Source organism: Hippocampus zosterae, chromosome 15 (assembly GCF_025434085.1).
Source record: "Hippocampus zosterae strain Florida chromosome 15, ASM2543408v3, whole genome shotgun sequence".
Classification (NCBI taxonomy): Eukaryota; Metazoa; Chordata; class Actinopteri; order Syngnathiformes; family Syngnathidae; genus Hippocampus; species Hippocampus zosterae.
Window position 1 is genome coordinate 9,641,624 of NC_067465.1, and position 129,877 is coordinate 9,771,500.

A 129,877-nucleotide genomic window follows, 5' to 3' on the forward strand; every position below is an offset into this window, starting at 1 on the left:
CACCAGGCCGCGCAACTGTACTTCCCAAAAGTAAAACCATCCATCCGTCCATCCGTTCATCAATTCATGGAATCCTTTCAGGTTTCGTAAATTACCGTGGAACTAAATTTAGCTTCTGTGGTCCAGACACGAAATGTTCCGCCAAAGATTCCTAAAGTCAAGTCAGATTGGGCTAATATGAGGGAAAAGTGGTTAGGATTGCACTACTGTCCGTGTTTAATGTTATGCGTGTTCATTGTTTTGGATCCAATTTCATTCAATGTTTAGTTTGTATGCAAATGATTGGTGTCAACGTTCTGTTGGGTGGTAACGTAATTTAGACTGAGAGAGCTCCTATTTGGATCACCATTTGTTAGCTATCTTGTTTGTTACTACTTTGGACAAGCAATGCGTGAAACAAAAATGACATAAAAAAATCCCACAAACATCCAACCAACGCATCGACTATTTCTGCAAACGGTTGCCCCTGAATCTCAACTTCAAGGAGACGGACAGAAATTCGTGAACGCAGAACGCGGGCAGGATTTCTGTAATCCAACGTTCAAATGATCTTAGTCGCAATTGGAAAATAAAGTTAACTCACAGTAAGTGGATTTCATTATTCTGGAGGCTTTTGGACTCGAGTCATCACAAAGCAACCCGGAGTGAAGTGACATTCTTTTGTTGTCTGGCATCTTCTCAAGTCCTTCGGTCATGTCGTAGATCTGTTGGCAGAAACACAAACTTGAGTCGGCTTTGTGGGTGTAGTGTTTTAGCAGGTGTCCATGCCATCGAATAAATAAGTTACCGTGATGACAAAGACAGTTTTTCAGGGATACAAAGCAGCTGCGGAGGACTCTCGAGGAGTTCTGACAAGTCACTTGGGGGACAAATTGCGAGGCCGTAAAAGTCTTTGAATGCGGACAGTTTTATTGTCGGCCTCGACATTGTCGCTGGACTTCTCATGGAACTTAAAAAAAAAAATCATCAGCCGCAAATGCTCCAACTCACCCAGACTCATGGGGACTACTTTGTCAAAGATACCAAAGGGATTCAACAAGAGAAAACATGACACGGCATGGTGAACGTACAACGAGTTCAAAAGTCTGCTTTTGCGTTTGACCTCTTCATCTCGACCTGGAAAGCAATTTAGAAGGTACGACCTGACCAAGACACATTTGATGTCAGATACCAAAATACTAACGGTTCTTGCTCGCAAATAATAAACTAACAATTCTTGGACTCAACTTGAGCTACCTGTGAGACTTCATTCAAAATAAGACCAACATGTTCTGGATGATGTGATCGAACTGGAAAATGTATGTGAAATTTATCTTCAGCTACATGAGACATTTTTATATCAGAGTAATAATACGAATTTCTATTGTGGGATGGATCGACAATTCTTGGAAATCAGGGGAAAGTTTGAGAACTGTCGAGGAAAGATCAGGATATTAAATTTCAGCTGTTGCATGTCAGATAGCATTCAAAACGGGTATGATTCTTGCTTTTGGCATTCAAACTCAGTCAAGTTGTTGTTGTGAACAATCATTCCAGACAATTTGAAGCTCTATGTTTTGACACTTAAAGTCAAAAAGGATATATTTTTTTTCTCGAGTCCCGTGTTTCTTTTTCCAAAGTCACTTTGTCTTATTCAAACATTCCTAAAGCTCAGCAGGATCAGGCACACAAACGTCACACATGTGTGTCATCATCTTTGCCACCTCTGCTACATCGTGTGATCTTGGAGACGTCGGGTACCGCTCCAGCCCCCCCACCTCCCCTTGTGCGTTGCGACTTTTGCTTCCACCTGTTCGCCCACTCGCCGTCCTCTTGTTCCCTCAGCGCACGCCTTCGCTGTCTCACATTTATTCTCATTAGCAGTGTGACTGGCAGGTGTCTACTTTTCAACTCGACTTCATGTGAATGATGTGGAATGTTGCTCTTTAGTGTTACACAGCCACTGCAACAGTGATATGCCTGCGTGGGGGAAAAGCCACGGTAGGATAAGAAAAGAACATAAATCCAAAACGTCTTTGAGAGATGGGGAACAGTGACCCAGTGGTTAGCACATCGACCTCACAGTGGAGAGGTGCTGGGTTCAAGTCCAGCCTCCCTGTGTGGAGTTTGGATGTTCTCCCCGGGCCTGCGTGGGTTTTCTCCGGGTACTCTGGTTTCCTCCCACATTCCCAAAACATGCACGGCATTGGCTGGCAACCGGTTCAGGGTGCCCCCCACCTACTGCCCGAAGAGGGTTGGGATAGGCTCCAGCACGCCCCGTGACCCTTGTGAGGATAAGCGGATCGGAAAATGAATGAATGAATGAATGGGGAACAGCCCCCAACTGGTCACCAGCTAATCGCAGGGCGCAAAAGACAAAGTCACACTCAATTTAGCGTATTTAAAGAACATTTTTGGAATGGGAGAGTAAACTGGAGTACCCACGAAAACTCACGCGGCACGGAGGAGAACATGCAAACTCCACTCAGGAAGTCTAGAAGCCTGGATTTGAACTTGTGACCTCTGCGTCATGCTCTCATTCAACTTCAGTAATTTTAATTTTTTTCAGGATTTGTGACTGCCGACGATTGTTGACTTGTTGACTCTTTTGACATTGTTCAGTGTATGATTTATCCCCTAGAATTGTCTTTTCACTATTTCTGGGATCCAGATCATTCTCAACTGCTCAACTAGACTATTATTTAATGCACACGTAGCAATTACAACTCTGGAGACTATTGAAATTGATCGGTCACGTCATTTAACACCATCCCCTTGCAAAGAAGGATCGGCATTTTTCTCATATGATCTCGTGGAGCGTCGTAACATTGTGTAAAATTGTACAAAAATAACGTTCGGATGCTGCTTTTGCTTGGTTGGTGAACTCGTCTGGAACGGGCGAGTGTGTCTGCGTGTGGGAGGAGGAGGCCGCGGGGGGGTTTGCAAGCCAACACAAGCACAGTCGCTCTCCTACGGGGGCGTCCTCTCTAAGTGGACCATTGCTGAGACTCAAAAGTGCACTTTAGCCCCACTCATGGCACACTAAGCATCAGCCAAGACAAACCCTCCAACTCCAACTCATCCACACGTGTGCACGTACGCCTCGGTAAGCATGCACGCACACACGCACAAACACACAAACACACACCCTCATGTAGATATCCACACATGTACACTAACATACCCTACACATATGCGCAGGCACGCAGGCACGCACACGCGCGCACACACGGATGAATTTGTACTTGTGAGGTTGCCATATTGTGCACTGGTCCGACAGATGGTGCAGCATATGGGCGGGTTCATGCCATGACTCACTAAATCCACATTTCATTTGTGCAAAGGCTTTTATTGAGACCTTTTCAAATATCCTCATGACTCAATTTACAGTACAAGCCACAGCGCACCTAAACACACACAGCGTTGGTGTCGTTTGTAATCACTGAAGGAAGTGTTGAGCATGTGGCGGCATTATCGCATGCTCAGTTAGTCAACAGTGAGCTTGTTTACAAGGAAACACAGAAAAATTTTCTTCTACATGACCCGCTATGAATTTTTCTTCACTTTTCACTTCCTGTAGAATTTCCAATGATTTTTGTGCAACTCTACAATAGATTATTATTATCGCTTTGTCCACATATTGTTCATATTTCACTTGCTGTTGTTGACTCAATATACGTTCTGTCCAACTCAATATTTCACCTCTGGATGCAGCAAAATGTTTATCCAAGTCTAATTTTCTTCGCTTCTTTGTGATATGCAACTCAAATTTTCCTGAAGGTGTCCCCAAACTTTTGTCCAACTTTCACATCCTCCAACAGCATCATTAGCAGGCATCGAAGTACAGGTGCAAACTTTGTAAACTCTGAGAAATGTTTACGTTTGAAGAAGATGGGAGCACATGATCATGTCAGCTGTCAATCACTGACACAAACAAATGTGCGTGAGCCGCCCCACGCTGGCTGTGGGCTGCACCCTGCGGAGTGCACGTGTGTGCGTGACTGACGGCTGTCACATTTTAGCTGACACTCAAAAGTGACATTTCCTTTTTTTTGTGCCACCGATGAAAATCAGGATGAACTCACTTTCTTGCAAGGGTCCAAATATTCATCCACATTTTCTTTACTTTCATCAGGTGATTTTTTTTTGGTCTACTTAACTTTTGTGAATAATTTTCCAGATTTTCTTTTTTCTTCATCAGTTAGTCACATGCCTTTGAGACTTTTTTGGGAGGGTTTCGTTCATGGGAATGAATGCTCACATTGCAGGCAGGCAGGCGGGCGGGCGGTTGGGGGTGCGGGCCCCCTAGGTCACCCGGTGAACTGAACAGGAAATAGGCAATCCGCTCGCCGCCATTATCCCGCTGGCCTCCATTACAAAATTGTTCGTCATCTTGTTTGGACCGGCCTAAGTAATATGATACAAACAAGTAAGCTGAGGCAGCGGGGCTCACAATCACAGCAGTGTGGTTCACATGGCGACGAGGAAGGAGACGCGGACGACTACAGTGTTGGAACACCTACAGGAAATTGAAGCTCCAAACGTTAGCGTAATCCATACAACACAGATGTGAAATAGAAACAGTCCAAAGATAATTCGCAGTGATAAAATAATTGAAGCGAAAACAAAATGCAGCCCACTGGTGTTATCAACAGCTTAATTGTATCTTTTCTTCCAAAACGACCATTTGAGGCATTTTTAGTTGCGCTTTGGATTCACAATAGGATATGCGGGGTTCCCAATGCATTTGCACGCATGCAATTGAAAGCAGCAAAACACTGAGCTCTGTGGGTGCATCTGTCAATACGGATTTAGCGGGGATGTCATTATTTTGAATTATCTAGAAAGTCTAAATTAAACAAGTTGTTAACGGGAATGTGTGTGTGTGGTATGAGAGCCAGGAAACAATCAACACAATTTAATAATCACCTCGGCCTGTTTAGACGCGCAAAGGGAGGCCTCGCTGGCCTGTTTGTTTTCTTTGTATCGTCTTGCGTTTTCTTTCCCGTTTCATGGCCAAGTGGACCTCCATGACTGCTCGTCACCGCCACAGACACATTCACAGAAAAAGAAAACACCCTTCGCCCTGTCCGCCTCCCTTGTGGTCCTCAAGCCCGGACACCAATTTTGAGATTCTTTCGAAGGTCATGTTGCTCTCATACATAAGAATCCGCCATGGCGACAGACAGAAACATACACACATGCGCGCACGCAGTGTGTATTATAACGTCTCCAGAAACATTTATTTGTCCAACAAAGTGTTTAGCTTTGCGGAATATCCTGTAACTTCATCTTGACTTCCTGTCACGGCCATTTTATTAGGTACACGTTTGAATTAGATCCGATACAAATTGGACGAAAATGAGGACCAAACTCCATAATTTCTTCAGAAACTCACTTTGTGTAAATGTTTCCAATCATTTGTCTCCATTTTCTTCATCATTTGACTTTGTGTAGATGTCCCGAAAGGTTTTAAGTTGACTTCCTACAGGTGCCCAAATTTTTGTTTTCATTTAGAATTTGAACTCCGGCAGGTGTTCATGCACGTGTCCCAATTCTTTGGATATACTGTCACTGTCCCAATACTTTTGTCCACCGCTTCTTCACTCTTTAACTTCCTGCAGGTGTCCTGATACTTTTGTCCGAATGCCACATTTTCTTTCCTTTTCTCTTCCAGAAGGTCTCCCAATACTTTTGGATTAGATTTTCATTGATTATTACTGGGTAGCGAGCCCATTAGGTTCATCAATGCTTACATTTTTTTTTTTTTTATAAAAGTCAGGAAATTTTGTGTCAGAGGAAGAGTAAAATGGTGAATTGATGGGAAAGTTGGAATTGTGGTGACCGCATGAGCACTGATTTTTTTTTTATGTCACGCCGATGGCACTCATGAAGATGGATTGCTTGTTTGAAACAAATAACTTCCTCCGACGTCATTCAACTGCCAAAAAAAGTCTCTAAGTAATCAACCCCCACGGCCAAAAAAAGAAAAAAAGAAACTGTGCCAGTTCAGCAATCCAGTTCGCAACTTTTCCCCCCTCTTGTATTTTTTTTTTATGCGGCGACAGGCAATTTCCTGTGCGTCCCAGCTGATGAGGTTTGGGAGCACCCAGGGTCCGGTAATTTAATCCTGTAGCTCTTATTAAAAGCGCAGCTGTCAGTGTGCGAGCATGAATTCTTGCGCTGTGGTGCAATCTTGCCGCATGTGCCAGCCAGAGTAAGCGGCCGCTTCCTGTCCCTGTTTTTACCATGTCCCTCTGCACATTTTTAGTCAAAAATGACCAACGGGCATACCTCTTTGAAGCTGCATTTCCAAACACCTCGTTATTAATCTTTGTGGCAGGTGAAATGGCATTAAAACAGGCCAAAATCCAGATGTGAGGGCGGGAGGGAGGGGGGGGGGGGAAATTCAGCAAATAGTTTCTTCAGGTTCTACAGAAAAAAATGGATGATATTTGGAATTTATTGTATTGCGAAAAAGATCTTAACAAGAAGAATGACGGATGCATGCACCCAAAGCATTGCAACAAGAAAAGCTACAATGTAAAATAAGCTACTTTACCCGCTTCTTTATATATATATATATATATGTGTGTGTGTGAAAAAAGGTGAAAATGTCACATCCCGTTTATTCCAAAATGATAATCGGTATTATCATGATGGAGTGAATCATTGGGGCTTAGTTGTGAGTCACGTATGCCCCCCTCCCCCAACCCCAAAAAAAAACAACAACAACAACAAATGGTTGAGAGTGGCAGTAAAAGAGGCCAAAAACAAAATGTTTCGGAGTTCCAGCAAATTCTTGGTTAGGTTCTACAGAAAATAACGCAGTAACAGAGCTGTTTCTTTTGGGTTTTTTCCCTTTCTCTCGATAAAGAATCGAAAAACAGAACAGGCAAGCGAAGAAATGATTTCTTCAAATCAATTGATTCTCAAAAACAGGCGCTTTTGGATACCCATTTGTACAATATTTGAAAGTCTGTTTTAGGCACAAGTGATGACAAACCAACTAGTTGAATGGACAAACAAACAAATGAGCAGCAGATTCTTTTCACCCCTCACCTAACAGAAACCACTTGATTGACCCCAAAACGCCTCTGCAATCTTTTATTTATTAATTTTTTTGGTCGGTGGAAATCAATTCTCTCCAAACAGCGGCCTTTGGGAAGAGCTCCAACACGAGAATATCTGGAGGTTCCCCGACCCGCTGGAGTGAGGAAGGAAACCCCCCGGGAAACACAAGCGCCTTGCATCTCGGGGGCGGGGGGGGGGGGGGGGGGCAAATAAATGATCAGCGTGCGGGACTTCCACATTCCACGACGTGCTGAAAAGCGCCTTCATGATTGTTGCTTGCAATGTGGGAGCCATTGATAGCGGACCGGATTAATCATGATTACTGGAGGTCAACGTGTCCTTCGGGATGGTTGGTGATGCCCCCCCCACCCCACCCCGACTCATCAATTACCGTCCATCAGTCAGCTCTCACCAAGACTTCCTGCTCAGCTCCTGCTGCGACCACTCCAGATGTTTGTCCCATTACATTATTCCGTTATTTACTTGAACTTGTTCTGGTTTTGTCTCCGGAAGCCTGATGGCGGTCTATGTGTTTTCCATGCCGTCTCCTGTAATATTTCTTCTCGCTTGCCTCAACGCAACAGTTTACATCAACCACATCAACGTCACATACAATGCAGCTGACTATTAGGACTGCTTTTTGTTCACACCTTTTTGTTCTTTATATATTCTCTGTTAGCGACCAAATCGGTTTTCGACCAAAGATTTCGAGTTTTTTATGCCTCGGATGATGAATGAATTTCGGTTCTCGAACAAACTGAGCACACTTGACTCCTCTCGCCTTCCTTACCCGAGGAAGTGACGCTTCCTCGTGTAGCTTTTTCTTTATAGAGCGTGGTTTCGGTTTTCGAACAAATCGGTTTTCGAACAGCCTTCTGGAACGGATTATGGTCGAAAACCGAGGTATGACTGTACTTATTTCTTCTGTACTGCTTATATAGATGTTTTATTGACAAATGTATACGTTTTGGTTCTTAGAATTCATATACAGTACCTCTGCTTATGAAATTAATTCATTCTGGAAGAAATGTCTTCACTCGACAATTTTGTAAGTGGAGACGCTTTTTCCATGTAAATTCCCTAATTCGTTCCAAGCCCCCCCAAAATTCTGACAAAAATGTTTCCTAAAGCATAAAAATGCATCAAAATATGTCACTAATTAATACATGTTAATATTAGATTATTGCACAATAAAAGAGAGTTGTGCATGATCTAAAAAAAAACAAAGAATAAAGAATAAAAATGATGGTCATTTAACTTTTAACTGTGTCCTCGTTATTTTTCCTCAGAAGTGGTTTTTGCCTGGCATTTTGTAAAGAACTGATCCAAGGACATTTGCTTTTGTCTGCTTTTGACAATCCTTTGAAAATGTCCAAGGCAAACATCAGCATAGTAAGCAATCGCCGAACTGGGTGATTCACATTTACGTAAAACTATCGAAACGCCTCATGGCCCGAGGGGCAAAAGACGAGGACACTTCATAGACGCACATCTATTCATTACACACGTAGACTCATACGGTGGGAGTCCCTCTTAGCCAATGGATGCCAGGATGATGCTCGGTAACAGCCAATGGCAGAGCAGATATAAGTATGTTGAGTTCAGGAAACTCGGAGCTGTGAGGAGCAGCCCATACTGTATTTTTACCTTTTTGTATTTTGAAATTTATTTTATAACAAGAGGCAATATTTTCCTGTTGAGACATTTTTTTAACTTGATAATTCCGTAATGAGATACGTTCATAAGTAGAGGTAACATTGTAATGCTGCTGACTAGTCTTTACTCAGTGATTATTCACGGGAGCAGCCAAAAAACGGCAGTCTGCGACGTTCTATGGGAGTGTGGAAAAAGAAACAAATCTACCCGGGTGGATCACTGCCACACGGATATTACCCTTCGTATCACCATCACGCAGTTAGAAGTCAGCGACTGTGCCTGTGTGAGGTCCAGCAGGACGGTTACAGTATCCGTTCATACGTCCAGACCACCACGTGGAGCAGAAGCCGCAGGACGGACAATCAAAGTGAAATGGGACACCTAAAAAAGATCAACTTTCGGTTTGCTCAACAATAAGAACTGCAAGTTAACCCTGAAATTGCCCTTCACACCCCAAATGCAAACTCCTACTTGAAACACTCTCCTTGGTTTAAAACCCAAAATTTAATACACAAATTTTTGAAACTCTCACTCAGGCTTAAAAACTTGCCTACATACTGTAATTGAAATCCTGACCTGGTTTGTAAACAAGCCATCATTTGGAACACGTCACAGGTTTTAAAAGCTTAATTTCAAACTCTAGCCAAGACTCCAAACCCAAATATGAAATTAAACTAGGGTCCAACCGAAATGGGTTTCTGAGACCAAAAATAAAAATAAAATAAAGTCATGGGACCTTTTTCATGGGAAAGTGAAACAATTCCACTAGCACTAATGGACGAGCTTGCTCATTTGCATATCACACACATTAAAACACATCCTGGCCATTTTCGGATGCTCCTGGAGGTCGTCCCAAGGTTGAGAAGAAGCAGAAAACTCAACATTTCACCTCCTTCTTTTCCTTCCCGGTCAATGTCTGAGAGCCTCCGTCGGTACATGTGGAACTACTAAACACTTCATGTGCAAATCGCAATAAATTTCCTCTGCGCGCATTCCAAATAAACAGACTGGCTTTCTTCGCTCTGCATTCTGATGCTTTGTCAGCATGCGTCTCCGCGGGGTGGGGGGTGTCGCTATGGTCTTTTACACCAAAACCACAACAGGTTCTCTATTATGGGGCGCAAATGAATCGGGCACTATGATGGCGCTACGGAATGAATGGAGCTTTGATTGCTTTAAGTGAATACGTGAGGTCCCTCCCGTCCGTCGGCATTGGAGCGCCACCAAGAATGAAGTTATGGCCCAGCCGCGTGAGAATGACAAGTATGTGCGAGTAATAAATCACTGAAAGCAGCGCTGGCCTCGCCGGCAACAGCTTCCAGCCATAACAATTGACCCCTAAGTCCTAAGGCCTCCTTACAAATTGTTTAAGCAAATCTCTTCCGGGTTAAGCCATCAATCAAAAAACATGTTTGTGTTTGATTCATTGAGAATGGGTGTCAAAATCACACATGGACGCCAATTGACCGCCTAAAAAAAATAAAAATAAGAAAAACATTTTTTGAAGGGGGCAAAACTGCTGTTCAATTTCAGGCATGGGTCCTGGAGACTTTTTTTTGTGGGTCCTGTAAGGATAAGAAATGTTGATGTTCACCTGATTTAATGTTGATTTGTTGATGATTATATTTATGATTTAAACCAACAAACAAAATGGCAGACTCCCTGTTCAATTTGAACATATCAGTTTGCTCAATTTCAGGTCGATCTGTGAAACGGGTGTTGGGGGATAATGTTTTTTTTTTTAACTTTCTGATAATCCCGGGCTTCGTTGTAAACGTTTCATTTTGGACATGGGGCTTGGAAACGTTTTCAAATGTCCTGTTATGATACAAATGGCCATCCAATTCCATGTCGAGTGGTGAAACTGGCGTTCGGGGTCATGATCCACTTTGTTCAGTTAAACTAGATAGTCAGCTAAGTATCCATTTAATAATATGATAAGATTTTAATTTTTTACTTCAACTGTCCTAATTATTTTGTGTCTATCTTACCAATAAAAGACAATTTGACGTGTACGTTTATAAATTTTTCAGTGGAACGATTCGAGGCACGTCATCTTTTAATTCTTTTAAAACACATTTTCTGATTCAAATTGGCTTTGTTTTTGTGACAAGCCTACTAATTAAGTTAACCAAAACGATATGATGATGACGATGATGATGGTTTGCTGTGCGATTATGTGCGATGACATTTTTAGCCTCTAGTTGAAAACACGAGACGAGGAAAGACGTGTGGTCTGTGAAGTGAGGTGGTGCGGGGCCGCCTAATGGAAGCCAGACAAAACATTTCCTACGGATGATTGAGCGTGTTAGCAAAAGCGCGTCTAAGTGGACCTCGGGAAGCCAGACTGCACCAGGACGTGCTTGAGACGCAGCGGAAAAGGAAAAACAAGTGCAGTGTAAAGTCCTGAAAAGCATCCGCTGAGAACAATACGCGCTGGCCAATTCATTAGGCACAGCAGGAAAAGATCTTTGTTTGTCAACCTCAGATCGCCGTTTCATTAATCCTCACATAATTGGGTGGACACGCCAGTCGTAAAATGAGGATCCACGCCCCAAAACTGAACATGTCAGCCATTTTGGTTTGATAGGCCAGTTTGGGGTGAATGGTGTATGCTGAATGTTTGCAAAAAAAGTAGCCTCGTACATCTGTTTCATTGATGAACATGAAACAGGAAGCTAGCAAAAAATGTCAACGCCCGATGCCAGGAACTGAGCAGGAAGTTGGGCCACCTTGGTCTGAAGCAGTCATTTTGGGGTGACTTTACAGACATCTAAAGTTAGGAAAATTAGCCCGACCCCCGACCACTGTTTTATTGATCAACATGAAATCAATCGGTTGTACTTGCCATTCAGAAAAGAATGTATGAAAAAGTCTCGAGGATCCATTCCCAAAACTGAAATGGAAGTTGTCCAAATGTAAGAAGCCATTTTTTTGGTGCCCTGACATCACTTTCATTAATACAGACCGTTGCAATCAGAACAGGACACATGACAACGTCTCAAGGACCCGTGGCAGGAATTGAACAGGAAGTCTGAAATTTTGGTTTTAAGCAGCCATTTCACGCTCAGTCGTGCCTCCCTGGAAAGTTAGAATGAAAGAAAAATAATTTTTCCAGATGAAGATAAAATTGGGTGGACGTCCACCACAACTCAAGCCATTTTAAAGTCACGAGGGCCCATTGAGGAAATTGGAAAGGAAGTCAACCATTTTGATTGGAAGCAGCCATTTTGCACTTTGCACCGTGGAAAGTTTGAAAATATGAGGCTGTGAAGACACCCAAGTCCAAATGTCCATCTCTGTCTATCGGAGGCAAACAGGATTGTCATTCGGAATGTTTTCCCAGCTGCCGATTCTCCTTTTTAATAACTTCGGATGAACGTGCTTAATTAAGTGTCTTGAAACAGCTGAGGCCACCCGGTCGGCGGAGTTTCGCTGTCATTTGCCGCGGTGGGATGAAGTCGTGAATAAATAAAGTTGGGGCGCCTACTGTAATCTGGTGCTGGCAGAAGAGAGGACGAGTTGAAAGGTTAAGTGGACAAGGCAGCAGGTGGCGCTCATGCAGCCATTTTGCCAGAAACTGCACCTGTTCTCAAGCATTTCACAAAACCCACGCTGCCTTCAAACCGCTTTTTCAAACCATTAAACCTGCCTTGGAACAATCAGCCTTGTCAAAAACCTTAACTCAGACCGGAAACCACAATTTGAAACCCTAATGATGGTTTGAAAACCTTATTTGAAGCCACAACCCTTCCATGAAACCCAAACTCACACTTATTAGAAACCTTAATGCTGCTTCGAACTCCATATTTGAAATCTTATCATTGTCTCGTAACCCTAATTTGAAGTCCTGAACCAGGGGTGTCAAACTCATTTTAGTCGCGGGTCAATTTGGGGTTACGTCTTCCCTCGGAGAGCCAATTATGACAGTGAAACCACAAAATTATCACGTGTACACAACAAATGAATAGATTACTAGCTTTGACATCTGTCAAGTCAATTATTGTTCAAGTGAGTGTAAACAGGGTAACAAAATTATTGCAAAATCTCAAGGTTATTTAGTACATGACAATTTAACATTTCGGTACAGATTTTTAGCAAGTTGACACACATAATTTGTTGTCGCAGGCCACATAAAAAGACCTTGCGGGCCTTATCTGGCCCCTGGCGGGCCTTGAATTTGACCCCTGAATCCTAAACCAAGTTTGCAAACCCTAATTTGAACAGAAAAATCATTTTTTTTAACCTATCGCAGACCTAAATCCCTCTTTTTTTTTTTACAACAACAATTTGAAACCACAACTTTGGCTTCAAACCTTAATTGCCAACCATACGCCTAGTTTAAAATCTTGGATAGAAAGCTGAACCTTGCCTTCAAACAATTTTCAACCATAAAGTTTATTTGAAACCCAAAAATGGCTCAATAATTCAAAACCCTAAACCTGATTTAAAACCCCAACCCAAGATTTGAAATCCCAAATTGAAACCAAACTTGGTCTGAAACTGTAATGTCAGCCCCAAACCTGAAATCTTAAATTAAAACCCAAACCTTTGTTCAAACCCTAAATGGCATAACCAAAATTGAAATCCTAACATTACCTTAAGACCCTAATTTGAAACTTAACCATGGCTTGACACCTTAACTTGACAGGTAAATATTGTACTGGAGCTTCTAACCCTCTGTTTAGAACCCTAATTTGTAATTCAAAGCCTAATTTGAAACCCTACCTCAGGCAACACTGTCAAGGTGTTCACCCACAAGCATGTGCTGCAAATTTCACTGTGTGTTTTCCGTTTTCGTCTTGCATACGCGTTTGGGCGCCTGGCGAGCGCCTAAGAAGGCATTTGGCGCAGCGTTTACCGGCAGCCTGCGGTCACCGCTGGAGTGTTCCCAGGTGTCTCTGCAGCGAACGCCGTCTGTTTTCTTTGGCCTCACTCGCTCCGGGACCTGACCCGAACACGACATAGGATGCTGTGAAATATTTACACACTGCAGGCCATTAGTGCTGATGTGTTTTTTTTTCCTTTTTTTGCTGTTGTGTGTGTTAAGCAGAGCTGTTTTTTCCCACAGCTTGTTTTTCTGGTGAGCGCTCGCCACATTGACGACGCAACTTTCGCACGTCCGTTCCAAACATTTACGTGCTCGGGAAGCAGGCGGGCTGACGCGTGGTTGAAACGTTAGTCAGATTTTGGCTCAAAACCGTACTTCAAAATCTTAATTTAAAATCCCTACCGTTGTTAACAAACTGTGAACCAAAACCCTACCTTTGCATTAAAGCCCCAATTGGAATGCCTAACCTTTGCTTTCAAACCTTCATCAGTGTTTCAAACCGTAATTGAAGCATGCATGCCCAGAAACCCTCATTTGAAACCCTAACTTTCATTCCGAACCCTAGCTTTACAACCCTAAGCATGGCTGAAATCCCAACCAACTTGAAGCCCTAATTTCAAACACTAACCATTCCCAGAAATCATATTTTAAAATATTTACTCATGCTTTTAAGCCTGACTTGAAAATCCAACCTTGGCTTTAAACCCTAACCCTGGTTTGACACCCTAACTTAGAACCCTTCCTTCGCTTTAAAACCTAATATGAAACCTGACCTGACTCTTGAAACCCTAACTAACAGGAACCCCTACTTTGAAAGCATAAATCTGGCTTGAAACCCCATCTTTAGCCTAAAACCCCAACTTGAAACGCTAATTCTGGCTTGAAGCAATAACCTGGTTTTGAAATTCTAATTTGAAGCCCTAAATTCAATTTCAAACATTTAGCTAACCAGCACGGAATACTAAAAGCGTTATGGAGGTGTTCAAGTTGTTACTACTACTTCTGCTGTACGACACGGTGTGCACAGATCTTAACACATACAGTCGAGTTACTGCAGTGTACACAACATGTCACGTCTGACGATTTGACAACTCGTCCTGCCTGCTGTGTTCTCACTGGCCTCCTAAAAGATGTTGTAGGTCAAGCCAAGACGCTGCGCAAAAACAACGCCGGCGTCAGTCAGGTGGGGCGTCCCGCGACCGGGGGAGACCCATGCATTTCCATTCGTGCGCGGCGGCAAAAGATTGGCATCTCCCACTCCGCACCGGATGCTTTGGATTCCTAACGTCTTCTCTGGCAGAAACGCCGACGAGATGTTTTTTTTAAGATGCGGCCACAGAGTTGACATGGGGTAACAAATGAAATTGTTGCAGCAATGTTGATAAAACATGCGTAGTAAATATTAATCGGTGGCGGTCATGTGGATAACTTGGACATGTGGGTAAGCAAACAGAGCGCTCCTTCTCTTGAATAATATGAGTGTACGGCCCCATGTTAGCAAGACAAAACGTAACTAGGGGTGTCAACAAAATTGGTTTACAGGAATTTTAAAGTATTTTCTTACATTTACGAAAGACAATTATGTATTCATTTGTATGGTTGTCTCTTCTTATATGATGATTTCATTTGTTTGGATTTGTTTTCACGACGATTGGAACATTAAGCAGAAAAACTTTGCGAGACAATCACAGGAATGTGAATGTTTTACTCTCTTATTTTGCCACTTTACACAGTCTGCCTTGGAATTGTTTCAATCTTGTCCAACAAAACAACACCACACGATTCATATAACTGCATGGGGTTCAATTCTTAATGTAAATATCTATAGTGTTACTAATAACCCAAGTTCGAGCAAGAAGTTTCGGGTATGGCCTAAATTGAATTGAATCGATTTTGGAAATCGGAGTACCCAGCCCAACTAACGTAGAGGCCACAAAGTATTACTTTGCACGTACGTTCAACCTATTATCTTGCCACAGTTTATTGTCTTCTATTCCATGTGTACAAGTAGGTGTCTGTTGTTTTAAGATCAATCGTGGAGAAATGTTCCTCTCTCTGTTCGTCAGATTCTTGAAGCAGATGGCAAGTGGTGCGCATTTAAAAAAAAAAAGTGGCCTGAAACCGTATCCGGGGGGGCACCTGCGCCTCGGCCGCTGAAAGCCAATACACGGGCCTCAAATGGAAGCAGGAAACCGGAGCAGCGAGAAAGAGTGCGATTACTCTGGGACAAACTCTGGGGATCAACGTTGCTTCTCTTTTGCGGCGGGCATGAATGAATCCTTTGTGGGCTTTGCTGGAAACTCTGCACGGACACAAAAGTGGAGGAAATGTTCTTAAATGCTTCACTCTGGTAGTCGCCGACTTCTTGTGTCAAGCACCTTTCACGGCGAACACGACAGATCAGGAAGGCGGGTGATGTTGCTACGGAAACAGCACACTTCTTAGACTATTTTGTCAGTGAAGGGGCCGCATTCTGCTCATTTCTTCCCACAAGAAATTGTGATAACATCAATCTATTATTAGAAAATATTCTACCATGTAAGGTTAAAAACAAGTTGAGCATTGTTAACACTGAGATGTTGCGTTTGTCTATTATGTGTCTTAATGTTGTTTGAGGACCGTTAAGGCAGCCAACCAGTTGAGCCTGAATTCATTGATTTCAAAACTTGACATCACCCCTGTTAAAGAAGTGGAAACAACATAACATAACCTGGTTGACATGAATGCTTCAAGACAATTTCCTTCAAGAAATAGCAACGGCAAAACATAACCTTGCTGTTGTAGGTTTCGACAGCAACCCATTGAGGCAACCAACTGGCTCAGGCCTAAATTCTCTGAGTTGATACAACATAACTTTAACACAAAAGTTAAGACAATTCGACTTTGGCAGTAGCCCGTTTAGGCAGGTTCAACAAACTGAACATTATTAGCGTTGTCGCGTTATTATGGTGCGCCGCGGGTCAAACGCTAGGTTAGCTAAAGCTAACAGAGGAGCAGCTGCTCATAGAACAAACCATGGAGTTAATGGCTTTGTCCTCTTACACACTGAAACTCTTCAGGCTTTGTGTCATAAAATCATTCATGAGCCACACAAGAGCCGGAGTACGGCACGTCCATTATGCAGACCCCTCCAGTACACCCCGTTCCCCCTTTCTGCATTTATTCAGCCCGAGACCCTCCAGTGAAGAGAAGCTTTTTCCTCGCTACAGTCCCACATGCATCATTGTGTGTCGGATTAGCCTCCACGCCGCTGCACCCCCCATCCACTCCGCCATTGGAAGCTAACCAATTAGCATCAATTGGCCATATTCTCTGGGGTGATTAGCATACACGCAGCACTCTCGGGGGGCTTTGACACTTATTGAAGCCGTCCGGAGTGCGAAAAGGGCTTGCACTGCTTTTGTGGCCTGGCTGAGCCCGAGCGATAATGAGCAGCGCTAATGAGCTGGCTAAAGACGAACGGCTGTGTGACACTGACCTGCGCCGAGAAAGCTGATTTGCAATGAACAAAAAATTAATAAAATATAAAATATGATTACCGTCAAGAAAGTCAACACACCTTCAATTTTTGACTGAAATTGTGAAATGGCTAATTGAACATTCAAAGACTTCAACAATCTATTAGAAGCCATTCACTTGACATTTGTCTCTGCTAGCCAAGTCCAAAAATTTCTTGACCATAATATTTGTAACACACTCCCAGTAATCTAAACACGGCATTCGGATGAATACCGCATTTGTGAAATATGAATTAAGCAGAAAAAAATCCATCATGCGGCAGCCATTTTGCGTTGTACTGCCACTTGGAAACTGGATGAGATCACAATTAACAGTTAATAGACGAATTTGAGTTTTGTTTTATTCATTTTTATTTACTTAATTTTGAATAACACTTTATTTCGGGGCCACTGCGCTCCTAGTTTAAAAACAGTTAGTCTGGAGAACTGTTTACTATTGTTTAGTCAAAATGAAATTGAACTGAAATGACTGATTGTCGTGTAATTGACCAACTTTGATTGTAATTGGAAAGTTTGCGACCATTAAAAAAAAAAAAAGGATTAATTGGAGTTTAAATTTGTTCAGGCATTGGAGTGATAATTTGCATATTTCTTTCTTGCCTGGAAATAAATCTGTCGCCACAGATCACCCTCACTTAAGTGCTGCAGGCGTTTAGTGTGAAATCCACCCGCAACACAGAATTAGCGGCTAATTAAAGAACAATACGACTTCCGGATAATGCGCAATGTGTCAGTAACATGCCGGCGGTCTCAACAAGGAGCCCCTTAGCTGGTTTTAGCCACTCTGCGCCGGGTTGATAATATGGATGCGGTTGGCCTCTGGCACGCGAGCGGCAGAGTAATGAATCCTGGGAGGATAGCGAGCGTGGACGCCTTCCAGCGTTGGTTCATTAGCCGCTGCGCAGCCCAAACATCTGTCGCTGGAATGGCTGGCAACGCCGGCACGGGCTAATTAGCTAGCCATGCGCAACAGGTTTTGCACGCCGGAAGATAAACAGAATGGCAGCATAGCCAAAAGGCGTGCAAACACACACTCGAGGTGTCACGTACAGACTATACACACATACACACACTTGAGATGATTTCTTTAAACTATTCCTGTGCACTGAACATCTGCTGGGCTGCAGTAGAAACCTTCACGGGGGGGGGGGGGGGGGGGGTATGGAAAAAAATAATAATGAGAGTTATTTTGATTGAGATTGTAATCATGGTTGTTAAAATGATTATTTATTGATTTTTAAAAATCTGTATTAATTGAATGACTAAAATTCAACTACTGTACTCTTAACTGTCATCATCGCCTCATGCCCATACATTACAGCACGTTGAACACTTTATTTTTCAACATCCAATTGGTTTTGTCAAGTACAAAGTGGCCTTTTAAATTTCATGTGAAATTCAAACCTTTTGCATTTTCATCATTTTCATTCTTAAGCATTACCCATATCTCTTTGTCATATTTATGTTCACAATTCTTGGGATTTATTGGTCCAACCTGGGATGTGGGATTCATGTTTCATGCCATGTCATCTGGATATGTATATTAGTATAATAAAAAAATAAAAAAGGCAGCACCGAACAACCCCCCGAGGGAGCGAGCTTGCGTTTGTTCTAATGTAATGTCTTGTTTTACCGAAATGATCAATGTGGTCAATGATTAGCACAAATTATGACAATACAATTAATCAGCCATTTCGGTTTGGAAAAAAAAAACATTTCTAAAGGCAGACAGCCTGGTTACCAGGCTGACCCCCCTTCCACAGTCCTGAAAGCCCCTCAAATACTCCGGAAACTTCTTGGCCCCAAGTAAACAAACGTTGGAATGATGGCAGATGCTTATCGACACACGCACAATGGCAGTGGCCCAATGTAAACAAACCTTTAAAAAAAAAAAAGACGATGAGGACAAGTCAACGCACGTCTCAACGTCTTCCTCCTGATCAGTACTAAAGACAAATCAACTCTTCCTGAAGCGGAGACCAATCAGTGACTTGGGGGAGGGTTGCCCACGAGCAAGACAGCATTAAAATGGGACATAGACACTCACATATGAAAAAAAGTGAATTTTTAAACAGTTTGAAAACAAATACTCGTTAATCTACAACGATAGCTCCATGAGTCAAAATACAATTGAATATTTGTGGAGATTATGTATAAATAAGGCAGTGTTGGCTTCATTTGCAGTCATCTAAGGCTCCAACTAGACAACAATATTATGCAATATTTAATACTTGACAAAAGCAATTCGCTGGGCTTACATCAGCAGTGCCTTCCAAAGGTCGTAGAGCCATGACAAATGCAATAAATAAAAGCATGAGCTATCAAATTGACGGGCTCTCGGTAATTAAAAGAGTAATGACTGGTAACTGTTAATATTGTTTAATAGCGTAAAATTGGACTATGAAAATGAAATATATCTGAAATGAGGAAAAATCCAGCGGACGGGAGCATCGTCCATCGATATGCGCAGAGTAAGAACACATCAAAGTTTGAAAACCTGGTCGTTCTTGTGTTTTTAGTGATGCATAATAGTAACAGAAAGCACAGGGACAGACCAAAAGTAGTGATTTTTGAAAAAAAAATGTAGTGGACCATATTCGGACAAAACAGGTTTAATTGTTTGCCTGTCACGATACATCGCTGGCATAATTTTCGAAACAATTCCGTGATGCCACTTAAAACTTAACTTTTTCACAAACCAAAAGGCGAAGAACATCCTTAAACTTCACCATAAAATATTCGGACATCCCCGACCGAGGGCCAAGAGTTTGTTGCTTCACGCTTGCGATCGTGAATAACGAAACGCTTCCACCTCTCCTCTTGCCTCCGTCCAGGAGTTTAGTCTGCACCTCCTTTCCAGCGCCAGGCCGGGCAGACACCCAGATCCCGCTGATTAAGTGGGATACAGGAAGCCAGCATGTAAACAGCTGGGAGAAGACAAGCTGGTTGGCAGACTGCTTCGCTCGCTCCCGACTGACTGACTGCTTTTATGGCCCATTGAAACCATCCTGTCCCTGCACTTGAAAGTCAGAAAAAAAAACAAGGAGAAGCTGATCTTTGTCTTTTCAACGTTGGAAATTCCACCAGTCAGGAGGGGAATGAATGCATCCCACCAAGCTATCCAGACAGTCTCATTTTATTTAAGTGTGAGGGAGCCGGAGGGCGACTTGCTTCCGGAAGCAATTGGAGGCCACACACATGCACACACAGAAGTAGAACTGTGCAAGAAAAAGAAAACCCCACATCTTCACACATACAGGAAATACTAAACCGCAAGTGCCTACACGGCAGCCGATATAAATTTAACCGCACAGCCATTGACCACAAATAGCCGGACATGCAAACATTCAGCTAATGAAGACAAGTTAACAAATCAAATATTTGCTTCCCGGGCTTTAACCGCAAGCACGACTGGGGACGCTAATGCCCGAAACCATTTGGGGATGGACAATGAGGGTTTTAATTTCCAGCATAAATTATCCCACGATGAAAAGTCAAAGCCAACGACTGGAAATCACGAAATATTAGAATTGACCACTCACACTGGATGCTTGGTTTGGTGCTGCTCAAACGAATCACAACAACCTGATGATGTTTTTGCCATCAGTGGCCTCCGAATGCTAATGCTTTGTTTATCAAGCACGTTTTTCAGTGGAAGAGGCTCTCGGTGGGTAGCTTGTCTGTGATATTCAAGTTTGAAACCCGCTGCAATGGCTAACTGATCCCCATAGACGGTGGCGTTGCATTGCAAGATAAAAGTCAGGGGGTTGTCACATGTCCATTATCAGGGAGACTAATGGTGACATGTTGGAAGTCGGGCGAGTTTATTTATTCAGTCATTCATTCATTTATTTTCCGATCTGCTTTAGCCTCGCAGGGGCGGTGCTGGAGCCAATCCCAGCTGTCTTCGGGCAGTAGGCGGGGGACACCCTGAATCGGTTGCCAGCCAATCGCAGGGCACACAGAGAGGAACATGCTAATGCTAAACAATGCTAAATTGCAAAGCGTAGTGTTTTAATTCTCAACCATCGTCATCTTTGTAAACATGAGATCTGCTGTAGTTGTGACACCAGAGCCAGAATGATAAATATTGTCATCATTTACTCTCTAAACGCAAACACACCTGTGATCGACAAATTCACGGCACAGCAGCCTGTCTTGGCATCGATGGAGCACTCGACTTGGTAGTAAACACCGTAGAATCGCTCGCTTCTTTAGTTCCTGGTTACGCAGCAGCGAGCTCCGTCTACAGTAAACTATTTACTCGTTACCTCTTGTTGAGGTTTTTCCCACCAAGTGTATCCATGTAGGGTACTTGAAGTATTTGTTTGTTTATTTTGTCAAAACATATTGCTTTGTTGTGCTTCACAACCTGATAGTTGGCAGCATCACCGACCAAGTGCCCCGTTTCTCTGGACATACACTTTTAATCCATTTCTAGTCTGATCTCACTGGCCTGGAGACGACTTGGCACGGTGTTGACGACTTGAGTCATTGGCAGTTGCAGATACCTCTCAATGACGCTTCCTAAACACTAGCCGGGTCACTAGAAGGTCGCAGTAAATTAAAAAATGTTGACTTTTTTTTCCGGAGACCTTTGAGAGACTTTTCTTTGGCTCCGGCAAGTCTGGGACACATGCAAATTATCACCATCGAGAGCCCTTATCGAGCCAATTTTTATATATTTCTCTCCTCCCACACAGTTAATTCAAACGATCAGGATCATTATCAGGTTTCTGCAAAGCTCGCTGATAAGCTGATCATTTTGAATTAGCTATGTTGGACGAGGGTAACATTTAAAATAGGCTAGAGGACCGGACTTAGGCAGCCCTGATTTAAATAAGAAGGAACTTTTTTTGAGTGCAAATTTACGCTCGAGTAAAAAAAAAAAAAAAAAATCCTCATGCTTGACGTCAATTCCGCTGCACGCCAAATCAGTCAGAGCAACCAATGAGTACCAAAGTGTCAGCGTACTGGACTCGAATGGTGCACTATGCACAAAATGTGACCCACCCATGTCGTCTTGTATTCATGCATCCTATATGACTGCAAGTTAGGGCTGGCTGATTCATTGCAATTGATTAGGGAGTCTTTTTGGTATCACAAGAAGGAAATCCTATCAAATTAGTCGTGTGTGTCAGGTCATCAGGTCTTGGCAACATATGAGCTGATGTTACCGGGCAGGAAAGACGGACCCCCGCCCCCCACCTCCCCGACACATACACACACACACGGCCCCCTTATACCGCTTGCCATCCCCCTCTTCCTCGCGGTGAAAGCATCTCTTGAGCAGGCGGCAGCTGTTCGCATTTCCTGCGTATTGGGTGTCGAACGGGCGGATGGGGCTACTTCGCCAAGCTTCCCGCTCTTTTGCCGGGTGCTAATATGGGGAAATGAGAGAAATGCGGGGACACACGTACACACGCACATACACAAACTTAATTACACATGCTCTCACGTGCACACGCACATTCGGTCATACAGGGATGTATGCCACATACACTGACACAAACACACGCGCACAGAAACAGGCACTCACACATATATACACACACACGTGCGCTCGCATGCTGACGCAGGGCATAAGCACAATTGTGAAGCAGCTGCTGTCGTTGCTCAAGTGATGCGTAGCTCACGTTTTTTTTTCTTTTCTTGCACCTCTGTGTTACTGTTCACGCGTGGGCTTGCGCGCGACTTGCATAGGTCAGCTATATGTAGTGATTTGATTGGTGGTGAATGCGTGCGTGACTGACAAAACGGTGAGAGTCAGCTGCGGCCATATTGGATTATAGATTATATTTCAGCACGTTAAAAGTGCCAGCGACACCACCACCACCACCCGCACACCCCCGAGTCTACTTTATCACAGTAGTTAACAACGCCAACTTTGGATAAGAATATCATCCGGCCGTACCATCGTCGAATCAACATGGCTTGGCTGAGGGTCTGGTGAGACCATGTTTTTGTGTTGCGTTTAAGAAGCAAATGCTATTGTTTTTAGCGTGACAGGCCTTACAATAGCAAAGGCCGATTGATGTCTAAATAATAAGTTTCAGAACTACAATAGGAAATGTCATGTGTGACACTGACTCCCCGTGGCTCCAGTTGAGTGTCAGTTTTCCCCCCATGATTTTGCCATTCACTTCATGAACTCACAATCACGACACACACATACATGTACATACTCTGTTCAAATTTAACTTGCCTAAACTCGCCTGATGGCCCAGTGGTTAGCACGTCGACCTCACAGTACAGAGGTACCGGGTTAAATTCCAGCTCCGGCCTCCCTGTGTGGAGTTTGCATTTTCTCCCTGGGCCTGCGTGGGTTTTCTCCGGGTATTCCATTTTCCTCCCACATTCCAAAAACATGCATGGCAGGCTGATTGAACACTACACATTGTCCCTAGGTGTGAGTGTGAGCGTGGATGGTTGTTTGTCTCTGTGTGCCCTGCGATTGGCTGGCAACCAGTTCAGGGTGTCCCCCGCCTACTGCCCGAAGACAGCTAGGATAGGCTCCAGCATCCCCCGCGACCCTTGTGAGGATAAGCGGATCGGAAAATGAATGAATGACTGAATAAATAAAAACTCGCCCGACTTCCAACATGTCATCATTAGTCTCCCTGTTAATGGACATGTGACAACCCCCTGACTTTTATCTTGCAATGCAACGCCACCGTCTATGGGGATCAGTTAGCCATTGCAGCGGGTTTCAAACTTGAATATCACAGACAAGCTACCCACCGAGAGCCTCTTCCACTGAAAAACGTGCTTGATGAACATAAACCTCGTTTGCAGATGAATTGAAACATCCACTACTGCGAATGTGTTAATGTAAATGTGTTGGGCTATTTGAACTTGTTGGGGAAAAGGGAAAATACTGAAAAATGTGGGAAGTAGGGGAATGTCAACAATATGGTGAATTGAATCGGTTGAGAAGTGAAGAAGTTCAGGATATGATTATTAACCAGCGTAGGCGTCCCTTGGACTTCCTGAGGATTAAGTCTGGCATTCACACGCTGGCGGAGAATGACTCATGACATCCTCTTCAGGAGACTGATGTTCCTCCACCGCACCTTCTTGTCCTTGCAATTCATCAATCGGGTATCTAAACACATAGCGAGCGAGCTTCCTCCTTGTTGGTCAGAGGGATATAAACCAGGCGGGTGGTTTATCTGAGGTGTCCCCTGCCATCACAACAACTTGTTTGCTATCGCTGACAAGCACACCACGTTTGCACAGGCCGCCGACACTTTCCTTTGGAACAAACATGCTAACTCTTTCTGATCAAATATGCCCTGAAATGAGGCATATTAGGAAAAAAAATGGACGTCTTCAATGACTGGGATACAGTAGTCTCTCATTTGTCATGGGGGTTACTTTCCAAAACATCCCCTGCGATATACAAAACAAATCTACAAGGTAAACAACATATACAGTACATTTTTCAATATTTACGCATATTTTAAAGTTTCATGCATAATAGAAATCCAAAATGTGCTGGTTTGGTGCAGATATTAGTTCTGTCCACGCGGCCATCCTCATTTCAACACTGTCGTATCAATGCCTTTGAATGCGTGTGCCTTCAAAACATGGGGCCTGGCCTGGTGAGTGACGGTGGCGTCAGCGAATAAGAGTGTAGAGTTATCTAACGGATATCTCCCCGATAAAACGTTGGCAACAAAGCACTACATGAAGCTCCTCAACTCACTTAACGTATTCCCTTGATACCAGAATACCACAAGATGGCAGCTAAGCACTACATGAGGCTCCTCTATTACCTTTTTCACTTTCATACATCTGTTGAACCCATTTTCCTCTTGCCAAGATTAGTCGACTCATCATGACGACAAACAAAAGCATCGACAATTAATTTAAATCGTCAACGAGTCTGTATTATTTTTGTTATGTTTGTCTTCTGAAAACGACCTCTGTGGTTCCCGCCGCTCTGTCTGCATTTTCAATGCAATAAAAATATTGCCAGAAACATGGACTACATCTGTAGTTAAACAGATGAAAATTATTAATACCCGTCATCGGAATGTGGCTAATTTATTCTTGTTTTCTAAAAAAGGAAGAAAAAAAAGTTGATATGATCCAATTAGTCGACTAATTGCGATTACCGTTGGTGATTAGTCGACGAGCAAAATAATCGTTTGTGGCAGCCCGAGTTTCTACGCTGGTATCCCAACACTAAATCCTGTTTTCTCTACACACCTTCCACCCTTTTTAAAGTGTTTTGGCAAATAACACAGGATGAATCCTCCCACCACCAAAAGTCTGGAACTAGGTGAATTCACTCACCAATGTCATAATGCGGAGGTTAACCATATTTGTGTTTGTGTCATTATGCCTGGTAACAGTCTGATCCTGGAACTCATTATTTCTATTTCTGTGACTTTACAAGGGAAATTGTACCCAAACCCAAACAAATCGGAGGTTAATTCAACTTGAAACTAGTCACCGACTTTAAAATGTTTGCGTTTGTCCCTCTCAGCCTGGACAGATCCATATTTTAGATCCTTGTGAATTCAACGTAATGTTGGGTCTAAAGGCCAAAAAGTCTTTCATAATGTCATAAGTGCAGCTTTTCAACGCCCCGCTGACATTTACACAAGCCTAGCGTGTCCCAAGGCCCTTTGGCATAGCGACAGCGGCGGCCGGGCTATATAATAACTAGCTGGAGTTTTTTGGGCCGGGCCGGTCCAGTCCTGCGGTTGGCGTGGCCCCCCGAGCGGGCTGCCAGCTGCCCTCTGGCCGTTCTGACAGGATGCCAAACGGGAACCCTGCTCCACGCAAAAGGAGCGTGACGCGCGGGGCCATGTTTCTCCGCGGTGGCGGGAGGGACCAGATGAGCTGTCATGAGCGACTCACGTCTGGATCGTCGTCAGGTTTTATTTGCACTGTTCAAGGAGCTCGCCAAAAGTGTCAGCGGCAAATTTGTTTAAAAATAAATGCGGTGAACTTCTGAGACCTTAAACACTGGCTGTCAGGACATGTTTGCCGTTTTGCTTTCAACAGCACATACATCCAGGAGATGTCACTGACTTTTGAAAAAACTGACAGCTAAATTTTTATGTTTTCAACCAGATTATAACGTCCATCCATATTTGGACAAGGGAGCAATTTCATGTACCGTATTTTCACGAGCATAAGACGCACATAAAAGTCTTAAATTTTCTCCAAAATGGACAGGGCGTCTAATAATGCGAGTCGCCTTGTGTATGCGCCAAGTTCCAAAATCTGCGAATGCTATTTTGTGACTTCGATGAGGGGTTCGCTTGACTGACTGATGTTGTGCCGACAACATTGCTTGTATAGAGCAAAGGCAGACCTAACGGAGGACAGGATGCGCATGTTAAAGTGGGAAGGGTGGGCGTGAAAGAGGACGCTGAAGGCATGACCCCAGTTGGTGTAAATAGTCCCGGTACGTGCATTGTGCAAAGCAACATCCCGAGAAATGGGAAGATTAACTAATCCATGGTGCTTGGTGCTTTTGTTTTATAAAACGGCACCATCTGTACATCCGGGCAAGGACAACTTTAGCGCAGCAACATCATTCCAAGGAAAAGGTGGCCATCTTCCGCTGCGTTACATTGTACAAAGACACTTTCTTTGAGATTGTAATCCTATATTCTGTCGCTCTGCTTGGCTTCCATTACCGATTGAACAGTTCAGTTGTATTTAACTTAACTACACTCAATGTGTGTTGTTCTTTTTTAAGATGTAAAACCTTGCCACTATATTTTCTGGCGGCATTTTAATGTTTGTACTTTCGAGATGCGTGCATGGATAGATGGAACGTGGCACTAGGATTTCCTCAAGGGCATATAACCATATTTTGTTAATTAAAAGCACATTTTCAAAGTTGTTTTAAGCAGTATCCCAATGAGCTCATTATAACAACCTTTGAGCAAAAACCAACCAGAGGGAGGAAGCACGATTGACCGGAATGACGCTGCCCTCCAACGTGTCCGAAAAAAACGAAGACCGGAACTTTTGTTCCTGCCCAAAATTGTTCATTTTGAAACCGTTCCACAACATTATGCCCCAATTAATGTTGCCAAATTTACATACAACAACAGGGTAGACATTTTTAAAGCATTGTCAATTACCTGAAAATTTGTCTTGTCGTCATTCAGTTTCGGCCGACGTCGGCGTTCATCAAATTTGGTCCAATTAGTCCCGAAATGGCCGCTCGACGTTGTATTGATGCAAAGTGAGTTGCCTCCAGAAAAGCCCGTTGGCTCGGCGAGCAGTTGGCGAGCTTGAAAGTCCACAATTATCGCTGGGCTCGACGACGCTGATTGCTGACTTTCTCAACTGGCTGCGAGATAGTTAGCCGGGCAGGCTTCGCTCAGTTCGAAATATTATATCGTAAGTCGAGTCTTTTTTCACTTTACGATGCACATTTTAATGTCTGACTTGGAATTTGTTGCCTAGGGAAACACATTGACCGGTTGCATCGAACAGGGGGTGCGACTTGTTTCATTCCGAACATGACATGAAATGACTTCTGACTTCAATAAAGGCGCTTCCGGGACGAATGAGGAGAACTTGTCAACCTCACCAAATGCTATCTTCAAAATAATAATAATAACAAATCTGAACCCTGCATTCACCACCATCATGACAAACATTAAAATACAAAGTTGTAGTCGTTTCTGTGTTCATGAACATATTATTGAAACTCACTGCAACACTGCACAGTTTGAACAAATATACTGCACCTAAATATAGGAAATTATACCAAAAAAATTAATATAACTAAACTGTGCTTTAACAGTGATATATTTTTTGCCCTATGCATAGCACTAGTGAGTTGGTGTACCACTAGTGGTACCAGTCCTAAAATTTGGGCTATATTTTACATTAAATTACTTTGAAGAGACTAATATTCTTTTTTGTCTTGTCAACAATGAATTTTTGAATGTAATGATTCTTTTCTTTTGGCAGCATGGTAGAAGAGTGACGAGAATGTCTGCATCACAGTTTTGAGTTTCCGTGTTCTGGTATGGGGTCCAGCCTCCCTGCGTGGCCTTCGCATGATCTCCGGGGCTTCTGCAGGTACTCTGAGTTTTTTTCTCTCGTATTCCAAAGACACATGTTAACCCCTTTTAAAGAATCAGAATTGTACATAGGCGTGAGTGTGAATAGTGGTTTTCTGTATGTGGTCTGATTATTGGCTGGTGACCAGGCCAACGTGTACCACATCTCTTGGCCAAAGTCAGCTGGGACTCCCGCAACCTAAAGCGGTATTTAAAAAAAACAAAAAAAAGTGGATTGCTGTAAGTCATTTTTGAAAATGTGTTCATTTTTTTGAGCTAGCCATATTTCATCTGTCCATTGTGCCATTTTGGTTTCCCCGGAGCAATGACAGAATAAACCACACATGGTGTAAATCGTCACCCTTTGAAAGCGATTTAGCGCACTGCTGGTCCAAACCTGCCCGGCCCTTTGATGGACAGGGTGTCAGCTTTAATTGCAGGCTAAAGGGAGCACAACATGCTGCCAAAGTGCAAAAAGGGATCATGGATGATTTGAGAACAAGGTCATTAACAACAGTTGACCTGTTGTTACCTGAGCAGGAGCTGCCATGATGCTGGGACAGGTGTCATTTTAATTTCTGCACCTGTTGACTCCAGACACTCCTCCTCTCACACCCGCCCGTCAAACTGGTGTGTTGCTTTTTTCATGCTGCTATTTTCATCTGAAATCAAATATGATGGTCCCAATGAGATATATAAAAACAGTTTCAGTCCTTCTATGACATGATTGTTGCGTAGGGTACTGATGCTTCGCACTGATTGCTTTTGTTGCTTTTTGGAGCGTGCCTTCATAACTTGATAATAGAGAGACGCCACACAAGACAGCCATGAATCCTCGGTGGAAGTACAGCACTCCTTTATGACAAGTAAAACGAGAATAAAAGAAAACAAAATAAGTGGTTCCGAGAATGGATCGATGGAGGGTCTTCTGCCCGTAGTGTAGTCAAGTGGCGCCCTCTAGGGGAAATATCAACTTTAAAAAATCCACTTACTCGAGTCATCCTTTCTGTATTTGCTGTTTTAATACAATACAAAGTTATTTGTCTTCATACCATTTTTTTCTGAGCTGCAAATGATTTAAGTCATTTCATTTCATTTGGATGAGGATAATTGATATGAGACGAAGGCGTAGCTCTTGTATATTCCCGTTTATTGCCCCGTGGTCAACCAAGCTAATCCTCGTCCTTCATGCTGGCCCGCCCCGTCCTCGCCAAACGTAAACAAAGTGCTGTTGGGATCCATTTAGTACGGAACGGAAACAAAATGAGTCTTCAATAACATTTCTCCGAAGGCCACGTGTTCTAATTTAAAGCCCTCAATCATCTCTCCAGTCGCGGCTCGCAACGGCGACCACATCAAATGATGGACACTGGAAGGCACTTCTTGTCCCCGATAGTTAGTTGAGTCAATAACACCCAGAGTGGAACAAGATGTGCTCGCGGTCCGGCAAAATTGCAGAAATGTACGACATTTCCTTACGGCTGGCACAAGATGGAAGCCGACAGCCAATTAGAGGACTCGACTGTGAACTTAATTTATCTTTATAGTTGGAGCGTGGGTTTCATTCTGCTTCAAAACAAAAACGGACACTTTATTTCAAGTGCGTGACCCCAAAGTTTTGTGTGCCGCAAGTACAAAGACAAAAGGATTTGAACTGTTATGCTAAGTGAAAACATTGTGAGGACGTGGACAAAAGTGTTCGGACACCAACACGAAGTGACATTGTTGAGTCTGGAAAGAACTACTAGTACCAAATGAAATGTGAAATGGTTATGGGGACAAAAAGTACTGGGGAACACATAGGAACTAGAAAATGAAGATATCTCAAAATTTGGGGTAAGGTATTGAGAGTATTGTGGAGACTACAGAAAATGGCGAGTTTAGACCAAAGCATCGGGACACCTGCAGGAAGTAAGAAGTGGAGAAAATGTAGTCAAAAGTACTGTGACACTAACAGGAAGTGAAAACGTGGGGTTTGGTCCAAAATTATCAGGGGCTAAGAGAAAATAAAAAGTGCAGATGTGGAGTTTCAACAAATGTATTGGGACGACAATTTGAAAGAAAAGTGAAAAAACGTGGAGTTTCGACAAAAGTTTGGGGGACACTTATAGAAAGTAACAAGTGAAAAAAATACAGATTGTAAAAAAAAAATACTATCAGGGCACCTAAAGGAAGTGAAAATGTGGAGTTTTGGACCAATAAATAGTATACTAATATGAATCATAATTGTATAATAAATAAAGTAAAATTAGTTAAATACTTGGATCATGTTGACTAAAACCCTCAGAAAATGTTCATGAATTGTCAGAAAATGACATTGGATGCACGGACCGCACTTGGATTCAGCTGTAGGGGGAGCCACAACCTAACTAATCGACACATCTTTTGAGGTCAACGAGTGTGAGACGCCAAATGTACTTAAATCTAAAAATTGCAGCCATGCAACAACGATTTTACACAGAATAACAAAAATAGCGCATTGTTGCCCTCCCGCACCCATTCGCTGCTCTTGCATTCGATGCAATTTTCTATATTTATGGGATTACATTAATTCTGTTCACAGTAATGATACAATGGTGATTATTTGTCAATGGTTTTGCCACAGTAGTACCAATTACTTGCATTATTTGCATCAAATAACGTGGGGAAAATGGAAAGATGAAACTGGTAGCAGCGTTGTTGTCTGAGGCACAAGAAGCAGCTAATTAACACAAACAGGCGACACAGTCTGTTCAAGCAGAGTTATGCAATGCTACATGGAAAAAAAGTGGTTAACAACCGATAGTAGCAATTTTAGGAGAATTGACTCATAAAATCACAAGGCCAGAGTGTATCACTGAATTTTCTATAGAGGCTATTAACAGCACAACGCAAGTTGTAAAGTCCCCATCTCTGATGACTGGTACTCGTAAGAGGGAGCACATAACTCAGACTCTGGCATCCCGATACATTTTAGAACTCTTTTTAAGATCCTATTACATGTATTTGTTTGCAAATCATTAAATGGCCTTGCCTTACCTCTCTGAAGTCATCCGCCCTACACACCTGCCCAGCACCTCAGGTCTGTGGACCAGACATTATTAGAAGTACCAAGAACTACGCGGAAGCTCAGAAGGGATCGAGCCTTTTCCGTTGCTGGTCCCTCTCTTTGGAATAACCTACCACTGAACATTCAGCAAGCCCTCTCGCTGTCCATTTTTGTAACTCGTCTCAAAACTAATTTGTATTCTATAGCATTTGACACGGCATGACTCAGACTTGATCTTAGTCTTACTGTTTGGTGCTTTGTACTGTCTTTGTTATTAATTTGTTGTTTAATTGCTGTTTATGTGATATTTGCTCCATGTACAGTACTTTGTATACAGGGATGGTTGTTTTAAAGTGCTCGATAAAATTGAGTTGAGAGTTGAGAGAAAGCATTTTCTTCCATGAGTTTCCTTTTAAAAACCCAACTCTCTTCTGAATTTTGTTATTCTCAAAAAATTACTTTTTCTTGTAAGATTTTTCTAAGATTGAGCTACATTCTTGTAAGATTTGTTTCTTCCTTGTAAAAAAAACCTGAACAAAATGGAAATGAAGCATCCATTAAAAATATATATATATATTTAAGAATGTAGGGCCAGCGGTGAACGCATCGACCTCACAGTGTAGAGGTTGTGGGTTTGATCCCGGTTCCGGCCTTCTTGTGTGGAGTTTCTCCCCGGGCCCATGTGGGTTTTCTCCGGGTACTCCAGTTTCCTCCCACATTCCAAAAACCTGCATGGGAGGCTTATTGAACACTCTAAATTGTCCCTAGGTGTGAGTGTGAGCGCGGATGGTTGTTGGTCTCGGTGTGCCCTGTGATTGGCTGGCAACCGGTTCAGGGTGTCCCTCGCCTACTGCCCGAAGACAGCTAGGATGGGCTCCAGAAACCCCCTTGACCCTTGTGAGGATAAAGCGGATCGGAATATGGATGGATGGATTTTAAGAATGCGACCTATTTGTCTCAATATCAGTTGAGTTCCTTCTCATAAGATTTTCCTTCAAAAAGGAATCTCTCAAAAATACAAGTTTATTCTTGTAAGATTACAAATTTGTCCTGGCAGCATTTGTGAACTTTATTTAAAACTGAGAGTTGAGGGGGGAAAAAAAGGAACACAGCTGGTGGTTCCCGTAATGAAGCTTCCTCCCGCTTCCTCCCGCTTCCTCCTGCTCCAATATAATTTTATTAGCCATTGTGGTAATTGAGCCGGTCTGTTAGGTGTTACGTGTTAATGTGTCTCAATTACAGACTTGACTCTCGGGGTCTCGTCGGTACAGTAAAAGTGGGAAGATGGGGAGGCGGCGGACGCACGCATGACGGGAAAACAGTCAGGAATTTATTCCACTCATTAAAGCAAATGAGATTTTACTTTTTCGTACTTTGGAAGGTTTGTACGCGTGTGCAGTCCTGAATAGCTGGAGGATGATTAAAGGCTTTATTTTACTGGATTCAGTGATTCAATCTTGAGTTGTTGTTGTTGTTTAATAAATGGACTGTAGAGTAATCTGGCCACATCAAAAGGATGACTAGATTTTAGTCGCAATGTAAAAAAAATTGTCTTTTTACAGAATATGCATATTTCTTGAAAAATGCAGTAGTATAATTTTGAGAATACATTTTAATGTTCAGTTAAAAAAAAATATAAAATAAAGTAGTGTCTCTATTCTATCTTTGTTTTTGTATGTCTTATTTTTACTCCATGTACAGCACTGAACAGCAGTGATTTTTTTTTCAATTAAGTTGCGTATGTAATTGAGGAAAATAAGACATAAAAATGTCATTGAATAAAGATCAGGTTTTTTTTCATCGATCCACTGATTCTCCATCTCAGTTGAAAATTTCCCAAGTTGTCACGTAGCGAATCTTCACGTGTCACTTTTGTACATATTTTAACTTGAACGACTTGGGGGGGCGTGGAGCTTCATGTACTTCCCCCCACCAACCAGAATCGCCCTTTTCACGTTTAAGATTGTACATGTTAGCAAACCGGTGGCTATTTGGAGGAAGGTGGAACCCGGCGAACTTCAAAATACGACCTATACATTGTTGAAATGTTCACCTTAGGCTTCTGGTCACACTTTTACATACCGCCTACCTTGCAGCTCACTCAAATTTCTCAACATAACCCCTGGTTAAGTTCGAAACACCATCCCTCGTCTACAAACCTAAATCTGACCCGTGCTCAAACCACCAACTAATAATAACACAGGCCTGAAAGCCTGACCCTGGCATAAAACCCAACTTTGATGCGCCAACTCTTACCAGTACATGGTAACACAGTACAGTATATATACTAACCCTCTCTTGAAACCCAATTGTTTTGAAACACTATTTCTATCTTCAAACTCTTAGCTCAGTCTTCGAAAGCCTCAGCCTGGCTTGAAACCCTAACCCACTGTGATTCTCTACACACCTCAACATGACTCCACTGTCTCCCGATCGGATTGGCTCTTGCCTTCTCGGATCAATTCTACTAATTCTGCTCATCAGCATTAATCACCAGCCACCATAAAGTCGGAAAAAACGCACCACAGGTTTAAAAATACCGCAATGATCTCTCCCTTGCGTCCCCAGGGGCAGTCAGGAAATTAACTGCTGTGATTAAAATAGAACATGAGGTATAATGCTGCAACATCGTCATCATCAGGAATTCTTCAAGGAAGAGGAAGAAGAGCGAGTTGGGTTCTTCCTCGTCCATGTGATGGAAAGATCGCATGACGTTGGTGGATCTTTTTCACACGTAAATCAAACGGGCACACGTCTAAAGTTTGATGACAGGCTTTTAAAAAGACAGTTAAAAAAAAAGAGAGAGAGAGAGAGAGAGAGACATAAAACAACGTGAGGCTAATGGAGCTGACGGGACAAAGCGGAACCATAACAATAAAAACATGAACATTTCTACAAACGAGGCGTGTAAAAAGCGGCATGAAGTGAATTCTTCACTTTGTTTTACGGCCTCACTAAAGACTTTTTAATGCTCAGATCAGTCGCATAGCGAAAAGTGCGAGGGGCCAGCACGCGGGAAATGTCACATTTGAGGTTAGGTTCCTTAACGGCCACTGTACCTTCTATTGTGGTTTCTATGATGTATTATGTTGAAAACCTTTGAAAATCTCCAAGACGCTGAACCCAAAATTGAAAAATGTGCCTAGGTCGGCATTGTCGATGAGAAACTGTTCTCGTTTGCTTACTTACCTGGTTAAACAAAGGAAATAGTTAATTGAGGGAAACACTACAGGACATTTAAAAGCAATCATGCACTTGTTGGGGGGTGACAATGTAATTTCAGACTGACCTTAAAGGCGACATCTGACTCGCTAAATGGATAGGTCAACATATAGTGTAATTCAGCTTCCAAGGGTGTAATCATCAAATCAATACGCCGTGAACCTCATGTTACCGCACTGGGAAAAAAAATCGCCAGAAAGAGGAATAAAATTGTATGCAGTGATTTATTCCCCGAAACATTGTTAAAGGGAGGTTCAGCAGACTGGCTCATCTCCTTGATTGTCTCTTTCGAGCGCAACGCCCTGACACAGGTTCCTCTGTTGTTGATCGTTCTTGTGGGAAATGTGTTTCGACTGAATTTCAGTCCTTCACATTTCACACTAAATCATTTCAAGAGGGGGGAAAGTCAAACCGTGATTCCGGATTGTCTGACTACAGATAATTTGAACTTCAAACCTCGAAGGGGACATATTCAACAGGCATTTAGCATTCATAATTTCCATCCGTTTTTCTAGCAGAGCCGGGAAGAAAATGAGGCACCCGACAGTGACAAGTTGAATTCTGATTTCAAAATGGGAATGAAAAATTGGCTGACAGGTAAATCATAAATATACTGGAGTCCACTGTAAATCGATAAATAAATGGTTTCTTTTTTTAGCCATCAAAGGTTCATTCTCAGTCTTGTTTATGTTGTTTCATAGTTCGAAGTGTCACAGAACTACAAATAACATTTGTGTCAAAGGTCACCTGCAATGTCTGAATGTGCATGAAAACAACATCTGACTCAATAAATGAAAAGACAGACAAGACAGATACTGTCGATATAATTGTGGGAACAATCACTTCATTGTTTTGACTGGAAAAGTGTGATTTCATAATATCCCCCGAAGGCAACATCTGATTTAGATGAACGAGGGAGGGTTGAGTTTTGGGAATTGCTCAATGCACACTAATTCTAAAGATGTCAGCAGACCAGCTAATCACACCATCATTTGGCTTGAGAGGAAAGCTGTGGCTTCAGACTCTCCCCGAAGGCAACACCTGCATGAAATTGCTTCGCTGCCGCGCGGCGCGCTTCTTTCCCTTTCCTCGAGGGTTCGCAAGACTCGAGTCATCTCAGCCGCACGTGATCTTTTCATTCACCGCAATGTTGACCATCGCCATGCCGACGCGTACTTTGTGAGTCACGCCATTCCTTCCCAATCCGGCGTGGCGAGGATCCAAGTCAGCCGCCTCGTGAGTCATTCTAGGGGTGTGTTGGACCTCCTCCGGGGCCTCACCCAAACCAAACCAAACAAAAAAGCTAATTTGGTTGTTGAAACTCTTGCCCATGTCAGTTACGTGACATCATCGGCAATCTAATAAATGGCTCGAAACCCTAACAATGCTCTGTACGTCACAATTTGAAACACAAGCCTTTGTTTTGACTGCAAACCGGTGTGGAAACACTACTTTGAAATCCCAGTCCTTTTTTCAAACGCTAACCCCAAATTAAAACACATGACCCTTATTTAACACCCTAACGCAGGAGTACCGTATTTTCACGACTATTCGACGCATCGTACTAATGGCCGCAGTCTCATTAATGCGTGACATTTCTGTATTTTACACATACACAGGACGCATCGTACGAATAGCCGCAGTTTTACAGTGGTAAAACATACGCCAGCTTAAACATACGGCATGCATGCGCGCACTCTAACACGTTAGCTTGAAGCATACGGTAGCATGCCAAGACATACAGATAAGATAAAAACACGTTTTTAAAAAGGCAACGAAAGCAGAACTGAGTTTGGGTGTATTTTATTTAGCCATCGTACAATGTTCTCACGTTTTTCGATCAATCATCACCCAGAAATCCATCAAAGTCCTCATCCTCTGTATCAGAAGCAGAGGACTGCACATCCCAGTTGTCATTGAATGCATCACATGCTAGTGTGAGTTGCTACGCATTGCCGAGCGGAAAGAAGGAGTAGCAACAGCAAAGTCAAAATTTCTCTCGTGTGAAGCTTTCCCACATTTGAAAGTAAAGAACAGAGCGAAACATGGTGGCAGCGCGTGTGTGTGTCGAAAGAATTGAACAATTGTGCAAGTACCGTAATCCATCAAAAACGCCGCGTTCCCTCTCGTTGTTGCGTATTGTGGCGTAACTCGCCCAGGGCTGCCTCTCTCTCTTTGTAAAGTTGTGTTTGCCATCGATCATTGTTCCCATGCTGTTCGCAACTTTACTTTGAACGCCCGGTTGATGCCAATGTCCAGCGGTTGGAGTTCTTTAGTCAAGCCTCCGGGAATAACGGCAAGCTCAGAGTTCATTTGCTTGACTTGATTTTTCACCGCTGCTGTGAGATGGTCACGCATGCCAAAAGCATAACCGGTGGCTTTAAGTTTTAACTGAGCTTCGTAGGCATGTCTCTTTGTCGAATTTATTTTCAGGGGTTCTTAGAAACCAAAACCGGAGTTGTTTTGCAACAATGCACATTGCCACACGCTATACAAGTGTTGGTACTGGCTTGAGGCGTCCACGTACACGCCCACCCTTCACCATTGGCGGACTAGCTTGTCTGTCCTCTCTCTCCCTCTCTCTCTCTCCCTCTCCATATATGTATATATACACGCCCACCCTTCCCTGATTGGCCGACTTCTTTCACAGTCACTTCCGCCTTTTCTCTATATAAACGGCGTGTCGGCTGTCAGTCAGATTTTGGAACTCAGCGCATATAAAGGACGCTCCGCACCATAAGGCGTCCTGTCCATTTTGGAGAAAATTTAAGACTTTTAATGGCGCCTTATAGTCGTGAAAATACGGTAAAACCTTATTTTTAAACCTCATTTGAAACGCTTGCTGCTGTTTCAAACCTAAACCAATCTTAACACCTACAGTACTTTGTTTTGAAACCCTACTTTGAAACCAAAAGACTGGCGCGAAATCCCAATTTCAAACAACACAGCCTGTCTTGAAGCCCAAGCTTTAACCCTAGGTTGAAAACATTGCCCTTGCTTGAAACACTTAATTGCTAACCCTAATTTGAGTCCCTAATCCTTGTTTAAAACCCTGGTCCTGTTTTATAACCTTTGACCTTGCTCAAAACCATAACACAAACTTTAAACCCGACTTTTGAACTCCAGTGTCAGACTTGAAAGACTATTTTGAAACATGGACCCATTTTGAAATCCCAATTCTCGCTTGAAACTCTTCTTTGAAACCTCAGTTGGAGACCACTGGCCTTGTCCATACCCTAACCCAAGTTTAAAACCAATTTGAAATCATGGCACCCATACTGAAAACCTGACTTTGTAACCTAACCTCTCTGCTCCTTTGAATTTAATGGACTCTTTTCCAAGTACTGTAATTTATCTTTCTTCCTTTTTTCTTGCACAAGACACGCCTTTCAATTTTTTTTTGCTTTGGCTTTCATGTCATCAGCAAACATTTGTGGAAAAAGACAGAAGAACACGTCCACTTTCACTTCTTCTTCTTCACATGGTCTCATTTCAGTGTAAAAATGCAAACATTCATCATAAATATCTTTCCTTCCTCACAACACAATTATAAGATGCATGATAGCTGACGCACGCGTGGACCCACAGATGGACATTAGCATAGATAATGCTTCATTATGCTAATTCCTTTGCAATCATTTTAGCCCACTGACAACATGCTACCGGCTAATGAATATTTATAGGCGGGGCGGTGTTCATGGTCGTTATTTTGCCATCCTACTTGACCACTCAAAAGCCTTCCATGTGTACGCATGTCGTAAAACCACATACGGACGAATCTTTCCAATATACTCACGGATCTGTTCTTTATCCTCTGCGAAAAATGCCTCGTATTATTGAAGTTTGGTTGCAACCATCAACTTGTTACACGATCAAATCTAATTCTGTGTGTCTAGTATACTGCCCCATGGTGGCCAAGGTGTGCTAATTGTTCTGACTATGTTTTTATAAAATACAACATTGGAGATATTCATTCATCTTATTAAAAAAAAAGGTTGTCATTTTTAAAAAACAGATTAAGAGTGTTTTCATTCATTTCAATGGGGAAAGACGATTTCAGCTAGACGTATTTTGAGTGACGGCGTGCTAACTCTGATGTCAAGGCACCACCATGTTGATTTCTCTCCTTTTGGCCTTTTTGTCTGCATGAACACATTTTCAAGGCAATTGACACTTTATCGATTGACACTTAATTGGAAGTGCGTGCTGCTCGAATGCTCCATCAGGCTTTGAATTAAAGAGCCGACGCTATCAGGTGCTATCGACCACAAACTACAGTCCCATTCCCTTTGACTTCATTTAGTCCGTCTTGCTGGAATGTTTTCTCTCTCTCTCTCTCTCTCTCTCTCTCTCTCTCTCTCTCTCTCGCGCACACATAGATTACGTCGCGGCTGCTCTTTTATATTGCAAAGTACGGGGTTAAGTTTCACGCGTGTCAGTAATGCACTGAAGTGGAGACGAGGAGCCTGATGGCTAACGCGATTACTTGAATGCCTCTCTACGAGGTGGCAAACCAGATTAAAATTTGCCCTTTTACATAGCGGGCCAACCAGCGTGCCATGTAATCCATCTTGATCTCATTAGGAGGGCACGGCTCGTGTGTGTTTGTGTGTGTGTGTGTGTGTGTGTTTTACCCCCTTTTGACTAAAACGTTTCTTAAGATGCCGCCGCAGGAATGCAGAGAAGCTGTTTTGGTTGCCGACGCATCCCATTTTTCTGCTGACTCAATGTTTGGGGGCTGATGTTGGTCACTTTTTTTTAATTACTTTCCACATTTAGGAGGGAAATATAAAAACAAAAGTGAGGGTCTTTTGCCACTGGCATTCCATTTGTTTCCCCCACAATGAAAACATGTAATTAACATAGTTATAGGTGCAATCATGGAATTTATTGATGCATCATTTTGTGAATGCTGAAGAGACACAAATATGATTCTAGTCATTCCAACATGAAAATCTTCAGCTCCTTCGGGAATCAGGGAACCTTTTTTTCCTCCCCATATCTCAAAATTCACACTTTTTCCACATGTTTTTCTTTGTGAAAAGAAGTCACATTGAAACGAAAGGACATATTTTATATCTTTAACATAGTTCTCACCTCTTTAAACTTCTAAATGGTGAGTTAATTCGTGACATGTTGCAGAGTATTTTCCCCATTCCCCACATTCTCTCATTTTTCTACATTCCACATTTTCCACGTCAAATTTATCAAATTATTGGAGACAATTTCCTCCAAACAGAATCAAACCAATCCAACTCCAATATGGTGACCTTATTTATGATTCTGACCTTCTTGATAAGCCCACGTTTTCCAAGATTAAATTCTGCAAATAAGATAAGATAAGATAAGATAAGATAAGATATCCCTTTATTTGTCCCGCAATGGGGAAATTAGTCAGAATACATAGAATTATTTCATATACATTTCATATATACATATAATTATTTCTGAGATGATTCATACCATTCCAACTTCAAAATGTTCAGCTCATTCAGAACATTCTGAGAAGTAATGTTCATGTTCCACGCCCCATTAGCCCACCACAAAATTCCACATTTTACATCCTAAAATTCCCAAATTGAAAGTCATTTAAAAACAGTATTTGCCTCGTTTATTTACTCACTCATTCATAACTGGTACATTTTCCCAGTAAAATTCCCAACCGAAGACACATTTTCACATTTACCTCACCAGTTCTCAGGCTATTATGTTGCTATATGTTAGCATACCTACCGTTCAGTCTTTTTTCCCCATTGGACATAAATATATGAAAACACCTCAAATTCTTAACCATCACACTGATTTGAGCAATTCTCACATTTGCTCCATGTTTAACATGCCTTGAGAGAAATCTTGTTGTGGATTGACGCGACATAAAGAGAGTTGAATTGGATTGAATTTAACCTTTTTAGCAAGCGCCGCGGTGCGTTCAAAGGCATTAAGTTGATGTCATAGACACGTGAGGAAAGATCAAGTTTCACTTCAGCGTGAGGAGTTGCAACATCTGCTCTGCTTGCGTAACAATCAGCAGCCTGGCTGTATTTGGCACGCTAGGTGGCGGCGTCTCATAGTCCTTTGAGGTGTGTGTGTGTGTGTGGGGGGGGGGGGTTGAGATCCACTTTTAGTTTTTGCATGAAACCTGAGCACAACGAGCTGTGATTCATGTCAGCTTCAGTTCTTATTCCGGGATTCAGCATCACAACTCCCCAACTCCCATTCCTCCTGAAAAAATGATGCCCCCCCCCCGTCCCCATTGGCCGAAATCCAGCAGCCCTGCCGAGGCTGAAGCGTCATAACGGAGATTCCAGGACATGCTCGGTCGCCGGCGTAAAACCACAAAGACCTTGTGAAAAATACACGTCGGAAAGAGGGGTGTTTATGAGCGCTCAGGCTTTTGGGCTCCCAGCGTTTACGTTCATCAAATACTACACTACTTTAGTACAAGTAATTGAAATAGAAATGGTCCATTCCTGGAGTTGGGGGTTAGTGTGCATACCTGTCAACTCATACGGTTTAGCCATAGTTCATACGGATATTGTGGTGAATTTTACGTTTATGGCCGTATCGCACAAATCATACGGATTCTGAAAATGTCCTTTTTTTTCCCCCTAACAGGTAGTTTCATTTGCTTTTGCCCAGAATGGTGATGGTCTACTCGAATGCTTTCATTTCTGGTAACCTTCCTGTAAATCACGTGGTTCCTAGTTGAAAACAGCAGAGTATTCATTGCATTACATTAACCAGACATTGTATTATGGAGATCTACAATAAATATCATTGAAAATTTCGCGGGTTTTTTTCTGCCATTATTTTGACATATAAAATGCTTTGGTATGTTATAAGGATTTCTTGCTCTTTATAAGGATTTTTTTGGTAGTTTATACAGGTTAGCGCTCCGAAAGGTTGACAGGTATGAGTGTGGGTCATGAAGAAAACACAGCACAAAAGTATTGGGACAACTGCAGGAAGAGGAAAGGGAAGTAATGTGGTCTCCTACAACGAAAGATGTGGAGTTTGGCCATCACCCCTAAAAGCCGTAAATAAACGAGGAATTTGGACACAATTTCAGGGGGACAGAAAATGTGGATTTAAAAAAAAAACAATGAGAAGATTAAGAATGAAAATTGGTGCTTATATAAAAAAATTTGAACACCCCCCAAAAATGGAAAAAGTGGGAGGGGAGGGTGTGTAAAAGGAAAAAGAGAAGTGAATGTGGACAAAAGTAGATAGATATTTGAAAACCTCCAGAAAGGGAAAATGTTTATGAATTAGGACAACTTCAAGAACATAAAAAGTGAAGGAAATATACATTTTCAGAAAGCTACAGTGAAAAAAATGTCTTGGGTAACAAGGTGGTGAGTGAAATGTGGACAAACTGAATAAAGTATGGAGTTTGGACAAATGTTTTGCTACACCTACAGGAAATGAAAAATTTAACATAAATATTGGGACACCTCTAAACAATGACAATGCGGAGAAAATTATTGGGACACCTTCAGGAAGTGAATAAATGAAAAAAAAAAGAATTTTGGACAAAAGGTGTTCGGACAGCGATAGGAAGTGAAAAGAATATTCCATTAGTTGTCCAAAAGTTGTATAAAAAAAAGCCTTCACTCTGTGACTCTGAAGCACTTTTGAAGTTTTGCCACAGTTTCTAGGTCAAATTCCAAATCATCAAAAGGTTTCTCTTGAGTTCACTTATCATAAAACTCCTGTCAGTTGTATTCATGTTGAAAAAGAGAACATTGCTTTCAGTGCACATTTTATACAATATGCAAACCGTTTTGCGGTCTCCTTGGCAACAGCGTCACCTTGGTATTTCTACTCAGTCGTCGTCTCTATTCACCCCACCACTATTCAAACAAAAGTCAAGCGTGGATATCGTCTCACTGCAAGCTTCTCATTCTTCTGCCATCAAATAGCTCACATGATGGCTGGTGTGATATGTTTTTGATGTTTTAAAGGACAAGAATTGAGCTCGTCTGTGGGAGGCGAAGGAGCTTGCCATGCATGTTTCTGGAATGTGGGAGTAACCCGGAGTACCCGGAGAAAACCCACGCGGGCACGGGGAGAACATGAAAACTCCACACAGGAAGGCCGGTGCCTGGTTCGAACCCACGACCTCTGCACTGTGAGGTCAACGATCAAACCACTTGCCCACCGGGCCATAAAGTGGACCCTTGATCCAAAAATAATATTGTACTTTATAAAAAAACAGAGTACCTGTAATTAGATTTTTTGTTGTTGCATCGCATAAACTTAATGCCACTTATTCTGCTGTGGCCACCTTGGCCACATGGAGACAGTCTTACAAGCAGATAGGCTCTTCGTTGTGGCATTAGGAGTTACACTTGAGCAGCCAGTCTTATCCAATTGAGGTGTGACCTACGCAGAACTCTCTCGGCTCATCAGTGCAGCACTAATATTAGTGATTCCATGCAGAGGATGTTGGATACATGAATGTGAGGACTGTTATCTTGTCAGTGTACATGTCGTTGCGCAACTGGTTTTCAACCCGTTCCTTAAAGGGTTAAAGCGCCACAACATAAATGGTCATGATTGTTAGCATTCACCCTTTCAGAGACAGCGGTTACTGCAGTGGACAGCTTATCCTGTTATCAGGTTGGTTTCTTTTTCCCACTAGTATTTGGTATAATGTTGTCAAACAAACACCATTACATATTAGATTTGCCAATTTTCTGGAAACTTCTCACATCGTACGCCCTTGTGCGGCACTAAATAATAAATAAATAAATGTGAGTGCGAATGGTTGTTCGTTTCTGTGTGCCCTGCGATTGGCTGGCAACCGATTCAGGGTGTCCCCCGCCTACTGCCCGAAGACAGCTGGGATAGGCTCCAGCAACCCCCGCGACCCTAGTGAGGATCAAGCGGCTCGGAAGATGAATGAATGAATGAATGAATAAAAACAATAAAGTAGGACCACTTTCCCACACTCTCCGGGTTCAAATCCAAAGCAGGAATGCGGACGCAGTTCCTTGGGAGCAAAATAAAGAGGCAGCAAACTAGCGACAGAAGCAATCAGAACTGCTAATGATCCTCCAGGGATTGGAGCCACTCGCTGAAAAATGTTGCGTGCATGCTCAGATTCTGAATATAGTCGACAATCAATGCAATCGGTACAGGCGGCGAGTGAATACGCGTTTGTGGGCCTGTAAACATAATCTAAGGACGGTGCCAGCAAAGCACACTGAACAGATGTAAAATTGGAAACCATGCATGTAGAAACAGCGCTAAAGCGCCACTATTGTCTATGACATTTCCATTTTCTTTCTTTATTTTTTTTTTTTCATGACTCTGCAGGAAACTTGGAGCGGGTCCGTCTGCTATTTTGGGTAAAAACACAAAAGGCTCCCATCTAAAATGTCACAGTGACGTACTGAAGATAAAACGCTCCAATTACAAAAGGCTGTGAGTTATTAGGAGTTATTAAAAATGAAACGGGTGTCCTAAAATAAATCACCCTGCTGACATCCTGCTTCATCGATTAGCCCCAATATTGGATGGATATCGTAACAGGACACACACGAAAAAGTCTTAAAGATCCATGTTCGAGATGCGTCCATGCGTTTTGCTTGGAGGCAACCAACCAAAAATCCAGACCGCGACACCAGCGTCATCAATCAACATGAAATTACATGGACATCTGTATCATAACGGCAAAATCTCAAGGGCTCTTGAACAGAAAGCGGCCATTTTGTTTTGAAGCAGTGTTTTGGAGTGTGTAAAATAAGTTACATGAATAAATAGCCCCCAGCACCAGTTTCATTGTTCGACACAAAATTGGGCACACACACACACACACACACACACACACACACACACACACACACACAAAGAAAAACTTTCCAACAGAAGTTCTCCATTTCAATTTGAAGCAGCCATTTCGTAGCCAGTCACATCCCCAGTAAATTCAGCATATATTGTCTGCCAACACCGGTATCGGCAATCAACATGAAAGTGGGTGGACACGTCTATCGTAGGGCGGCTTCGTGGGCCAGTGGTTAGCGCGGCGACCTCACAGTGCAGAGTTACCGGGTTCGATCCTGTGTGGAGTTTCCATGTTCTCCCCTTGCCTGTGTGGGTTTTCTCCGGGTACTCTGGTTTCCTCCCATTTTCCAAAACCATGCACCGAAGGATAATGGCATACTCGAAATTGTCCCTAGGTGTGAGGGTGAGCGCAGATGGTTGTTCATCTATGTGTCTGCTGCGATTGGCTGGCAACCGGTTCAGGGTGTCCCCCGCCTACTGCCCGAAGACAGCTGCGATAGGCTCCAGCACCCCCCGCGACCCTTGTGAGGATGAAGCGGGTCAGAAAATAGATGGATGGAAGAATGGATGTCTATCTTAATAGGACCCAACAAAATCTAAGAGATCCATTTGCTGAAATTCAACAGGAAGTTGCAGATTTTGGTTTGAATGACCATTTCCTACATTATCCCGGGAAACTGAAACCTGTGTTTGCAGATCAATACAATCTTGGGGAGATATGTTTGTAATAATGATGCACAATAATGTCTGAAGGACTCATGAGTGAAATTGAACTGGAAATGTGGCCATTTTGGTTCAAAGCAGCCATGATGTAGTCACTACTCGGGATTGAATCAATCGGAAACAGGTAGCTTGGTTCAGATGGTGATCTCTGGTGATCAGTCGGAGGATTCGATTGTAGTTTCGAATTTGAGCTTTAATTCAAATGTGTATTCTTAATTCTATGGCGTATAAAAAAAATCATGACACTGCAGGGAAACTCAGAGCACATCTGTCTTCTATTTTGGGTCGAAACACAAAAGTCTCTCTTCTAAAATGTCACAGCGACTCGCTGAAGATAAAACACTCTTGTTGCGAAGCCTGTGAGTTATTACGAGTCATTAAGAATCAAATTGGGTCCTTCGTGGAGGACGGTGTCTTGTCAAAAATACCACGAACGGCCACGTTAATAGGCACAGCACGCAAGCGTGCGGTCAGAACTCAACTTTTGCACTCAGAATTCTTTGACTTGGCGGGGTGCTAAAAACATTCCTCCAGATTCTGGTCTGTGGAGGCCATTAAAACTTTTCGTTTCCACCAGACAGTTGGGGGAGGGGAGGATGGGGGGGAGTTCCAAATGGCACATTTGCATCATGGCAGCTTAAAGATGAATTAAAAAAAAAAAGATTCAGCAGAACAGGAGGATTTGGCTAGTTTCAGAGCGCTGAATCCAAAAAAGACATTTAAACCTGCAGTGTATATCTAGAAATAAGGTTGCAAGAGTAAGGTTTCACAAAAGGCTTAGTATTTCAAATTTGAACGGAAAGTTTAAACGTTTTTGAAAGTTTAGATCAGTAAAAAGTGCAGCTACGAAGCTCTCGGTCACGACCCCTGCACCAGTTTGACCAATCAATGTGAAATTGGATGGGCATGTCTGTCATAACAGGACGCATGGAAAAGTCTCAAGGTCTCATGCTTGAAATCGAACAGGGAGTTCGCCATTTTATTTTGAAGCAGATATTTCAGACGGAATTCTTGAGCTCCGACCGCATCGTCGCTTGCAACTGGAGTTTTCATACTCCAACTTTGCTCACAGTAAACACAAGCTCGGTTTTCGAGCTCGTTTGTTATCGCGGCCGAAACAACTTTGTTTTATCCCATTTTTGTTTGAAGAAAACTCTTCCCGATCGAAGCCGTAAACGAGACAAAGGGCGTTCCGAGTCCCATAGTGAACTACTTGAGAAGGGCGACGGGTTCGCCTTATTAGCTGCCTGGCTCTGCGGACAAAAGGGCGGAGGATAAAAGGGAGGAGGATAATGAAAAGATCTTTGTATGGGAGGAGATCCTGATCTAATCACGCAGGAAATGAGGCTGCCTCGTTTGGACTCATTTACACATCTGCTTAAATGGCGCTCAGCCATCGATTGGCCAGCGAGGAGATGAATCATTTGTTTGCGCCTCAGACCGACTCTTTGCTTCGTTTCTGAGCTCGACGAATGTTGAGACACGGAGAGGGATTTTTCACGCTGGAAACAGGCCAGAAAACTCACAAGTAGTTTTATTGCCGCTCGCTTGATATTGCCGAAAGACCTTGTGGGAAATGGAATCTTTTGTGCTGAGGTGGTTTGAATTTGACGAGAGGTTGGATTTACACTTCCAAACCTTGGCTAGGGTTTTAAACTCGGGTTGGAGTTTCAAATTAAAAATTCAAGGTGCGATTAGGGTTGTTTGACGAAGGTTTGGCTTTCAAATTCGCTTGGAATTATTCAACTACGTAGATAAGATAAAAAAATAAGGTCCCTGCCAGTAGGGGCGAGTCCTCACCAAGGTTTTTACAGTTAACGAAAACTAACGGCATCTAACTAACATCTAAAATCAAAATATTTTTGTTTACAAAATAATAAAACACCAAAAAATGATTTTAATACATTGACTATAATTACAGACAAAATGTCCTTTGTTTTTACCTTTGTGAATTTTTAATATCTTTATCATTAAAATGTATCATTATTATTATTATTATTGGATGCGGCAAATACTCCACGTACATTATAAAAACCTGAAACTAATAATAAGAGGAATAAAAACAATACTAACGTGACGCATTTTCAACCAAATCAAAACGAACAAACGCACTCCAAAATCTAATTTAACCCAACTGAATTTAAAAAAATACCAACATCAATAAAACATCCCAAAATATTCCAACCCATGTCCTCGCAAATTGCGCTCCCAGCTTGGATTTAAATCATGTTTTGTATGCAAACTCATTGACATTTTCAACCATCTGCTTTAACTAGAGATGATCTCCCCCCACCCCATACCCCACCCCTCTTGCTGCCGAGAAAACATTTTAGCATAAAAAATTCTGTTTGCGCTTGAGTCGCAACAGGAAGAAAAGAAAAGTGTTCTTTGACATACTTATGAATTTAGATGAAAATAACCAAAAACTAATTTGCGTCTGGGAGCTTTGAAAACACATTTTGCGTTACTCATTGTTGTCATCCCCCCACCGCCCCCCTTTTCGATATTCTATGAAAGCAAACTTGTATGAGTCACAGCGACAATCTGTTGACCGTGATGGACATGTCAATGCGTGGAGAGACGGACGCAAGGACTTGTGGACTTGCTCCGATTTAAGGGACTTGCTGCGTTTTTCAGGGTTTTACTTGGCTCGCTATGAGCGTGAAGCGGAGGGTGAGGAAGACGCAGGAGGTGACTTGACGGGAATAAAATGAGATAACAAAAGCGTGCGGGGGTGGTGGAAGGACGGATGACAAGTAGGGGCAGGGGGGAGTGCGCACGGGGTGGGGACGGCGGGAGTTGTGTGAACATTGCAGTCAAGGAAAGTAAAACGGAGGCGGGAAGATGACAGCGGGAAGAGGAGATGCTGCTACGGTACGGGAGATGTCAGGAAATGAGAGAAGCAGAAATGGAAAGAGTGTGGAAAAGATTCTCCGGCTGCTCCAGTGCCGACGACAACGAGGAGGATGGATCCAATTTGTCGTCAACTTGCTGCTTGGACTTGAGTAGAACGGCATTCGTCAGTCGCTCAAAAGTTTTAGCCGTGTTTCAATTTTTTTTCTTTCTTTAGTTTCATATTCGGATCTTAGCCCAGGATTTGAGGTTCAATTAGATTCAAAGTAGGGTTTGAAGAGGTGGCTCAGGTTTCAAAGAAAGGTTTCAAGACTTGGTTGAACTTGAAAGTGGAATTTCAAATTAGGGTTTCAAACACGAGTCAGTGGTTCAAATTAGGTTTCAAAGGAGGGTTTCAAATCAGACTTCAGGTTTTAAATCGGGATTTCAAGCAAGGGTTTGAGTTGGAAATTAGTGTTTCAATCCAGAGTTAAGGATTCAAATTATGTTTCTAAATCGGGTTTTAAGTCTGGCTTTGTGTTCCAAATTTAGGTTTAACCCTGGATAACCCACGGGGTCAAATTTGGCCCCTTATAAATTCTACTACTCAAATGCTGCCCTTAAATCCCAAAGGATCATATTTGGCCCTAATCCTAAAGTAGGATTAAAGCATTGAATATTTGAAAAAAAAAGTGAACATATAGCAAGCATTCATTTAATGTATAATGCATCATTTTCCAAAGAAGAAAAAGGTTCTTGGGTTCTCCAGGGTTAACTCCAAGGTTCCGGTTTCAAGTCTGGCTTTGTCTTTCAAATGTAAGCGTGGCTTCCGTTTCTAAATAAGGTTTTCAAATCCGGGTTTGGGTTTCATATCTAGGTCTCAAGTGAGAGGTAGGGTTTTAAAATGGGGTATCAAGCTAGCGTTAGCGGTTCAACTTTGGTTTCAAGTGTGGCTTCGGGTTTCAAAATCTGGTTTCAAGCCAGGGTTTGAGGTTTCAAAGTCAGGTCAAGTATTAGGGCTCCCAATTAGATTATAAAGCTTCATCCTCCGACTGTAAAGTCAGTCGCTGCGAATAGTGATCGACGCAACAAATGTGTACAGGGAAGCCGTGAACACAACAAAACAAATGCGAAGGAGTCCCCGACTCGGCCTGCGTCTGTTTTCCTTATCCAGGCGAGTGTTTGACGGGGCTGCCTGTTGCAAACGCATCTCATCAGGCGCGGCCCGAGCACGCAACAGGAAGCAGCTGTTGTGCTGAGTTGGCGTAGCCGCAGCAGCGGCGGGCCGGGCGCTTACATAACAGCACGGGGGCGGGATTGGAGGGTGAGGGGGGAGTTGGGGAGACAAGTCGCTCCAGATGTAGCGCAGCTGCCGCCTCCGTCACCCCCTGACCTGCTTTTTCTTTTTCTCGTATTGTTATTTATTTATTTTTTGTCTCCTTGTCGACATCATGACAGCAACAGAGGCGCATGGCGAAAAGGGTCCACAGTTTTGCCGGTAAAAATAACCAACGGCCGGGTGGGAGCGGAGATGAAATAAACATGGCCAAGATGTTTGTTTTCAGGGGGGGGCGGGGGGGCAATGGAAATGTAGTTAGTGAGTGTGACTCGCAGTCGAAAAGTTCCAAGTTGGAAGCTTGTTTTTTTGGGGGGTTTTTTTCTTTTTTGCTGACTCACTCGTTATTACTCGAGTCACATATTGGCCATAAATAGTCAAATATGATGTGAGTATAAGATGATTTAAAAAAAAATGCATCATTACCTCACATTTAAAAAACTAAACAAATATAAACTAAAAAGTTACAATTCCGATTGATATTGCCCATTTGTTCATTAACATGTGAACTAAAGTGAAAATAGGGATTAACAATCCACACACTTGGGAGCCAAGAGTCAGGTTCAAGTTAAGTTTTATAATGAGGGTTTTAATGTCAGGTTTTAAAAGAGGGTTTCAAACCAGAGTTCCGGTTTCAAGGCAAGTATTAGGAGGCTGAATTCTGTTTGAAAATAAGTCTTCAGACGTCAAAATGGGGTTTCGAGAAAAAAAGTCACGATAGGATTTGGGCTATTTACAGTATGTATCCAAAATATTCTTAGCATTGGCTCTATACTGACTCCACACAAACACACATGCACACACACGTGCACACACTCACTTACGTATGCAAGCAGATGAGTGAGAGCCAGCTGTGTGTTTCGGTGCCGCGGTTCTTCCTTTTTTCTTTCTCGTGTTTATGCACGTCTTTGTTTAAATATTAACCTGCGCACGTAAAATAAATCTTTAACATCATGAAAAATTTACAGTTTGTGCAAACGAGATTAAAAGATGCCCCCGGGGGAGGATTGTTTTTTTTCTCTCTCTCTCTCTCTCTCTCTCTCTCTCTCTCTCTCTCTCTCTCTCTCTCTCTCTCTCTCTCTCTCTCTCTCTCTCTCTCTCTCTATGTCTCTTTCTCTCGCTCGCTCTAAAGAATCTCTGAACAAAAGAAACAGAAAGAAGAAGCGAAGGAAAACTTTCAAGGGCACAAGTCAACGTTACACACACACACACAAACATGAGGAATGTGAACAAGGGTGTATCTCTCCCAGATTTTCAATGTGAAAACTTGATTTTTTAATTTGTTTTTTGGGATTTTTTTTTTTTGGAGGGCGGGGGGGGGGGGGTATTTTATTGTTTAGCCACCACGCTGGACAGTTTGCGTTGAAAAAGTGAAAGAAGAAAAACGGAACAGTTGCCATTCGAACTTCCTAAATTATAATGCGTGTTGTAGAGGAATCCTGGCTTTTTTTTCTTCATCTTAGTTTTTTTTCAGTGAGAAGGTCAAGGGGCTGGAAAGCAGGTTCCCAATGACAGGCCGCGGTGCGTCATGGCGACCCAAAATACCTCTGAAGCGCGGTGCATTGCATTTAGTGCTGACAGTACACATGCTGTCATGAAATGTCTTCACAGTACACCATAATTTCACGTCATACAAATATAAAACATGACGTTTCTGGAAATGGCTAGTTTTCGAATGCGTTATTCCCAACATTGCTAGCAAAACGCAAATAGGCTAAATAAAAGTTGTTTTGGCCACGGAACCAACGTGAGTGAAGCGATCTGATGGCAGCGTAACTCTCGGTGAATCAATCACCAGTTTGACATGCCGCAATAAGATTGAAATATCAAAATGTGGCTTGATTTCAAAAGTGTTGTGTTTCATTTGTTTTGCTAGCTACTTACCTGCACTTTAGCCGCCGTCTGTTCCCTCTGTTTCAAGATTTTGACATTGGTGGTGCTATTAAGAGTTCAATTAAGTCAGGGAAGTCCTCGCTGAAGGCCCCGACACGAAAAAAAAAAAAAAATCACGGCTCACCGCTGAATGTGCGACACATATTGGATGACTCTTGGCACGTTTGATACATTAACCACCAGGCAGTGACAGCTGCTTTTGACACTGCCAGCCATAAAGGTGTGTTGAAACTGTCAAACAGGATTATTAGTGGGTAGAAGAGTTTCTTTGCCGGTAATATGCTGTCAGAGAGCCCATAAAGAGCGCCCAAGTGGATGTCAGAGAAATCTGACTGCCGCTTGACCCCGGGCAGCCACAGGCAGGGACCTCAAATCCCGTTTGCTGAGCTCACAAGTGAAGAAAGTAAACAGATGTCTTGATTGAAAGCGTGTGCCTTTAAAAGGACATTTGTCCTCTTCCTGATTGGATCAAGCCGGCGTGTGCTTCTTGTCAAACGTCCTGACATTGTCTGTTTACTCCTCGCTGAACCCTCAGGGCTCCTTTTTTTTTTTTGGGCAAATGTCACAAACGGACGCAATCGAATGCAGCGTGCCAATCATCAAGAGACAATCAGTCCTTTTCTCCCAAAAAGTCCATCATTCTAAAAACAGTTGGGTTATTTCATTAACTCAATTTTTGGATTGTGTGTGTTGGGTCAAAATTTGAGATCATTTCTGATGCAAGTAACCAAATTCTTGGTTGAAATTAAACTTTTATTGTGTTACATGCTGGGAATGTTTTTGTTGGGTCAAAAATCAACCAATCAAATCTGACTGACGGCCATGACAGCTATCCAGTTCCTGTTCACATGTCTACATGGTCAGCACTTTGGACATTTGGATGTTTTCTGAAAATTTGATTGTTTGGCAATACTTAGCAATGCTTTAGTATTTAAATGGCAGCCAATTTTAATTCTACGGATTCATATAAACCTGATCAACAAATACATACTTAGTTATTGCATCTTAATGGTCATATGAGAGGATGCAATTCATCCAAAATAATGTTGAATCGGATTAATCAGTCGACAGCGCCATAATCAAGGTCAAGGTCATGTTTATTGTCAAATGTGCTTTAAGTATGACATGCAGCATAGATGAAATTTCTTCCTCTCAATCCTCCTCAGTGCAAACATTCAAACGTGGTGTATTAAACACATAGCTAAGGCAACATAGCAGCTAATGTAATGTCATGTAAACAGTATAGACAATATAAACAATCTTCAGTCTTGAGTCTTGTCATGCTAACTTCCATCCATCCATCCATTTTCCAATCCGCTTTATCCTCACAAGGGCCGCGGGGGTTGCTGGAGCCCATCCCAGCCGTCTTCGGGAAGTAGGCAAGGGACACCCTGAACCGGTTGCCAGCCAATCGCAGGCCACACAGAGACGAACAACCATTCGCGCTCACACTCACACTTAGGGACAATTTGGAGTGTTCAATCAGAAATTGATTGCAAGCCATGCATTTTTTTTGCAATGTGGGAGGAAACCGGAATACCGGGAGAAAACCCACGCAAGCCCTGGGGAAACATGCAAACTCCACACAGGGAGGACGGAGCTGGAATTGAACCCGGTACCTCTGCACTTGTTCACTGGGCTGCCTCATGCTAACTTCAAGTTTTTAATCTTCTTCTCTTGCTAATGTTGAATTCAAACTTTGCTGCTGATTGAAACAATGTCGCGTGACGTGATGAATTTTCTGAGGCAAATCGTTGCTCAAACTCCCAAATTGTTAATCTTACTTGCCATCCGAAGTTGGAGGTGGCAGCAGAGTCACAACTTCTCAACGTCGTCTCCTCTTTGTGGCCTCTCAAGCAATGACGCATGTTTCAAGTCTCTTGAATGCTCGCCCTTTTTGGGTAAACGAAGACAACGATCCTCCGGGGTGCGATGGCGGCGACGATGCATCACGGCGTGGTCGTTAATGAACACATTTCGGAGTTTAATTGGCAGATTAGCCCGCAGGCTGAGGTGCATTCACGCTGAGTTAATACAAAAGTTCCTCGTCCTGCCCTGATGATGGCGGGGCGTGCCGAGGGGGCCTTGATGTGTGGGGACGGAAACTTCACGGGAATGTTTGATGGCAGGCAAACTTTGTCAATTAGGACGTAAACTCATTCCGAGTTGATCTGATAAAAAAAAAAAAAGTAAGCATCTCTGTGAACTTTTGACGCCGCTCCTCTCGAGTAAAATCAATATCAACAGAATAAAAAATTGTTGATTTGTGGTTTTTGTAGATATAGAACTAAGAAACATTTTGTGAGTGACACTTTACAACATAGCTCCAGTTGGCTTTTTTACATGGCATTTTCCATTCATTCCATCAACTGCGTCATTCTATTTTTTTAAATTGATATATTTATGTTTCACACTTTCTACCACTTACTACCACCCAAACCGTTATTAGTGCAAATCGAGTTGGATGCGGCTCTTATCCAGATTGCACATCTCATCAAAAAGAGTCCGCGGGTTTGAGTTTTGTCACTCGATCTGGCAGCACGTTTAAAAATCTCATCTAGCCCTCAACGTTCTCCTCGGCGCTCATGACACAACTTTGTGACTTAAAAAAAATATAAAAATCTATTTCAGCTTTCAAAGCGACAGCTTCCCAAGCGCCGCATTTCATCCTGCAAAGAAAGCCTCCCAAGGTGGATGGAAAATGAAAAATTAAATCGGCGGGGACAGTGCGTGCGTGTGCGCGCGTGTGTGTCGGGAGGCAGCGGGCCGTGCGACATCCTCCCGACGGCTCGCTCTGGCTGCTCGTGACGAGAGCAGAATGTGAAAAGGAGAAGCCACTTTGGCGGGCATTATTGTGCGCACAAAGAGAAATGTGCCGCCACTGCCGCTGCTGTTGTTTTGGGAACAAAAGTCACATCGCCAATGAGATGAATGCAAATCAAATGCGCTCACTTTTTGTTTTTGCTGCTTTTATTAAAAAGCAACTTTGCTTTGTGGCGGCCGTGATTGGGATTCGCACAGCGAGACGTTTTGCTTTGTCGTCATTAATGTTTATTTCACTTGAGATGCAACAGACGTGGGTGATGTTTAGTTGTTGCTTCTTTTAAGGGCAATAAACTGCCTTTGTCATACACTAAAACTTTTAAAATTTTGCAGTCTTTGAGTCCCCCCGCTCCCACCCCCAAATAGCTTCTAGAGCACAGGTGTCAAACTCAAGGCCCGGGGGCCAGATCTGTCCCACCACATCAGTTTATGTGGACCTACCCGAAAGAAAATAATGTGTGTCAACTTCCATGATCCTTGCTAAAAAAAATGTACCGAAATATCAAATTGTCATGTGTCATAAATGATATTGAGATTTCACAATAATTTTGTTACCCTTACACGTAATATTACAATAATGAAATTAAACATCATCACGGGCCTCCGAGGCAAGACGCAACTCTAAAGTAGCCCGCAACAAAAATGAGTTTGACACCCCTATTCTTTCAACGGCAAGAATGGGTTTTCACCAAAAAAAACATGAAATTCTTTCCGATTTTGAAAATTCAGCACCCCAAGCTGGTCAGCAAGATGAAATTTATGACTAGACTCCCAGCAAGTTACCACAGTCGCATAGTCTGTCATTTTTGGTTTGAAGCAGCCATTTTAGGCGCACTTTGGGTCATGGAAACTACTGTCTTGTAATAATTTTGAAAATTCAATCCTCCAAGCAAATTTGAACAACCAACATAAAATTTGGTAGCCATATCTATCATGAGTAGAGCCACAATGAAAAGGAACTACTAAAAACCTTCAAAAAGGGACAATGTAAAAGAGGCAGGAAGTCTACCATTTTGGTTGAAATCTGATATTTTTGGTGGTCATTTTGTCCACATTCAGGTTTCCATCGAAAAACAAATTGTCCTTAGGATTCTGTCCGGTTGCAAACAGATGTGAGATGCTTCATTGCGAAGAATTTGACTTCTTGTCATTTTATGTGGTTGCAGTAGAGCAGAGAAGCATATAAAATGTGGAATAACTCCGGTCATGCATTTTTGGAACATTCAGGCAGGTCTTTCTTTCAGAAGACCCACAAAAAAAATCTATGCCCCGAAAAGACACACAAAACACACCCTTTTGTTTCCAAGATGCCGTTTTAGTAGGGTCATTCTGCACATTTCAAAGGCAAGCTTGCCCTTTTGTGTTTTTGCGACCAAATTTGAGCCAATATACTAAACAGATGGAGGATACTAATTTGCAAAGCATCTGAGTTTTTGTTTTTGCGTGTTGGCGGAGCATATCATCAAAATTTAATGACTTGTCGTAAAACACAAAGCTGTAGCAATAACTTTAGAAATTCAGCCCCGAAGCCAGTGTCACGTAGAAACATGAAATTGGTATGAATGTCTTTCACAAGTAGACCCACAAAAAAAAAAAAAAAATAACAAGGAGCCGTGATGTAAAGCGCAGGAATTCTGCCATTTTAGTGTGGAGCCATTATTGTAGGGATACTTTGTGCATTTCCACGTGTGTGTGTGTACTGTATACTTGTGTGTGCGTGTGTGTCTGTGTAAAAATAACAAAGAGGGTGTGAGTGCATAGTTTTTGAAGTGACACGTATGTACAAGAATGCGTGTGTTGACATGAACAGACCAGCATGTGTCTGTTTGCTTATGATTGTATATGTAGTAGACGGTAAGCACACATGTTACCTGAGACATAAATATGATTTTAAAATAATCCACAAACATAAAGTGAAAAGTACAAAATAATCCACAAAATTAAGTTATAAAAAAAAGTCCACATCACGTACGGTAACGTGATATACGTTCAGCACTTTATGCCATTGCTCCTGTTGTCAGTTGTTTGTTCTAGTCACCAGCTTGCACAATACAAATAAACAGAATGACTTGATGTAATCCGAATAGTAAAAAAAAAAAAGTCCATGTCATGTTCTGTCACGTGTCATTCATATGTGATGTAATTCATAAAACATTTCCTCTCGCTAATTGGTCATGCGTCACGTATGTTTAATGTCATTAATGTGATCACTTTTCTCACCTTACCAATCAACTGTGCACACAAGAAATTAGCAATCTGACTAGAAATCATCCACAAAGTTAAAAAAAAAAAATCAGCGCTCCCTCTCATTCATGACCACATTGCACATCAGAAATAAACTGAAGGACCCAAAATAATCTATGCACACACACACACACACACACACACACACACAATCCTCTAATCTCTTTCGTTGCACTTCATTCGACACTTATTGTGTTGATAGTCACCGAGCTGTGTAATTAGACAGGCGTAAATGACAGGTGTGGTGCACAAATGTCAGCAGTGCGCATGTGAAACAAGCACGTGTGTGTGTGTGTGCGTGCGCGCGTGCGCGCGTGTTACATGGCAGCTAATCCTGCATGTGTTGTATTAATTATGCATCTTTCATGGTGTTTTTATGTGTGTGAGAGAGTAGTGTGTGTGTGTGTGTGTATATGTGTGTGTGTGTTTATGTATAGTATATTATTTATGACCCTTTTGTTGTATTTATGTATGTGTGTGTGTGCATGTGTGTGTGTTAGTGATTGCAAATCTGAGCATGTTAATGCAAGTATTGTGTTATTAATTCATTCATTCATTCATTCATTCATCTTCCGAGCCGCTTGATCCTCACTAGGGTCGCGGGGGGTGCTGGAGCCTATCCCAGCTGTCTTCAGGCAGTAGGCGGGGGACACCCTGAATCAGTTGCCAGCCAATCGCAGGGCACACAGAAACGAACAACCTTTCGCACTCACACTCACACCTAGGGACAATTTAGAGTGTTCAATCAGCCTGCCACGCATGTTTTTGGAATGTGGGAGGAAACCGGAGCACCCGGAGAAAACCCACGCAGGCCCGGGGAGAACATGCAAACTCCACACAGGGAGGCCGGAGCTGGAATCGAACCCGGTACCTCTGCACTGTGAAGCCGACGTGCTAACCACTGGACTACCGGGCCGCCGTGTTATTAATTATGAACCTTTATCGTGTGTCTGTTTGTGCGCACAGTCGTGTGTATTTGCACAAGGCATCTTGATATTGGCCCAGCTTCCATATGCTGAACATACCTGAATTATTAATTGTACACGTTTACACACATCCTTGCATGTCGTCATACACGGACGGGTGTGTGCGTGTTTTGCATGCATGCAATTACAAATATTTGCACACTAATCTTACACTTCCTTCGTTACACCTTTTGCAGTTTGCAGTGCAGAATTGAGTAACTTCATGCGCTGTCTCCAAATTCCCGTACCCAGATGCGCGCGTGTGTGTGTGCATGTGTGTGTGTGTGTGTGTGTGTTTCTGTGTGTCTGTGTGTCTGTGTGTCTGTGTGTCTGTGTGTGTTTGCAGCGTGACTCAATGCTGCCTTTGTTCTTCAGTCAAAAAACACACACACACTTACCTGAAGTAGCACTTACATATACACTCACGCACGCACCACCGATGTTCGGACTTGTCATGCAATCCAAGATTGCGACAGCGCTGCCAAGCGTGCGCCAAAACCCGTGTGGATGTGCTCGCACACAATGACAGTCATTGTTTGTTGATGTGAATTTGAAGTGTGTCTGTGGACGATATATTCCCGCATGCAGTCCATGAATTTATTATAAGATCAAAAGGCATATCATTACAAAAATAAGTATATACAGGTATCTATATGTTGGCGAGAACAAAAAGGTCTATGTGTTTTGAGAGTTTTGTTTTTGGAGGAAAACGTGTCTTTTCTGGAGGGGGGGCGGTGAATCTATGATTCTATTCATAATTATGAAAATATTTTCTATTTTTGAGATTCAATTTGCTTTAAAAAGACTTGCTGACCTTGTCAGACTTTTACGATAACATTTCAACAATATCTTGGATTTTTTTTCTACTGACAAAATATTTTGTTTATCTCAAGAATCTTTTTTTTTCCTTTTGGATTCCTGTTCTCAGGTTAGGTATAGTTTTCTTTAAACTCATTTGCTGCTGTGACCATTTATTTTTGTCAACGTAAATGTAACAATTGACTGCCACCGACGAATAGTTTCGTCAAGTGTATTTTCCAAAGGGTAGCCACGGAAAAGGGTCTTGGCCAGCTTGCGTGTGAATTTCAAGCCTCTACATACGTATAATGTCAACCTAGTGCCAGCAGATGCCACTATTGTATCACTTTGGATTTAATATCAGCACTGATTTTGAGTAGAAGATTAAAATTAGCTTGTCAAACTCAGGTTGGCATGTCGATTGTGAGCGAGCGAAATACAAACAAGTTAGGTTGTACAACTGACACTCCAGTTTATATACATAAATGTATAAAAAGTGTAGCAGTGGGCAGTAGAAGTTGTGTATCGCCGTGGTGAGAAATGATAATGCAGTTCATGGAGTGAATGGCGAACGCATGGAAAAAAGCTTCAGATGTTCAACTTGAACAGAGTTGAACAAGATTAATATGGTGGCGTCTACATAAATGTTTTAAAAATGTTTTACTTTGGCTAAAAACAAAAAATAAACGCATTTTGATTTTTTTTTCTCTAAAAACGTCATTAAGAATAGGCGTTCTTGTTGTTGCTACTCTATCCTGGCTGACGAGCAGCATAAATTCTAGAAACGGCAAAAGCTCAAAGTTTCTGGCTGTCTGAGCGTGGGCTAAGTGGTTAAACGTTCATCTCGGTGACATCTAAATGGAGCCCATCACATCCCTCAAGCTTTTACTGATGGCCGCTTCCTCCATTAATTCCCAATCAATAATGCAAAAAAAAAAAAAAAAGTCCATCGGCGTTGTTTACTAATGCTGCCTGAGAGCTAATGAGTCATGCTAATTGCTCCGTCATCGCCAACGCCGCCCTCCCGAGACACAAATGGACATCTTCTTTTGTTTTTCGACATATTTCACTTTTAGCGTAGCATCTTGAGTTTCGCAAAATCCTTTGGCCTTGGCAATGAAATAAGGCTCAAATAAAAAATTATTTGTTGAGAATCTTTTGTCCTCTGCTGACTTGGACCTTTTCAGTCATATAGTTGTCAAAATCACAGCATAGCAACTTTAAACAGTTTTTCAGTATTTGAGTTTTCCAGATTAAAAAAATGTTTTTTGGGTTTTGTTTTATTTTTTACACAAGCGCACACACACACACACACACACACACACACACACACACACACACACACACACACACACACACACACACACAGCATTGATTTGTAAGGCCCCGTGAAGGTAACTTGAGTAGGGTGCTTGCTCTGAAATGATCAACCAAAAATGTACAACTTACTGTATATGTGATTTGAATTTGGCTTTGAAAAGTGTACAAATTATTTTTGACTTCTTCAGTGAGCAGCGTTTTAAAGTTACGAGATACATAAATGTCTCTCGAAGCACCAGTGACACTGCTGCCACAGAAAAGCAATATATAAAAGGTTTATACTTGCCTTTAGATGCCATATTATGGTAAAGCACAATTTTTCTTCAGATAAAACTCCTCAACTCACTTCAACTTAGTTGTCAAGATGCCACAAAAGCACTTTTTTGTCTACATCAAACTACTCAACTCACACCAACATAGTTCCCTGCCACTAAGATGCTGCAAGATGGTATCAAAGCACTTTTTCCCGACGAAAGTCCACAACTCACTTTATTTGGGGTAAGGTTTATTTCTTTCTTGAAAAAAAAATCCAGAGTCTAAAATATACATTTACCACATTGGCTTTCATTGTCAGCAGTCTTAGGTGGTGTGGTCCTCAAAATCAATAGTGATCTTGCCCTTCAACCGACTACTCATGTCTGTAAATTTGCAGCGGAGGAATGTGCCAGGCACACAGCAACTCGTTTTGGAGATTACGTCCTGCAGCTAAATCAGCTCATTTAGCCTAATATGCCATAATAGGCCCTAATATGGTTGAATATGCGGTAATATGCTATACGCTACGCCACATTATGTTTATGGGGGCAATAATGTAAGGCGAGCTAGTGCGTGAGAAATGAGCTGAGAGACGTTAGCCGCCGCCGCTATCAAAGTGCGCTAATGGCTCCATACATTCACTCCCACCTTCTCCACGCGTCCTCGTCCAATAGGATCTTCTAACAACAGCGCGCCGATCCAGATATCGACGTCGCCGTCAGGCACACATTTCGTCTTCATGGATTTTGTTATCAGCGTGGCGCTCCGCAGCTGAGGCCCCGTATCGAACGGCGTTCCGACTGCGCGCTAGCTGAGAGCGCTCGCGTTGCTCTCCTGCAAGCGAGGACGTGGTCGAGGCGTTGGGGGAACATAGTTGCCATGTGTTGACGCTTGTCATTGTCTTCATTAGCGCTCAAAGATCCAATCTGGTGCAACGACGTGGAAGCATGAAGGGGCGGAGATGGATTGCAAGTACTAAGGGCAAGACGATATCCACTCCCCCCCCCACACCCCCCCGTCCCCAAATTATCACCATCCCACCCCCAAATGTATTATTAATCAAATGTATTATTAATCACTTCCACTTGTCTCGTGTAAATCCTTTTACCCAACTCCAAGCATTTCAAGGTGGGATGCATTCCTCCAAAACGACCTTAAACCCCACCAAACCAGACATGTCAAACTCATTCCTCTTTCGGGGGATGCATTCACCCCAGTTAAATTTCAAGTGGGCCTGACCAGTACCGTATTAGAGTATATGGCCCACCTTCAACGAATGGCTTATTTTAAAACTTTTTTCATATATAGGGCGCACCGCATTATAAGGCGCATAGAATAGAAGCTACAATCGTGGCTGTGGTTGCGTTATGCATCCCCTAGATGGATTCAAGTGGCAGGTCGACCTTTACATGCCTGTCAGTGCGCCCTCCAGTGGACAAAATTAACAAGAAAATCTTCTTTTTTTTTTTTAATTTATGTTCTCTAAGTTTGACACTTTGCCAATTTTTTTGCCACAGACTGAATTGGATCCAGGACGGCCCGGTGGGCCAGTGGTTAGAGTGTCGTCCTCACAGTGCAGAAATACCAGGTTAAATTTCAGCTGTGGCCTCCCTGTGTGGAGTTTGCATGTTCTCCCCGTGCCTGTGTGGGGTTTCTCCGGGTACTCCGTTTTCCTCCCACATTCCCAAAACATGCATGGCAGGCTGATTGAACACTGAAAATTGTCCCTTGGTGTGAGTGTGAGCGTGGATAGCTGTTCGTTTCTGTGTGGCCTGCGATTGGCTGGCAACCAGTTCACGGTGTACCCCGCCTACTGCCTGAAGACGGCTGGGATAGGGTCCAGAACCCCCCGCGACCCTTGTGAGGGTAAGCGGATTGGAAAATGGATGGATGGATGGATGAATTGGATCCCATGCTGGGCTGGTTCTGGCCTGAGGGGTCCTATGTTTAACAACATAACCGGAACCCCGAGCTAGCCTGGTTTTAGATGTTTCCCACCTCCTACACACCTGATTCAAGTGATCAGTTCATTAGCAAGCTGCACAGCCTGATAAAGATCCTGATCATTAGAATCAGGTGTGTTAGTTATGTTGCCGTGAGGCAAACAAAAAGGCCAGGACCCAGGAAGCCGAGATGGGTGCCAAAAATAACACAAATATTTTGTCTAAAGTAGCAACAAAAAAATAAAAACCCGTCTTCGGGGAAATACTACAACAAAGATAAGCTTGAGCACTGGGCGATTCTTGAGGCTAGACCACGTGGCAGGAGGAAAAGGCAGCAATGTGGCGAGACACAACGTGAACGTCAAAGGATCTGCCGGCGGAGAAGATGGCTGAATAGGCTGCCATCTACTCAAGCTGATGTGGATCAGGTGAAGGGGTGAGTCTGCGCCCATTAGTTCGGCCCCGCTTCCTGCCGAGAGTGAAGGAGGAAGAGGAGGAGCAGGTGTAGACAGAGCAAATAAATAAATAAATAAACGAGCAATTTCAGTTAACCGTTGGGAAACAAGCTGCAGTTTTTTGATTGGCAACGGTGAACGGGAAATCTCATCCATATTAAAGGTCCTGTTAGAGTGGAGAGCCCCGCTGCTGAATGTCCCGGGGCATGCGGGTCATCCTGTTAATAAATGGCAAAGTAGCTCATAAGCATTTAGCGCACACGTCAGCGAGAACATTTCAGCTCCACTTACAGCCAAACGTTGGATTGGGGGCAACGTAAACATCGTTTGTTTCCCGTCTGTGGCATTAGTCGAAAAAGGCCGAACAAGCGGACACGTCATTAGGTCCACCATCCAAAGCCGCTCTGCCTTTGCTGCCATTATAACGCTCACTTTATGTGTTGATCACTAAAACGTGACTCACCATCAAGACCCCCTTAATAATTGGTGCCTTAATTGAGATCTGGAATTGGTGAGGTTCATGAGAATGCATTTTAGTTCATCAAATTACCTTTGAGGTTGAGTACATTAAAAGCAAGTTCATAAAGATTTAACAGATGTACTTTTATTTTTGGGGTTGATATATTCCAATCTAAATTTGCACAATAATGCACAATTTGCAAAATAATGCACAGAAACAATATGATTTTTTTTGTTGATTTCTTTTCATGATTGGTTGAGTAGAAAGTAAATTTAAAAAATACATTTAACGATTTGAGTTATCGCAATACTTCATTAGTTCATTCATTAGTTTTATTTTAAAGGATACAATATTTAAAAAATCTAAATGAATTATTGTATTAGTTATATTAGCTATTTTACATGAATGTAAATGTTGATTGTTTACAATCAAACTGACAAAAATACCAACACACATAAATAAAATAAAAAAACATTGACTTGTCTATTCATTTTAATTTGCCATTTATTCAATTACCTCATTAAATAATTAGTTAATATATTTTTTGTAAATACAAGTAAACTGACCACAATTATTTTACATGTCAAGTTTGGTCTATTTTGAAATTCAAACATGGTCGTTGAATAGAAAAGTTTGACCAGCCTTCATTTCAATTCCAATTATTCGGAAAAGGAAATATGATCCTGCAAACGTGTATAAGTGCCTTGTTCACAATGTTTTCTGCTTTTCAGCCATCTTTGTTCTCACTGGAGTCATCTTGGCTTCATTGAAGACAAATTAGATGGAATGCAAAGCCCGGCGTGGTTGGTCGGGTCACCGTTGAAATTAGTGTTATTGCTTCAGTGCGTCCAGGTTGCCTCAGCCGATGGACAAAAAACAAGTTGCGGAAATGTGTCGGAACATTTGCATTTATTTCACGAAACACGCACGCGCTTGTGTGGTCGCGTGTCACGCCTGACACGAAGTTGGCGACGCGTGCAGATGAAGACAAGAAAAGGCGTCATCCCGTAGAGGACGACGCCATCATTTCTGACATTTGCCGCAGTTTTATCTGGTGAGCTTTGATCTTTTGTCATTTGCGTGAAATGGCGCCGCCGTAAATTAGGACGTCTCCTGCCAAGGTGGCCGCGGCATCTCATTAGGAGATTTAAAATTGACTTTTTTTTTTTTTTTTAGGTGACCTTTTAATCGGAGAGCTTAATTTTGGAGCAAAATGCTTTGTTGGCTGAACAAGAAGTTAAATTGTGTGAGACAGTTTGTGGAACGTAAAGGCCCAAATAGATATTGTCAGTTCAGAAGTTGATGGGTTAGAAATTGCCTATCTCATCATGGTGCTCCGCCCCCCCACCCCCCCAAATTGTTTATTTTTCATGTAATGTTGTGAGATGAGTTTGAAAGTATACCAAAGCGTTTTGGCATCGTACTGCTGAGGAGTTTAGTATTCATCACCTGTTTTTTTTTTAACCCCCTTCATGCACCCTGTAACGGTTACATTGTAACCTGATAACAAGATCAAATCAGAAATGGATATTTTCTATGAAAAACAAAATGTAATTTTTCATTTTAAGGCCTTGGCGTGAAACCCCAAATGCCGATCTCGCTCCCTGTGTTGACTGTAAATGTATTTTCTGTTTACGTTGCAGGTGAGCATCTTGCGTGACAATTTTAGCGGCGAAGACGCTAAATTGCAAAAAAAAAGCTCGTTAAAGCCAGATAGGGCAGCCGAGAGACAGCCAGCGGGAAATGACGGTATGGAAAGGTGTGTGGGGGGGGGGAAAGCTAATTAAATCAGCGTCGGGGGTCGTGGTGAGCCGTAAAGATTAGCATTATGGCCTCCATTACCCCGGCTGATTGTTTATGGGTGCGGGGGAGGGAAGGGGGGGGGGGGGGGGAATGCCACCAAATTGCTTCGTCGTGCCCGTTTTGCCAACCTCGGACACTTTTTCGCCGTCGTAAAGTGGAAGCGCAGGAGGTGACTAAATGCCTCCCCTCTGTTATATGATGATTTTGGCCTTGAAAAACGTATAGACGCTGTCATTACGGCTGCAACGACACGCTGACTTTTCACGACTAAAAACTTCAACGGCAACTTCGAGGGCGTTTAACTCCCTTGGGGAAAGAAAAAAAAATGTTGGTTAATCAGATGGGACATTTGAAGATGCTGACACTCGGGGGCAGACGACGGGGATGGACACTTTGGGAAAAAAAGGCATATTTCCTGTATTAAAAATGCAAGTTTAGCATCAAAGGTGACTTGATGACGATCACTGGAGCCAAAATGTTGAGGATTCAAGCAAAGATGGCCGCCCAACGTCCGTCTGCCCGCGTGCGGTGACCTCCTGTGTCTTGTCTTTATATTGAACATAAGTAACATTGTTTGTCATAATATCCAGTTAATAACCTTTACAATAAGACGGCATCCGTGCGGAATACAAGCAAGTGTTTTTAATAAGAACGGCGCATTGTCTTCGATTACTTAATCCTGCACGGCTGGCCTTCCGCTGTTTGTCCAGCCAGGCTGGGAAAGGGTTGCCTTGGCGACGTGGGGCACACACACACACACACACACACACACACACACATGTATGCATGCATGCACACAAACCCCAACAGGTGGGCGGGGCTTGGAACCATCGGCCGAAACGTGCCGCGTCCGCTTTGTAAATATGCGCTAATGAGCTAGCCGCTAATTGCGCTATGTGACGCGACCTCGTTAAGCCCAAGACCACCTTGACCCCCTTGCCCCCCACCATCGCCATGACGACCACCATTCCCGTGTTGCTCTGGCGTCGGCGTTTGATGGCGCAGATATTTTCTGGACACAATTATTAATGAGGCCTAATGATGACGAAAGAAATTCTATATTTGACTTTAATTTCATGTAAGTTTGGCAAAGCTGTCATGTTGTACACGCATCGACTTTCAATATTTGCCTCAAGCTCGGAATGGATCTGTGTGTGTATGTGCGCGTGTTGTGGCTGTAGTCGAGCTTGCTGTCAATGAGTGGACAATCTCGCGACGTGCATATGAAACATTGTGGCTTGATAAATGACAACAGTGTGCCATGACTGAGAAGTAAAAAAAAAATGAATGAAAAATAATAAGAAACGCACAGGCAGCTGGCGGAAGATTGATGACGACATAATGAATCAAAGATGTTTCACAAACTCTGCCATGTTCTCACTTTAATGAAATCGTCTTGGATGTAAATGAGCAGCGAATGTCTTTATTTCATTGTCTGCGATTTATTTATTTATTTTAAAATGCCTCTTACAATGGACGTAGGGGGCGCTGTGACGCACTACATGATAGGCGATCCCCCCCCCCCCCCTCCCCCCAGTCATGTCGAAATAGGAGCTGCTTTTTTCAAATGCCAAACCTTTTTTAATCTCGAGTCTTCAGGTCAAATCTTGTAAATTCGTGCGCGTGAAATACGACCCGTGCTGGCTTGGCTTTTCATTGTGTTGATGATGAGGTGCACTCTGACTTTGATTACTTTTGTCTGGCAGGCTGTTCTCGTCATGTTTTAGCCCCAAAGTTTATCTATCTTCTTTGCATTTCATCTGGTTGTTTTTTTTTCACACTTTTCATTTGTTTGCTGTCAATGATGTCGTTGGGTCATCGCTCTCCTCACTGTAATTGTGTCTGTGTGTGTGTGTGTGTGTGTGTGTGTGTGTGTTTGCGTGCACACGTCTCCACAGTTGACACAGTAAAGGGGTCCGCTGGAAGGGACTCAGGAGGGTGCGCTCATCCGGGACTGGGTGGGGTGTGGGTCAGGAGTTGTTTGGGTGTGTGAGAGTGGAGTGGGGGGAACATTTTTCCAACATCTGCAAGCAGGCCCACTCCCACATTCAGGAGATTCCTGGAAGAGTGTCAGGCCAGGCGTGTGTGTGAGAGGATGGGTGTGACTGCATGTGTGTGTGTGTGTGTGTGTGAGAAAAGTGATGCAGTGGGTGTAGGAAATGAGATCCCCTCTGGTGGTGTCGAGGGGTGAAGTAGTGGAGGAGATGTAGTGTTGGGGGTTGATGTAAGTCATATTGGGATGGATTTCATTTCGCTCCCCTTATGAGTCGGAGAGTAGCTGTAGTGCCGGGTCAGCGGAGAGGAGACGATGACGGCGAGCAAATGTACGTCCGAAGGCCCGGCTGACAGGAACGTGTCGGGCGGCCTTCCTCCCGGTCGGGCCGTGCGTGATGACGCCTCCCAACGGATCGCACGACGGCGTTGACGCATTATTATTGTCACCCGTCATCCTCATTCACACGCAAGCACAGAAAAAAAAATCCATCCTGTCCTCCAAATGTTTTTTCGTGCACGACACCGCCGATTACAATACCGATCGTCCGTGAGTGAGTGAGGTCAGCCGGGACGGACACCCATCACATTGATGAGCTCATATTTGTCAATTTTCGGGCTGCTCACAAACAATTATTTTAATAATTGATTAATCTGTCCATAATGCCAATATATGAATTGATGATTGAGTTCATGTTTGCAATTGAGTTCTTTTAAAGACTTCAGTTTGTTTCTTTGAAAGATTTCAGTTTGTTTGAAGGAAATGAGAAGATTCCCTGTTGAGAAATTCCCGAAATTCATAAGAACATGTCATAGAAGAAAGTCATAAAGAACATGAAGGATTAGACGCCTTTGCAGAGACTTTGCAACTGATTGATTTTAGTGAGCGGCAAACAAAGGCATTGATCGACAGATGCCGATCACGTGTTTTTCCACGATAGTGCCGATGATGATCAAACAAAAGGCGACCTTCTCCAAATAAACCATCAACTCATTTGCGAGCCAAATTCAGCTAAGCGCACCCCCGTCACGGCCGCCCTCATTCAAAGCGCGCAAGATTGAGAGGGGGAAGGCGGGGTCCGCTCCGGTCCTACCCCCACTCCGCGCCCTTTGACCTCCCGCCTTAAACATCTGGACCCGCTCTGCCTCACGCAGAGGCGGATAACTCATGAGCATCATCGGCTCAAAGGAGGGCTCGCTGCCTGAAACGCAACGTTGTAAGGCGGATGTCAAAATCTTGCTGAACAAAATACTGAAATGAATAAATATGTGCATCTCCCCAAACAATTCGCTGTCAACTTGATGGACGTGCCCTTTAACTCAATAAGAGGAAGCAGAGCAACAAAAGGACTGCTTGATCATCTGAAAATGGAACTGAATGGTGAGGAAATGCTAACTTCCTTAGCACTAGCTTCTCTCATCTTGCCTAGACTTAATCGCAGCTCATTTGTCACGAGCATATCAGCGTTAGTGCTAGTATGGGATGCCGTTTGAGATCATCTTTGTGTGATGCCCTTTAGGACCCCGAGGCCACTGAGACCCATCACGGACGTCTGATGAGCTCTCTGGCCAACTGAGTGCCGAGTCGTTAGCGTGCGCTAAGATTGCTCGTTTGTTGCGCCATAAAAGTGTCGCCGGTGTACTAAAAGCAGATCGATGGCCAATATCGCACACTGACGGAAATGAGCATGATTGCTTAAGTCTTCGAAACATACTTTGTAGTGAGAACTAAATCAAGAAACCCATATTTCAAAGACGGGTTACGGTTCACGGTAGGGTTTGAAAGTAAGGTTATAAATGGTAAATGGGCTGTCGCTTACATAACACTTTTCTACCTCTGGTACTCAAAGCGCTTTTTCTCACTTACCTCCTGATGGTGCTGCATCAGGCGCAATGGAGGCTTCAGTACCTTGCTCAAGGACACTTCAACTTTTGCAATGGCTGGGGATCGAACCCCCAACTTGTGGGTTGGGAGACAACCTCTGCCATGGAGCCATGACCCCAATTTTAAGACAGTTTATTGATCAAGAGTGAGGTCTCAAGATAGGTTAGAAGGTCAAAGTAGGGTTTTAACCCTTTCATGCACTAATAATGACAACATGATCGGCTGTCCGCTGTGGTGACCGCTGTCCCTGAAAGCATTAAAACAGGTAAGGGGTTCAGAATGTGATTTTAAGACAGTTTAGAGGTTCAAAGTAAGGTTTAAAGACGGGGTTAGTGATTCAGAATCAGGTTTCAAGACAACATCAGGGTTTCAAACAAGGGCTAGTGTTGGAAGCAAGGATTAGGGAATCAAAGTTGGGTTTCTAGACACACTTGTGGTTTTTCAAGGCTCAAGACAGTGTCAGTATTAAAGTTGGGTTTCAAGGTTTAGGTTGTCAAAGTGACGTTAGAAGCCCGGGTTCGTCATTCACAATAGGGTTTCAAGACAAGGTCAGGGTTTCAAATGAGTATTAAGGTTTCAAGACTGCATTACACATTCAAAGAAGAGTTTCAAAACAGGGCAATGGTTTAAATTAAGGATGAGGAGTTGAAGAAGGTTGGCGCCATATGCTTTTGATCCACAAACAACACATGCTTTTCATTGGGGGCACGCTGGAGACGCCCGCCCACCTGCCATGAGAAAACATGAAACTCCCAAATATGAAGACGGCACCGTCCTTCAAACAAAAATGAGCGTTCTAATTACACCGCGGTGAGGGATTAAAATCCAGGTTTTGCAGTCGATGTTGAGTTTCAAGGGAGGGTGAGGTTTCCAGACTACCGGTAGGTTAGGCCTTCATGGTTAGGGTTAAGGTCAAAGGTTGATATTTAGGTTTCGAACTAGGATTTTAAGGTTTCAAGAGAGGATTAAGTTTCAAAGTAGGGTTTCAATGGTGGATTATAGTTTGCAGGGAGATGATTTCTAATGAATTAGAGCTTCAAAGTGTTTCACGACACAAGGGTTGAAGTAAGACAAAGAAAGGTAGGGTTTGAAAGTGTGGTTTTTAATTTCGAGCCAAAGGTAAGATTTGACCGACAGATTTGAGGTTTCTAAATAAGGTTAGAAGAGGGGGTTCGTGTTCAAGGTTTGCCTTTCAAACTATAATCTGGCTTTCAAGGCAAATTTTCATTTTATCACGAGTGTTTTCAAGACCAAGGTTTGTCTTCAGATTGTCCAATTGTCTTAACACTTTGGGCAAACGTTCTCCTCATGTATCCCCGTTAGGGCTGCAATGACTCCACTCCAACATATAGGTCACATATACATGTTATGATTCATATTTATACACACACACACTACACACACTTACTGTATATATGTGTACAGTGGGGACGTATGGACAAGACCCCAGGGTGAAATGTCCAACTGGGGATCTCATTCTCATGTGATGCCCCGTTTACCGGAGGGCTTCTCACCAGCACTCAACCAGTAAACTGGCACTTGTCCAGCCAACGGCCCTCATTTGCATAACCACATTTCCAACACTGTTCATGCAAACAAACATAGGTTGCATACAATCATCACAGTCTTCTGCACTGACGTATATTCGCATTACAACACAAGTTATAATGAATACTTGCTTCCTTTGGAAAGTCAGGAAGGGGGAGGGCGCGGGAGAGGGGGGTTTGGTTTTTCGATGAAAATAGGGCGCACAAGAAAGTTTCATGAACTCATGTCCAGAATTGAACAGGAACTCTCCCGTTTTGCTCTCAGGAAGCAATTTGGGGGGTGAATTCCACAAATTTAGAGCTTGCACTGTTTTCACCAATCATGAAATCGGAGGACTTGACTATCATGACAGGACGCACAAAAAAAGTCCCAAGAAGCTATGACCAGAATTGAACAGGAACTCGCCCGTTTTGCTTGGAAGCTTGAATCGCAAAGGTCAAAAGTTAAACAAAAAAATTAGGCCCGGACACCAGTTTCATTGATGGACAAGAAATTGGGTTAACATAGCCTTCAAAATAGGATGCATGAAAAAGTCCCAAGGTCCTTTTAAGTAGCCATTTTGCTCTCAGTCCCATCCTCTAAAAAGTTACCAAAAAATGTTTGAAAAAATCAGCCTACAGCATCAGCTTCATTTCTTGAGCACGTCAGTCAAACACATGAATATGTCTCAAGGACATATGCCTGGATATGAACAAGAAGTTTTGGTTTGAAGCAACCAAATAACGGTAGCTTTACTTGAGAAGATAAGAAAACCTTTATTTGTCTCACAATGGAGAAACTCCCAATTTACAGCAGCAAAATTATGAAAGGGAGAAAGTAGAAGACAGCAAGTAACAATCATACCCAAAATAACACTGGATAGCATTTTCTGTGAAGCAATGTGATAAATCATGCAACGCTGTTAGCCGGGCTAACAGGTAATAAATGCTAGCATGCGTTGTTATGTATGTTATGCTGTTTTCCAGTGATTGAAGACGTTGTCGTGACGATCGACAAAGCGTAAGGCCATCATTGCAATTAGTGTGCCGCTTTTCGGCAGTGCAGCGACGAGACAAACGACAACCACAGAAGAAGAAAATCCATGCGGTCATTAAGCCAGTGGGTGGGAGATTGGGTTGTGGGGGTGGGGGTGGGGGTGGACCGAGGGATTGGACCAGACGGCGTGGTCATTTGTCCATATGTAGATGCCGTACATTGACAAAAGTCAACGTTCGGGTTGTTTAAAATGCGATCAAAGCAAATGCTTTTCCGACTGAAGTTTGTAAGTACATTTTCAGGTTGATAAGGAAAAATGTAATTTGATGACGTATTTAATTGCAATTGCATCTTATGCCAAACAGACATTTTCATAAAATTCCATTTTCCTCACATTATTTTATTATTTCCTTCATTGAAATTGCCAGTTTTTGTCTTCAACTTATGAGAAGTTGTGGATTCAGTGGCATTTTGTGGTATGTGTGACATGTGGGGCCGCATGCGACCACCACTGACATGAGACTGAATGAGCGTACCTAATGAAGTGTCCATTGACCATATTTTAGGCGTTTTTTTTTTTTTTTTCTAAAAGACGTTTACAGCGTGGGTCGAAATGAAAGGCGAGCTGGCTAAGCTATGTTGTGCCCTCAGAGGTGATGGCACAACGTATATTCCACTCCCCGTACGAGTCCCCAAACGTGTTTGCGCGAAAGTGGGCGCCAGTGAGCAAACGGCTCCGACGCCGCCTCATATATTACATACATAAAAAGTCATTAGCCTCAGCGGAAATCGATAGCCGACGCGGCGGAGATGAAGAGACCCCCGTGCACTTTTCTGGGTCAGCTTACAAAAGGAGCGCCGGCCGCAAATGATATCTTTTTTTTTTTTTCTCGCAGCGAACGGTCGACAGCAAGGCCGGCGGGTCGATGGCCCACCGTGTTTAAAGCTGAGCTATGGCCTTGCTTGCAATGTTTCGCTCGGCTTTGATGTCTGCGCCGTTGATTGAAGACGACCGCCACGCCCCCCAGTGCCATTGTGGGGGGAGGGGAGCAATTTTATGTGCAAATATAACAAAAGGAAAGGTTTTTTCGTGCACGACACTGACGATTACAATACCGATCGTCCGTGAGTGAGAAAAGGTTCAATTTCATTGAAAAAAAATCCGGGAAAAAAATGAAAATACACTAAAAATAGATGAAAATAACAAATAGTGTGAGAAAATATTCACATATCACAGAAGACTAAAAGAACATTTTCTGGGGTTTTTTGGGGGGCGAGGGGGAATTGACAAAAGTTTTTTTTCTTTTTTTTGTTTTTAAGGAAAAATAGCTCAGGATACTCTGAAAAGGGAAATTGCAATTTACTTTTTTTTTTAACAAAACAAGTTAAATCATCAATATTGTGAGATACAATGGAATCTTATGGAAAATCGAATTTATTTTTTTAATCATTAGAAATAAATCCCTTTTTAAGGAAAAAACTCATAATATCCAGAAGACGAAAGCATTTTTAAACGGAAAATATTTAATCTGAAATAAAGACAAAAAAATAAGAAGAGAAAAAAGTTGTTTTAGGAAATTGCAGTCTAATTTCATGGGAAAAAAAGTCAAAACATGAAAAAGTAATAAGAATGACTAAAATTTTGAGTGAACATCTTCATGTAAAAGACAAAATTGCAATTTTATGACAAATATTAACTCGTGAGGAAAAAAAGATTTTTTTTCTGTAAAGATAATTTATAATATTCTGAAAGGGGGGGGGAAATGCCATTTTACAAGGAAAAATAATTCCTAATGGGAATTATATTCAATTTGATGGAAATGATTTGGTTCGATCGTACCTAATGAGGTGTCCAATAAGTGGATTTTTTATTTTTATTTTTCTCTCAATCATATTCTCCTTGAAACATGCGTTGCGGCCTGGTCTGAAATGAAGGTGGGGCTGGGTAATGAGAATGGATGTGGCTGCCCAGGCCAGCGTTTCCATGGCGCCACAGCCGCCGCCACTACCGCCGCAGTGTTTTGCGCTGTTTGTGGAGCTTACCGACAAGATTGTGTTGCCGTTTGTCTTTGCTAGCCATCTGGACACAAGCAAGTACTCGGGTCCTCATCGGGATATGACTGGGCCTCCTTCCCCAAGGAAATCTGCCCGTTAAGCCCAGCGCAAATAATTGCTTACGTTTGTACTCCGGCATATTGTTGAGGATTCTATTTTTACGGCCTGTGCATGCGGTGAAATTGCTTTGCCGGATGGTTTTAGTGATTTGGTTTTCTCGGAAACAAGGTTGGCAAAATTGGTTCAGTAGCAGTTCCTACATTTGGAAAATTCAGCCCCTGAAGCCTTTTTATTGTGAAATTTGGCCATAAAGTCTTTAATGGATTGAACCCAGCCCCCTACCCGCACAGTCACATTATGCCATTAAATCCAATTGACAATATTTATAAAAATAACAAAATCTGACCCTGAAGCCAGTTTGTCTATCATGGTTAGACCCACAAATAAGTCTCTGAAAGTCATAATCCAAAAGACACAAGAAGTTTGCTATTTGGGTCCGATGCAGTTGACACTTAATGGATGAAATAGCCGGTTTGGGGATGTTTCAGGAGAAAATAAATTGAGGCACACACACACACATACACACACACACACAAGGGCGGACAAGCCTGTGGCTGGTGCATGAGCTGACAGTAGAGGCCACATATCCGGCCAGATTCCCGACACAATGCCACCATTGCTGTGGTGAAGTCATTCAGAAGAGGCACGGGGTGGGGGTGGGGGGGGGGCTGGTCGTGGGGCAACATGTAGAACCCCAACACCATGCGCTCAGCATCACACAGTTCCTGCTGAGTATGTAGAAAGCATCCAATCGGGATGGCGCGCGGCGGCTAACAGGAAGTGAGGCCCACTAGAGGTCTATGGGAATTTTGGATGCCTATGGGGCCTCTAGGATGATGTCATCAAGAAAGCCAGATTGATAAAAATGTCAGCCGGAAGAACTCAATTACTTGTTTCCAGCTTGAGGAACTTTTCGAGACCCCAAAATTGAGTTTTGGAGCCCTTCGTCGGGGCCAAAATAAGAGCGTGTGATTTTTGAGGGGTTCCGATGACAAATTTCATTCCACACTACGGCCATCTATTCCACGTTGCATCGCTTGATATATTTTACATCTTCACATTACAATTGTCTATAACAGACTTTTCCCCACATCACATTTTTTATTCCACATTGCATGTATAATTCCAAATTACATCATTTTGTCCATACGACATTGTTTGTTCCGTTTTCTGCCCTCGATTCCACATTACATCCTTTATTCCGCATTCTTCATTACATCATGTTGTCCATGTAACATTGTATATTCCAACTTACATCATCTATTCCACATTCCATCTTTGATTTGCCAATTCATCATTTTCTATACAGTCATTTTGTTTCAGATTACATTTACACAACCTCCAATAATTCATCAGATATGTTATATTGATTTCCTAGTCCAACTTGAATTTCACATTGCAACCTTATTCCATATTCCAACCTTTGAAAATGCTTTGCTTTATTCCATGAGAGGTGGCGGTTTGCTGAAAATGTTTCTATCGTTCCGAATTGCGCAACCAGGAGCGACTTTAGAGCTACACACACACACACACACACACACACTACAAAGCCCCCATTTAGCCATCTTGTGTCTCAAACACACTCACACACGCACACAACAACAATGTATGTGTGTACGTGCGTGTCATGCAGTTGAGAGGCGGCATTCTTGCGAGACGACACAGCAAGGCTTCTTGTGAGAGGTTCAGGGTGCAGGCCCCCTTTCCTCCTCCTGACTTTCCTCACACCATCGCTGACCACAAGCCCCGCTCCCAACCCCCCACCACCCCTAAAAGCCCAAAACGGGATACAACAGCGACACATCACTGGATAGAAGAAGCAAAATGAAAAGTTCTTTATGCAACACATCCAGTGCAGTGTGTCCGCTGAGGAAGCACACAAGGCACAGAGTCAAGCCAAGACCCGACAGATGCCTTTCAAGCACTCAGGTCCAAAATTTGTTGAGACAGCACAGCTTTTATGCTATCATTTGAGCTTTTTTTCTAAATGGAACATTGTGTCCTTTATTCCATCTTAAAACCTTTTGTATTTTCTCGTCTTCTATATGTTGCAAAAATGTTTTGATTTTTCTTCCACATTGGATCATTTTGTCCATTTGATATGCTTTATTATTCTATTTTACAACATTTTATACACTGCACATTACTTGCGTTTCTTCCACATCACATCCTATCATGTACTACGCATTGCATCCTTTATTCCACATTACATCTTCTAATCCACATCTCATTCTTTGGGGTATTGTGCACTGCATCTTTTATCCCTTTTAACATTTTTTATTCCACATTACATCCTTTATTCCTAATACAGCCTTAACTCCACATCACATCCTTTTATATTTTCTATATTGCACCCTTTATTCCACATTACATACCTTTATTCCACATCTCATCCTTTAGGTACCAGGCATTGCATCCTTCATCCCACTTTACTTTTTTTATTCCACATTACATCCTTTATTCCCAATACAGACATCATTCCACATCACATACTTTTATATGCTATACTCTGTGTTTATTACTCCACATCACTTCCTTTCATCTTTTACCTCACATTACATCCTCGATTTCACATCTCATCCTTTGGGGCACTGTGCATTGTATCTTTTATCCCGCTTTACATTCTTTATCCCACATTACATCCTTTATTCCCAATACAGCCTTTACTCCACAACCTTTTATATTTTCTATATTGCACACTTTATTCCAGATTACAGCCTCTATTCCACATCTCATCCTTTGGGTACTCGGCATTGCATCCTTTATCCTACTTTACTTTCTTTATTCCACATTGCATCCTTTATTCCATATCACATCGTTTCGGGTGCTGTGCATTGCATTTTTATTTCACATTGAGTGTCTCTTTGCATATGACACATCAGTACATCATTCTTTTCTCCATGTTGCTTTGTCAACATGTGCACATTTCGTCCTTTATTTCACATTTTTGTCTCATGCCTCATGTAGCACGTCGCCCTGTGCACCCTGTGAGACAAGCCAGGAGTTTCTTGGTGGTGCTGAATGAAAGCATTCTTGACTTTATGTTGGATGACTTGATGGGACAAAAAGAAATAAAGAAAGAGCTTCAGACCCCCTCCCCCAATCCCAAAATCTGAAGAACCCCCCCCCCCCCCCCCATCCTCCCTCTGGCTCTGTTGTGAGCTCCGACAATCAGAACATTGACAAAGCGGAGACATTTCTTTCCACTAAGAGCCAAAACATTCCACTCCCTGCCCTCATCTTTTACTTTTTACACTCTGGTGTGGGACATTTAATAGAGGCAGTGAGAGAACATAACACCGGATAAAAGTAGTGACATTTGCGGCCATAAAAGCTCACTTTGTGCGCTCGTGTACCGTTGAATGGGACGCCTGTGGAAAGTCACAAGATTGTGCTTGGAAAGCCCGCAGCTGACCACACACAAAAGATTCATTTTCGAATCAATGTATTTAAAATTTTTTTAACAAGGGAACTCAGGAGCAGCACAATGTCGACTGAATATGAAGGCAAAAAGCTGTTTCTGATTATTTTTCATTATAATTATCATTGCTGCTTATTTTTATGAATTACAGTGCTACCTCTACTAATGAAATGAATTGGTTCTGGAAGAAATTTCTTGACTGGAACTTAATGTAAGTAGAGACGTGTTTTCCATGTAAATGCCCTAATCCGTTCCAAACTCCCCTCCATCCCAAAAAAATTCAGACATAAATGTTTTCTAAAGCATAAAAATGTGTCAAAATATATAACAAAGACATGTTACAATTAGATTATTGCACAATAAATGAGAGTTGTGCAGAATGTAAAAAAACAAAGAAGAGAGTAAAGAATAAAAATAATGATCATTTAACTTAACTGTGTCCTGTTTTTTTTTTTGCCCTCTGTAGTTCATGTTCTCTCAGAAGTGGTTTTTGCCCGCTGTTTTGTCAAGAACTGATCCAAGGACGTTTGCTTTGTTCGGCTTTTAACAATTATTCGAAACTGTCCAAGGCAAACATCTGCATAGTGAGTGATTGCCGGACTGTTGAACACTTTTTCTAGGTGAATGACATTTACGTTAAACCAGTGGTCACCAACATGGTGCCCGTGGGCACCAGGTAGCCCGTGAAGACCACTTGAGTAGCCCGCCAGTGCCTGGACATTGTGATTTGCTAGTAGAAATTATGATTTAAAAATGCAAACATTGGCAGTACTGTGAGACATTTCGAAACACGATCAAAGTCTGACAATTTAAATCATCAAGTATTAAAAATAACACATCCTCATATTATTGAAGGTATTTTGGACAAATATGTTATTTCAGACGTGTATCAATTTGGTAGCCCTTCACACAATCGGTACACATGAAGTTGCTCTCACCCTCAAAAATGTTGGTGACACCTGCGTTAAACTATCGGAATGTCACTTCGCCCAAGGGTCGAATGACGAGGACGGTGCATCGACACATATCAATCTATCTACACGCATTGACCCGGACATTAGTGCCCCCTCTTAGCCAATGGAATGCCAGGAAGAGGCTAGGTAATAGCCAATAGTAGAGCAGCTACGAGTATGTTGCGTTCAGGAAACTTGGAATTACAAGTAGCAGCCCATACTGCATCTTTACCTTTCGGATCTTATAATTAATTTCTTTCAGTAATTTTTTTTCGCAACAAGAGGCAATCTTTTCCTGTTAAAATTTCATATGAAGAGACGTTCGTAAGTAGAGGTACCACGGTACAATATTAGAGCGCATCTTTCAATTGCATCACTGAATATATTTTTCAATCGCATCCGATTGTCCACCAGCCATCTTATACACCACATCCGATCTTTTTCCGCAACCTTCCTTTACACCACACTTGACATCCTTGATGCCACATTGCATCCTTTCGCCCGTTTCTAACCGTATGACCCCAAATCTTTGTCTCCATTCCACTTTTTCCATCCATGTCTTTTATTCACGATTGATTGTTGCTTTGCTTCCACATTGCTAACGCACTACCACGGCGAGTGCGTTGCGTTTTCGCAGCGGCCGATAATGTATTGACGGCCGGATGTTGTTCCAGTGAGCGCGATAGCACCGGTGTGGCTCCCCGCTGCAGTTTGGCAGAGCCCCTTAGCCGCCACTTTGTCGTTTTCGCTCCCGTCTGGCCCAGAGTGGATTTAGAGTGTGACATCATCCCCCCCTGCCTCAGCGTGTTAAAATATGTTTTTTTTTTTTCTTTTTAATGGAGCTGCGTGTGTGTAAATTGTGCCGGCCACTCCATGACATCATGCTGGACGAGTTAATCATATCAAAATTTCATAGGATGAGTCACTTAAGTACAGGATTCCTACTCGGATTCCAAAAATGACTGCCTGGGTGACGTTGCGCTGGCATTACAAACAATACCCAATATGACTGGAAAATTCCCACATATGATTATATGGTCATGTAGAAAATATAATTTCGATAGTCTTTTTTTTGTTGCTGTTGTTTTGAGAAAAATATGTAAGGCTTCACTTTTGTATTTTTATGATGCATTGTCCAAGTTTGTATGCTGGACATTTGAACATATTATATACTTTATTCCACATTGAATTCTTTGGTTGATCCTTTTTGTACTTTTGCATTTACATCATTATTACAGATAATTACAGTTTTTATTCCACCTTATGGTTTGGCTCCACAGCCCATATTTCTGCTTGCATTGCACCCTTTTGTCGTTTAGTTCAACCTTTTGCATCCCTTATTCCACTTGCATAATTTTGACTAGTTGAATGTGACACTTGACTCCACATTTTGTCCATTCACACCCTTTATTCCACTTAATTGCTTTATTCCAATTCATTTAATCCACATTACACAATTATATATACTGTAATATTGTCACATTACATCTTTTATTCACTATTTTTTACCTCATTTCACATTTGTCAATTTTCCATCCTTATTCCACTTTACCTCTTTCATTCCACTTTACATCATCGTGTATGATTGTGTAATATTACGGCTTTAATTCTGCGTTTGATACCTTAATCCATATTTGGACTATTTTACATTCTCTATTTCGCTTTACTTCTTTTATTCCACTTTATATCACTTGACGTTTTTTTTTTTGGCTCAAATTACAGTTTTTGTCTACCTCTATTTGTTAATGACCCATTTATGTGTTCTTATATATTTTAATCCACGTTACATCCTTTAATCCACTTTATATTATTTGACTACAACCTGGAAAATCACCGCTTGCCCCCGCGAACAGCAGCATCCCTGCTAGCTCTAGCTAATGACTGCTAACCAATTAGCTCCAGTGAGACACCTCTTTTCAAGTTGTATTATTGAAATATTCTCTCTCCATGTTCAAGCGTAGTAAGATAAAAGTGGATTTTTTTTTTTCTTTGCACGAGATGTAGCGCCGCTTTCAGAGGGACCGTTGGTCTCCAAACATATTAGTTTATGCGAGCGCCCGGAGACCAATTGGGCCTTTAATTGGAAAGTGGACTTATTGCGGCGCATTACATCATATAACGGGGCCAAGGTTATATTGCTCAAGTGTGCAAACATAATTGCGCCGGGCTGCCGTCTATACGTATGCTGCGTTTAGGTGTAAAGAAGATGTACGTTGTTCATTTCCAGTGCAGCGGATTTTACAGGGCTCCGCTGCGTGATTCGAGCCTTTCAAGTAAAATACTTACTTAGCTCATCGTCAGCCTTTTACGGAGACTCTTGAATGTTTTCCTCGGAGAACAACAACTGATTCGACATTTTAGCTTTAATCCAAAATTATGTGCTCAATTTTGGCTAATTATATGGATCGGTATTGTATTGCTTACGATCGCGGTCACATACTGTATTGATATTGTCACCGTGACAACATCCAAATAAAAGTGCGTACTTTGGGGTAATACTAGAAATGCTGTATGTATTTTTTTTATTTCACCACCCTAAAAATATTCATTTTAAAATCAACACAATAAGTATTACTGTCTTGACACTTTTGGCTTGTTCTGTATGAGGGTCGGGTTCCAAATACCTCAATATCTTGATGAAACAGAGATGTTTTGCAATGAAAACAAGATTTTGTAATCTTGTTTTCATTGTCAAAGCGTCACTATATTGTAACGTATGTTACGTCTTGATTACCGAACCTTAGTTGTTGTCGTAGTAGCTGCGGTCAAACCACAGTGTTATGCTGTTCCAGTTCTGAATTCCCATGTTAAAGGGTTACAAAATATCCACTCTGAAAGGTCACATCTTTTTCGAGCGCAATTAAAAAAGTTTTTTTTTTTTTTAAAGCATGGATTATGAAATCACAAGTCAACACGGAGCACTATTTTGTGTTGTATACCAACGCTTAACTTTTTTGTGAAGGTATTGATGAGTGTAAATTCAAAATATTACTTATTGCGCCCAATGTCAATATACATATATTGATATTGATTATAATATCAATATATACACACACACTGGCAACTTATCACTCTATTGAATGACAATTGCCCAAAACCAATATATCGAATATCCTGGAATGGTTGTATTGTGACATAATTTAGTTGCCACTCAATTCCAGCACATTCGTTAACAATAAAAGCTAAGTTGCATTTTCTGAGTTTCCGTTTGTGACGTGACCCAAAATATAGGTCCTTTTTTTTCATTTCCAGATTGAGATTTACCACATGGTAATAATCAGAACTGAAACAACCCACTTGGGATATCCTTAGGCCTTCATTCCCAAGGTTCCCTTTGCTGTTAAATTTCACCAAAGTCACGCAGGGACATCGCCGTGTTACTGGAAACAATAGCAGCGTGACATCAGCATTTCCTGCTACACTAAAGTGTGAGTAGTGGCACTCGATAGGTGGGTGGGAGGAGAGGGGGATGGGAAAAGAGACGAAGCCAGCTGAGAGCCTTTCCTGGATGCAGGATGACAGATACGCCGGATGACTCAGCGATGCCCGGCTTTCAACAACGTGAGCGCCGAGATGTTTTGACCTGCCGCTCCGTCAAACGTAATCGCAAGTAACGACATTAATGACTAAATACTGCACTTTAACATTGAGACAGTCAGTGAGGACGGGCGGGCACGACATTTACGGGAACGTTTCATCCTCACACGTCATTATCACCACAACATTGGCTTGATTTTTTTTTTTTTTTTTTATGTACAGCTAGCGAGCTAGCCAGGTATTTATCTAGATTTGCCCTGATTGGAATGGCTGTGTTTCCTGTTATCTGTACTATAAATCATTTGCCTTGTTGGGAGTCTCAACATACTAAAAAATTCACAAATTCTTGCAAGCGCACGTATCCTGGAGAGAATGTTGGCGTGTCTCCAACACAAAACTCACTTGGTAGCATCCAAATTCAAAAAACGAAAATTCTGTCTTGTGACAGGACGCACAAAAAGGACCTGCAGTATGCCTGAAATTGAACAGGAAGCCAGCCATTTTGTTTTGAAGAAAACATTTTGCGCCGTTAGAAAGTAGAAAATAAAAGAAATTAGCCCCTGACTCCCGTTTTGCTAATGGACACAAAATTGGGTGGATATGAGGGAAGGATGCACCAAAAAAAAAGTCTCAAGGACCCACACTCAAAATTGAACAGGAAGTCGTCGATTTTGATTTGAAGCAATTTCAGACATGGCCTCACCACTGAAGAGTGGTGCCACTTTTACCGATTGACGTGAAATTAAGGGCACATTTGACCACTTTTACCTAATGCTCAGAAATGTCTCAAGGACCTATACGCGAAATTGAACGGGAATTCAACCATTTGGCTTTGAAGCAGCCATTGTCCAAATCAGCAGAGAGTGAAGAGAGGAGGTTTTCATTATATAGCGCTGATGCGCAAATAGTGCCGACAAACAAATAAATGATATCCATCAATTGAGAGCGATGTTAAAGAGAACCCTGGCAGGAAAATCTCATTCCAGTCCAGCGGGAAGCGTCTCGGACGTGTGATGGAACGTCTCGCTCATCTACTGATTGGTCGCCTGCAAACTGGGCGTGGAGACATTGACGTGACTCACCGCCGGCGAGGGCCCAGCACGGTAATGCGTCTCAGCGGCTTTTTGATTTCTTCGTGTCTCAACGTGAATATCAAACAGATACTGAAACTTTGCTACTGATTTTGCTGGCGGGGCTCGTGTTGCATTGTGGGTAATGCAGCTGGCGGATTGGGACAAGCCGCAACATGTAGAAAGAAAATCAGATCTGCTGCCATAACAATCTACCGTCACTGAATCCCAAACAAGAAAAAAAAGGCCCACTACACTGCATTTTGAATTGCAGTTTACTTAACGCATTCATTCAAAAGAAATTCTGGCGATGAAAAGGTGTTAAACTCGAGGCCCAGGGACCAGACCTGGCCAGCACATCATTTTCTGGGGCCCATCAATGCAAATCATGTGCGTTTCATATTTCTTGCTAAAATAGTGGAATTGAAAGTCCAATATGTTCTAGACAATAAAATCTATATATATATTGCGCGTCGTCCCGCACGCGGTCTGTCCTTCTGTCTGTCCCTTTTCAAAACGTACCTACTTCACCGCGCCGCTGCGCGCCGCCACTGCGCCGCTCAGGCAGTGGCTCACTATGATCGCGCGGGCATCTTAGCGAAAAAATGTTGTCTACCCACAAGCATTGCAATAAAATTGTTAGTTATTTAGTAGAGCTAAACATCTCTTTATTTTCGCGATAAGCAATGAAAATGAACAAAAAGTTGAACCAAGCAACAACTCTTTTGTGGGCCGAAGGCCCACCTTACCAGCCTTCCGCAGGAACTAGCTGATGAGCCGCCCGGAGGGCGGCGAACCAGCTAATGTTCTATAAACGTGACATTCAGATGAATATTGGATTCGTGGAATATGAACGAAGCATCAAAATCCACTCGTTTCGATCTATCCGTCTTAAAGCACTTACCCTGTCTAGGAACCCTCATTTCGAACCCTTGCTCTGGATTTTAACTTGTAGTTTGAGACCCTAATCCAGATTTGAAATCCTTCTTCAAAACCCCAATTTTGTCTTGCAACCCTATTGTAGAACCTTGAGTGAAATATTTGCGCGGTTTTGAACCCTACTTTCTCTGGATTAAAAGCCTCCACATTGTCATTTTTGAAGCCGGATCACAGACTTGAAATCTGACTTCATTATTTTCTTTTGAAACCCTAATTTAAAACCAATTTACCCTTTTAAAACAAACCCGAATCTTCACCCACAGTTGAAACCCAAATAATGTCTTCCAGGCGCTTCTGTGGCAGCTTTCCCATTCATGTCATAGCTCGTCAGCGTTGGACGGTTGTCGTTTCCTGTCGCTTCATGCAACTCCACCGGATCGCTGCCAGCGTCAAGATGGCTGCGCCCATATCCCCCCCCCCCCCCCCATCCCACAGCGTCGCGGCGGTCGACGAAGCCGGCAGATGTGTAATTAGCTTTAAAATACTGCCGTGCGAGGGTCTTTGTGGGGGCGTCCGTGCCGGCCGGTTGGCGTGCACATGCAATTAAGTCCAAATGAAAAATTGATTTCCGCTCATGCTGAATGGATGTTAAAACAAAGCAGGCCGTAAATAGAGCCGAGGCCGACAGGCACGAGTGCGGGGCCGCGCCGCGCCGCCGCCGCCGCTGTGGACCTGGGCCGCTTGTTAGCCCGGCTCGCCGACACATCGATCGGTCGTTGCTGTCACCGCCGTCGCCGTCGACGCATACAAGAAATATAATTCAATAAACACGTCGGGGGTGGGGTGGGCTGAACTGTCTTCGGATTGGACGCCGTAATATTACCGCTGCTTAGCCTGTCTCTCGCTGGCGGGAGACTGATAGCGTCTCTGGCTGGATGCCAATTGGGTATTTGAAACCCCAACTGTGGTTTGACACCCTAACTTCGATTGTTGTTCATACGAAACCACTGCACAGGTTTGGAAACCCTGACTCCGGTTTGAGATTTACTTTGGAGCCTTAACCCTGGCTTCAAACCATACTTTGAAACCTTAACTGTACCTGGAAACACTTTTTGAATACCTAATTTGAAACCCTGACCCTGGTTTAAAACCTTTGAGAATCCCTAACACTGGCTTTAAATCATAATTTGAAACCCTAACTCACCCTTGTAACCGTAGCGCTTTATTGAAACCTGGCAAAGTTGGAGTATAAACACAATAACAATCTCATAAGGCGCAATATCAAATATTGAAAAAAAAAACAGAGCGAAATCGAAAAAAAAAAACATTTTTGGATTCGGCGACCTCAAAATACCCGAAAACTGTTGACATTTTCTTGGTACCAAAATGTTTTTTATGATAATGAAACTCATAGCTCGCAAACCAACATACCGGCACATTTGCCTGGGCCGAGGTCGGCGTGGAGGCCATCGCCATTTCCCGAAGATGGCGATCCAAAGGGACGAGATGGTCCCGCGAAGGCCCGACCGGAGAAATGTTTCCCATGACCCGGCTGAAGAAAAGCCAATCAGCCGAGCTGCTCTTATGAACCTTTTTTGTCAGTTTTGACACTTCATTAAGCCTCCATGAATAATTAAGGCACTGCACACGCGGGCTTATTGAAGGCCCACCGTCACTGTCAGCGTCGTCTCTGGTGGCAACCAATCCGATCGGTGCGGTCGCTTAATGTGCTGAGCTGGGAGACTTCCACTTAAGTGGCCGCTTGTCGGACTTGCTGAGGACACATTTATGAAACACTCAATTTGACTTCCATTTGAACGTCATGTCTTGTTTATGATTATTATTCTGCCCCCAGTGATTGAATGACAGTGCAGTGCTGTGCCCCTAGTGGTGGAAGTAGTTAAAACCACCCAAAACTGCATTACAATGCAGCGCAGTGCCCCTAGTGGTGGAAGTAGTTAAAACCACCCAAAACTGCATTACAGTGCAGCGCAGTGCCCCTAGTGGTGGAAGTAGTTAAAACCACCCAAAAAGTCAGTAGGGTAGCCATTTTGAATCATGACAGTGGAGAGGTGTGATCACATCCACTTCCATCCTCTTTCTTTTGACAAGTTCAGGCACAATCTGTAAGTACATTGACACAATTGTACATGTTACTGTTTGTTGTGCAAGTTATTTCTAGACCTTTATCAATATTTCGCCAGGTAATCTCCTCAAATACTTACCATGGAATTGTTGAATGAGCTCGAGAATGGTGCTGTTACATGAGTGTCATTTCATATGTATAATTGGATGCTGTATAAACATTCGTGTTGTGTTTCTGTTTGGATGCGGTTTTATAAGAAAGACTTCCATAAAAATACCAAACGGTGGGTTCTCATCTTTGTGTTTTTATTGGAGGATTGTTTAGCTCACTGACGACACCATGCTCTCCGATCAAACACATGGTTCGGGCAGAAGAATTGTTGTCAGTATTAGAGTTATAATAATCCTAACAAGTGAGGGGAAACTGCATTTTTAGCTGATCGGCATCGGGTAAAAAAGATCAGACCTAAAAAAAAAAATGAAAAAATCCAGAGGTCCAAAGATGTTGCCGGATGGAAAAGAGTAAAAGCGACGATGACATTGCTTCAATGGGCTGAAAGGAAACATCCGGTCCAAAGGCGCTCCCTTACTGTGATGCTGAATGAAAAGCAAGCAAACACTCACTTTTGGAATAAATGAACAAAAGAATGGGAACAGGCATGATTTCCAAATTATGAGAGCCAGCAACTATGATACTGAACGTCATCCTACACTAGAAAAGCAACAGACAAACAAGCTAGCTGAGTTGACGTTACGATTTGGCTCGCTGATATCTGTTCAGGCGTTTCATGTGGCTTATGTTTCATCGAGGAGACAAAGTCATAGAAAATACAGCTACAAAAGCCATGTGCTTGTGAATGTGTGTTAGTACAGCTCACGACTGTGGTTGTGAACGTTTTAGCACAGCAAGCTACATGCTATAATAGTGAGTGCAAAGTGGCTAAACTGCGACTTTGTGACCGTGTAAGGTTGGACGACTTGACATTTTACTTGCGCAGACCAAGTAACGACTTGACTTGCTTGACATTTTGTAGGGACTACGCTTGACTTGCCACAACAACTTTGCACTTGCTCGAAACTTTACGGTTAAGACTCGTGACTTCCTCTGACATGCACATAATATGTTAGCGGCTCCCACCTGCGTGAATGCCGGGTTGCTTTCTTGTGCAGAGCTTTCCCGCATGTCGCAACGGCGAAGAAATCCCATGCGGGAGCGTCTGGTGCCGGGAAAACATCAAAGCCGAGAGAGTCACTCGGTGATTGTTGCATACGTTCATGCGGCGGATGACACGGGAAAATATCCCCGCTGTTCACGGGGATAATGGCGGAGATGAGGTGTGTGTTGCAACTTGTCCTCAACTCTTTTGGGACTTGCGTCAGCGCAGATTAAATTCTCATGCTTTAGTATTCATGTGGTCAATTTGAGTTGTCAAGGACAAACAACAATGACGCCTGGAAATGGGATTAGATGACACTTGACGTGAAGCTGATGAAATGCTGTCAATATTTTCAATGTCGGTGGATCGGAAAGATTTTCAAGTTGTTTTATTTATTTATTTTTTTGATTTATTTAGTGAACACATAAAAAGTGTAGAAATGAGAAATATTATTGTCATATTGTAGATTGTTAAAAAGTCAAAATTTCAGCAAGTAAAATTGGAAAGCTTATTACATATAAACTAAATGTATTCAATGTAAACAGAAATTACATTACATTAAAACGTGAACACTGTTACGTTATTATCATTATATATTACATTATACAGTAGTCATAACGTAAAAAAAACATGTCAGGCCTTTCCAAATATAACACTAATTTCCAAAATACAGATGTAAATATCTTAACCTAAATTTTTAAAGTGAAAACTTGACATTGTGTTCATTCATTACCGCTGTAATTCATTTGGATGAATTACTGTAATATTCAGAAAAAAACAATTGGCCGATATAATCTTATGACATGTCGGCTGTATTTATTCGACAAAATTCAATTAGAAAATATAGACGTATGCATGTGTTCATTAAATAATTAAAAGTAATTATTCAAGGCAACCCTTTCCCTCAATGCTTGGTATTGATCTTCCCGCTTGTGTATGAGATTCGATACTTATCATTTCCTGGTGGAAGTCGTCCACATTAAGACGAAAACAAAGGCGGGCACGGGATTGATCCCAATGCCGCATGGAGAAGTCGTAGCTCAGGAAATCAATTCAACATCTAAAGATACATCCAAATCAATCTAAAAAATGTCTTCCGTGAAAGTGCTAAAAGATGAAAATGTGCAATGTGCATTTGTGGGGTTGGGGAGCATTTCCACTGGTTGCGTCCAAGTAATGAAAGTGTTCATTTTTGTCATCAGACTGGCTAATGTGGCACACTCCATCTCTCACCCTCTCTCTTTTGCCGTGGTCTACATCACAGTCAGGCGTCATTCATGTCTCTGGCGTTATTAGGAGCCTGAGCGTTTACCCATCATGCATCATGCCGCGTCGCAATCCCATTGTGAAGCTTTTGGCTGGGAATTTTAATGCAGGAATCTTTGATCTCATCTCATGTTTTTTAATATTATCACGAGGGGATTGAGCGCTGCGTGTGTTCGGATAGTTCGATACGGAACATCGAGGGCACGGTCCAGAGGTGTTGCCGAATTCCCGCGCAAATATATTAGCTATGGGAGCAGGAAATTTAATTGCCTCCGTAAACAAACACAGTGCAGCTGAGCCTCAGGAGAGCGAACATTGTGGCTGGGAGATATGCTTTGTTTTCTTTTTCTCAGGACGTCTGAAAAATGTCTTTTTTCATGGTTTTGATAGCATGTGGAAGCCGTTATTGTTACACTTGTCCAGAACAGAAATCTGCTTGCAACCGTCATCGGACAAATGGACTGCCGGATAGATAGAATGAAAGACGGACAAACAGATCTCATTTGCGAAGTACACCTGCAATATCTCTGAGATTTTAACCCTTTCATGCACCCCGTAACCTGATAAAATGATAAGCTGTCCACTGTAGTAACCGCTGTCCCCGAAAGGGTTCAAATGAATTGCCGGATCCGCCCAGCGCAATCAAAAGCGATCATGATTATCTCATCAAAAATGTTTTCATTAGCATATCGGATCACATCTGCTGATGTAGCGCATGAAGTGTCTAGTGAGGTGAGTGCTGAAGTCGGCTCGCCGATACACTTGCTGTGCTGAGAGAAAGTCAATACGGTGAACAAAACCCAACAGAACGTTATCACCTCGTAAAACACAGCATGTGAAACCAGCACACACACAGACAATCTCCTGTGTGTGTGTGAGTGTTTGTGTGTGCGCAAAGGCGAGACTTGATGAGCGCACCATCAGAATGGCCTACAGCGTTGTGAGCGTGAATTAACTTGTCGGCGGTGGCTCGGTCCACACGCCCGAGGAGACAACTTCACCTTCCCCCCCCCCCCCCATTCTTTTTCACACACCATCCAAATGACCTGTTTTATTTTTATACACACTGACGCTCACACACAGAGGTCATGAAGCGACAAGCGTGCACCCGCTTTTGGCTGGCTCATTACAAGAACGCCTTACATCAACCATGATGCCGATTTAATGAGCAGGCTGGGGTTATTTTGTCCCACATCAGGTCGCCTTCCACACACAAAATGGCGGTTAATCGTATTGTCATTTGTGTATCAATATTGGAGTGAAAATCATAATCTATTTTTTGCCTTATCTATATGTTAACTCACTGGAAATGTTTGATCTTCAAATGCGATGAAATATTCTCCTATTCTCATAACTGCCATGGTCTGCAAAATATCGTATAATCACCTCCAACGCAAAACAAAACACTTGACCGTGGTCAAATGTTATCGCTTTCCAACAGGCCATTCGGATATTGACTTGCGGGCGGGCTAGCAAGCATCCGATTGGCTCAGGCAAATGTTCACGATGCTGTGACATGTCTTCTCCTGCACGGATTTTTTTTTTTTTCATTTGTTTCGAGCTTGAAGGAGGGCGTTCCCTGGCAGCAAAAGTCGTGCAACAACGCCAGTTGGAAGCATTCAATGGGAAAAATAAATGTGCAACATTCTGAATTCTATTCCGCAGCCGGACCTGTCCATTCATGTTTACGTGTGTGTGCGCGCGTGTGTGTGTGTGTGTGTGTGTGTGTGTGAGAGAGAGAGAGAGAGAATGTGTATATATATATATATATATATATGTGTATATATATATTTCTATATATGTCCTTTAAATTAAAAAAAGTTAAATAAAATGTGTAGCTATTGAATATAAAGTAAGTGGAAGAAATTTAACTTTCTGTTGTTTGATGTGTCCTAAAACGCAACTTAAACGTCCTTTTGTTCATGGGAGCAGAATTCCCGGTGAAAGGTACTAAAGCTTATCCACAATGCGCCACATGTACGGCCGCTTCCAGGCAGGATTTCCCGCTGAAAGGCGCAATTTGTCGCCGCTGACTGACTGACTGATGTGCCATCCGGCGCCCGACCTGGGAGCTGTCAATCAAAGTGACGAGCTGTCGAGCCACCAGCGGCGACTAGTCATTAGACGGGAATGATGAAACCTGCTTTGTGCTCCTCTTTTCTTCTGTGTCATCATTCCCCAGTAACGCCGTCGGGAAAAGCTGCGTGATTGCAGAGAACCGTGATGTAGCCCCGTGATGCTAACCAGCTAGCATGCTAATTGAACTAATTGACAGACAGAAAACTAGCGAATCCAAGTTGTTATTAATTGTGTTTGAAAAACGCATGCCAATGTTCATGGTGTCTTTTCCTGGCCCAGGCATGCAGTGACGGCATGTTTGTGCTCCACAGGTGCAGGCTCCCGCCATTGCGGGTGGACCTCGCAGATGGACACACTCCCATGCCAGAAGCCAGACGCCGTCGGATGGCTTTCTTCGCCTCTCACATGACATTTAGCAGGTGGGAGATTTTTTTTTCTGGCTCGGGTACTACTGAAACATCTTGGCAATTTATTTATTTATTTATTGAGCAATAGCTGAAAGTGTGACACTTTGCGGTTCCGAGCCTGCGCCGTTGTCTGAATTTTATGACATATATGTAATTTGCATATATTCGCTGAGTCAAGCAGGTTGCCGTCCAAAGGGAAATCTTTTACGAGGCCAGTAATCATGGTCCTGCTCCAATGTGCAGATTTACTGGTGGTCCGCTATATAGTGATAGGACAACGAAAATCAATAACTTTCTTGTTCAATGAACGTCTTAACTGCCATGTAAATTCTGCTTTAAAAAAAAAAAAAACAAGTGACTTTGAAGTTGGAAAATGCTGCCAGAAAGGAAAAAAAAAGCCAAAGCAAAGCAAAATGCACAGAATTGAGTTGTCGGGAGGCTAGCCAACCTACTGCTGCTCACAGCCTGACCTTTTGTGCAAATCTCATCAAACATCTTGTTTTGTCTCTTTATTGTGCAGCACAAAATTTAAAGTAGCTAACGGAGTGCAGTGAGTCTTGAGCGGTTACGTAACACCAGCATGAGACCAAGACAGAGCAGGACAGAACAAGAAAATCAGCAGCAACCAAAAGAAAAGAAAAGAAAAGAAAAAAAGGACCAAGTCAGGCCAAAGCGAGCGCGGACATGTTGCCAAAGTTGTTATGTAACTTTTTCGTCCTCAGCCAAAAAGCTTCACTTGGCCTCGCCTGCAGACGCTTTTCACAAGCAAGAGTGCAGAACATACCAGAACAAAATGCGGGACATAAACAGACATCCAATAATGTCAGACGCATCACGTTTACAGTAACTATGATTCATTTCAACATACAATACAAGCTGAGCGTATTACGATTATTCTTGCACTGTAAATCCAAATAGTTGTACTAGCAGGTTGTGAAAGTCAAATGTTGGTAAGCAGTTGACCGACCTAAAAAGTATCGAATTCTGCTAATATTTATGACACTCAGTATTTTATTAAAGGGGACATTTAATAGTTTGGGGAAATATTTATATAGTGTCAGGACGTCAAGGACGTTAGGACGTTAGGACGTTCTCACAAGAGGCCGTGTTGGATTTACCCGAATGAGGACTTGATTTCATGACGGACCTCCTGATGAGGATGCGATAAACATTTCAATTAGGTTTTTATTTGCTTTCAATGCGCACTTTTATTTCTCCGCTTGAAGCTGAAAACCCCGTCTTCGTTTTCACGTTTGAGCGATTTTTCATGTCCTCGTTTTCAGCAGCGCTCTGATTTTGGTAAGTAATGCTTAAACTTTTTGGTTTTCATTTGAATTTTGATACATTTGATTTGTCTATTTTCGAAAACAGTTTACATGTGTACAATGTTTGCGATGTTAATTTATGAAGAATACTTGAACCATCATTATAAATCCGATAATTGTTCACGTTAGAAGTTGTTGAATGCTACGAATATTTACCACAGCGGAAAGTCAACATGCGGCGCCAGAAGTAAGTTATTTGGTTTCATGGATTGTGTCTTTCTGTGACGTTTAATTAAACATGGAAACTTGTATATTAGTGAACACGGTTATTGTCGGATTTCACCGATGTACTACATTTCCCACAATGCGAATATGCGCTTCATTTTTATCCCATAATATATTTACTCTGCGCCGATGCGTGGCAAAAGCCCTCGAAACTACATCCGTGGTTGAAAGGAACAAGAATGCTAATTAGCCCGGGTGTGTCACTGCAATATGAGCCCAAGCCTCTGCGAATGAATTTCTTTGTCGCGTGTGACACCCTCCGTCCTTTATTCCTTGTTCCCTCCTTCGTAGCTCCCTTTCTCACCACCTTCCCTACGTCCTTAACACGTCCCAACCTTCCTTGCTCCCTTCATTCCTTCAACCGTTGTTTCCATCTTCCCGTCATTCCCTACTTTCTTCCTTGTGCCTGTTTCCTGTTTTACTCCTTCCTTCCGTCTTTCCTTTCTTCCTAAATTCGTCCCTGCCGACCGCTCCCTTAGTTTCCTCTTTTCCTCCCTCCTTACCTCCTTCCTGCCCTCTACCCTACCTTTCTTACTTCCTTCCCGTCTTCCTTTCCCTTTCTTTGTTCCATCCGTCCTTCTCTCATTTCCTGCTTCATCTTGTGCCTCCGAAACACCACCCTGCCTTTTCTCACTTCCTTACTTTCCTCATTACTTCCTACCGTGTCTCTCTCTCTCCTTTTATTCTTACTTCCGTCCTTCTATGCTTTCTCTCTCCCCCCTCCTCTCTTTCCTCCCATCTTTCCTCTCCTACCTACCTTCCTTCCTTCTCTTCCTCACTCCGCTCTTCCTTCCTTCCTCCCTTCCTCGCTACCCTCTGGTTGAGGTGAAGGTGTTCACCCGAGTTGCGGTAGCGCACAAGTTCTTCTGAGGTCTTCGGCACTGATTCGCGACTGGATGTTGGCCACACTGCAAGCCGGAATGTTCTTTTTCTTCGCTGCTGATTTACGATCTCAGCTTCATGTGTGAGAGTCTCGCTGAAACAACACCATTTCTTTCCCAAGACATCCAAACACATGCAACCAATAAAGCAAGTCACTATTTTGTCTTCTTTTGTTTTTAGCTCATTTGGCTGCATTGTTTTTGTTTTGTGTGTGTGTGTATACGTGTTCGTGTACGTGTACTTGGCCGAGTGTCAGGCCATGACTTCATGAGAACCGGGCGAGCACAACAAACTCGTCTCAGACGTGCTTTGGCTGGCCCGACACTGGAGCTCCTCGTGTCCTGTTTTGACCCGCCCGACAAGCGCATCGCTTAAGTCTGGCGAGTCGTCTTCAACATTGTCGTTCTTGATCATATCCAGACATGTTGGATTTGTGATTCCAACTTTGTGGAAGGACTTGGGTGAACTCCCAAATCTTGCACAGTGTTGTTCCCAGAACAGTTGAATCATACTGTTGCAAAAAAAGGTGTTGAAGTTTGTTGTCCAGATTTTTTAATTTACTCCCTGTTGCAACAATACCTGTCAAAAATGTTGTTTAATTTCCTGTAGGTTTCTCATTTTGTTTCATTTTTACGCGTTCTCAATAGTTTTCTCTACATTTTGCTTATCCAACAGGTGCCCCAATTCTTTTGTCCAAAATCTTCATTTTCTTCACCTCTTAATGGTGTCCCAATACCTTTGTCCCTTAAACACCACATTTCCTGTTACTTCCTGTGTCCCAATGCTTTTATCTACCTTTTACAAGCACTTTTGTCCAAAATCCGCAAATTCATCATTTTTCACTTCTTGCAGGTGTCCTCAATACGCTTGTCCGATTTCAGATTGTTTTTTTTCTACTCCCCGTAAGCGTCTCAATACTTTTGTCAAAGCACCACGTGCAAGCTGTCATGTGCTCATCCACAGTGTTGACGGAGTGCATCCATTTAACAGATAATTGGCCTCTCGAGGAAAAGGCTTGTTTTATTTTTACGTGCGTGTGCATGCGTGCGTCCATGCGTGTTTGCGTTTTTGATTAAGACAGTCAGTGAGCGTGTGTGTGTGTGCGTGTGGTCGTCAAACAGGTGTGAGGACAGCTCGTCACTCTGCCATTTTGATTGGACGCCGCCCCGTTCTGTGATTAGCTTGCGCGTGCCAAGCCTTTCGCACCCATTTGCCACTTTGGCTTTTGGCGGCCGAAGCACGACAGACGAACACAACAGTCGCAAGTGGTCGCTTCTTTGAAGCGCGGCACGTCGCGCGAGCGACAGACGGGCGCCCGCTCGGCTTCTGGCATCGTCGTCCCGCCGCGTGGCATCGAAGCGAAACGGCCAGAGTGGGGAAATGAATTTTCCGGCGTGGACGTGTGACTGGGATGCTGATTAGCGCTCTTTGACGAGATGAAAATGTTTGATTGGATCTCAACTAGGGCTGTGTGACATGGCCTTCAGTTGAAGTTGCCCATTTTAGTCTTTTTTCCCCATTTTGCTCATTTAAAAAGCAAAACAAAAATGACAAGTTTTGACCCTTTTTTTAATGTATTTTTTTTTTACCTTTGAACGTGTTTCTTTCCCGCATTAACGTAGAGATACAGAATGGGACTTTTTCCTATAAGGGTTTTAAATTTGTTCTGGGACCACGCTGGCATCTGAAATCTCAAATAAACGCTTCCCATTGAAATGAAATTGAACTGCCATGAATCCACTCCAGCCAACTAAAATTTTCTTTGTTTAATTAGAAAGATAGCACTATTCTACTTCATAAAATCATTTTAAACTGATTAAAAACAAAGTCATGACACAATTTGAAGGATAAAGACTAGATGCCTGTGAGTATTGTTATATTATGTGTCTACATGTGTTGCTCCACTACTTGTGCTTAAATATCCATTGTGCAAAAGGTTGCAACATCAATGCTAGCTTCATTCGCCTCTTTATGATTTTTTGCATGGTGTGTTAGCATTATGCTAAATACACCTCATTAAAGCAAAGCTATGTGGTTGTTTTAATTAAACACATGAGAGGTATTTTGAGGGGGGGGGTTATTTTTAGTTTGGCATTAGATTTATCTGGCAGAGGCAATAAACAGCTTGAAGCCTCTTTTTTCGGAACAATTGTTTCCTTTCTGCCAAACTGCTGCTTTTTGTCAAGTGAGCTGAGTTAGGTTGACTCCTACCAAACAGTACTTGTATCTCCAGTTTTACCAGCAAACCAAAGCAAAAAAAGAAAGAAAATTGTCCGACTCGTGACTTGTATCTCGGCAAAACTCAAAGGGTCACCCGTATCGCAACGTACTCAAGTATTTCTATGATTCTGTGGAAGTTAGGGGATGGGGAATGAAGAAGAAATAAAAAAAAAAATCACCAAACCCCATTTATTTATCTATTTTAATTGAAATAAATCACAGCAGTCAAGGAAAACCCATGACATGGTGTAGCACAAAGAAAATAAAAAGCCAATGGCTCCCATCCTCGCTGCATCAAAAATTGACTAACGCAAAATGTACAATCACCCACATTCCTAAAATAACAACTGTCGGAACGCAATAGTACACGCCCAGTTCTGACTCATAAAGGACACAAAACAAGCCAGACCAAAAGTTAGCGGTGTGGTGTGGCTAATGCTACGTTGACGGCGAGTGTGACTCAGAAATGCCAAAACACGTGCACACAGCAGAGGTGGGTTGTTGCCAGGCGAAGGTCGTCCTGTAATTTGTGCTTGGTGATTGATGGCTTTGGTAGGCACGTCACTCACTCACTGTTGTTTCTTGACACAAAGTCAGTCACATGTCAGAAGGCTACGTGGCGTTGTAGCATTTAGCCTGAAAGGTATAAGCGAGTAGACCTCTACATCCTCTTCAACATCTTGTAGGTCTTGAGGACAAGCTAAAAAAAACAGCCGCTTTTTTATTTTTTTTGTGGGTCTACTCATGATAGACATGTCAACCAGATTTCACATTGCTGAGTGAAACTAGTTTTCAAAAGGGAAATTCAGCGGTGACGATCCCTGGAAATGAGTTTCTTTTAGGTCAGTCGGTTAGCATAGCTTCTTAAGATGTTTTTGTGGGTCGACTCATGAGATCTATCCATCCATCCATCCATCCATCCATCCATTTGTAATGTGCTTATCCTCATCAGAGTCGCAGGCTCACAATCACAACTAGGGACAATTTAGAGTATTCCATTCGCCTTTTTGGAATGTGGGAGAAAGCCGGAGTACCCGGAGAAAACCCATGCAGGCACGGGGAGGACATGCAAACTCCACACAGGAAGGCCTTGCCACCTCTGCACTGTGAGGCCAATGTGCTAACCAATTGATCGCCGTGCCACCTCTACTATTGAAAGACATGCCAAATTTAAATTGTCAAGTAACAGTGACTTTGTGGGGCGGCCCGGTAGTCCAGTGGTTAGCACGTCGGCTTCACAGTGCAGAGGTACCGGGTTCGATTCCAGCTCCGGCCTCCCTGTGTGGAGTTTGCATGTTCTCCCCGGGCCTGCGTGGGTTTTCTCCGGGTGCTCCGGTTTCCTCCCACATTCCAAAAACACGCATGGCAGGCTGATTGGACGCTCTAAATTGTCCCTAGGTGTGAATGTGAGCGTGGATGGTTGTTCGTCTCTGTGTGCCCTGCGATTGGCTGGCAACTGATCCAGGGTGTCCCCCGCCTACTGCCCGAAGACGGCTGGGATAGGCTCCAGCACCCCCCGCGACCCTAGTGAGGATTAAGCGGTTCAGAAAATGGATGGATGGATGGACAGTGACTTTGTGGGATGGATTTTGAAAATGAGATCCAAGGGACAAGGCCGTTCCAGCATGTCTTGGGACTTTTGTTTGAGTTGCTCTATTCATGATTGATGTGCCTACTAAATGCCATTGTATTAAGTTAACCTGGTTTTGAGGGCAATATTAAAAAAAAAACAACAACAACAAAAATAGAAATTAGCCTGAGCACCGATGACTTCATCCTAGACTCTCAGCATTCATTCACTAACAGTTCTGTGTGTGGTTGAGACTTTGTCAACTAGCCGTCACGAGTCATTAACATCGAAAGCAAAATGGCACGCTCCTTACTTTCAGTTCCTGTTGTCGCCGTAACCATGCCGACCAAATGACAGTGCGCTTCCTTTGTGAAACATGTGTTGAGCATTTTTTTAGCCTCCAGCTGTGGATGTTCTCTCGGCTTGTTTTGTTTTTTTGTTGTGGACAACAAACAGTCACGTTGACTGCATGAGGATTGCCCGTTGGAACATTTGTTGGTTTGTTTGTTCCTTTTAGTTGTTGTTTGGGTGACTGGCTTAGTTTGCTGGTTCCGAGTTTGAGTTAGGTTGTAAATTGGTTGGTTTGGATTTTTTTGTTTGTTTATTTGTTTAATGGTTTGTTCTGATAGGTTGGCCCGGCTGGTTAGTTTTGTTTGTTAATTGCTAGGTTGGTTGTATAGATGGATGGTTGCTTGCTAGCTTGGTGAGTTAGTTTAAGTTGTTGGTTTGCTAAGTTGTTGAATTTGCGAGTTCATTGGTTGGTTGATGTATCTGTGGGTTGGTTTAGTTTGTTTGCCTAGTTGGTTTAGTTTTGTTCAGGTCAGTTGGTTAGTTTGTGGTGTAGTTGGTTGGTGGGTGGGTTAATTTTGATTGCTGGTTGATTTGGCTTGTTATTTTAGGTCAATTTGTTCAATACAGTTGTCGATGGGTTGGTTGGTTGAATGTTGTTGGCTGTTTTTTGATTAGTTGTTGGCTGGTTTCTCAGTTCTTGGGTTGGTTTGGTCAAAATGGTGGATCGGGAACCAAAAGTGGTTCGTGGACTTGGACTGGTGGTCAAAACATTACAGGGGTCCTCGGTCTGCGATGGTAAAAACTGGTGTATACTGAAGTTACAGATAGCGTTCTGATCGCTCTTTTTAGCCTTGAAGGTTTTTGTTTTTTGTTTTTTGGAGACAAAGTTTTACTGTCATGACTTGAGTCCTGTGCCAGTATAGGTTGGTGAAAGAATTGCATCCAAAGCTGGGCTACCTATGTCATGCCAAAGGAGCAGTGAAATAGTTAAAGACCTGCCTTTGATTTGGCATTTAACATAATTTTGACACATGTGTCAGAAATGTTGTCACATGGGTTGTAACCATTTGAACAACCTCTCACATCGAAATTGCCATTGGTGTTTTATACAATTTTTTTTAACACTGTTGCATTTGCTCCTGCCATCATCCTTCCTTCATTTCCTAAAAACAAGAAATGAATTGCCATGTTCATCCTCATTGGATTAATCATTTTTGGGCCCTCAGATGCAGTCGAAAGAACAGAAAGAAGCCTTGGCGGAGGTTTCTGCTCATGTCTGGGTTTCTTGAAATAACTTATTTACATCATAACTGAGACATCTTGAGAAAGTTGCTGATGTGCTGTATGCAAGTTGGTCGGACAGGATGTGGAATGCTGCTGGTGGCGTGGAGGGTTCCCCTTGGAGTGCGGAGGAAAAAGGAAAAAGGGGAGGTGTTTTGGGGGCCCCGGTTTGGGCGAGGGGAGCGGGGGGGTCACGGTATTACAGTGGGAAGAAAGGTTCCTGTTTATCGGCATTATGGCAGCGTAACCAGGGTGGGGGTTGGCTCTGGGTTCTCGATGGGGTCTTTTGCTCCTCTCATCACATTCGCAGCTGCCACTGGGGGGCTGGGCTGCGTGGGAGCGTGGCAGAACTCCCATGATGCCCTTCTCCAGGCATGCATGAACTTCGCCGGCCGGAGCCGCGCCGTCAAACTTGACCATACTTGGAAAGTGAAAGTAGCATAACGTTCTATGACATGATCAATCGTGCGCGGACAGTAAAACATCTTGGGCCAAACACTTTCTACGTGGCATGAAAGGTAAAACAATCAACTTATCTTGATGAAAAATGAAGAACCGGACGAGCCACCCTTTGAATATGAATCTTCCCGTGTTTATTGTTATTCTCTCAACAGCCCTGGTTGAGGCCACTTCTCCTGGAATAAGTACAGTGTTGAAAGTCAAATGTTGGTTACTTGGTCTTCTGTTACCGGTTGGTGACTCAATGCAGAAAATAATGCGAGGTTGGTGAGTTGAGTCCCATTTTTTCCCCCGCAACAAACAAGATGTTCAAACTAAAAGCAACCAGTGTCTCTCTTTCATCCTTCCATGTCTCTCATCGCTTTGAACCCCAGAAACATGTCAACTCCCCTCCCTCAATGGTTCGGTTTAGTTTGTTGGTTGGTCGGTTTCTTGATTAGCTTCTTTATCGCTTGGTTGTTTTGTTGGTTGTTTTTTGTGTTGCTCGCATTCGTGGGTGGTTCGTTGATTTTAATTGGTTAGATTTTTGGGTGGCTCGTTGGTTGGTTTGTTGGTTGGGTGGTTTCGTTTGCTGGTTGGTTAAACCCGTTCATGCACCCTGTAACCTGATAACCTGGACAGCTGTCCACTCTAGGAAATGCTGTCTCAGAAAGGGTTAAGTTTGTTGGTGGGTGAGTTTGTTTAGTTCTTTTTGTTATAAAATAGATCTCTCATGGGAGGGACTGGTGGAGTGAATGTGTTGGGACGTCAACATTGTGTGCAGCAAAAGTAAGGAGGGAACATCATCAGGTTGTTTGTGAAAAGGCTTGAAAAAAGGCGTACGAAATTCAAGTTCTTGGTCACAGTGAATCTTGTTGAGAAGGCAACGAGTGTAGCGCGTGACCCACTGAGCTTGACATTTCGTATCGGACAGATAACGCTCCCAAGCAGCATGGCCAGGACACTACCTGTTGTCACTATTTATAAGCCGCCTGCATTTCCCTTTGGAGGGGATGCGGACGCTTCCTGTCCTCTCGTCAACAACAGGATGCGGGCTACTCGGCTCTGACCTTATTTGCTACACCTACAAATGCTCTCCGAAATCTCTGCGGAGAGACAGACTCGACATTTTTACAGTCGTGTTGTGAAAAGCGATTGAAAGAATTGCCATTGCCGGTTCGTTTGTAAACACGATTATGCCAAAATCACAAAGGCAACCTGAGTGTTAGATTTGGAAGCAGAATGACACAAAAATGAGATAACCGATTCGCGTGAGTCACACTGGGTTGGTCCATCAGTTAGGACGAAGGATTATAACAACAGTTTGGTGAGGTTTTTTTGTCAATTGCAGTTCTCAGTTTGGTAGTCGGTCAAGAGGATCGATCAGTCAGGTGGCAAAAAGCTCAAAATAAAACGCTACTTTGTAGGGGTGATTGAGTTGTCGTTTAGTCAGTTCCTAGAAAAGCAGAAAAAAACCCTAAAACATTTCAAATAACTAGTTGAAAGTTAACGCGATCTTTTGGTCACTGGTTTCTAAGTCAGGCGATCAGAATTACACAAAAATGAGAGATATCCTGGAAGCCTTGTGTGGCGCACTCTTCACAGTTAAAAAATGTGACATCACTCGTGACATCACTTTTCTCACACACGGCACACTCACCTCAGCGCTCTTATCTGGGGCCGACATTCATTTCCTCTCCTTCTATGTTGTCGTTCCCCGGGGGACACAAAGACCCACAATGCATTGCTGCACGGCGGCCGTGATTTTTGCACTGCGCTGATGATCAATGATCTCTCCACGCCGTTCGACGTATACAGGGCAGGAATCCCTGATGAATCATGTCACATGAGTGTAAACGTGATGTATACTGTACATGCTGTAACGTGGTGACTTCGTGCTGGTGGAGTATGGCCTCTGGATGACCGAGCGTGATGACTCAGCACTTTATGAAAGCAAATCATGGAGTGATTCTCAAAAGTGTGCTGCACAAAGGAATTGCTAAATTAAATGTTCTGACTGAACATAATGTTACAGAGACTGCTCACTTCTGTTCGGTTGTCTTTAACTCATTGATTAGCGCGGACAACCAAATTCATTAACTGGAAGCTAGCGTCGACCGCCACAGACAAATTAATTTGGATTTGGGCCCAGCACAGCTTTTGAGTTGAAGATAAAGATCACGCAATCAGTCTCGACCGGTTGATTTTTTTTTTTTTAAGCAAGAGAAATGCCGACAAATTTAGGCTATCAACAGGAGAGCGTGTATGATATGGTATCAAGAGAGTATTTGTCACAGTAGGTTGAAAATTTGTCAAAATCATCAGAATAGATGATGTGGTTGTCATGTTTTGATGTAGGTTCAGTTCTTATGTTGTCTTAGAACACAATATTCTGTCGGTGTTGAAAGAATGCTCTCAAAAGGGGAAGCTTTAAAAACGGCTGTCAGTGAATGCGTTAACGCTAAACTATAATACATTTGCATCCAATCATTTTAGTTTCATGGAAATCATTCATGTACTTTATGCAATCATCTTGTTGACCAAAACTACCAGACAAAAATAAGAGTGTTAAAAAAAAAAAGGCTTTTTATTTCCGGTATTGCTAATGCAGATGGGGGCGGGTATTATTGATAGAATATTTTAAAATAGATTTTTTTTCCCCCCCATGTCCTCACAACGAGTCGGCTAACAAGCTGTTGTTGTTCACAGTGGTGACCAAATATTGGACAGTGAATATGTGATGGTCACCATGGCAACCCTAGGCTGCTGCAATTGGATGAATGTCAAAGACAATCACTTTGAACATGGACGCAGCTTATTTCATGTCATCTGGAATCACTTTATTCCTTTGTGCGTGTGTGTGTGATGATGATGAGTCATCTTTATCCCATGATGCACAAACAGCGGTCGCCTGTTACCTTGACCGATACACTGTGAAGTGTATCAATGCGCAAATGTCCTCTTAAATACAAAGCAGACAAATATAAAAGCAAAAGTCACGAGACTCAAACGCAGCTTCGGTGTACCTTCACGTGCGCGGGCATTGGACACTTCATTAGGTACAGCTGTTATAAGAGCTGGGCCAATAAGTATCCATCAATTTTCTAAACTGCTTATCAAATAAAAATAATCATGCTCACTATTGATTGGCATTCGCGATAGTTTTAATATTTTCTCACAACACACTTTAAAAAAAAATCATCAAATCCCAAAATTGTTTTTAGGCGAATCCCGTTTTTGGACTCACGCGGCCCCAAAATGGCTACATCAAACCAAAATGACTGACTTCTTGTTGAATTTGGTGCCCAGGTTATTGAGACTTTTTTGTTTTTCCTGTTGTGATTACCATAGAGGTGGCCACCGAATTTCACGTGGCTCTGTCACAAAGGTGCCAAGATTTGTTTGTATTTTCAGCTTTCCAGTGCCCTGTTGTTGTTAATCAAAGAAGGATGCCAAGAAACAAACACAATAAATGTCAAAAATCGGACCACTTTTGTCTCTCACTGAACATCCTTTTGTGGAAACGCCACTGTCCCCAATCGTCCATGGGTTTATAATCCAATTGTTGATCATCAAGAAGTCTTGTGAGGATTTGAATTGGCCGTTCACAACAAGAACACGACGACATGTGATGTTGTGAAAGCACAGTGAAACGCTTGCTGAAAGGTTGCATTTTGAGGACATTTTCTTAAGAGGAAGCCAATGTTTTTTGGGTGTCATGTTTAACCACAGGACTTTAACACACAATATTGAAATCTTAGTGTCTGTCATCGACATCTGTTATGATATGACAGCAGCCTCAAAGTTTTCACTGCTCTTCACTGAAAAGACCAGTTTCCCACATTTTGATCCCCCCACCCAGACAAACAAAACAACAAACCTTTGTGTGTGTGTGTGTGTGTGTGTGTGGAACTGATTAAAAAAAGAAATCATGTTTTGACGACGAAAATAAAGCATGAAAAAACAAAATGCATTTTTTTAGAGCGCGAAAAGATGAAAAGAAATCTGCTGCTGAGACAGTTTTTTAAAATTGTATTTAAATTTATTTATTATTAAATTTATTTTATTTTTAAATCTAATCTGAAAAATGTATTCCAGATAAATAGGTGGAAAATTCTGTGAATTTCCTGGTAAATGTGCCAGTTGTTATTCTTATCTGGAAAAAAACAGTTTTCTTTGTTTTGAATTTTAGTTTTTGCTTCTTTATTTTTACCTAAAAAACATCAAAAATGTTTTTATTTGCATGTTGAAAATTTTGAAGATACATGTTGTTTTTTCCAATTTTTTTTTGAGTTTTGTGTTTTGAATTTCAAATAAAATAAAATATTTTTTGGAACAAAACAAAAAAGTTTTTAAAGAAGAAAATGGATTGAAATTGGTGACTCTTTTGTTTGAAGAACAAGACAACAAATCTATTCATTTGTAGCTGTTTTTTTTGTTTGTTTGTTTTTTGGGACAGCAATTACATTTAAACGTGAACATGTTTTATGAGCAATATTTTGCTGTGCGTGTGTTTGTGTGTAATCCCGAGCTGGGCGCCGCACATTAAACTTAATGCTCTCTTAATTACTTTGAGACAATAAAGTGTCGTAAAGTTTACGGTGGAAAAGTGGCACATTTTACTCCTTTTGTCATAAAATGTACTTCTGCATCAATATTGCAACTGGCCTGCTCCAAAGTGAGGCAACAAATCACGCGTGTGCGTGTGTGAGCGTATAGCTATCCATAGGCTAGCCGCCCGGCGCTAATATGGTTGCCAGAGAGACAGTTTGTCACACATGTCCCTCGTGCATTGCCGCTAGATATGAAGTCGTGATCTTTTTTAGGGGGGGTAATCATGTGACCATTCTGCATTGTCAATAGGATTCTTATTGAAGGGCAAAATTATCAATGAGAAAATTATCAATGAGTTTTTTTTATTTATTGTACTGGTGTGGAGTGCCATTCGGAAAAAGAAAAAAATGTATATGTTGAAAAAGAAGTCATTATTTTAAAAGTTGGAATTTTTTAAAGATAAAACTGTAAAATGTTTTTTTGAGGGGGGGCGAGGGGTAATCAGAATTTTTGGGGAGGGGCAACCCCCCCCCCCCAAGTGTAATATTTTCATTAAAATACCAACATTTTCTAAGAGAGAGTATTTTCTTATTCCCATGGTCGAAAGTTAGGAAAAACTGGATGGATGGATGGATAATTTGAAATAATCTTTTTGAAGAATCTCCAAGTTCCAATTATACATAATGAGAGAGGAGAGGGTGGTGTTCCACAAGGCTCCATTCGAGAGCCTCTTGTTTTTTTTATGTGGGGCGGGGGGTAGCCAGGACAGCACATAGACAGCTTGACATATAGAGATTAATTGGTTTGTTTCATAGTTGTTTCAGTCTTTATTTTTGGGTTTGGTGGTTTGGGTTGCCAACTAATTTCCTAATGAAGAAATAACTTGGTGCCACGGTGAAGTGCTTTGATGCAGAGTCTTTAAATGTCAGTGAGCTCTTCATGTTTGCCACTGTTTCAATTTTTCCTTCCTTGACGTTGACATCCTAATGAGACACAAATCATGAACATAAATCAACAATGTATGGAACCACAGAACCTCTGATAAATATTCATGAAGGCTGCAGCAGTAGGGTTGGGGAGCGGGAATGGAGCATTTAAGTCTGGTCTTTGCAGGTATGCCTGATCTTATTTTCCAGAGTCTTCTCTTGGAAAAGTCATCTGGAAACAAGAAGATAACTTTCCCTCCCTTTTCGCTGTTGTGCCTTTTCCGAGGAAATGTCTTTCATCAAGCCTCTGATTGGCTCAATAAGGCTTACAGTTATGGGTTATAGTGCCACCTTTAGCTTTGGCATACATACCACAGACTGTCGATCACGTTTTAACGTAGATTAGAGTATTAGGGATATTACGTGTTATTTTTTCCGTAGAAAAAACGTCTTCGTCTTTCCGAGAATGATAATGTATTTTACCCCCCAAAACAAGTTGTTGTCGTACATGATTTAACATTTTTAACGTCATAGTGTTGCATTTAATGAAATGTATTTTTAAAGTTGTTTTTTAATATATTACAATAATTGCTTGAAATATCATCAGTTTATTTTAAAAGTCTCACTTTTCAAAATTACAACTTTTTAAAACACACTTATTTTTCACCATTTAAAAAAAAGGAGGGTTTGGGGGGGGGCTGGACGTATCATATATTTCATGATGTCACTATGTCATAGTAATAGCTGGATTAAAAAAAAGGCAGACGATGTTCAGACCTCCGGCGTACGCGTCCTCCATAGCCGGAGTGGAAAGCCTGTCCCCGTCTGCGCTCCACAGCACTTGCGCCGCTATTCCTCCGGAGAGTCACCCCCGCCAAACCGCGCACTCGCAGTGCTCTCCGTTCGCGCTTTAGCTTCCTGCATGTGAGCGCTTATATAGCGGCCTAAAAATAGCTCCGGCGCGGCCCAATGAGCAGCGAAACCCGCTCGAGACCGCGCAACCAACCAGGCCAGGGCAGAGGCTGCGGCTGCGGCCAGCCATTGGTCCCGACAGCACCGGCAGGCGGGTCGAACGCTGCCCGTAGCTCATTGGCTGTAGCGGCCTGAAACGTCACGATGTCACGTGGTTCATGTTCGTGTGTAGTTGTAACCGCGAGAACGAAGAGGAAGAGGTGAGTTGAGAGGGAGCTGACACTCGGGAGCAGACTTCAGTCAGTGACCGCTGCGCTCCGCAACCAGCGCGACGTACACGCGCACGCAGGCACGCACGTACGAAAGTACGACCACCAGGCAGCCCTCTGAGATGGACGTCATCCCCATGTGCAGCATCTTCCAGGAGCTCCAGATCGTGCACGACACCGGATACTTTTCCGCGTTACCGTCCCTGGAGGAGTACTGGCAGCAGGTAATTAATTGCACGTGAGGAAAAAGAAGACTTTAAATGTTTGTGTTTGTTTGGTTGTTTGTAAGACCTCCAAAAAGAGACCCAAGTTGGCGCGTGCATTCGGGGCCAACTTGTTGATGGCATTTTTGCGTCACTTGTTCGTGGAGCGCGCTGGCGATGTGCGTACCCTTTTGCAAACTTTGCATTCGCGACCATCGTGCGTGCTCGTGCACGAAGCTGTCATTTGTGCACGCGCGGCGGGCGACAGCTACCCAGCTGACGAGATGTATGCGATAAATTGCTTTTGTTCGTTTCATAGAAATGTAAAAATAATAATCCTTGCATAGCAGAGCGATGATGCTGCTTGTCAGACCTCCCCGAAGGCAGGCAGGCAGGCAGGCAGGCCAGCCTGGTGCCAAGTTCCGGGATAGACATGCGTGCGTGCGTGCGTGAGATATTGCGCGTGCCTGCAAGGAGCTGTCACATGTGCACGCGCGCAGACTGACAGCAACCCGACTTTATTATTTCCACTTTTTTTAAAGTGACTTTTTCATCGTCAGAAAAAAAAGAGAATAGGTCGGAGTGGAATTCCGGACCTCCCCCAAGGCTAGCTCCGATGGTCGACATGCGCGCGCGCGGAACTGTCACGCGTGCCCGCGCGCAGACTGACAGCTAAAGCGACAGCAAGCACGAGAGGGAAAACTACCAGCCTGTAACGTTCATTTTTAATTTTCACAATTGAGAAAAAAGAATAGTGTGGCGTCGCGCAAGCGCTTCAATGCGGACGCTTTGCATTTAAGTTTGTAACAGGAAAGTCCAGATATAAGTTTGGATATCATTGAGAAATAATGTGCTCTCGTGAAGGGTTTTAATACGGACACTTTCAAATTTCAGTCGGCCGAGAAATGGAACTGTTTTGACTAGCAATGAACAGTTTCAACCACTAAAAACGATTTGTGCGGATTCAGAAAGGTCATTTAACACCGAGAAATGATTGAATGTGGACTTTTTACAATGGAATGAGCTCTCCACGCTGACCAGGTTTCAGAAAGGAAAGAGCAATTCCAACCACCAAAAACAAAACAAAACAACAACAACAAAAAACTTGGGTTGCTCTTCTGAACGTTTGTCCAAATAAAGGCTTTGATATGAACTCTCAATTCCAGTTAGCTCTCAAAGTGGGACCGTTTTGAACAGGAATGAGCCGTTACAATGGCCAAAAGCAAATTTTGATTTTAATGAATGCAATTTGACATCCAAATCGAGCAATACTTGAGCGCCATCGTCAAGTGCTTTGATGCAGACTCTTTTCGAGTTCTTTCATCTCTTTACACTTCAAAGTGAACTCGGGAACAAATTGCATTTCAATCACGAAAACATGTTTTCCCCATTCAGCAATACAATTGCCAACTAATTTCCTAATGAAGAAATAACTTGATGCAGAGTCTTTGAATGTCAGTGAGCTCTTCATGTTTGCCACTGTTTCAATTTTTCCTTCCTTGTTTCTCATTCAAATTCAACATCCCCTCGCCTTGTAGCGGAATGGCTCCTGTCAGACCTCCCCCGAGACAGGCCCGGAGCCAAATTCCAGGAGTTGCATACTTTGGTTTGCAACATTTCAACTTGGAGTGGGATGCAGATCTGGACTTTGTGTCCACATTCTTCTCCTCAACACGTTTTGTCTGGGAATGCCGCTGCAGATTCCTTTTAATGAGGCATCTTCCAGTTATCTGCAGCCGTCGGAATTCTGCCCGCGCTGGACCCCAACATACATTCCCAAAGTGGATCTTGCAGTATTCATGCCGGAGCTTTTTCTGGCGCACACACACGCACACACAACCATTCCCCGACTGCCCCCGCCCCCACCCACCACCGCCACCACCAATCTCGCATCGTCCTCACAGGTCCCCGGCGTGCGATGTTATTTCTAGCCATGCCTCCAAATGCATTATTAAATCCACATTATGCTGAATAATTGATGGTGCTAAAAGATCTACAAGCACTTGGCCCACAGACGGCAGTTCGCAATCCTACATCGGGAATGTTCGTTAACGCGCATGACATCGGCATGCGACGTTTTCGCTTTACTTCTTGGTTCGGCTCGCTGCAGTTGCAAAAGGAATGGAGAAGGGGGCAAGGAGAGCCGCCGGTGTCACGCGGCGCTTTAATGTGGATTCTTTCAAAGTTTTTTTTACACTTTGTCATTGAAAGTTTTGACTAGAACAAGGAAATCGAACCACTGAAACACATTTTTTTTTTTACATTCAGGAAACTCATGTTTATTCATGAAGGGCTTTAATGCACACTGTTTCAGTGTCAGTGATGGCCCCACTTTGGAGCGTTTTGAACAAAACCGATCCATTCCTCCCACTAAAATTCACTTTTACATTCAGTAATGAAATTTGACGTCTAAATCCCCAAGTAATTCATGAAGTGCTTTAATGCAGTCGTCCCGGTTCAGCGGGTGCTCTGCGTTGTAACATTTTGAACAACCTCTATCTTGTTTTTATGTTCGGGAATATAATTTGACATCTAAATAAGGACTGTGTTTCATTGTGCAATCGTGACGTGCTTTAATTCAGACTCTTTCGATTCCAGCAAGTGCTCTGCACTTCACTGTTTTGGACAAGAGCCAGTTATGAATTTCAACCACCACAACAAATGTTTCACCATGAAGAGCTTTAATGCAGACTGTTTCAATGTCAGTGACCAATTCACATTCGGACATCCTGAACAAGAACAAACAGTTTCAACCACGAAACTTTGTTTTTATGTTCAGTAATATGATCTGGGATCTCAATCAAGAAATAGTTTTGTGGCCATGAAACGCTTTAATGCAGACTCTTTCAGTTTCAGCGAGTGTTTCGCATTTCACCGTTTGGAATAAAAACCACTTCCTAATTTCAACCACTGAAACAAATGTTCTTGTTCAAGAATGCAATGTGACATCTAAATCAACGACTCGTCACTTCAAATCATGAAGTGCTTTAATGCGAACTGCGTGGTGTCCCTTTGTCGAACATTTCTATTCATAAATGACTAGCCCGCGATCGGTTTTGCCATGTGTCCTGCGCACTTTTGTTCCAAACAGCATGAAAGTCAATCACACTCGTTTATGTAAAACAATGTACACTCTTATAACAAACATGACAACTTCCCTTTCCTTATATTGACCTTTGTGTCTTCTTCTTCTTGTTTTTTTTTTAATTTATTAATTTTTTTAGACATGCTTGGAGCTGGAGCGCTACCTGCAGGCCGAGCCGTACGTGTCGGCGTCCGAGCTGAAGTTTGACAACCAAGAGGATCTGTGGAGCAAACTGATGCTGGCCTGTGGCGACAAGGCGGCCGACCCCAAGCTGGCCAAGGAGGACGAGGAACCTCCGGAGAGCCGAGACGCCGCGGGCTGCTGCTTCCACTCGGACGCCAGCAGCGAAGCGTCGGACTGTTCCGAAGAACTGTCGCCCACCCTCGACTTCCCCGCCGGCTCGCTGGCCGATCTCCTGGGCGACAGCCCCGAGGAGGACCTGAGCGCCGCCTGCGCCGCCGCCGTCATCATCGGGACGCCGCCCTCTTCGCCCGAGCTGGCCAAGGAGGGCCTGGCGGGGTTGCAGGTGTGGGGGGGCGGCGGCCATGCCGGACCGCATACGGCGGGGAAAGGCAGGACGAGCGGCGGCGCGGAGAGGGCGGTGCTCGTCGGTGGGGAAGCGTCGCCCGACGGCAGGAGGCGAGTGCACAGGTGTCTCTTCAACGGATGCAGGAAGGTGTACACCAAGAGCTCGCACCTCAAGGCGCACCAGCGCACCCACACAGGTACGCACCACATCGAACACTTAAAACCTGATCAACCCGCATTCTGAAAATACACTCGTGCCTTGAAGTACGAGTGACCCGACTTAATCGTTTTCCAAGTTAGAAGCTGTCGTTATGGGGATTTTTTTCTTTTCTGCTAGCCTAATGCTAATAGATAATGGAAAACGGCATAGATAGCTATCAAATCGCATCGAAAGTATTGGTGTTAGAAACCTTTAAGCAAATGATACTTCAACACCCACGGACAAACACATGTAGACAGACAATAGAACAAGCAAGACTCGTAGGCGTGTATTCTTTATCTTCTGAAAAAAAAAGGGACTAATATGACTGTAGTTCATAAGGATTTGTGACCATCCGCCACAATAAGAGATATCAGTCTCATTTTTTCCAGCACAAGAGAGAGTTGATGTCCCCCAAAAATAGTCAAAAGCCTGTGTCTCCGGAAGCCTTCCCGGAAGATGCTTGCGCACCCCCTGGGAGGCATTTGTTTACATCTCCACTCCATGCTTTTACACTTCAGTCTTCCTGTCAGCCTTCCGCAGATTTTTGCAGCCACACACCCCTTTAAGCATTCCCACGAAAGTTGACTCACGCGCTCTCCTCAACCCCCCCCCCCAAAAAAAAGTCAAAACAAAGGCTGTAGTTGCAGTGAATTTTAGCTTTTTGAAGCAAATTTTAAATGTCATGTTAAATGAGGTGGAAGGGTATTTCTTTTTTTGCGCCGAATTGGTTTATTTATGAGTTCAACTTTTAGATTTGAGAGAGGGAAATATCCTTTGATGTTGTCAAACAGACAACGTGTTTATCCTGCAAACACGGCTGACATTTCGTCCTGGGAACGCCTGCCGTCGGGGAAAAAAAATAACCAGCAAAAAAAAAAAAAAACCCCGAGATGGGAATTGTGCTCTTTGCCTTTGCTTTCATGAGCGCGGTGTTGCGCCGTCACCGTTCACATGTGAGCCTCATCAACTTTGACCCGCAAGCGAGCTGTTTACAGCTTCAGTGGCTCCCATTCGCGGAGGAAGTCGCATTCCTCGCATCCTTGCCCGGCCATGTGAGCGCACCCCCCCCCTCCACTCCACCGCCATTAATGCCACCACACGCTCACACACATTACATAAGCTGCATACCACTGCACCCTAGCTTGTTTTTCTGCTCAACTCACACTAGTCGGCAACATTCAGTTTTGTGTCACACGAAAACGACACAAATTAAAAACTGTCCTTTGAAAAGAAGCAATCTGATGCATGGATACTATCCCGATGTGAGCGAACAAAAATAGCAAGATAAGCTAGAAGCATTTGATGCCTTAAATATACAGGCACAATTACCATGACTCGTGAATACGATATAGGAATAAATAATGTCGACAGAACACTGCATACTATATTTGTCTGTGACAACAGTGGCAACATTAGTCAGTAGAATTGTATGTCATGCCATAAACCGGACGTACGTTAGCCATCCTAACTTCAATGACAACTCTTTTCAGCAGCCATTTTGTCGTCTTTGTTTGTGCACGGCGGCTTACGCGCTTGCGTGTTTTTATGGTTTTGCGTCGCAGGCGAGAAGCCGTACAGATGCTCGTGGGAAGGCTGCGAGTGGCGCTTTGCGCGCAGCGATGAGCTGACGCGCCATTTCAGGAAGCACACCGGAGCCAAGCCATTCAAATGCAGCCACTGCGACAGGTACTTTATGAACGTTTTTCTTCTTGGGGGAAATCATCGCATTTCAATCTTGTCGTTTCATAACTTTTTTTAACCGTAATTTCATCTCTGTTCTTGAGTCTCATAATACCTTTTTGGGGGGAGCCCCAAAATGGCTGACTTTATTCTTGACATTAGTTTTTGCTGTGCTACATGCTAATGCTACATGCTAATGTCACAATTTACAAATGGAAATTTTAGCAGGTCGGCCTGTCCCGTGCTCACTCATGTGCTGCAACTTTTCTCACTTTTGCTCAGGTGTTTTTCCCGTTCGGACCATCTGGCCTTGCACATGAAGCGGCACATCTAAGGTGGCGACGGCGGCGTGGAAGGCTAAGGCGGGACAAATCGGGCAGATGTTTCCTGACCTGTGTGGCGTCAGCGAGGCCGGTGGGGCGTGTCGACAAGGTACCACGGCGGCGCACCGTGGCGGACGACGTTCCCGTCAGCGGGGGGGAAAAAAAGCAGGACGTACACGCAGGCTCTCGTTTTGCACCGTACTCAGTGCCTCCGACAGCTCGCTGTGCTGGAGTAGGAAAGTTCCGAAAAGGACGAGAATTCGTGTATGGTGTTTGGCGCTTTTTTTTAAGGCCCCCTCCCTACCCCTGGCCGGAGGATCTTGGGACTTTTCGGGGGCGCAGCGGAGTGTTTGGACTGCGGATGCCTGCGCTGGTTTGCTGAAGTGCGGCGTGCATGGTGGACGAATGGCGTCTTTTTGTCTCAGAGTGAATGAGAAGAAAGCCTGGAGAGCAACGGAGGGTTTCTGTGTTTGTTTGTGTGCCCTCTGGAGGACTGGAGGTGGAACTACAGCTTCCTGCTCATTGGAAAAAAAAAGACAAAAAAATAACGGAGGGAGGATTTTTTTTGGGTGCAGCTAATAAATGTGCAATGTATTACGTAGCCTGTCTGAAAACACACATGCCAGAAAGCTCATTTTTGTTGTTCAAGCGAGCGAGAGAAATTCAAAGCAATGAACGTCAACAGTGGGAAGTGGCACAGGAGTGTCAAGGACACGCTGGAAAGGAAACTCATTTTGATCTGGAAAAAAAACTTCTGCGATTTTCTAACTTTTTCTAGAGAAAATGTGAGTTTAACCTCATCAAGTCTAATTTACACTTGCAATAGTATCTTTGGCACGTTTTTCCTCATGAAGATTTCTAATCTCCTAATAGTAAAAAAAAATTAAAAAATCTAGAAATCAATTTTTTGAGGGGATAGAAATCCACCTTGAATCCTTTTACAACTTCCCCAAAATCAGACTTTAACCTTGTAAAATTCAAACTGAAGCACAAAAAATAACAATTCTATTCTTTTGAAATCAATGAATATTTCCATATCCTACAGGGTTTGGATTTAATTGCCGTTTTTTCTTTCCAGTGTTTTCTTTCGGAGGTGTGTCGCGTTTTTTTTTTTTTTTTTTTTTGACTGAACAGTTCAGTCATGATTTCGCCCTTTTGTTTACGTGTCAACAACACAACACTTGACATGCTCCTCCCGAAAAAAAGTCCCATCGCCAACTAGTGTCTTGGCGTGCAAATTGCAGCGTGTTGACCGGGTGTACATGTCACGTTAATGCTGTGGGGAGGGCAGGGATTGCATGAGTGAGGAGGGGGGGGGGGGGCTCTGTTCACATTTTATTGCGATTGCAGGATGACGTCATTGGAGAGCAGCTCCCTTCACGTTGCTATTGTTGAAAGATGCATAACAAGGCTTTTTTGTTGTTGTTGGGAATACCACTTAATAATAGCGCTTTTAGAGGTGAGTCGCCTTCACTTTTTCTTTGGCTTAGACATGTCGAAACAAAAGCGAGAGGAAAAAAAGTGCACTGTTGACCTTACTGATGCCTTACGCAAGTGGCCTTGTCCTATTCAACACACACATGCAGTCCTTGAAAAAGCTTTACAGACACTCATTTCCTCTCAACCGACTCCCCCCCCACCCCGCCACAATAAAACCCCGTGCATCACAGTCGGAAAAAAAAGACAGACATTTTCATTTTTGACAATTCTTTTTTCTTCTTTCAACTGTGTCAGACAGGAATGTGTGGGCGCCTTTGCTACTGTGTAGGAAACCTTCGGCTCCAAGTCAACCAGAGAGCTTTCAAAATAAGATGACAAAATTATTTATATGTGAAAATGTGACTCCCCTTTTAGATTTTGACTTTACATTTTTGCATTTTAACTAGTCTTGTAATATTATGACCTTTTTCCTCAGGAAAAAAATACAAAGACTTTAATTGATGTACATTTAAGATGTATTCTTTTCAAATGATCCAATTAAAAAGTTAAATAAATGGCCAATCGCCAAAATAAATGACTTTTTTTCCACTTGATAAAGATCCAACACTCATTTCAGATTGTGACTTTTTTTTGTCAAAAAGGTTAACTTGATCTTCCTAATAGAAAGAAAAAAAATACAACGTAAATGTAGTAAAATTCAATTTTTTTCTCAAAGAAAACAAATATTTAAAATATTTTAATGTTGTGATTTGCAACTTCTTTTCTTGGGACAAGAATGACAATTTAATACTTGAATTTTTTTCTTAAAAAAATAAATAAAACAACAACGATTATCTCCCCCCCACCGCCACGATAAATAAATACAACATTCAACGAAACGTCCGTCTGAACTTCGACTTGAAAAGCGTTCTGACTCTGTGAGAATTTCTCAACGACATGGTTGTTCCTCTCGCATGTTGATGTGAGTGAAACCTGCATGACCGGTTTGTCATTGCGTTGATACTGAATGCCGATGTTTAGCTTGAAGCGCTCATGCCAACCAAATAAACTTCAATCTTGTCATTTGAAAACAGTTAAAAATGAATTAATACATAAATGAATACATTTGAATTTGTAAGAATATGACTTTTTGGGAAAAATGTATGACGTGAATCCGAAAATGTTCTCACTTTTTTTTTAATGCAGTTTCTTGAAGTGCTGACATAATTCTCGCAATATTCTGACTTTTTCCCCCCCAACAAAAACTTGATTTTCTGACTCTTATTTTACGTTTACAGTAAGACTTTAATTTTGTAATCTAACTTTTTTCCAAAAAAAGAAACTTGTGTACTACTTTTCTACCCCTACAACATTCATCTTGTAGTTGTTTGACATTTTGATAGAAAAAAAGGACTTAAATCTCAGCATATTGAGTTTTTGTTTTTAAAAAAAAAAGCAAATGTAATTTATTTCTCGGAAGAAAATAAGACTTCAACCTCAGATTTTTCTTCTCAAAATATTCAGACTTTTGTGAGGGAAAAAAATTCAATGTAAATAAAATTTTTAACCCCAAAAATTATGCGAGTGTATAAATATCGAGAAAACAGGGAGCTAAATATTGTAAACTTGCTACTTTTCTCCTCTAAAAAAATTGAAATTTTATGACTTTTTATTTTGGGGAGGAAAAAAGACTTAAAGCTAATAGCGAGTCAAAATGAGGACTTGTGTCATATTGCCAGAAAAATATGACCAAAAATAAAAAATTGCATCTTCAATGGAGAGTTGAGTGCAGATTGTGGAAGCCGTTTGGCTCATAGCGCTGATGTAAGCTAAGCTAAAGGAAAACAAAAGCGCAACTTGTGCTGCAACAACAAGCCTGCGACTCATCCGCGACAAGATGAGGGCGGCCATTGTTCTTTGTTTTGGTTGTTTGTTTTCTTCCACTCTGCGAGGTTGACAAAGCAAAAGTTTTGTTGCGTACATTTTCCATGAAGGCCCTTTTTCAACTGGGGACCAATAAAACCATGTGGGGGTTGTCAAAAAAGCTAACAAAAAAAAGAAAGAGAAAGAAAAAAAAAACAAATTATTCAAATGTTTTTTTTTTGTTTTTTTGCAAACACAAGTATTATTTTTCTTTATTTTTTTTATTTGCCATGTGACTTGTTTGGATGATCAAATGTGACGCTTTGTTTTTACTTTGTTTTGTAAAATGCGCAATATGTGTATGAATGTATTTTCTATGGGAAAGTGGATAAAAAATGGTTTTATTGGATTCAAGTGTCCTTTTAGCTTTCTTTGTCATGAGTTTGTAGCATAGAATGAAAATGCTAACTTGAAGATACTGCTAACTAGCAGACACTCTCTTAAGACTTTGTGAATATTCCACGTTGTTTTTATGTTTAATTTTAGGTTTGAATTGCTTGTCCGCGCATACTGGCCATTACCTACACACATACACACACACATACACTATAGTATCTATGTGCGCAACACCGGGACTAGGAGGGGATGCTAATGCTACTGCCATCAGAACTCTCTGTCGTGTCAGTTAACCCCCTCCGGCATTTTATTTCATGCTCTAAAAGACATTTATGAATTATTGAAAAATAAATGCAATTCTAGTAAATTTGGTCACATCTGAGTGGCACAAAACAAAAGTCAAGAGTCCAACTACATCTGCTAATTAGTCTCCCACACAAGCTAATGGCTGCTGTCAGTTGATTGAACGTGTGTGTGTGTGTGTGTGTGCGTTTCTGATACGCTAATAACATGCTATCATGGTCCTGTAGCACAAATGTGGCACTCAGGGTCGTAATCTTGTCACTTCTCTCACATACACACACACACACACACACACACACATGCACACACACACGCACACGCACACACACGCACACTTACACACTTTGAGACATGTTCTTTTTTGAACCTCAATTCATACTTAATTGCGTTGTGTGTGTGTGTGTGTGTGTGTGTGTGTGTGTGTGCGTGTGTGTGTGCGCGTGTGTGTGCACGTGCTTCAGAAGGATGCAATTTAGGACTCTACAAAATATCAATATACAATTTATGGTATAGTTAACATTTTATTGTGTGTGTGTGTGAACTCCTAAAATCGACTAGCTGTCACTCCTCAAACCCTTTTTTGGGGTGGGGGGTGGGGGGGGGGAGATTCCCTTTGCAGCATGAAAAGTGGTCACGTGTCCATTAACAGATAAGTCTCAGGAAGCTCTGACGAAAGAGACAAAGAAAGTCAGCCATTTTGTTTGAGGACAATTTCATGGCGCGCTTCAAAAAGACTCACTTGAAAAAGTCAAAAATCTTTCTTTAAAGAATGAACTTGGAAGTATTTTTTTTCCTAAAGGCCGTCAGTAGGCATGTCTATCATGAAGGGAGACACAAAAAAGTCTGAAGAAGCCATGCGGGGAAAGACACAGGAAGTCCGCCATTTTGTTTGGAAGTTTGGACTTGGCCGTTCCACACGTGCGAGCGCTCGCTCTGGCGTGTCCAAGGAGGAGACACGCGTGCGAAATAGCCGGCGCTCGCAGGAGCCCGGGCCGCGCGAGCGTTTCATTCCACAAAGATGCGCCGTGGCCCAATTCGCCGCTGGCGCGGCGTTGGCGCACATCTGCAGGGGGGAAAAAAAAAGAAAGAAGATGGAATGTCTTATCAAAATGCAGCGAGATGCGAAAAAGGAAGAAAATTTCATTTCCACTTGAAAGACGGCAAGAAAGTGGGACCGACATTTCAGAACACTTTTTGTGCCGACGTGTTTGACGCCTCTTTCAATTGAAAACCTCGACTGGGGGGCTTTAAACCCTACTTTGAAACCTTAAGCCTAATTGGAAACCCTACTTTGAAACCCTAACCCTCATTTAACACCCTACTTTCAAACCACAACCCTAGTTTAAAACCCTACTTTGACCTTTTATACCTTATTTGAAACACGATTTTGAAACCCGAACCCTACTTTGAAACCCTACTTTGAAACGCTAACACTAGTTTAGCCCCCACCCTTAAAAAAAATAGAAATGCGCCTTTACCCTACTCAGGCTGCCACTTTGTGTTTTGTTTTGAGGTGGCCGAGGGCGTGCGGTGCTCGTGATGGCGACTACTGAGCATAAATCAATATTTTTGCCGCATATGCAAAACTGAGCGCTAACATTTGGAGAGCGGATCAAAGTTTGCCGGCGCCAGTGTCACGCAGGTTTGCTTTTGTTGGCTTCTCGTGCGCCCTGCAGCGCAGAGCCATCAGTGGTCGGCGAATTTCATCGCTTTACGTAACGTGCAAATAAACAGCCGTAAATCACCACCCCAAGACGACGTTCGTACTCCTGACACATGTCGTAAACGGCTTCTGAGCAGTCCGTCGGCTATCTTTTTTTTTGTGGGGGGGGGGGGGTTGGTTGTGTGGTGTGACATCAAGAAAATGTGGAAACTGCAGCATGTAAAAGGGCATTTTTAAAAAGTATTGATTGAGATTTGGATCGTACAAAGTAACAAGGCTGCCCAGTGTCAAGTGGTTCGCGTGTCGACCTCACAGTGCAGAGGTCGTGGGTTTGATCCCGGCATTCCTGTGTGGAGTTTGCATGTTTTCCCCGGGCCTGCGGGGGTTTTCTCCCGAGTCCTCCGGTTTCCTCCCACACTCCAAAAGCATGCATGGAAGGTTAATGGAACACTCTAAATTGTCCCGAGGAGTGAGTGTAAGCACAGATGTTTGTTCTTCTCTGTGTGCCCTGTGATTGGCTGGCAAACGTCCCCTGGCTACTGCTCAAAAACAGCTGGCATGACCCCAGCATGCCCCGTGACCCTTGAGAGGATAAAGCGGATCAAAAATGGATCGATGGATGGAAAAAGCAACAAATGAAAAAAAAATCCCTATTATCCAATTGCAACTTTTTCTTCATTCATATTTTCACCAACCATTTCATGGCAAGACTTTTTTAATATTGTATTTGAACGGCACTCATGACAAGTAACTGATTGGCTGCAGGATGTCATATGATTTCTATTTCCAAATATTGACCTTTACAGTAAATAGTTTTTTTATTTTCTCTACACAAAGTCTTGGATTGTACTAAACAGTTTACGCTCCCTCCTTCGCGTTTACACACAGTAGAGGTCAATACTGTGTGTAAACGTTAATATTGGCATTTAAAGCCGTGCCACTCGATGCATTTGTGTGCGTGTGTGTGTGTGTGTGTGTGTGTGTGTGTGTGTGTGTACTGTATACTGTAAACTCTTTGGCACAGAAAAGAAATGGAGCAGCAAAAAGTCAGCTAGCGTCGCTGTCGTTATATAATTAGTATGTCAAGAATCGGGGGCCGAAAATAGCGCTACTGCCTGGCCTGGGGGATGCAGGGGTGTTATGGTGGGGGTGGGGGTCACTGTCAGAGGAGATGAAGTACATGGTCGGGGGGGGGGGGGCTTAAAAATATCCTTGGAAATAGAAATTAGGTTTAAAAATAATAATTAAAGGATTTGCCAAAAATAAAGGTGTAAATCGTTTGCATGCCATCTTATTTGGCTTCATGAATATTTGAAACCTATTTAAAAAATCTAATTTCAAATTATCTTTAATTGTTATTATAATTATTTTAAGTCTCACATGTTATTTGAAAATGTGCAAATAAACATATTCATAGTATTATTATGTAAACATATTGACAACTTATTAAATAAATTAACATCCAAAAAACGTAGAACACCCCTAAATAATTGCTTTAAATAAAAACAAAAATAGTAAAGGCTACATCACAATAATCACATAAAATTCCTTCGAAACTTGCCATGAATTATTTATATTTTTTAAAAATACATCTAACAAGCAGGGGTGCCCATTACGTCAATTGCGAGCGACCTGTAGCTCGCGGACTGGTCCCAAGTCGATCGCGAGGGGTACTGACGAAAAAACAAACAAACAAACAAACAAACGTGTGTGTGTGTCTCTGTGTATGTTCGTAATATATATTTTTATGTTAATGCACACTGCACCCTATCATTTTATCAGTCTCACTTTCAAAAAACGCATTTAAAAAGAAAATAATAAAGTCACGCTAGTTACCCACGTCACCGGAAGTTGTCAACAGTCTGCAATTACAGCTTGCGATCACAGCTGTTGCGATGTAGCCTTTATTATTATTATTATCAGGCAAGGTGCGTTTCGTGTACAATTCACCGATGACACTCGCAAAAAATGGGAATCTGGACGACCGAGAGAAACTTTACCCGTGAGCTACGATAGCTAACAAGCTGCAAAACGTACGTCGCATGAATCGCGTCAGGACTCCCACGAAGGTAGGCAGCGATATCGTTTTCACAAGCTCATTACCTCTTGTGTCTACTGTCTGTCTGTTTCGTTGATCTGATGCTCACCATGGCTTGCGTGTGTAAGTGAGCCCGTGTGCGCTAACGAGTCGATTGATCGATTGGTTGATTGAAAAGTAGATTTTCGGTCCCCCAAAAAAGTTTGGGCACCCCTGATTTAAAGTAACACAACTTGTAGTGCACACACGCACACACACGCACGCGCACCCCGTGTGCACGAAAATCTGTACAGCATTCAGCCAGTTGCTGACTTGCATGAAGCAAAGTGCTGAAGCTTGACTTGCCGTTGATCGGAAAAAGGAAGCACAAGTGACACTGCCTGCATACCTTGCCTTTTTTTAATTATCATAATATTCTTGGGCCACACGTTTTCAAAACAATCAATGTTGTGAAGCTTATTTAGTGGAAAGTTGGGTCTTATTGTTAAGTCATTCGGCTACTGCCAGTGTGACACGCTCACTTGGCCATTTTAATAGGTAGACAATCAAACGATATCGGATTCATTATTTCATCCACGCTTACTGTCTATAATTTAAATACAAGAGTGCCGGTCCCAGCACTTTTGTCCTTGCCATACATTTTCATCACTTTCCATAGGTGTCCCATTACTTTTGCCTTCCACTTTTCACCTCACCAACTTTCTTTTTCATTCTTTCCTTTCATGTCCCAATACAACAATTTTGCGTGCCCCCCCCTACTGTTTTCACCACCATAGGTATCCCGACACTTCTGTCTCAAAGTCCACCTTTTCACTTCGTATACGTTCCAATACTTTTGTCCAAACAGATTTCCTTTTTTTTTTGTGCCCGACTTTTGTCCTCAAATCAACTTTGCGCCTTCCTGCAGTTGTCCCAATACTTTTGTTTGCCCTCCGCTGACTGACCACATCATCTTCCTTGTGTCTTCATCACATGGCCGCGGTGAAAATTGAAAGGCTCCGGCAGGCTTCCCCCGGGGGAATAAAAGGAATCCAATCAAGTGTGAGCACCGCAGGATTTGCGCCCCCCCCCCACAACCCCTTCCCACAACCCCCCTCGCAGAAGGGACGATGGAGAAGACGTCATGTGCGATCATGCGTCAGGTTGTCAAGTGTCAGGAGGAGACATTGATCGAGATGCTTGTTCCACTTCACTCAGCCTAATGACCCACTTGCCCCAATCTCTCAAACGCGCTCTGTGATGCCAGCATGCGACACTGTCAAATAACTGCCGTTGGTTTACGATTGTCATTTATTATTTGTTGTTGTTTTATGACTTGAGGACAGCAACACTGCATAATATCATACTGGCTATGCTGACTTATGATTTGTGCCAGGGTCCAGGATTATGTCTGTAGTTGTAAAAATTCCTTTTTCATCATGTCCTGTTCATGGCCCATTCTAGGCACATTTTCTTCACTTATTTGCATCCTGGAAATGTCTCAATACGTTTGTGTAGGTGAAATGTGCCCAAACTTTTTTTAGTCCAGATTGCAATTTTTTTTCTTTATGTTCTGTCCATGTCCCAATACTTTAGACCAGTGGTCCTCAATCCCCAGGCCGCGGACCAGTACCAGTCCGTGGGTCATTTGGTACCAGGCCGCACAGAAAGAATGAATAACTTACATCCGTTTTATTCATTTCGGAATCTGAAAGATGTTTTATTTTGAAAAGTTACCGGATTCTCTGTTATATCCGTCTGCAATTTGTCACTCTTGGCGCAGGTGAAGGCAAGCTTCTCGGTCACATGCTAAGTTACTGCTAAAATGAAATCCAGGAGCTAGCAAAATGAGCAAAAAAACCCCAAACGTCTTTGGGAAGGGGAAAAGGCCCAGCCAGTAGACAAAAGAGGAGCCTACAACTTTCGAGAAAAGGCAGCTACATTTAATAGACAGTGTCAGGAGTCCTAAATAAGATACGGATTTATCTCAACAGGAAATTCCCACGGACCAAGTCCACTGCAGAATATGCGGCAATGGTGAGTCATGTTTTCATGCTTTGTATTTGCGGTGTATCTTATTTTGAAAGCACGCTTAAACGTTACCATAGCGACCAGAGAGTGTTGCGGCCAGATAGGAAGTTCCTCATGTCATGATTTGTGTTTATTATTATGTTTAGAAAAGACCACGGTTTTCATGCGAGTCATATCATATTATTTATATATTATTATATATGTTTATCTGACAATAGTTTTTGTTTGTCTTTTTTGAGATTAATTTTGGTATTTGGTTGATCTTTTTTTTTTTTTTGAATAGAATGTGTGGGTGGGTGTTATCCTTTCTGAAATATGTTTACTGCGTACCAAGGAATCCAAATGTCTAAAACCTGTAGCATTTTTTTCCACTGACTCACATGACAAGTTCTCCAAAACAACTTTCCCATATTTTCATGCAACTTTCTTTATCATGTTTACTTTCCTTTTTTCCCCCCTCCTTCGTCTTCCATTTTAACTTTTTAATCCCTGCAAAACTCCCTAATCCTTTTTTGGGCAGGAAAGCGTCTCCACCATGAGGATTAACACATTTTGTATTTAAACACTAACTCTATTCATGACACTTTTTCTTTTCGCCTTCTCCGCTTCTCGTGTGTGCTTTACACCTGATTCACGTTTCTGTCTTTTAAGCTACTCGCACAAACCTGTCACGCGACATGCTAGATGCTCAATGCTACGCTGATGCGTATTTTATGATGTGCACGCTTGTACTACTTTACGTGTGTGTTTATACACGAAAATTAGTGTACGTGAGTCCGTACCATTAAAGTTATATTTTTCTGGTCAAAGTATTTTTTTTTATGGAGAAGTTGTATTTATTCAACAAAAATGAGCTTTTTAGACTGGAAAAAGTGACCAAATTTTATTTAATTTTTTTGCCGTTTGTGATATATTTGTGGTATTTGTCCACAAGATGACGACGATGAATTGTGAACACACACACACACACACACACACACACACACACACATTCATGTCGGCGTTTTGTGGTTTTTTGTTTTCATATCAATGGAGGTGCCTCGTCAAGGTTGAGGAGAATCACGTGTTGTTTTGTCTTGTGAATGAGTGCAAATGAACTATTGTTACCAGTGCCAAGCAAGGACGCACCACGCGACTTGATTGATATAGCAACAGTGTTCTAATAGTAATACAAAGAGTCACATGTTCTCGGTCAAATGAAACAATTTCCTGATGCTAACGTTTTATTTGTCTATCTCTAAACAAAAAAAAAAAAAGCATGATATTTTTTTTAAAGAATAAAATTGTACTTTAACCCTTTCAGGGACAGTGGTTACTACAGTGGACAGCTTTTAATGCTATCACGTTACAGGTTGCATGGAAGGGTTGACGATAAAAATGTGACTTAAGAATAATAGGCTTTTTTTTTTTTGCTCTCCAGCGCAAGTCTGGTCAACTCGTTTTCTTTCTTTCTTTTGCTTGCTAGCATAATTTCGAGTGACTTGCGATCAATTGTTAGCACCAAATTGTTCCGAGCAAGATCGTTAGCATGGCTGTTAGCATCGCAGTCATCAACATTCTTACCTGTAAAGCCGGTCGGTCCGAAAGACTGTCTCGGCATCGTCATGACAACCAGCAATAAAGGCATCCTCCGAGGGGAGGGCATGGGCCATGCCGGGGGGTCAGAGCGAATGCATGAGAGAGGTTGGTGGAGCTCAAGGTGATGTTTGCACTGACCCGAGGCCTTGTTCCAATATATACGAGGCCTTTATATCTCAATCCCGCGGCCACGCCGAGCGACCTTGTGTTTACGAGGCCGCCGCCGCACAATTGGCTTGATTCATGTGACACGCGAGGCAAACGGCAGGTTTGTAAGCCCCCCCCCTTCGGCGTAGGCGGCTCCCCCACTCTCACCCAACAGCGAGCCGTATATCTGGCCGCCAGACGCTCCTGCGGGTGCTTGACAGGTGGATTTAGTTACTTGCGTGGATCGATACACTGATGTCGGCTGACATTCTGCAAAATGACATTATGGATTTTGCCATTTGGCTTTTTCCATACGTTTAACGGCCGTCATATGAACAGCATCCATCAAAACACACACCCTAACACTTTGAATCCGTCGGGTGTGTTTCCATTCGGTCGGCCGTGACTGACAGTCTATCCCAGCAGACCCACCCTGGACTGGTCGCCAGTCAATGCTAAAGCTCTGCCGTATACATAGCCAAAGTCGCCAGTTTATGTAATTAGTCGAGTGGACACGGGATATTGGATACCCACTTTTTTTTCAGACCAATACGGGTATTTGATCTTTGAGCACTACCGTACTTTTGGAATATTAAAAAACACAGTGATCTAAAAATGTGAACAAAGGCCTTTCTTGCTGATCCATCCATTTATTTTCTGTTCCGCTGATCCCCACAAGGGCCGTGGTCATGCTGGAGCCTATCCCAGCTGTCTCCGGGCAGTAGGCGGGGGACACCCTGAACCGGTTGTCAGCCAATCGCAGGGCACACATAGACGAACAACCCTCCGCGCTAACACTCACACCTAGTTACAATTTAGAGTGTTCCATTAACCTGCCAAGCATGTTTTGGGAATGTTGGAGGAACCCGGAGTACCCGGAGAAAACCCACTCGGTCTCGAGGAGAATGTCAACTCCACACAGGATGGTTGGAACCAGAATCGAACTCTGCACTGTGAGGCCGACGTGCTGCCCCCTTTCTCAACGATGCAGAAGAGAATTCACTGACGTGCCAACTATTGCCAAGGAGGACTCACTCTGAAATTATTTCACAGTCGGCCTTTAAGTATCAGAAAATGATATCTGCAGCCTCCACGAGGGAACGATGCCTCTAAATGATGCCGGTATCAGCCTGATACGATGCCTGGTATCGTTACTCGCCCAGAAAAACAGAATAGTCACCTGCCAATGTCAAGGCACCTATAGCCGACGAAATCGACTAGTTCGAGACAAACAATGGACTGGTTTGTCCAGTAAGTCCCTTTTTCATCTCTACATGCCTGACAGTGACGGCGACCAGTTTCTTGTTTGTCCACATGTGACCTGATATTCCAACCTGACTAAGTCTAAAATGGAATAAAATGAAATTTGATCAAATGAAATTTGATTAAACGTGATCAATTAAATAAATAAGAGGAAGGAAAACACCATGTACTTTTCGGGAATTTCAAAGAGGTTTCTCATCCTTTCATCTCCAACTTTGAATAGACGCACAAACGCACTCAAAACACACGCACACCTATTACTCCCTGCATCTTGTCCATTAGCATCCTTTCATTATCTTCCTTCCTATAGATTTTCCTCTCCTGCTGTCTCATCTCATCCCGGTGATTTTCCTTAACGACAACACAAACACACAAACGCATAGTGAACGCACACAAAGAAAACAACACAATTAACCCCCCCCCCCCCACCCCCCACCGCTCCCCCCCGATTTACACACAAAACCCTTTAGTGTTCCCTACCACCCAAGGCCTCGCCCACCCCAGAGGTGACGCACAGCACCGGTCGCAGCTGCGTGAATGCGAAGCTGAGTGCATCCCTGCCGTCGCCGTGACAACACCCTAAAGCCAATACAGGATGAGTATATGTCTGATGCTCTGCGTGTGTGTGTGTGTGTGTAATTGATACACACACACAGAAGATGACAAGAGTTAATGTGAGCGCATATGTGTGATGGCGCATGAATAATTCTCTTGATTTGATAACGCGCGTTCGGAAAAAGTCTTGGATCAAAAAGATGTCACGGCACCGCACCTGCGTCAACGGGTTGGTTGAAGTCACTCTCTGGAGGACGGAAAAGTTTTTACCATTGCAACGTAGCAAAAATAAGCGGGTGGGGTTGGGGGAGGGCACATCAAGTTTAGTGTTGGAGTTTTTATGAAAACATCGCAAATTGCAGCGACCTATAAAAGCAGGAAACGGGGATGAAGCTATTTGGTTAGCAAAATGAATGCAACATACGGATTCAGCGATGCGACAGACAAAATGAATCAGCCTCCCCCCCCCAAAAAAAAATTCAATTCAAGTCATGTGAGCTTCAAAATGAATCAATCCAGAAGAATGCAGGCCCCCGCTAGAGCCACGCGGCCGCCAATATGTGAAAGAATTTCCACCAGGTTCATTTTGTCGAAGCCGACTTTAACGAGTGCGCCGAGCGCGTTAGCGATGAGCTCCTTAGCAATCGGTGCCCGCTAATAAGTATTTATTGGGGGCTAACAGGCGCTAGCGGGGCTCGTCAATGAATGCCGTTAGCGCATAATTGCTAATTAATTAGCTTTGCAGGCTGCCTCAATTAGGGAAGATATGAAGCCCGGCCCAAGATCGTTAGCGTCAACTATGCAAATGGAGCAAACGTTATCTGCTGTGGGGCGGCGGGGGCAATCCGGACTCCACGTTTGAGTGATTTGAGTCCAAAGTGGGTGAACTCTCCGTGTTTGTACGTCAAAAGCGAGCGCCACTTCGATTTTGACTGACGTCCGATTCAACTGGTGATTATTTTCCATGTCGGAGCCAGAACGCTGTCGATTTTCATTGCGATTTGCTTGAGGTCTTTGTCGTCAGCACTCGGCCGTCAAAACTGCTCATTCCCGTTTTTATGACTGAAGTGATAAGCCGATTGATTTTTGTGTTAAAACGCCGCACAAGATTTGTGTGACGAAATCGGCTATAAAGTAATCCGCAGCACTCCGACGCCATCCGGCCAAGGTTTGCGCTGTCCGTCCGCTGTGCTCTCTGCTTTTTTTTTTTTGTTCTCCCCCCCCATTGCGGAACTTTCCATCAAAGTGATCTGGGGTCCAGATTAAGGTGTTAAAAAAAAAATAGAAGGTCAGCGAAATGGAGCGTAAAAGGTAAAAATGTCTCAAGGCGAGCCAACTCTTTTCATTTTATTTCTTTATTTTACGACTGCCATTCTTGTTTACGTGTTCTTTCCGGCGACATTTTGAGTTGTTTGACACAAAGTGACAAGGAAAAAAAAATCTACACAGGTGCTAAAAGTGAAACACTGCACGAAATGTCACCTGAAGGCTCAGGCAACATTTTCCAACAAAAGAAATCATATTTGGAGGTTACTCTACCATTCTGTGAGTACATATCCACAAAGTATTTACTGATCGAGACGGATCTCATTGAGACCTTGAATTTGACGTATGACTTGATATGTGGTTTGTTGTCATTTCCGTTTTGAATGAGAGAGGTCTTATTTTAGATTGTGGATTGTTTCTTCTTCTGTTTGCTTTTTGATTCGCATGAACAAATGGCGTTGAATTATCACATTATCGTCATTACACGACAAACATGGACAAGTGTGTTGTGGAATTGTGCGTAATTTTTTACCCTTGTGGATTATTTCTCGTCATTCTTTTTTCGATTTCCATTTTGCAAAATGCGCTTATCGTGATTCAATGCCAAAGAATGATTGCATATTGAAATTGAGTGCCATTCCTACATTTCAAGCACACGTGACTGTTTTTGACTGTGGATGATTTCAAATCAATCTGATTGTTTATATTGTTCAAATTTTTGATGATATTATATCACATGTACATTTTTCATAGTGCTATGGATTTTATTAGACTTTGTGGATTATTTCTGGTCACTCTTTTTTTTTTTATTGCTATTTTGCAAGGTGGCAGATCCAACAATCTAATGAGAGGAATCCTGATGAGACGACGCCTTTTTTTTTTTTTAAATTTGTGGATTATTTCTATGTAATCGTTTTGCATATTTCTATTCTGTAAAGTGGCGGGTATCGGGATACCTGACGAGAAGTAATGACATGACCACATTGGTGGTATAACACGTCTACATTATGTGCAGGCACAGAGGGTACCATGAACATTATTTGACTTTGCGGATTATGTATTGTGATTGTAGAATATTTCTCATTTGAAATGGCGCAGAGGACAGTATTATTTACAGTAGCTCTACAATATGGTGACAGAATATGCAAAGAATTGAGTGTTGACTGGGCTCTTCTTTGTTATGGTTGTGTGGATTATTTCAAGTGGTTTTGTCTTTTGATTGAATTGAAATGTGTACCTCCATCAAAATGTAGCGGGAACAAGGCTCTGTGGGAAAGTCTTCCTGGGAAGACTTTGGAGTGTTTTTCCCTTGATTCCCCTGTTTTCCTTTTCCTTTTTATCTTCTTGTGGTTGTCTTTGCGGGGTGTGGGGGGGGGGGGGTGGCGAAAGAATTTATGCCTTTAATTAGGAAGGCGGCTCGGCCTTGGAGGGACGTTACTCGTTTTACTCGCAGGTCGGCGGGCTCGTCTGGGCGGCGGTCTGGGACGTGCCCGCTGCTTTAGTGCTTTATTGGAAAAAGGACGCGTCGTAAAAGCAAGTCGGCAACCTTTCCCTGCGGAGATGATCGTCATCGAGGCATCACGGCGACCGCTCGTCTTGGGTCAAAAAAAATTATCAAATGGATGAAATTATCTAGTTTGAACCAAAGATGAGATTGTTTCCTGAATTAAATAAATACACAACACGACAACGTTTAAACTAGGTTCAAGCATCACTTTACCTCCTCAGTAGAAATATATACGTATATATATATAATCTCTCTAAAATAATCTTCAAAGTAAAAAAAAAGTTCCATACAGACCCGTCTGTGAACACATCATACTGTACAACTATTAATCTGCATAACAAACGAAAGACAAATTTACAAATGAAAAAGTACCCTCAATTAATGAACATACTAAAAAAAAACATAATCCACAGTCAACATTTAAATCGTCTCTCATGCTTCCATGCTTGCAGAAAAAAAAGTGAAATGCACGAGCCATCTGAATTTTGAGGGTTTGGTGCTCAAGTCTGAAGGTCAAAATGTCAAAGGTCAAGGTCAGATGGGGTCGTCAATTTTTCAACAATTTTCATTCGATCGTGTCGACGGGCCATTGAAGGCTGTCTTGGGCCGTGTGTATTTTGTCAACGGGACTTAAAATGATGACGCCGTGAGGCACCAGCCAAGCAAGCCGTTGCTTTTCTTTGCCTTTCGCTTGAGTAAACCAAGCTCAGTGATTTGATTCCCAATTGCATTTGTGCACATTCAGCAGAGTGAAATGAAGGCCGACACATGACATCCAGCGTGCGGCTTCCGTCGACACAACAACGGCGACGTCAAATCACTCTGCCGCAAGTTTCATTTGTTTAAGAAGCCCACGCCTTTGCCGTCGTTACTTCCCATCGCTTAGGCCTCGTGCGGCTGACATTTGAAAAGGAACAAGAGAAAGGAAAAAGTTTGGGAGCTTCATTTATCATTCATAATGATTACACCGGGCGTGTTGTTGCCGGAGAAGAAACGAAGCAAATGCAATTTAGTCAAAGAGTTATTAAATATTGAGAATTTGTGCAACGGATGGGATGAGCTCATCTGTGATGATGTCATTAGTGTGGGTGTGTGTGTTGGTGGGGGTTAGGGGTGCCCTTGGGAGGGGGTTGCTTTCTGCACTTCCCCCTTCATCCAATGTTTCCTGAGATTGTGTGTGTGCGTGAAATGATGTTTTTTTAAAGAAGAATGACAGAAAACGTTCTGAAACAAGTCACACAAGACATTTTTGTCATTTTCTGATGTGCCCCGACATCGGCTTGGCTGCCTGATATTTTGACTTCCGTGTTTGCATTGGCTGACATGAGAATGTGTACCTAATGAAGTGACCCGTGCGCCGAATGCATGTTGCTGTTGACGCCAATGTGCTGTACCTACCGTGCATGCTATGCTAGCTAGCTTATTTAGCCACACTGGTGATGGGTGAGATGTGCTGGTTGTGGTTGAAGGTTGTGGAAACTCATCCATATTTGCGATTCCATCTGAAGTCGGAATCAGAGACACGAGGAGGGCTTTTATCTCTGCCATGTTTGACAGGCCAAAGTCAAATAAATGTCGGACTGAAAACTCGCTCATTTAAAATGCGTGTGTGCGTGTGTATGGATTCCGTGTGCAGGTGCGTCTACATGTGTGAGTCCTCTTAGAGGCGCACCCCCCAAACCCCTCCACCTCATCATCCTAGTTAAGGTGGACTGACAGCTAACGTGTTGACGTGGTTACGGATGTGATCAAAGCAAAACTCGAAAGCGTCTCACTTTATAGTTTTTTTTTTCCACGTGCACGACTTAGCATGCAAAATGTACCAAGGTTCATATAGACAACGAAAACCAATGAAATCACGAAAACCAAAATTGAACAAAACAATTTTATTCATGAAATAAAATAAAACCAAAAATGATTTTAAAACTAGGAAAACTACCTGATACTACATATATTCATTTATTGTCACTGTCCTGTGATAAACACATTTTTGTTATTTTTTAAAAAAAAGTATAACCTCATGGAGTGTCCGCGTACCATATGAAAGAATAGATTAATTTTAAAAGTTATAAAATGTTGCCTTTTTTCATTTTGACGCATTGATCTGTGTACCTAATGAAATGACTCTCCACATTTGCATCGCTGACGCCGTGAATTCTGCAACCCTGACAGATGTTACCATGATGGACACAATCACGCGTGCGTCCATACATGTGTTTGTACCTGTCTGAGCTTGCGTGCGTGGAGCCTCGGGGGGGGGGGTGCTTCCCTCCCCACTCAGCAATAATGAGCAACGCAGCAGCATTTGGCTTATCGGCGCATAAACCATCCACTTATTAAGATGAAATTCGCCGTCGGGCACGGCAGGCTAATTCAGACACGCATGCACGTCCAATTCTGGATGCGTGTGCGCGCGAAAGTGATGGCGGATGAAAAAGAAAGCGAGAGAGGATTTGTGTCCATATTTGGCGGGGTGGCGGACAGACGGGCAGGAAGCGATGAAGGCCACAGTGATGCGCAGATGAGGAGGAGATCCGAAGGCAAACCGGGATGAAGGCGGAGAGGTGAGGAAAGCAGAGAGATGAGTAAGATTTAAAAAAAAAAAAAAAAAAAAAAAAAAAGCAAAGACAGATCAGCAGTCGATGGAAAAATCAAAGATGAATTGGATATGGAAAAGTACGTCATTATGGCACGTCAGGTTGACGGTCATTAAAAAGTCGAGTTTCAGACTCATTTTAGGTCAGTGATTTTATAATCAAAGATTTAAGTAGATACGTGTACTGTTGTCATCTTTGTCTCAAATGGTATAAATACTGTTTGGATATTTTGAACATAGTGGTACCCACAGATACGAAAATTCCGTTGCGGTTTCGCAGGAGGTTCTGGTACACATTAACCGATTTAAAGACGATGATTATTATAATGCGTTCAATGAAATTAATTTCGCCAACGATTCAGAGGGTTTGATGAACGTGTCATATTTCTGAATGAAATACGATGACATCCAGCTCACCTATCAGCAAAGCGCAAAATCCGTCTGCCTGCGCTGCCATCAAAAGTCACCAAAATCGCATGAGACCTCCTGCGCCACAACTTAGACCTGCTTTTAGCCAATCCAAGGTCTGTTCTGCTTTCTGTCATCAAAGTGCCAGGTGCACCGAAAACGCCGGGAAATGTCCAGGAAAACGCCCAGCACGTATGCTAAACAAAACTTGTCCCGGCATGAAAATGAAAATGCACCTGTTTTTATCCTGGGCAAACTGGCGCCTGTGTGGCGAAATAGAGCACCTTCCAAAACAGGAATAAATATGACTCAAAATAATCCACACAGAAAAGAAAAACTCTGGAGGATGCTCAGTCACATATTTGCATGCGTATGCTTGTGTTGTATGATCAATATGTTAACTGAAACAAACTGAAAAAAAATCAAGATTTGTGCATTCAGTGTTATGTCACCCATACATCATTTCCGACTAATGAAATAGTAATTCCATGTTAATTATAATTTGAACCTTGTTCATGTGTTATTGTGCGAGGTGTCATTTATCATAAATGACTGGCAATTTACACAATCGAAATACTACTCAACTCTGT

The 129,877-nt window shown here is 42.7% G+C and overlaps 1 protein-coding gene and 3 long non-coding RNA genes across 6 annotated transcripts; 2 read left to right on the forward strand and 2 right to left on the reverse strand.

Annotated features, from left to right (window-relative positions):
• Positions 1 to 27,155: 27,155 nt before the first annotated feature.
• On the forward strand, positions 27,156 to 91,953 carry LOC127616056 (uncharacterized). Of its 3 annotated transcripts, XR_007967022.1 has the most exons (4): positions 27,156 to 27,432; positions 28,012 to 28,122; positions 89,266 to 89,373; positions 91,203 to 91,953. It is a non-coding gene; the product is annotated as an uncharacterized LOC127616056 (long non-coding RNA). The 3 variants fall into 3 exon arrangements; XR_007967023.1 differs by lacking the exons at positions 27,156 to 27,432; positions 28,012 to 28,122 and adding an exon at positions 84,423 to 84,493; XR_007967024.1 differs by lacking the exons at positions 27,156 to 27,432; positions 28,012 to 28,122 and adding an exon at positions 85,640 to 85,787.
• Positions 91,954 to 102,878: 10,925 nt separating this feature from the next.
• Positions 102,879 to 103,494, reverse strand: LOC127616048 (uncharacterized). The gene is made up of 2 exons (XR_007967014.1): positions 103,446 to 103,494; positions 102,879 to 103,130 (listed from the first exon to the last, which is right to left on the reverse strand). It is a non-coding gene; the product is annotated as an uncharacterized LOC127616048 (long non-coding RNA).
• Positions 103,495 to 104,208: 714 nt separating this feature from the next.
• Positions 104,209 to 113,738, forward strand: LOC127616031 (Krueppel-like factor 6). Its single transcript, XM_052087447.1, has 4 exons — positions 104,209 to 104,478; positions 107,682 to 108,267; positions 109,835 to 109,958; positions 110,235 to 113,738. Exons 1-4 carry the CDS (start codon positions 104,377 to 104,379, stop codon positions 110,284 to 110,286), a joined length of 864 nt encoding a protein of 287 aa, XP_051943407.1. The 5' UTR covers positions 104,209 to 104,376; the 3' UTR covers positions 110,287 to 113,738.
• A 1,106-nt stretch (positions 113,739 to 114,844) lies between these two features.
• Positions 114,845 to 115,197, reverse strand: LOC127616060 (uncharacterized). The gene is made up of 2 exons (XR_007967031.1): positions 114,996 to 115,197; positions 114,845 to 114,922 (listed from the first exon to the last, which is right to left on the reverse strand). It is a non-coding gene; the product is annotated as an uncharacterized LOC127616060 (long non-coding RNA).
• Between the last annotated feature and the right edge of the window lie 14,680 nt (positions 115,198 to 129,877).

What these genes read in the sequence shown, in the direction of transcription:
- LOC127616031 (XM_052087447.1), top strand. Translation starts at nt 104,377, where the DNA reads ATGGACGTCATCCCCATGTGCAGCATCTTCCAGGAGCTCCAGATCGTG. An exon ending in TGGAGGAGTACTGGCAGCAG is followed by an intron (nt 104,479 to 107,681) that starts GTAATTAATTGC and finishes TAATTTTTTTAG; the next exon opens with ACATGCTTGGAGCTGGAGCG. An exon ending in GCACCAGCGCACCCACACAG is followed by an intron (nt 108,268 to 109,834) that starts GTACGCACCACA and finishes TTTGCGTCGCAG; the next exon opens with GCGAGAAGCCGTACAGATGC.